Here is a 144,179-nt window from a genome sequence, read left to right on the forward strand (position 1 = left end):
GACGCATTAGTTCATAAGTCGTCTGGATGCTTCGGCCAGCCATATTTCTTGGACAGTTTCAACATAACATGATCACCAGCTTCAAACATGGCTTACCGAGACCCTTCCTTAGGGGATGCCATGTCTCCATAGAAACTACTATTACTCGCAGCTATCTTGTGTCCATAAGTACGAGTTCAGACCAAACGAAGAAGTCAATAAACGCAAGCTCCCTCCAGTCCTTTAGCCGTATTTCCATGACCAGTCCAATTATTTCTCATCATTGGACTGTTGGTCCAGACTGATTTCCAATGCATTCTCCATAATGTGCCATCCATAGCTTTGACATTTTGTTTTTGAGTCATTCCCAATGTGCCATTAGTGAATCAGTGGAGCCTAAAAGGCTTAAGTCATACCCTACAAGGTCTGCACTTATCTAAAGGGAATTGGAGAGCAAATTTGTGTAGAGAGGTATTAGAGACATGCTCATGGTGCTGTCGCCCCAATCTACAGTACACTTACTGTTTCACCTCAGATGTCAACGTCTCCATCTCTTACTGTTCAAACTTCTGCTGAAATTTTATTGAACTCAGGCTGGTGGGACTGAATAGATCACTTCCCCATCTGCTCTGTTGATTTCAGATGGTACTGTCCGTGTTCTAAAGGTAGACACCACTGAATGGAGAATTCGGATTCTGAGTTCTGAATGTACACACTAAACCGTTGCATAGAAGGGGTGAAAACAAATAAATGCAGGTGTCACTTCACTTCAAAGAATCTATAAGAACTGCACTGTGGAAATATGTGGGTTAGGTTTTGGCTTTGATTCCTTAGACCTTTAAAATGTAAAAGTACGTTACCAATAGCCATATTAGGCTGGTGCAGTCAGACTACAAAACGTTAAATGATTCTGCACAGCTGAGATTAAATTCGATATTGATAGCTGTGTTTTGTCAAGGCCAGCATTGAGAAGTTAACATTTTAGTTTTTCAAAAAGAAAAGGTTTATTCCCAGTTATGTTGTTTTGTGCACTTTTGAGTAGATCGCATGACATGCCAGGTTTTGCTTTCTGTTGGAATATTCATCTTCATGGTTAGGAAAGTCTGGAAATGAATGTTAGAGCACTTAAATGGTTTTAGCTAGAAGTCAATCATACAAAGAAACTAGAATATGCCATTCTCATCAACTTTCTTTGAAAAAAAAAAAAACAAAAAAAACATGCTGATGCAATAATACTGATGCAAGTAATGGTCTTGACCACTCTGGGTGCTGTACCACTTACCCATCAGGCATTTCTGCTCCCCTTGGCCAGCCTCCGAGCTGAAATCACACGGTCTAAACGGTCTACTCTAAGTGCTTTAGTCAAGGCGAGCACTTCTACGGTGCAATGTTCTACTTCCTGTCTTAAAACGCATTACAGGGCTTGAATTAGCATGAGAGGAGTATTCACATGAACTACCTGAGGTTACTTCAGGATGGCTGTTCAAAAAGAGGCAATGGAAAATGCAAGACCATCTTCAAGAAAGAAGTTGCAGAGGTGGAGTAGGGCAACTTACCCACAACTCCACACAATGACTTTTCGAGTGTGCTGGCACTCTTGTCTTCAAAAGATTTAAAAAATAAATAAATAAAAACTGTGTGTATATGTTGTTTCTATAGGAAAGGAATTACAAAATGGTGTACATATTTGAAATATAACCAAGAAAGAGATAACCTGAAGTGTCGGGTATCCACCTGCAAATGGTTCCCGTGTGGTGAGTTCAAAGGTATCGAATTTGCAGTATGCTGTGTATGATAGATGCTTTATATTGAATGTGTATCAGAGTCCTATAGAGATGGAAATATAATTTAAACACAGAGTACAGTTTATTTCAACTATTTATTTCTATAAAAAGAGATGTCTATGATGATGGCATGTTTGTGCTAAAGCATTATATATCATGTTGCCTTTTCAACTGTTCTGCTGTAGATGTTATTAGATTATTAGATCCGAGTGCTCTGGATTACTGCTTGCTGCCTTTCATTTTTAGACTGAGCAACCGTTGCACCATTATTACGATAAAAAAGTAACCGCTAATGTTTAGTATTAAGCTGTTGATGTTCTATTTTGTTTAACGTCAAGCGTTTTTAAAGAATCTGACATATGTAATGCACTTTTTTTATCAGAGCACTTCCAGTGCTCGGTGTTGGTTGGTTGGTTTCGTATTAATCATGTGCAATTCCTCTTTTCCTAAGCTTTGCACTGGAAGACTATCAGCTTTCCATTCATCATGTGATCGGTCAGTTCAATAGTTTTGGTGACTTTATATGAAACCCTTGCATTAACCTGCAATATAAACTAAAAAATAAATAGTAATATATATATATATATATATATATATATATATATATATATATATATATATATATATATATATATAATTGCTTGGTCATGTAAAAACATTCAGTCATGTTTTTATTTCTAATTGATTTGCTTTGATTTCAGTAAATGGTGAAAGTGATGACGTGCTAGCTTAATAGTGTGAGCACTTTGAATTTGAAATTTGAAATATGTGACCAACCCAAAACTGGAATTCATACTAACAGATTTAGAAAATGGAGGGAACTTGGAGCGAAGAAAATGAGATCGATCACAGAATGCCACTTTATCAGAAAAGAAAGCAGCCAGAAATATTTATATAAGTTTTATGTCAGCATAACCATTGTTTTTGTACCGCTGAACAGAACTACAGTACTTGAAAGAATCAGTTATAGTGATGTTAGCTATTGTTAGGTTCCAGATGTTGTGACAATTCATGTGTAGCTGTAATTGTAACCATCAAATCAATTATCTATTAAAAGTTTGTCAAAAAAGGACGAATCTACAAACAGATAATTTATTAATAGAGGAGTGTTATCAGCATTTTTGTTCCATTTACGTTTTTGCGGAATCGTCTGCAGTAAAATAACGACATGGTGTGAGACAAAAACGGCATTCACAGTCTAAACAGCCATATTTAAACTCCACAGCCCTGGAATGAATATATAACAATTTATATAGGCTACTGTTTCATTTTATTTCTGCTTCTCTATTCATTAATGTGGACTTCATTCCTTGATTTGGTGATACTGATATATGGCTTCTTCGATGTTCAGCTTTGTGCCGTCGTGTTCTTTAGTCATTGTCATTACCTCTTAGGCTCTCGTTTGAATGATTGTATTTTATGCCCATCTGTCTAAACTGCTTTCATGCATTACCTCAAACATCTTCTGGCAACATTAATTAAACTGTGTTGCTTTTTTTTTTATACCAACAGATTGCATTGTCATTTTTTAATAAATACTCTGCACATTCTCTGCTGTTGCACAAAAAGGCAATTCATCACCCAAAGTTGAACATGTATTGAAAAATGTTCATGTTTAAACTCTTTTCTTGGCTGTGGGAACAACTAACTACAGACCTTTTTTTTATTTTTTATTTGTTGTATTGTTGTGGCCTGCTTAATAGCATTATTGTCTTTTCGATGGGTTATCCCAGTTTGCGAAAAGCTGATTATAAGAGTGTGACGGAATTGTTTACATTCCAAAGTTCATGCCATTTTGTTCCAGGCATATTCTATAAGTTATAATAAAAACCTGATACATATACTCTTATTGTGTGAAGAGGTCTTTGTATACTAACCACTGCACAGGAACACCCCACATTACTTGCTGTTTTGGAGATGATCTGACCCCGTCAAAGTCCCTCAGATCTCGCTTGCCCATTTTTTCTTGCTTCTAGCACATGGAACTCAATGAGGGTTCCTCCAAAGTGCCTAACATATTTCCCCAGATCTGCCCCAGACAGCAACATAGTGTTGACCTAGGGGTCTCATTTATAAAGCGTGCGTACGCACAAAACGGGGCTGGAAACGTACGTACGCCAGTTTCCACGGAAAGGTTGTGATCTAAAAAAAAAAAAAAAAACTTGACGGGACAACCCGATCTCACGGGAATTCGTACGAATTTTACGAGGTGGCTAATTCGTAACAATTTGTACGACCTCACTCGTACGAATTAGTACGATTTAGCTAAATCGTACATATTTTACGAATTAGCCAATTCGTATGAATGACCTACCCCTGACCCCGCCCCTAAACATAACCGTCACGTGGGTTTAGACAAATCGTACAAATTTGTACGAGTGAGGTCGTATGAATTAGTACGAATTAGCCACTTTTGAATCACTCGTACGAATTCGTACGAATTGGTCGTGAGATAGGGTAGGACGGGAGAATGTGCTCACCTTTAAAGGAGAACTCCAGTGTGAAATGAACCTTTGGTCTAGTATAAAATCAGTACCTAGTCAACCGTTCTCTGAGATTTGTTTTCAGGATAATCGAATGTAAAGAGTTGTATCTCTAAAAACTGTTTAGCGTATAATGCTGGTACTGGGGGCATTAAAAATAAAGTAAAAATAAATCGCTAGTTTATACCACTATCAAGGCTCAAAATAGCCCCAGACTAACACAGTAACATAATGAGGGTCCCTGCATGCATAACAGTGTACAGACCGTTTCATAAGAAGATACTTTATAAAGACATTTCACTTCGTGTATACAGACAGGAGCCATCTTAGAAAATAGTCTCGATAAGTCGATCCCCGAACACCGTTCATACAGTTCAGAAGTTCGCTGAACATCATACAGTTCGGATCACTCAGCACGTCATTCGGGGTTCGACTTATCGAGTGTTTTCCAAAGATGGAGCCGCCTGTATACACGAAGTGATTTCGCCTTGGCTACGGCAGTTCATTGGAACGAATGCGTCAATAGAGCCACCATCTTGGAACGGGGGCGGCCTGCACTTTAACGGAAATAAAATCACCATAAATCATCATGAATGCGATTTTCCAACCCGATCTCACGACCAAGTCGTACGAATTCGACGAATGATTAAAAAGTGGCTAATTCGTAACAATTCATACGACCTCACTCGTACGAATTAATACGATTTTGCTAAATCGTACATATTTTACGAATTGGCCAATTCGTATGAATTCGTACGAATGACCTACCCCTTACCCCGCCCCTAAACCTAACCGTCACGTGGGTTTAGACAAATCGTACGAATTAGTACGAGTGAGGTCGTACGAATTAGTACGAATTAGCCACTTTTTAATCATGCGTCGAATTCGTACGAATTGGTCGTGAGATAGTGTTGGATTTTCTCGTTTTTTTTTTTTTTTGGTTCGTTCCAATGGTCAGACATATATTTCATTGATTCCAGAAAAAAAAAAGAAATAAATCATTCTTCCTAGTTCAGATTTCATGTGTGTGAACATCATACACAGCACAAAAGTTCCCCACCATCAATTAATTCGAAATAGAGAGCAGAGATAGCAGCGTTACCTAGCTACTTCCTGTGACAAGACCCTTGTTCCAAGATGGCGGCGGTTTAGACGTCTATTGTGATGTCTATTGTATATGTCAATGGAAATACTACTGCATATTTTCAATGTAGCCATTAGAAATAAACATATTTGGTGTTATTCAAAACAATTGGGCTTCAATTTAGGACTCAGTGTTGACATTACCTAACCAGGTATGATGCTATTAACAACTGAGCATATTTTGAGTCACTATAATTTATTGAGAGGAGTACCTAACTTAACTCAAACTGATTGAGCCATCTCTATCATCTGGTTGAGGTATATTACTGTTTTTTTGAATTGCTAAAACACATTTCTTGAAACCATCACTCACTTTCTCAAAACCTTAAACACAAAACCACACTTTCACACCATATTCATAGTACCTCTGACTCTTCTGGGAAAATCAAACAATTGCCTCAAAACCATTTTGGTTTCATATAAGAAATAAGAAATGCAAACAACAAAAAAAATGTCCATCACTTTTTTCTTGGTGCGGACTTTTTAATAATAATTATATTTAATAATAATTAGTGCGTTGTCTGCAGAAAGCTGCTCTATGTCCTCACTGTTGGTGTCTTCGTGATGATCCAAAAAATCCATCACATCTACAAAGTGAGGGGCGCTCCAGTAACCTTGAAGTGGTCAAACTGATCCTGCAAGTCCAGCAGCTAAATGATATCTGGAGTGTCGGGGCCCTTATTAACAAGAATTAATAGCAGGCAGCAACATAGTGCTGGCTTATCCGGAACCATGATCTCTTGGATCTTTTTAAACAAGATCTTTTGTTTAAATGTTTTAGGTAGAACATGTTTTAAGTTTAAAAATGTGTACATTTGTTACCGTAGGCTATATAATGGTGAACATTAATCAAGTTAATCAAAATATAACTGTTTTTGTTCATTTTAGCTCAGATCCATTTAATAATATTAACAGATATAACTTTTGATTTTAATTTTATGTAGGCTTAGTACATTTTGAAATGAGCATTAACTTCTAATAAATGCTTTAGATGTTTCATTGTTGTGTTATCTGGTTATAGTGTTACCGATTGAAACCTCACAATGTTACCAATTATTATTTTTTAATTAGATTTTTATTCATTCATTTACTTTTGGTACCAATTTTTAGTTGTTACAAGTACAGACTTCGTAAATTCACTCCCAACATACAAGGGTAAAAAACACTAATAAATATGATTTTTCATTCAGTTTTAAAGTATTTAAATGTAAATAAAATGCAACAAGAGATTAAGTGCGACAAGAGGTTAAGTACTTTTATTATATTTTGACCAGCTCATTGTCAACAAATGTATCACATTTTGTCCTGTTTGTCTGCGGATTCATATTTTATTTCTAGACAGCCATATGTGCAGTGTCCACCAGAGGCCAGTAGTGCACAGTTTAAAGGCAAGAAGAAAATAACGTGGTCTGTAGACTTCAGTGTCATTTTGAATTGCTTTAGTAAATGATTCAGGGTTGTTAGTTACACCTAATGTAATATAGCTGCATAACTGTTTACATATAAACCTTGTTCCCTTTCAAGGGAACCTCGAGCTACGTTAGAACGCGGTGGGAACGCTCTGCGTGATTACGTCGTGAAGCACATGTAAAATCAGTCCAATGGAAGCCCGAAACGTCAAGGCGGGTGACGTCATAGACCAGGAAACTATAAAGCACCCCTGAAGTCAGACCGCGCCAGCTTCTAGCAAGCGTTCTATGTGAAATCTGTCCTTGTCTATTTATTGTTGTTTGTCAAAGCCCAATATGTATATATATATCACTATCTATCTTTATGGCTCGCAAGCAAGTTTATAGACGTTGTGTTGTTCCCTGCCCTCGTTACTTAACGGGTGGGGACACACATCAGCTATTAGGTTGCTGTTTGGGAGTGGAGCATGCTAGCAGCAGTCAGTTCTCGAGGGAGCTGTGAGCATTGCGAGAAGCTGTCCGCGAGGACGCTCCGCTTCCTCCGAAGAGGACGGTTCGGTTCGCGTTCCCCGAGCGGGTCTCTGTTGCCGAGGCGCGGAGACAACTCGCATTTCGGGGTTCGCAAACGGATCTGAATGACAGCAGCGGGGGTTGAGACGGGCTCTGCCCTTTCTCAGCATTCACATGCCAGATCTAGCGATTTCCAGTTCTGAGAAATTGGTATCGTTAGTGTTTTGTTTAAAAAGAAAAGAGTACAAAACAAACAAAAATATTAAGAGAAAGACAGATGTTTGAGTTTTCAATGAATAGCCTAAGTCATAAAGAGGAGAATATGAGAGGAGCTTTTAAAAAGGTGTTGTCTGTGCTGTTGCCAGTTAAACATTTACTGGCCAGCTGAACATAATGAGATTGGAAATAAAGAAGCTTTTTTTTTTAGATGAAATGTATCTTAAGATACAGAAAAACTTTTTATCTCAGCCTCCTCGTTGAGGACTGCGTTTTTTTTTCCCCTTATCTCCACACTGAGGTGTCAAGATTGAATAAACCGGTTTGTAGGCCTATTTTATGTTTAATCCCCAGATGTCTATCTATAGTTTAGTAATGTTTGGGTATTGCGTATCATAGTATGACAGTGCCTCGGGTTAAAGAGACGCTTGCGGGCTTTCTCTCGAGTCGGTGTCATCGTTATTAACCCCGGCGTTACCCACCAGCCATCATAAATAATGAATACATTTTTATTATGCAGCCCTGATGAGTAAAGTATATAAGGACATGGATGAATGTGAGGGGCGACTCTCTGAGGAGGGTCGCAACGCTGCCAGTTCGGTTGTTTCCCCCTGGTGGCCACAGAACTATATAGATGTTTAAATATTTATCTCTTTTTTTCTGATATAAAAATAAAGGAAAAAATAAAGTTATAAATATGTCTGTTCTTCTGGACGCTCCGCTTTCAAGAAGACTAAGAAATAAGCCATTCAGCGGCGTTCCAGAGGTTTCTTCCTCACCAATCTAATGTTCCTGAGAGTGCTGCGGACGGGAGCAGTCTCGGCCTATTAGGCTGTGTGTCCACCAAAGCGTTTTTCTATGCGCCTGGCGTATTTTTTTAATTGTTTTCAATGGGAGCGGTGCATTTTTTAAACACCATGAGCGCACCGAGGCGCTGAGCGCTTTTTTTTCACGCTGCGTTTTTTACTGGTCGCTGGGAGTTGAAAAATGTTCAACTTTGGATAAAACGCAGCACTCATCACTGTCACTTTTTACCCAGCCGTCCAATCACAGTGGAGGAGTGGCGGGACCACACGACCAACTGTCACAACATTCAACTGCTACGGATATTCTGTATCATAGCAACGAAACGTCTCAACGGAAAAACGCTGCGCTGCCAAAACGATCTCAAGCGCCCAAAGCACAGCGTCTTCAGCAGAGCATCTAGCATTTTCAGCTGGCTAAAAACGTTTTGGTGGACACACGGCCTTAAGCTCCTCGCAGCACAAAGTGCAAAACAGAGGCGGTCAGGTTTCTAAGGGTGGTCCCCTCTGGGGTAGGGATGGTTTTGAGAAATCGTTTCTCCTCGGCACCCTTTGGGGTGCGACTCTTTAAGGAGGGTCGCAGCACTGCCAGTTCGGTTTCCCTGCCGGTTCGCCGTTTCAGGGCACCAAGTTGTCATTGTACCCAAACGAGTCTTTAAAAAAAAAAAAAAAGAAGAGAAGTCAGTTCGGTTTCCCTGCCGGTTCACCGTTTCAGGGCGCTGAGGTGCCTGCTTTTTCCAACGATCCTCCGAGGGGGGTCTTAGGAACTAAGCTAGTTAAAGACAAGATCTGAGGACTGTCATCATCTCTAATAAAGCTTAGACAAGAAGTCCTGTCACAAAAAACAAAACAAAAACAAAACGAGGCTACTAGGCTTCTGAGGGCTCCTCCGGGGTAGGGAATGGTTTTGAGAAACCGAGGTGTCAGCGTCCCCATACGATCCTTACAGGAGGGTCGTATAACAGTTCGGTTGTTCCCTGCCAGTTCGTCACTTCAGGGCACAGTGACTGTGCAACCAAGGGATGGTTTTGAGAAATCGTTTTTCCTCTGGGGTGCGACTCTCTGAGGGAAGTCGCAGTGCCGTCAGTTCGGTTGTTCCCTGCTGGTTATCTGTTTCAGGGCACCGAGGTGTCGGCGTCCCCAAACAGTCCTCCGAGGAGGGTTGTGGAACAGTCAAGTCGGTTGTTCCCTGCCGGTTATCCGTTTCAGGGCACCGAAGTGGCTGTTTTATCAAATCCAGTGGCCAGTCTTGAGAGACTGGTACCCTTAGTAGATTTTCTGGCAGTGTGGAAACTTCTGCCAAATATATTTCATTGGGTCCTGCAGATTATAGAATCGGGTTACAGAATTCAGTTCGGTTCTTGTCCGCCCAGATTTCTAGGGGTCCCCCTCTCATTGGTGGACCCCAAGCAGGCTTTGGATATAGAGCAGGAAGTACTGACACTTCTGCAAAAGGAGCTGTAGAAAGGGTTCCTCCTCCCAGCAGACATCCATTACTTTGTTGTTTCTGAAGGAGGATGAGGGAGGTTCCTGAGGTTTGCTTTCATCAGGGCTGAGTTTGTGTGTGATACAAAGACAAGTTCTAAGGAGGAATTTCCACTGCGTGTAGGCAATTTATTTGTGTACAGTACAGACAAGCTCTTGTTCTCCTGTCGGCTTATCTGTGTTTGATTTTCTAAACACTCTGAAGAGTGAAGTTAGTGGGTCAGTACGGCTGAAATGCTGAATAAACATACATACAAGTTATTGGCCTTCTGGACAAAGTTTACTCAATTTAGTGACTAGATGGGTCTACTTAATTTTTCAGAATACAATGTGAGGGGTAGCCTACTTGCCAGTGCACAAGTTGCGACCACACAGCAAGGGGTCTATTTGTAACAATATATAGGCTATTAGGGTGAGGAATTGGCCTAAAATCACATTATTTTCTAACCCCCCTATTAAATTTGATACCAGAGAATGATTATATAAGGTATGCTACTGCACATTCTTCAGAACACAGAATAGGACCAGATGTTTCTTGCATATCCTCAAGTGATTGTGTGATCATGTGTGTCCCAGAGATATATATGCCGAGTAGATTACTTACAAATTGTTTTCGGTCACTGATTCCAAATTACATGACACCAATTACATCCCATTTGAATAGGATAATATTGTACATATCGCTATAAAGATACAAAGAGAATGAAAATATATTCAATTCTTTATTATGAAAAAAACATGAATTGCATTAAATATACATTGTGTCAGGGTTTCCCAGACTGGGGATCGTGATGAAATTTCAGAGGGTGAATGAAAAGAAATGGAATTGAAACATTTTAAATTAAAATAAATCATTTTAAAACTAAAAACCATCAAAATAAAACAATTACTATATAGATAAAATCTTTTATTTGTTTACCTGCATGTCTTGTGACTATTAACCGATTTCAGAGAACCGTGAACTTAACTTAAAATTTAGGGTTGATAGGATAACATCTTGCAGTTGATGGAGATTTGTGGGATGCACATCCAGGGCATAAAGCTCCCGTTCCACCACATCCCAACGATGCTCTATTGGGTTGAGATCTGGTGACTGTGGGGGCCATTTTAGTACAGTGAACTCATTGTCATGTTCAAGAAACCAATTTGAAATGATTTGAGTTTTGTGACAAGGTGCATTATCCTGCTGGAAGTAGCCATCAGAGGATGGGTACATGGGTGGCCTTAAAGGGATGGACATGGTCAGAAAGATTGCTCAGGTAAGCCGTGACATTTAAACAATGCCCAATTGGCACTAAGGGGCCTAAAGTGTGCCAAGATAACATCACCCCAAAACCCCAACACCATTACACCACCACCACCAGCAGCCTGCACAGTGGTAACAAGGCATGATGGATCCATGCTCTCATTCTGTTTACGCCAAATTCTGACTCTACCATCTGAATGTCTCAACAGAAATCGAGACTCATCAGACCGGGCAACATTTTTTCAGTCATCAACTGTCCAATTTTGGGTGAGCTCTTGCAAATTGTAGCATCTTTTTCCTATTTGTAGTGGAGATGAGTGGTACCCGGTGGGTCTTCTGCTGTTGAGGCCCATCCGCCTCAAGGTTGTGCATGTTGTGGCTTTACAAATGCTTTGCTGCTTACCTCGGTTGTAACGAGTGGTTATTTCAGTCAAAGTTGCTCTTCTATTAGCTTGAATCAGTCGGCCCATCTGACCTCTAGCACCAACAAGGCATTTTCGCCCACAGGACTGCCGCATACTGAATGTTTTTCCATTTTCACACCATTTTTTGTAAACCCTAGAAATGGTTGTGCGTGAAAATCCCAGTAACTGAGCAGATTGTGAAATACTCAGACCATCCCGTCTGGCACCAACAACCATGCCACGCTCGAAATTTCTTAAACCTTTCTTACCCATTCTGAAATTCAGTTTGGAGTTCAGGAGATTGTCTTGACCAGGCAACTGCCATGTGATTGGTTGATTAGATAATTGCATTAATGAGAAACTGAACAGGTGTTCCTAATAATCATTTATGAGAGTGTATGTATATCTCATGTTGGCTAGACTTCAGAGAGAAGGGTGTGTTGAAATAAACTGGTAAGATTTACCAAGAAATAAAATTGGTAAAAATGTGGCACAGCTTACCCCACATCCCCCAATCTACATTTATTGTAATGCTACAGTGCAGATCTTGAAGAAATTTGTTTTTCAAACTTAAAGACAACAAATATTATTTATTTCAAAAACTTGGCAACTTTATTTACAATTCAAGTCAGTCACATGCAACATATTTTAATGAATATAACACAAAATTAGCACAAAAAAAAGCATATTTGCATTTTTTTATTTTCTTCAAAATGTTGATTAAATATACAAAAATATAGTTTACAAATACTATACAGAAAATATTCTGCTGCAGAATTCTTACTTATACAAACATGTTTGTGAGATTCACAAACATTAGCAGTGTTAAAACAAGACTGTGTTGGGAAGGGGCGGGGCTTATATGTTTACATCTGTGAGGTCACAATGGTGAGGGGTGGGGCAATATTAGGTCATCACAGAATGAAGCAAAATAGTGGTGTGGGGGAAGGAGGAAGTTCCATGGTGGTTCACAATGGCTTGTCACAATGAAGGGTTGATAAATTGGCAGTTTAGTTTTAATAATAATCATGTATCAAAAAAAATATATATAAAAAAAATAACACAATGTTTGAATTACATTATGTGCCTTAGTAACTCTTGACCACATTCTATGAAATAACTGCTACTTTGCAACAGAAATACTGCCAAACTCTTTCCAACAATCTTTTCTCACAATAAAATGTCATCTAGTCTAAAAAGCCTGCCGAGAACAAACACAAGTTGTAAAGTTGCAACTGAAATCCTAATTTGGCTTTTCAAAATACAGTTGGTCAATGGCACTCTCAGTAATGATCAGTAAAAAACAAACAAAGATTAGTTTGAATATGCTGAGCAAAAATGAAACCCATCACTTAACATTCCCAATCTGCTTGAGGACTACCTCCTGACTAAACGATTCTAGATATGTTTTCAGAGCGATTTTGCTTTAAACAATGTCAACAAAGCCTTTCTTTGCCTAATCTGAATTATCACTAAAATAGCGCCGTTAGAACATACTATTGAACTGTTATGGGTTTTAAACATTAGCACACAATAAATACGAATATTTTTTTAGCCTCATTTCAGTTCTGCCTCAATGGAGAGGCAACAATTCCACCAAAATGGAAGAATATGAAAAGTGCAGCGACGCAACTCGATTTTCAGACACAATCAACTACTTTCACATTATGACACAGTTGAACCACAGCTCTCTATATGTATACATTCGTGATCAGAGTGACACGTTAAGACCTGCCGTGTTACAAACGCCAACGAGATGGAGAGATCCTAATTTAGGACTCACAATTGAATGCTATTTGTAGATAATGAATTACAAATCTAAAGGAAATCCTCAGTGTTTTACCTTAAATTAAGACAAAGTATCAGAGCAAACCAAAAGAAGTATATATATAAAAAGCCTTATTTTTTCTGTTATATATTTTTTTCTTTTTAGATAATATGCACAAGAGATTCTTCACACACTCAGCAAATGCAGGAAAAAAAGAAATAAATAAACTTAACTTAATTCACAGTCTGAATCTAGCCTTTCAAAAACACAAATACACACCGCAGAACATGTTGGGCATTTTGCTCGGCAATGAGTTACAACATTCAATCCATGACCAAATCAGAATAAAAACCAATGCAGATTTAGTTTGGGTTTACATAAAACATTACTTGTGTGATAATTCTACATTTGGCATCATTTCTAGAGTTGTGGACAATCTGTATGTAATATTATACATATTTTTTTTCTAGACTCCCTTAACATGGAGGGTACAGCTGATCCAATGAGGTTAGTGGGATGAAAAAGAGGAAGAAAAAAAGTACTAGAGCGAGAAATAGCCATAGCATCCAAAGAACGCCCCATCCTGCTGACTGTATCAATCCTGCAACTCGATCTTAATGGCTAAGGATTCTGTGTTACAAAGTGACTGATTCACGGACATGCTGAACGTTGCTGGAATGATACTAAACTAGACTGTGTATATCAGCTGGATCTGTACTGAGGACATTCTCCAATTTCAGTGACTTTTGGTCAGATCTAAGTTTGTTTCTGTAGCGTGTCTAGTTTGATTTGCCTCACAATAGCGTCATTACGTTTATTAATATTCGTTGGGGACAGAAGCCAAGTGCGCACACACTTATACACACACACACACGCTGCTTTGCATAGAGATGCAGCTTTCCCGGGAGACGTGATAACTAAGAAAAAAGAATACATCCCAACAGTACCTGGGGAATGAAACCTAGGCCATTTATGCAATAATAAATCATGAAAGACAAAAAACTATCTTTGGGCCATTTTGTCGAGTTTAAATAGCAACTATTTCCAATACCTCTATAACACATCTGGCAGAACTCTGCAGAAACTGAACTGAAGCCAGAAACTGACTAATGCTTCAACTATGAACAGTTAGTGGAAACAGGAGGGGTTTATGGCAGCAGTTCCCTGTGGAAGTGTGGGCCGACATCATACATTCCTTACAAAATAAAAGGTATTATTTAGTGTATATAATTCTCATGTTACTTAGACTTGGTGGGAAAATCTTAAGTATTTAGAATATCTGATCAAGTTTAACGGTGTTCACTTGGTTTGTTTGGTCCGGACCAACATTTCCAATAGAAAACATTTGGCAGGCAAAGTGATACGTTCACAACCTGATTGGTAGGCTTTTATCACGTATTTACCTGAAAAAAAACAAAACAAAAAACAGGTATGCTTAAGCATGTGATATCATGTCCCGTTTTTGGTTCGTTTACATGTCTGGTCCGTGTTGTGTTCATATTTCATTCGAATCGCACCAGAGTTGGTTTGGAAGCAGACCGACACCCATCTTTTCAGTGGTCTCGGTCTGCTTTTTTGGTGCGCACCACAGTCTCCGGATGGACCGCACTAACAGGGTTCAATTTAATCGAACCAAACATGCCAAGTGTGACTGTGAACACACCCTACGAATAGTGTTTTTTTTTTTTCTTTTGCAATAAGCCTTTTTGGTTTCTTTAATATTCTTATCAAATACAACCTTGAACCCAAAGCTACAGAAGTGTGTGTGTGTGTGTGTGTGTGTGTTGATTTAACACAGTCCTCAGATAAAAAAGCATGTCAAATATAAAGGCGTCCACAGAACACAGATCAAATACTGTTGGGTTACATCCTGACCTTAATAACACGAACTCTGCATTCACATTTGTATTAGGCACCAGCTAAAAGTATTGGTGAACCGTATCTACCAATACAGCCATTCTACTGACCATCACAACACAAACAAACAAACAAACATATACACATTGGAGAGCTGCTGTCCCTTTAATATACAGTATAAACATAACCCTCTCTAATGAAAATAATACCAATGGTTTACTCTGTGGCTCTGTGTACATCTACTAAAAAATGTTTTAACTCATAAAGTATAAAACAAGATCTTGCTACTACCACAAGCAACTAAGTTTGAGTTTTGTGTAAAGTGCTTGTTAAAAAAAGAACTGTTAAAAAAAGTAGTTTTTTTTGTTTTTAATGTTATTTTTTTTAGTCCTTGTATTTTTTTTATTTTTTTTGCCTCTCACTGGTGTCCTCAAAAAAAAGTGCTTTGGTGTGGAACGGTTACTTTAAACATGACTTGGCCATGTAAACTTAATTCTTCTTCATTATCCCACAGGAAAGAAAGCTAAACCCAAATAAGACGGATGGCGTAAACCATCTATTATTGTAATTTGGAAAAATCCGTTGTAAAGCCACCAAGGCAGGAAATGAACATATGCAGGTCAGAGGTCACTGTGGCTCCGGGCACAAATCCTGCGGTCTGTCCTTGGATATGAGCGTGTACCTGTACAGGAGGGAGTGTGAAGGTAGTGGTGGTCATATTTTTTAGGATAAAGAGAAGGGGCTACACCAGGTTCTCCACCCCGGGCAGAGGCTGCTGTGTTGGGGGCACAGGCTCAGACATGCTCTGCTGCTGCGCCAGCTGCAAGACTGGCATGTTGCACAGCGGGCATACCTTCCTCACCTCCAACCATTTGATAAGGCACCTGAGAAAGACAATGTGAAAGATGAAAGGCAAACTAGATAATGCTTAAAATTTCCCAGATCACAGCAGAGTATGTGAAACTGCCCACTGGTAGCAAGTCAAAAGTGATCTCATTTTTGATATCTCATGGCTGGCTGTGTTGGCGAAGCTGGGCGTCTCTTTGCAGGAAGCCCATGTGGAATGTGAGACTGAATCTCGGGTTTGTCTGAGTGAGATGTTGGCATTTCTCTGATGAATTATTCACTCTAAGCACAGTTCTATTTTAGGCCGTGTTGGTCCCATTAGGTACACAAACAGATCTATGATACAGGAGCCGACATTTAATCACCGACAGCCTGGATTTAGGCATTTTGAGGGATTTTATTTGATCACAACACCCTTGTGGCATAACTATGACACTATGAGCTTCTAATGCATTAAATTGTTGCATTAAATGATTAACTATTAATATTAATTATAAACAGTAGCCTAAATAATAATAATATAGGATTTATATTGTGCTTGACTCAAAAATTGATGGATCTCTTGTAGGAAATACATGTGCAACAATTTTATACAAATGTATGCATTTCATATACGAGTCGACTTCACTTCAATGAACCATTTATGCTCTAAAATCCGTTTGGGTTTCTAGAGAGGCAAACTAAAACGTTGAAATGTTTAAAAAGAACAAAGAGCTCCCAACCCCTCTAATAAGTGTCCAAGCATTACTCTGACATTTACTTTGGCATTTACTGACATACAGCCCTGTGCAAGTGTTTCACAAAGGGGCGAATGAGATGACGGGTGAATCAGACACATTTCAACTAGATCAATTTCAGAGCACAGTTATCCAGCACTCTTGATACCATGGCATGTAACATTGCAAATTTGTATTTAGGTTAATGTTTTAATGATGTCATCTATGCCACTATCAGAATCAGAATGGCTTTTTCAAGTGTCCAACACGACCTGTCTGCCACTGTTCGTTAAAGAGGTAATCCAACCTCAAATTATAATGTCATTAGAATAGAATCAGACTGCAAAACTTTGTTTGGAGCTGCTAGTGGTGCAGACATTTTCCTGTTTTAGAAAGCAGCATATGCCAAGGCACTTACTTTCTGTGAAAGGCATGTTTACACGGGCAGATTCCCAACTCATCTTTCTGCTTGAATTCCTCCAAACACACCGCACAAATCTGGAGAGAGAAAACAATAAATTCCAATGAACAATGTTTAAATATAAACATTTTGTCTTCAAAGAAGACAACACTTACATAAAATACACTTGTCTTAACATGCCATTACAAGTAATGGATGTTATCACCTAAGTATTTAAAGGGATACTACACCGTTTTTAGCACAAGCTTATAAAATTTGATTTGAGCTTATAAAACTTAAACTTTGTTTTTTATTTATTTATTTATTTATTTTAATGAGCACGAGCGATCGTTTTGCTTGACAAAACCCTTATTCATCGTCTGGAATCGTTTAAAGCCCTTGAACAGTTTGCAGTTTGCACTGAAACTGTCTTTTGGACCTTGAACCGTTTGGTTCCCATTGAAGTCTATTATATGGAGAAAATCCTGTAATGTTTTCATGAAAAACCTTAATTTCTTTTCGACTGAAGAAAGAATGACATGGGGGTGAGTAAATTATCAGCAAAAGTTTTTTTTAAAAGTGAACTACTCCTTTAAGAAACTTCAAGTGACAAATTATATCAAAAAACTAAATTAACATCCGATATTATACACAATTTAAATGTGTTTAATACCTTGTTGGAATAATTCATAATGCAAGTGAAAGTTAAAAACTAGGACATCTTTCCAGAACTCACAAATTAAATATTTCATTAACCCTTGCTAAAAGCAAACAATGGAGCAGGGAAAAGCACAATTAGTAATTGTAAGAGAACAGAAGGGGTTTTGGACAAATGTGCCTGTCTGTCACAACACATATTTACTGTTATGTGTGTGTATCACAAAACAAGATAGAGTCCTAGTGCTTTAGGTGTCATTGACCCTCACCAGGGGGTGGTCAGCGACTTATCGAGACACAATGGTTCTGTGTTTGAGACGAGCGAGGCTGCGAGAATAAGAAATTGTCTGTTGAATACACTGTTGCGTTTTGTCAGGAAAGAATGGCATTGACGGGGCCAACAAGGGACAGTGTGTGAAAGTCTCTTCATAACACAAAACATGTAGCTGCATCCAACAAAAAAACAAAACAGACACTGCCTTTACGCGCCTACGGTTTTATACTCCAAGCAAGGCCAATCTGTTTATAATCAATCATCCAATCAGACCAGTGCATAACAGTGATGGTATGCCATTGAACCATAATGCATTTTATTTTCTTGCCTCTGCTAGGCTTCTGAATGGAAAGGACCACCTCTGCAGTTCAAAAGTGACTCCCCGGTGTCTTTTTTAATGAACAGAAATAAACCTTCATAAGCATTGCTCAGTCTGTTTCACGCTGCCGCTCTCGTCTGTTTGATGTCTCACCCGGAGAGCTGCGTCTACGATCAACAATTATAAAACACGAACCGTGCAGTTTTATGTGCGTCTGTTTCACTGCGGTGGAATTACGCACAATATATCTTTCTCACTGACGCTGTGATATTTATGTCCATGCTGTTCTCACTGGTTGCCATCTGAGGATCCATATCTTGGCAACTGTCTGGCACATATGCTACTTTTCTGCACCAGTGTGTTTGCATATCAATCATCCGTGCACAAGCTCTACCGTACAATTTGTATGTCCGTATATTATCAGGGTACTTCATGTTTCCAGAGATGAGATTATATTCACTCGTCTCACGCTGAAGGACCGTGTATCTTATGTAAGATCAAGGACAGTTGATCGAGCGGTGTGAGCTGTGAGGATGTATAATTCTGCTCATGTAGTCAGACAGATCGCCTTTCTAACTCATGGGGGCTTGAACTTAAAAGCCGAGACCACATGCTGCAGTCGGACACTCCTTAATTCAATGTAGGATCTAGTGAAGTGAATCTAGTTCAACCAAAAATTTTAATTCTGTCATCATTTTCTCACCATCAAGAAGAAAATGTATTCATTTGTCGGTGGGGAAAAAAAAAAAATATTGGACCCTATACTGTAGACATATTTGAGTTTTTTTGTTTTCTCCCCCCTACTGTTGTTACTATGGTAAGTACATACAACATATGTAACAAGGTCACTGTAAAATAAAGTGTTACCCGATATACGTTTTATTTACATATCATGAAGTACATTTAATTAGCTTTAAACATTACATTAACAGCCAAACCCTTACCCCAGAACCAATCTCTAACCCCCAATGATCCTTACACTTATCCCTAAATCTAACCCGTACCTCAAACTCATTAGCAGTAAATGTGAGAATTTTCCAGAACAGCATGTAGTTAGTTACACAGTAACTACTTATTGTTACTTGTAGGTATTTATTGATGTTAGTACATGGTAGTTAAATAAAGTATGACTTTACAGGTTTGGAACAACACAAGGGTGAAAAAAATTAAAGCAGAATTCTCATTTTTGTCACAGTTTATGATATTTCAGAACCAATTAATTGATGTTGCTCAGGGGTAAACACTTATTGTGCAATGCTGTGCTAAATGTTTGTAACCTCTAACTATGCTAGAAAAAAACCTCCCATGCCTGTGGCATACAATCATAAAAAAAATGTTTGTGTGGACAGAATGGAGAGACCAATCAGCTTATAGCCCCCGCCCCTTCCTTCTTGTTTGAGCACATATACAAGTACAATCCTGAATTACCAGTACATGCGTGGGGAAACTTATAGAAATGTATTTTTAGTTTCACAAATGTCCAATGAAACATTGCAAGATTTGTTGTCAAATCTATACATTTCAATGAACACATTAACATTCTGTTATTACTGTTAATATTTTTATTTTCATCATCCATATAAAAAACTGAAACTTAGAAAACTGAGACATAAATCCTGAAATGTATTTTATATTTTATTTTAAATAAAATTAGTTGCATATTGCAGTTACACTTTAGATTAGGGTCCAATTCTCACTATTAACTAAATATTAACTACATCTTGCCACAATAAATTCCTAATTATTGCTTAATAGTAGTTGTTAAGTTTAGGTATTGGGTAGGAATTAGGTAGGATTAAGGGATGTAAAATAAGGCATGGGTGTGCTTTATAAGTACTTATAAACAGTCAAGATCTTAGTAATATATGATAAAAAAAAAAATAGTTAATAGTGATAACTGGACTCTAAACTACAGTGTTACCCATATTGGGTTAACTTATGTACTGTACATTTGCGACATTTCGACAATGTATGTATATATCTATCAGCCCTAGATGGAACCACCTGCAAATGTGGAAATGGTAACATCTTTGGCGGGTGGGAAAAGCAAGTATCAGACTCATGGATGAAAGTGTTTCCCAAAAAGTCAATATCAACTATAAAACAAATGAGTGTCATGACTGCTGGCATAGAAAGTCCAAAAAACATGTAGAATGCCATAAACAAAACTGTGCTTACAAGTGTGGATGACATTTAGTTGGCACTTCTTGGGCATTGCTAACAATTTTCACGCAATGTTTAAAACGAAATGACTATTATTAAATCACTGACACAGCGCTGTTAATATTAATGACATTTCTAGCTCTTCTAGGGTTGGATAAAAATACAGTGGCTGAGAGAACTTTGTGTTCTGTTGAGTTGCTGTTGAACAAACTTGCACCATTTGCAATTGCTGTGCTGTTGTATCAAATGCTAATGAAAAAAAAAAAAAAAGCCAGACGTGACAGAAGGATGATCCTTCCAACAAAACATAACTCAGTTCAGCACAACACAATGCTGTCATTGTTTTGCTTAAAGATTACATGGCATCCATGCACATCCACAGCCAGAAGAGAAATATTACCGTTTGGTTAAAATAGCTGCTCGAATATCCAGCTTTAGCCAGGATGCTAAAAATATAACTACCTAAAAGTAGAAACTATTCCTTGACAATGTGCTCTTATTAGAAACCGAAAGGGGGAGAGAGGGGCTTCAGGAAATTCCAGGAGAGTTTGAGCTTTCAACAAGAACATTGGTGTCCTTACACCTCAATATTTCATTAGCACTCACATATGAAGTCAGTCTATTAGCACTAGCAAAATGATAGTGGTCATGTACGAACTGGTGAAGGTTAAACGTCATAAGCTCTGAAGAGACTGAAACTCAAAGATGTCATAAGCACATATTTAACCTCTTGCCTGAAACATCAAGTAAATGATTGGCCACAAAAAATATGTAAATTATAATCATTTCTGCACAGTTGGATGAAAGGGGGAACTCCTACCTCATGCAAGTTTAATTCTTTGACTTTTTCCTTTTGAATAACCTGTAAACGAAAAAAAAAAAAAATTAATTAGTAATTAATATATATAACTGAAACATATGAAATTGCATGAAAAAATAACAGAAACCCTCACGTTTACACCCATTTTGAATCATGCCGTAATTAATGTACAGTATACAATAGAGTTAAGGGTTTTAATAGCAGCTTACCTGCTTGTATGCATAGAGCTCTTTGTGCGCCTGGTGCCGTAACCTAGGCAAAAAGAAATCTTTGTTTTAGTTCAAAGGGTTACAACATTTTCAAAAACTTGTGTTGGAGAGACATTACCAAACTATATACAAACATAGGCCAAAATCATTGAGTTAAACCATGATACTAAACACAGACCATTTTAAATTCCAATGGGTTTTGTTGGGTGTTAAAAAATGCATTGTGCTTCTGGACCTCTGTTTATATAATCCAGCTGTATATGGTCAACCCATGCCTGGATCTGTTTTTTCAGTCACAGTTTGACAAATTGTAGCTTTCAGTCCCCATAAGGCATAACTTTAGCTGTGCTGATCATTTAAAAAGCATTGAACTAAAAAAAATAAAAAAAATGATTCACCACATATTTCATATAACATGTATTTTGGTGTGTTGCTAAGTTACATTTTTCACTGGATACCATCAAAGTGTACATTTTATCTACTACATTTGAGCCTAATCACAAAATCAACCTGCTAAACACATTGCCATCCACTTTCAAATTACTTTTCATGTCTCGTTTTTTGTTAAAAAAATAACTGTCCAGTTCAGTTCTAGCGGTGCTTTGAGCTGCCTTGGTATGTTTAAACTATCTTTAGAGTCTTTCAGGATGATTTAGGTCTTGTATTGTCTCATTAAGCTTGACCAGACTTTAACAGACTGTCTGAACCAAACTGCCCAAGCATCACCCACTCACACCACTGCAATGCTTTACCGAGTGTGACTGTCAGACCCTTTAAAAGAACTATACAGATACTCTTGGCATGAACTCAAGAAATGGAGGCAGCCAAGCAATGGACAGTCTACATTTAACACTATTTTGATCTTGAGCAAGTGTGTGCGACACAGAAACACACACACAGAGAGAGAGAGAGGAACCTTGATGGAAAATAACTGGAATGTGTCAGGCATGATGGAAGAGTATCTAGTGTAAGAAAAAGGCTATTTAAGGAAAAGCAGCAAACGCTATACACTATGTTTAGCCTCAAGTTTATTTTATGTCCGTAGGGTTGTTAGAACATTAGTTATAGTCCAGTAATAGTAGCTTTAGAAGACATTCATCTAGGCCTTTTATGATTGATTGTTTTTCTGAAACCCTTCATATGTAAATTCTGTGAAAGCTAGGAAAATGAATTCAGCAACAACAACAAACAACAATATTTCAGACCAGGCCAATATTCCTTCCTGTACAAAGGAAAGGCACAAGTGAACACAACATACAATACTGCAGTATTATACAATCACATCCAGAAATGAATATAGTTCATTAAAGAAAAGATTCATTAAGAAAAGTCTCAAGGGAAAAGAGAGTTGGATGTGAAAAAAAAAAAATAGGTAAAGGAGCAGATACTCCCTTTGGAGGAATTTAGAGGTGAGGGAGTGTGATTTATGGGTACTTCAGGGCATGTTTGTGGTTTATCCAAAAACAAACCACTCATCTTTGTAGTTCACTTTTAAAAAAACACTTTTTCTGATAATTTACTCACCCCCATGTCTTCCAAGATGTCCACGTCTTTCTTTCTTCAGTCGAAAAGGAATTAAGGTTTTTGATGAAAACATTCCAGGACTTCATTGGGAATCAAATGGTTCAAGGTACAAATGACAGCTTCAATGCAGCTTTAAAGGGCTTTCAACGACATCAGACAATGAATAAGGGTCTTATCTGGACCCTTCGAGTCATGGCTCAAAAAAAGATTTCTTCATTTTGATGAACGAGTTTGAACAGTAGAGTCACGAACGGTCATCACAGAACAGAGCAAGGCGAGTATTTGTGCTTATAAAACTTAAACTTTTTTTTTATTTATTTTTTAAATGATCGATCGTTTTGCTGCACTGAAACTCTCAATTGGACTTTGAACCGTTTGGTTCCCATTGAAGTCCATTATATGGAGAAAATCCTGGAATGTTTTCATTAAAATCTTTTCGATTGAAGAAAGAAAGACATGGACATCTCGAATGACATGGGGTTGGGTAAATTATCAGCAAGAGTTTTTTTTTTTTTAAAGTGAACTACTCCTTTAATGTCTAAAAGGCCTTTATCACAGTTTAAAAGAGATACTTTATGTTGAATTTTTTAACTTAAGCGCTGCGTTTTTAGCGGAAGATATTGCAAAATTCACAAGTGCAACACATCCGTCTAGCAAAAAAAAAAAATTGTTCTGTGTGAACGGCTGAAAGAAGTCGTCATGGACTATTCATTCTTCAAAGCAAAAGTATGATCAGAACGGAAAGGGATGGCGAAATATCAAGACATTTATGTTGCTAAATTCGTGTAGTCATCTTTCAGTCTAGTTCCTGACCTGAGATAGACTAGGTCTAGATGAACTGTTGTTTGACAAACTACAGGCAGTCATGATTTATAACGCACCATTAGGCAGGCGTTACAATTCTTGAAAACCACCTTGTGACCATTTCCCTGCATTGTAATATAACTGGTACAGCTATTAACATCACACTGAGTGCTCAATCTCAGACGTGTGTGTGTGAATTTCGATTCTCTTCCCATGAGGATGACTGTACCAGACAAACACCCACCCACCCACCCCTTTTCTTTTCTAAGTGTGTGTTCGCCTGTCACAGGGGCATTTCACATTTGTGTGTCGGAGCTGGTGCATGGCTGCTACGTGCGACTGCGTGTGTTTGCTCAGAATCACGACGTCCTTCACAGGTCCACTTGAGCTCAGGACTCCCCCCATCTTTCACATTGAAAATCCACAGTCGCACGACTCTACAATCGGATGGCCCTTGATTCAAGTCTTTGATGTTCATGATAAAATAGTGCTTTATATCGACAACTAAAGAGGTCATCTGCACAGTTCTCAATTATTTCATCACAAAGCATGTTTTACACTAAAGTCCCTGCTGGGTAGACCAACTTCATGCTTGTCTAGCTGGTGGACTGGTGTAGCCAAAACTAGTTGGTTCAGTTAGCTGAAGGAATAGTTTCACCAACAAAGGAGAATTCTGTCATTATTTACTCCCCATTATGATTGTGCTGGTCATCTGACATGGGACTGGAGTGTTTGAGTTTTCAAACTCTAAAAGTATGGTAACACTTAACAATAAGGTATAATTTGTTAATGCATTAACTAACAATGAGCAATACTGTATATTATTACAGCATTTATTAACCTTTATTAATGTTAGTTAATAAAAATGTTCATGGTCATGTTAATTTGCATTGCGCAATCTAATGTTAACTAATTAAATCTTATAGTAAAGTGTGCCAAAAAGTATCTTACTTGAGGTCCATACAATTATATTCCAAATCTTTTGAAGCCTGTTTAGTGTAGAAAAGGCTGAAATTTAAGTCTGTACAGTCGGCCAGATCAGAGTATTTGTCATTTTGGATGTCATTTTGTCAATAACAGTTTGAATAAATGACAAAATTTAATTTCATTTCCATTTTTTGGCTGAACTAGTCCATTAAGACGTCTGCTGGTTACACAAACTCACAAAACAGCATATATTGGTCTCAGTAGGGATGTCTCCATCCTGTCAAAAGCATTTGCTAAATGTAAAAAAGCTGAGAATAAGCACTCCAGCCTCTTGCCTATTGTTTCAATGATGCTGAGGGTATATGTCGAGGTGAAAAATAGCTTGCTAAAAATATAGTGAAAAATGCAGCTAGGTAGAATGCTAGCCTACTATTTCGGTACTTGCTGAAATTGCAATTGCATTTCCATTCTAGTCTGCTGGTTTTCAGATGTACAGTGGCTCTACGTACCTAACAAACATACTGTATTTTTTTTGTGAAAAGCGTGCTTGTGCAGTCATCTAAAACAAATGCAAGTTATTTGGACGTTTTGTTATTTAATGCAATGCAATATTTAAGTGTGCCTGAAGTGTCCAAATAGTTTTCAGGGCAATTGTGTGTGTGTTCTAGTAATGGGGGCATAACAAATGCTTTCTGGTTAATTCAATGAGTAAGTTATGAATATTTGTGATCCAATGCAAGGGAGACTGCATCTTCAGAAGTCTGAAATGTGGGCTAAATACAAATCTTTTTAAAGATGAATTTGGTAATCTGACAGTTTTTCATTCGAGAATCCAGCGTTTTCATTGTTGAGATTAATAATATAAGACTATACAAGGCTACCAAAACATGTACACATTTGAAAATACGGTAAGGGGGAGGCAAAGTTAAATAAAATTTCAAATTAAAATCTCCCACACTGGGTAGGCTGGATTTGGAGGCTTAAGTAACAGATGCTACACGTTTCAATTGCACTTTAAAGATATATTATCTCTGCTGCTAAGAATGACCACATTGCAAATTTGACTGGGCAGCAGCAGCTCTGTAGCTCACTGAGAATGGAGTTTCTTAAGCCATAAAGCATCAGTGGGCAGTTTGGTTGTTTTATCATTACCAGGTTCATTCTCACTAGAAAAGTTAATCAATGTCCTTCAAGTTATTGAGCAGCTCCTGCAAAGTTCACTCAAACCATAATGGAAGTGAGACAATGTATGGTAGAAAATGCATTGATTTGGGATTGTGCAGCTAAGCTTTACATGGAAACTACAAGCCAAATCCACAGTGAGGGAGCTTTTATTTTCAATTCAGATTATCAAGTCAGTAGCTATCTTAGCTTCTCCAAACTGTGCTGTGTGACCTTCTCACTCTTCATGATTTATGCATTGAACACGCACATAGAAACCATTTCAGGCACAAGCAATCATGATCTTTCTTCAAAATGCCATACAGTTACCTTGTTGTTGTGATTATTGTTTTTTAAGGAATGCTGCATTGCAGTGAAGCTGTTCATGCATGTCATAAAAGACATGGTTTGCACCAACCTTGAAGGCTAATTTGCCATGGGCTCCCAATGGAATTTATGTTTAAACAAATTTCCATTACGGTATGACTGTGTGTGATTTATGTCGTAAATCAAATAAGGAAAGTCTCTTCAAGACCTTATTTTACTCATAAATCCAAAACTAAATCCAAATTTCCTGAGGGAACCCATGGCTTAACAAGGCTAATTCTAAGACTAAAATTGAACATCCCTATTATATATTGAGGAATTCAATGAATTTGCTAATTTATCCTTACCTCTTTATTGGGCAGCCACTAATAATTAAAGTATGGCTCTGAAATTCAGAGTTGGTTCATCCTTCAAAGTGAGCATGATAAAAGCTTCCCCACATGGAATGGACACGGTGTTAAGATGAAAGGGAACTTCTCTGTTCCACCATAATCTGTCAGCACTCCTCTATCCTCTCATATAAGTCTCTTAAACTCCCTTCCATTTTCCATTTTACCTTTGGGGATTGGTACATTCAACAGTTGTCTAGATAAACACCAGTCTACCATGGTTCCAACAACACCCACTTGCACATTTTGGGTTGATTTTCATTTTTCAAGAATTTCCTAACAAATCATGATGCAAATTCCACTTAATTGTGTTTAATTACAACAGGTCCGTTTTGTAGCCTAAATATTTAGGGATCAGATAAAGACGCTCAAACCCTGAAACCGACTGAAGAGGATAAATAAACAAATGTATGGCATTCTGAGGCTTGTTCAAACACATTCTGCTGTCGCAAGGTGGTCTTACCGAATCAGGTAGCAGCAGAAGAGTAGACTGAGGATGAAGACGAAAATGGCTGTCCCAAAGACAACAATGTAGATATTGAGGGGAAGGTTCTGAAACCCTATATTCGGCATCCTGAAAGTGTAATGCTGTAAATCTGAGGTCATGGATAACCTGGTCAGAGAACGAAAGAGAAGAGAGATAAAGAAACATCAGAGATTGGCTCATTGATCACAACACTAAATGCTAGTGTAAATGCCCATTAGTCCACCTCAAATCGCAAAGGAAAATAATCACCCTTTCTGCCGATGCACGTATAAGCGTATGTTCTCATCAATATAATTGTGATTTGATATTTGGCTTGGCTTCTAAACTGTTTACACAACAACTGCATATTATATCCAACAACAAACCAATGAATAAACTCATTAATGCCTTAAATTGTGCATTGGGCAGTGCATTTAATATTCCAGTGGAGAGAGCTTGAGAACATTGGTCCTGCAGGAGCCATTAAGCAATTCCCACACTGTCTATCTGTGGGAAATTAGTGTTAACTAATCTACTGAGAGTCAGCTCAGCTTTGATTTAGTCTGTTGTGAGCATTTACATTTAATATATTCATTTTCTGACTGGAAAAATAACTCAAAATAAACCCTCAAAATTGCTAACATGAAAGATGAACAACTTTTATTGCCAAAACCTAAATTAAGGAATGGCGTGGGTACAGTCACACTAGAAAAGATTTTGGACAATTAAAAAGTGTTCTAGTAATATCTATTAAGTATTAGTAGTTAAGTAATGAGTGTTAGTATTAGTTTTTTAGTATTACACTGCCTTCCCTTAAAACATAAAAATGCCAAACAGGTTTTGTGAGCTTTAGGAGTAGGGTTAGGGGCATAGACTGTAAAAAATATGAGGTCTGTGACGTCACCCACACACTTTCTGAAGAACAATTTTAAGGCTGTTTATGGGGGGTATGGGCGGCGCCATACTGGAAAATCTTGGGAAATACAAAATCAGAAAGGATACAGAGGTGGTATGATGTGTTGTGTCAGATCATGGCGGAGACGTCAAATTCCACTTGGCGCAGCCCATTAACAGCTGTCAATCAAAGTTAACCTCCCTTATTTGTCATACATTTTATATCTAAATACCATCTAAACTAACGAGTTAAAAAAATTGGACATTTGCTCCCTTTTGGGACCGGCCTCTAGTGGATTTTCGATGCATTGCAGTTTTTCACACTTCTGGGTAGGCTTCATGTTTCAAATTAGAATGTTGCCGCTTGGTTTGGAGATACAGAAACTCAATATAAAACAACAAGTATGGCCTACAAGTAAAAAGAAAGTTACCACCTTAATATAATTGAAAGTAGGAAACCGCTCAAAGTATGAGAACTAAACAATAGATAATAAATAATAGGATATTACTTACTACTTCCTAAAAAAAATCTTGATTTAAGAACAACTGGGCTCAATAGCAGATCGCCACCACTATTTAAGAACAAAAATGTGTGTAGTGTGCATGGGTCTTTGTTTATATATGTGTGTGAGAGTAAGAGATTTCACTGGGCATTCAGGATGTTACTCCCCCCAATACGGGCATGTCTGGGCATGCATTTTAGGATACGACTCATGTGAGACTGTGTGTATAAACAAAGTGGGGTGGGGGGTGTAGAGAACCATTTGTGTGACCTAACAGCTCAACACAGCTGGGTGTTATCCATCATACGTGGAGCTTTACTCTCCCTATAAACATTTGATGTCCTGGACCTGTCTGACTGTGAAGGCCTTTGACACATTCAGAAGTGCTCCTACTTTCACCCAGATTCTTGCTGACCACAAACAGATTGTTTACTTTCCTGTCTATGTCCATTACAGCATCTAAAGCTTTTTGACAGATGAGGGTAAATATCCAAACAGAAAATCAATGACCAGCTGGCTTAACACAAACTCTGTTATTTCAATAACAACATCCCTCACTACTAGTAAGTAGGCCTATAGTAAACAGTACTGTTTTATTGGCTTGGTTGGGGGTTTGCTTAACAAGCATTAATCATCTCAGCTATAGTGGCCCGGTTTATGTCACATAACCCAAATATGCAGGCTTATTGACATTTTAATGCCCTTAAACACAATGATACATGTCATTTGGAAAACTCCACAAGTTCAGGACATGGAAAGGAATCCGGAAGGACCTACATATTAAAAGAATGAGGGATTGGGTTCAAGACTGGGAGAGGCTCCGCTGCCTGCAGGCAATTACTTTTCCTTCTTGTAAGTGTCATTTGGCACTAAGAGTGGTTTGGAAAAAGAAGGAATGTTGCTGAATGATTACTTGCTAACACACATTTTTACTTTTTTAACCAAATCTATATATAACTTTTGACCAGCTCTGGCAATAAAATATAAATAAAATCCAAATAATCCAAAACAGCAGCCTCTGTAATATATTCAACAAAACCCTGCAGTCATTACACGGCCCAACTGGGCAAAGTATCTAGTACCATGAGAAAAAGTATACACTATTGTCCAAATGTTTGAGGTCTTCTGATAAAATATCTTAGAGAACTGTGGTGAATATTTGCACCAACGTATCTGTTTTGACTGGTGAAACATTAACCTGAACAAACAAATAGAGAACTAAAAATGAAGATTCTCAGTATCAGCTAAGGTAAGGTATTCATGCTGATATTAAGTGAGCAAAAACGGTTTCAACTACTTCTAATTGGTTTGCCTCCACTTTAAAGAAGGGTCAAAGTCGGGCTACAGTGACCTGCTCAGAGACAAGGAGACAACGTATGCATTTGTTAAAACATCAATTGCACCCCAGTTAACAATCACAGCATTCCAAGTTAAATTCGTGTTTATCAAACATAATGAGGGCAGACTGAGTACACAAATTGTTTTGGATAGGTTCAAAAAAATCCACCACAATCATTAGGTATGAACTGATGTTGAAATTCTGGGGTAATATCAATAATAACGAATAATCAACAGCTCGCTGTGACCGATTAAATAGCCCATTCTTTCACTTTATTTAAAATATGATCATAATAATTAATTGGGAATTGGTAAAAGCATCATAAAAATCTCAGAGACACTGAAAGGCAAAATAAGCAAGTTCAAATACTGTGCTGTAATTCCATTCCATCATAAATATGATTTATCCAGTAAATGCAAATATCTGCTGCTGTTTCAAACACACAGTTACTTTTTACGTTGCAAACTGAGGTAATAAAACACTTTAATGAATACAGTATTGTTTTCATCCGAAAGGGTTTCAAACTAATTTCTTCACGTATTGTCTGCGCTGCTGCTTTCCTTTGCCAATTTTGCTTTGGTATGAGTTTGTTCCAGCAATAAAAAATGGAAACCCCATTCAAAACAAAACTGGCTCTCGCACACAGCTTCTGTGATCCTGTGATTCAAAGAAAATGTTTCTTAAATGAGCAGTAGACATCTTTCCTTCCTGTCTCATTCTCGATGGCCAAAGTAAGTACGTTTTGTAACTTTCCTGAACCCTTGTCTGCAAAGGGAATCTCCAATAGTGGGCCGGTCAGATGGTCTAAAAAGCATGTCAACTTCTCAAAAGTGAGAATAGGGAAAGCTTACGAGGTCGCAACAGGGACACCGTGAAGGAAACCTCCTTGTATACTGGAGTGACGGTTTCACACACCAACTTCTGTTGGGTAAGAGAGTCTCAGACACCAAATGCTATCCTGGAGCCGCTGTCCTGCTGTGGAAAACAACCCAAAATTCAAAGGGGTTTTTGAAGCGTCTGTCAGGCCATTGCTACCATCCAAAAAGAAGAGAAGTAAGACTTAAAAGGCTTCTCTTTTTTGATCTTCTATGCTACAGGGTGCAATATCAAGTCCCTTTTCACCCCTACTTCCCATTATGTCACCAAACTGACCCGACAAGGTCATTCTGCAATGCTCAGCTTGCCGTTACAACACTGCCAAATGGTATTTTTACCTCCACTGTGGAGGAAAAGCATTTCAATAGCATATTGAGTCACTCTCAGAGCTGAGAGGAAGTGCAGAGTAAAACTGGAGTGGCCCTTACTTATTCGAAATTTATTGCATTTTACAATCCTTCATATACTGAGATGGGATATAAAAAGAAGGCTCTTAAGCTCAAAAGAGGCTTCTGACTATACACAATGATTCACTTACTGTGAACCATGTGCACTTAAGAAGTAAAGCACTTTTTGGTTTTAATAAAACAAAGCAACAAAACCTACTCTATAGGGCCCTATTCGCCATCTACTTTATTTCCTTTCAGCTTCAGGGTAAACCAACCTGAGTGAGAAGTATCAAAAAAGGCTCAATAGCTTGCAATTAGTGAACTATAACACTTGAACTACAACAAAGTACATTAGGACCCTTGTTAAAGAGAAACAAAAACTATTCCCACAAGCAAGCAAGCTACATTATTTATAGCAGCACATTTTCAAACAGACGTTGCCCCAAAGTGCTTTTCAAAAATGATAACATTAAAAACATACAACAAATCAAACATAACTTATTCAAAAGCTAAAGAACATAAATATGTTTGTTTTTTTTATATTTAGAAGTGGCAATTGATGAAGCTGAACTCACATGGAATGGGAGACTATTTCATAGTTTGGGACCTACCACGGAAAAAAGTACGATCTCCTTTTGATTTTAAATGACAACGAGGGACCTTTAAAAGCCATTGATTGGAGGACCTGAGAACTCTAGAAGGAGAGTAGGGAATAATAAGATCACTGATCTACTGGGGGCAAGGCCTGATAGGGCCTTGTAGACAAACAAGAGAACTTATCAATCCTTTAACTGGAAGCCACAGGATGACTTTCTCACAACATTGTGGTAAATATATACAATTGCTACTCGAAAACAATATTTGAGCGTAATGCAGTGAGATCCAGTCAGACGGTGAAGTGATGAATAAAAATGATTTTATTTAAGTAAAAATAAAATGAATAATACAAATAATAGAACAATTAAAAAATTGTAGGTAATAATAGTGAAAAACCTAACAAACAAGTCTTTAACCAAATATCTCTGAGTGAGTAAAATAATATTGCCAGAAGAGAGAATTAAAGGAGCCAGGTGAGATGCAAGAGCAAGAGTGAGCTAGAGATGTAGAAACTCTGCAAAAATTTACTCGTGGGTCCAAGGTAAGAAATATGTCATTTCTAAGAATCAGCTCCGATCTCTTGGTATTACATAATGCAAAAGTGGCTGAATATTGTGGTTTTACCACCCAAGAAGCAGAAAGAGCCAAATCATTATTTTCATCATGTCTAGACTTTATGCAAATACGGCTATACCTTATTTCCAAATAAGACAACCAATTCATGTGAAATTTGATATTAGACAAGATACCACTTTGCAGAAAACAGAAATAAAGCATGTCACCGCTTTTGGAGAAGTACCAACAAAATTGTATTTTCTGTTGTTCTACATCTTCCCTCTCGTTATCTATTTATTTATAAAGTGGAAATACTTTATCACATTACATAAGATCATAGGGCAAAATGTCACATTCTAATGTATGCGTGTTGCTAAGCTCTAATCGTAATTCCAAACCTACTGTGCCCTGATGTGAACAATACAGTATGACAAACAACAGGGGAAAAGCCTGCATTACCACCAACCAATCTGTCCACGCGAGCACAACCCACCAGCAGAGTGGGGGAAAATGCATTCAAAGTGCATTCATCGCATACATTGAATTCTCCCAGTTAAAGTCAATGCAGGCCTTGTGTCAAAGTCAAAGTATCTGTCTGGTCCTCATTCACATCTGTAGGTCACAACTGGTATTTATCCAATCCTAAATCGACATAGTGACACTTTCAGTGCACCCATGACATCTGTCTGGGGGAAAATGTATGTAAGGTTCACTCAAGGCAGCAGTGATTTTAAATAATAGCGTTTTTTTTAGAGTTCTGTAAAAAGAGAAAAGTTGAGGAGGCTTCTATCTTTAAATGTAAAACGGGGAATAGAAATGAGTTTTATGTACAAAGATTAAAAATAAATTGTGCAGTCAACGGCCTGAATACTAGAAAACATCAGTATTTACTGGGACAATTAGTTAATTGCTAATAATAGATAATAGCTATTCAGCTAGCTAACAATTATTCAGCATTTGAGTTCACATAATTGTATATATTATGTTTTACAATTACATGACAATTACACAATTGTCATTTAGCAGATTATTTATATGTTCAGATTTAAAAGCTAAAAAGCAGGGAATTTTACAAAACCCAAGTAAATTTCCAATGTTTGTTACCAGTAAGAGAGTAAAAAAAGGGGGTATTTTGGGAATAGATTAGAAACTTTCTCTTTCTCTGTCTTTAAGTTACCAAGACAATTCTCCATATATGGATATGCAACTATTTAACTTTACTTTCAAATGTGCTCATGACTCATGTCTCCCTTTGCCGCTTAACACAGACGCAAAAGAAAGCATTTATTGCTGTAAAGAGAACTATAATTACACACTCTGATTGCTAGTGTTTGCAAGGCCAGTGATGCAGTGAAACCTAGTGAAGCAGACCATCAGTACACACCTTTATAATGACCTCTCTTACGTTGTCTGGCAGCTAAGGACCCAGTGGCATACTTTAATGCGGGATATTCACTCATCCATTGAGTGGTACAAACATATTATAGATGAATTACATTCAAATGTCAACATTTAAACCTAAGGCATCATCCTAACTGCCTTGCAGGATCAAAATAAGGGCTTTGCATGTCAAACCAATAGCGCTCTTCACATGTTATTCACAGGAAACACTCAAAGTGACATCAGCATGTCACTAGTGCAATACTCATGCATAGCTCAAGACAAATATTGGACATACTCGATACATACTTTAAGATAAATCCAAGAAAGAACCGATGTGACATAATTTCGAACCAAATTAGACCAAAACGAAGTTCGTTTTGAGTAAATTTTGGGATTTCGGAACAGCCAAAGAAAAGTTTCCTTTTCAAAGTGTATGATATTGCATTCTGTGATTCTTCAAAAATCAGTATACTGTGGCCATAGCTTTTTTTGCATTAAACCAAAAGTGTTTATATTAGATTACTTTTGTAACAAAAATAAACTATATCATTTTTCCGCTACGTAAACTGTTTTAAACTGTAAAATCCATTCAGCAAAACAAGACCAAAATAACTCTACTACTCATAATGACACCACCCTTCGACAACATGACAAACTTGTGTAACTCCCATAAAAATCGATATGACACACTTATGAATCCTTGCTTTTATAACCCACCTATGCTATGCCTATAGCTAAAACTCCAATTTCCTCATGGGAACACACTCAAGAAGAAACATGACTCCTCGCAGAGTACTTCTGGTAATCTTCCATCATAGGAAGGGTGGTTGCTACCCCCCACCATCAAAGGAGGAGCTCAATATCTCAAGGCTTAAGAACTGTAAAACAGTGGGGGGGTTTTCCTGTTAACATGCCCCTACTGAGCATAATTGGGTAAACATTCCCTTTTAACAAACACCAGGACTCCAAACATTTTGAGGGCTATATTAGGAATATTGTATTGGATAATTAAAATCCCTAATCCCAGTGATGCCTGATTCCAGTAAAACGGGGCGCTGGAAAGCAAAATTATTACGCAATGCACTTGATTTCAGGGGGGAAAAAAGTATAGTCTACTGACCGTTAAGGGCTGAGAAAGTTGAATTGCTCAATATCCTTCTTTTCTTTGGAGACTTATAAAACAGGAACATGCTTTGCCAGAAGTTGAGACCGATTTTTAGATTGTTTTCTTTTTTTTATCATCATTTGTCTATGTTTCGTGTCTGGAAAAAGCTCTGTTTGCACTCTTTCACAACAAAGTCCCATGCCAATTTCCAGCGGCTTGTGGCAAGCCCCTGCACCAGAACAAAGGCTGCTGTCTGAATCTGAAGTGGAAATTTCCACTGAGCCTTGAGCCCTGGCTATCCCAGTTGCACATTTGAAACTTAATATTACAACAAAACTCGAGGGCCTCCAGCTTCGTAAGGGGAGTGGTGTGGGTCCTGACAGTGTCTGTGCAAGGTTAGTGAGAATATTTGGTCATGAGTTTAGTATCTCTTCTTACATAGTGCTTAACAAGATTTGATGGTCTTGCAGAACTGTCAAAAGAACCGCCAAGAAAAAAAAAAAAAACCTTGAAATTACAAAGCTTGCTTTCAAAAGGCTTCAGCTCAGGAGAATAGTAGATCAGACGTTGACTTCTAACATCAGCAAAAACAAACACTTTTCTTACCAGTGTGATCAATAACTCTACTCTTTAACTATTTTCCCCTTATTCAATCCAAAATAATGGCGCTTCTTTGGCCCTGTTTAAATCTGGTATTAAGATAGCAGTAGAAATTAGACAAGACGGACACATTCCCGTTCACATTAAGTGTTTTTTAATCTGTAACTTTTGTCCACTTTGAACCACCTTTGCCCTGATTTCATTTGAGGGGAGGTATCCGCTTTTAACAGATCTTATGATCTAATGGTCGAAATAATCTCACTCAATTTACGTATGAATTCAACTGGAGATGATGGAAAAACATTATGGAGAACTGCAGCTTTTGCTATGGTGCAAGAATATGGCGAACGCTGAGATTGCGTGTTAGAAATCAGGAATGGTGAGAGAGTGTTTGATATGTTTTTTTTAAATCTTCAAATCAAATATCTTCAGCCGACAAAGTTTAAATTCTGGCCAGCGCTTCCCATGATGTTTATGCTTTAGGTCAGAAGGTGGAGATCTTTTGCGGCTGATCGAAAGCACTACGAAAAGCAATCTGGTCTAATGCATTTTTGACTAACTCAAAGTGGTTGAAAATGGACAAGCTCAAAACATGATGTTTTATTAAAGTTCAGAAGGAGCACATTCAGATAATTAAACCTAATTAAACACATGCGGAGCACAATCAGATAGTCAAAGCTAATTAAACACGACCACATTTAGTTAATCAGCCCAATAAATGAGTTAAGATATACAGCCAGCCCGTTCTCATCCTAGGGCGTCATATACTGATGCTTTTGCCAATGCGTATACATCCAACGCACATGGCACCCGTCAATAGCGTCAATATGAGAAGCAGATATATTAGGGCCAGATGGTGCCTCATAGTGGTCTAACCCTAACCCTACCCCAGACCTAAACCTACCCATAACCGAAGCTTGTTATATTGACGCTAAAGGGTGCCATGTGCGCTGGATGTATACGCATTCATTGGCAAAAGTGTCAGTATGACGCCTTGGGACGAGAATGCGTTGATAGAGCAGACATACATCCGTTCATTGACAGTTCTATCAGCATCCCTCCACCACCCCATCTCCTCACTTCTAGTCTTAACCACTCTTCGGAGCCCTTCCCCCGGACAGCCCGCCAAATACCAATAATCCTTACTCCGTTTATTTTGATGTAAGTGCAAACTCGTGAAGTTTTAGACCCCTTTTATACCTGTATTCTGTATATCACCGTCCACTTGTGATTTAATCGACCAAAACACATCTTAATACAAGTTGTAAACAGGGCCTTTGAGCAACTCTAACTTGCAGAGTTGAACACTCACAAAGCTTGAGATTAATCAAGATAGCTTGCAATTTTTTTTTTGCAACAAAAATTAACCACACAACACATACAGAATTTATGTACATGTACGTCATCATATTAATGTGGACATTGCTTGTAAAAGAAACCTTGGCCAAAGTTACACAGTATATACTTCCATTCAATATTTTGGTATAAGGCCGTGTGTCCACCAAAGCGTTTTGTTGCCAGCTGAAAACGCTAGACGCTCTGCTGAAGACGCTGTGCTTTGGGCGCTTGAGAGCGTTTCCGTTGAGAAGTTTCGTTGCTATGATACAGAATATCCACAGCAGTTTGAATGTTGTGACAGTTGGTCGGTGTGGTATTTTTATATTTCACTTTTATATCAGCAAGGATCAAAAAATGGCAGTCCTTTTAAACTTTTTCTTAATCAAAGAACCCTAAAGAAATGAATCATGGTTTTCACAAAAACAAATATTAAGCAGTGTTTGTGGACAGTGAGATTACTTTCAAAACGGGGGCACGGTTCCCATGAGAAATTGGTAATGTGTAAGCTGTCATGCGCACCGTGGTACTGAACCCAAGAGTAGGAGGTGGTTTGAGCTCGGATGCACTGGAACTGTGGTGGGATTTGCGTGAATGTTGTGAAAGCAATGGGACACTTGTTCAGGAAGTAAAGTAACCTGCTTGTAAGTTTTAGAAGATGGTGACATCATTACTTCAACAAAATGAATTCACACAAGTTCACACTTGCATATAATTAGATCATAGTAAAATGTATGTGTATTTGGAGGGCTGTCTGGTGAGAGGGCTCCGAGCTCGGAATTTGGCCCGAGCCCTGGTTGTGATAGAAATAGTTCGAACTAGAAGTGAGGACATGGGGTGGTGGAGGAGGGATGCTGATAAACTGTCACTGAACAGATTAACTCCTCTCACATGTGTTCTGTTTTCCATAATGGCCCATACACTTTTGTAATGACGTAAGATGAACGGATAAGCACCAGGGTTCAATATAAGGGCGTGAAACCAGACCAACGCTGCGGGGGCTTTGGTGTTGTGTAGAATTTTAACTGGCTAATTATTACCCCACTCATTGAGGCTGCTACCTGGTTACCACATTGGATTGGGTAATCCATACCCAACTAGCCAGCCCCACACCTAATCCTAAACCAACCTGTAGAGACTGTTTACATGACACCGTTCTTAACTGAAAAGGTTAATGGCTAGACAATAGCGTTTTGAGGGTCTGAAAAAAACAAGCTTTTGAAAATTGGGTTTAAAATGCAAGTTTTTGAAAACGATACCGTTATCGTCTCCATATAATCTACAAAAGCGTGAATTTGTGAAAACAGTGACATCATGCGAATGCATATTTCATGTTCAGTCTATAGACCTTATTAGCAGCGCCATCTTTGATTTTTAATGGGAATGATGAAAGTGAGGCTATGAGAAACAGACATACATCTCTTCAGTAAGTTGTACTGTTATATATTAAGGGCGGGGTTGATTTTGGGGGTTGTTTTGCTGACAATTAACACTGCAAAAATATCTTTCTTTCTTAAAATATCTAAAAAATCTGAGTTTATGCCCTTAAAAACACGGTAAGTCTATCCCTCACAGTCTTGCTTTTATTCATGTTATGGCGCTACTTTAAATAAGGTCTATATTAGGCGTGTAGATTTTTCTTTACAAAATTACCTCACCAACAACTGGCCTGGGAATTCAGCATTTTTAGCCATTTTCGCTATACGCGCAAAAGCAAATGAAAACCTTTTACGTTTTTTCAATACACTGTTGACATATAAACGTTCCCTCGGTAAGGGTTGTTATAACCTATAGGGGGTCCGAATTTGGCACAACACGGAACGATCACTTTTGGACCAGTGTGAAAGCCCCCTAACACAGTGTTTAATCCAGGGCAATGGTGTAAGTCCAACAACTAATTAATCCACTTAAGGCAGAAGCAGAGCTGCGGGTGAGGGATTAGACAGGAGGACAGAGAAGAAAAAAAACAGTAACACTTTACTTGAAGGGGTGTGTGCATAAGACTGACATGACACATTCATAATCACGACATGTCATTAATATGAAGGAGGTTTCATGCATGTTAATGACAATAAGTGTCATTCACTAAATTTTGACATTATATAATTGACTACGTTATGACACTTTGACATAAACCAATACATCATAACCTCAGTGTGAAGGTGTCATGTGAATTATGAAGGTGTCGACTCATGTCAGTATTATGCATTGCACACCCCTTCAAGTAAATTGTTGCAGAAAAACCAAACCCATATGACGTTATGTCAACCAGCACAAAAGGAAAAACAATGTCCGTATCTGCTCCACTGATAAAAAAAAATGTCATATGGGTGTGGAACAATATGAGGGTGAGTAAACAATGAAATGATCATTTCAGGGTGAAAGTTAACATGTATTGCCGAGTTGACTAAGCACTGGAAGAGAGAAGATATGTTCAGAATTAATACTGTACATGCAAACAAATAGCTTATCTTGCAATAATACTCTCTAATGCAAGTGCAATCTGGCTTGTTCTACTGACTTGAGAACAGATCTGAATTTGCTTTTATGAGGGATTTCTGATTATCCTAAATGAACTAAGAGGGCAAGTGTCCTGTCCTGTGAGCTTAAACGGTAACATGAGATGGTACAAACAAGTCGTAGAAGTGACACCAGCAGCTGTTGCCCCTAATTTACCCTTACAGATGACATTCCCCACCGGGCTTTCTCATAAACAACTTTGTATTTTGTTTTGCCCTAGTCTTGCTTTTGGTCTCATTTCTCATCTTCTTTTCATCATGTGGTCACAAATAAGCACACAGGTACAGTGTTACTATTACACAAGAATATTTTGCTATAAAATCAGCATTTCTAAAACAGCACAGAGTGATTTTATTTCAAGGAGTCTATAAAAACATACCGGAAATACTGGAGCAACTGTTCATTAAAAAGACCTTTTGATACAAGACATTATGTCAGCTAAGTGATCATTCATATGAGAGACAGTTTAATTTCCTTTAGAATCAATTAACCTTAGATGACCAGACAACTCAGCTATCAAATATGTTGTAAAGCATTATGTTAACACTTACACTGGCAGATATATCATCTTTGTGGATTTTAGGCAGGATTCAGAATTCAGGAGCCTGTAAAACATGATGACTAATTCACATCGGTGTCTTTGAAAGTTATGTAATCTTTTTTTTTTTTTTTACATAAAAGAGTATTGAGGGGAACAAACATGCAAATCCAGCTGATGACGAATCACTTCATTATGACGCGTTTACTTTCCTGAATTAAACAATTTCCAGACTCATCATTAGAAAGCAATAATTAGGCTTGGAATTAACTACACGTTCCACAAATGACCCATGAGTCATGTCTGGCATGTGTAAACCTATTCATGAGATTCATATATGACTCGAAGACGGGCTAATATCAGTTCAGCAGCTCATTTGCATGTTAAGTAACCTCAAAGTTAAATTATATTGGCAAAGTTGAATATGTTAGTCATATAAACATATAGTAACATACAAGCATTTTGTATATGATTACAAAGCAAAAAACATCAGAAATTATCAATTTGATTTGAAACATCAGCATGTTGAAATATTAATAAACTTATATTAAGTATCTGAACACAGAGCGAGTGAAAAGGGTCAGTTGCCCTTGAATAAACTGCTTTTAGCAGTGCGCTGTGGGCAAATGTTTATAGTTTTGGAGTACTGCACCACATTAGGCCACACTGTTGACCTCTTCACCATAGGGGGCTATTATTTTCATTGTCTAGTACCGAGCAGCCGGGATGGCATAAGGCAAATTGACATCTCCAGACATTGTGCACAAAAACAAGTTCCTGATTAGTTCTTATTACATGCCGTACATTTCGTTCAGCCTTGCTAGATTGAAAAACAGCATGCAAAGCTCAGTATTACACCAGAGACCAGACCTGTCTGCTTGATGATTTGAGATGCAATTAAAGTAAATGAACGTCTTCTCGCCAGGACTGTTCTTTGCAGCTCTTAGGTTCAGAGGCAAAGCTAAAGTTTAAAAAGAAGTAGAAAATCAGTGGTTCACAATCCAAAATTGTGGTGGTCCACAGCCCCAAATGGGTTGCAGGTCTGTTCTGATGGACGTTTGAAATAAATCGATGTTAAATAAATAATAACATGCAATAATTTACCATAACTATAGGACAAAATATAATATGGACATAAGGTCATCCCTAAAAACGACTACAACTAAGTTAAAAGAAAGTAAAAGTAGGCTTAAAGTATGCATTTTTTATTTACTTTTTTAATCTTGGCCTATTTGTCATTTAAAATATCTCAAGGCAAAATGAAATAAAGTGTCAATGCAGCATAACTAAACATTCTCCAGCGCTGGAGTTCATAATGAAGTGCACCGATTACTATTGTGTTTACATTGTGTAACAGGAGCACGTGGACAACAAACAGCTGGGGTCAGGCCAGCACGCGCCTAGAACATTCTGCTCATGCCACGCGCTTTCTGTTATCATTATGACGTCGAGAAGTTTGACAACACAAATGAATGAACGAGCATTCAGCAGAAAAGCGCTCGCCGCAGTGTTAGAGAAACTGAAACACACGGCCGATAAAAGGCCTCAAGAAAGTGCTGCTGAAAATTCATATGCAGAGTGGTTTTGAATTGCATTCGGTTAGTTAAACCATTTCAGGGTGCTCCGGTTATAATTGTATTCGTCTGGCGATAGTAGGCGGTGTCTCTGCCATTTGAGATACAGAGAAATGAAAGTAGCCTAGAAGCGAAACCACATGTCTAATTGTAATTAACATAAACATTATACAACTATAACCGCCATTAAACACTAAAAAAAACTTACATTAGCTCACAAGCCATTCTGCCAAATTAATGGGAAATCCAAAAAATGTCTGGGAATCGATTCGTTCAAACGGTTCATTTCAAAGAAACGAACTGTTTCGTTGAAAGGATTCAGCCTTCTTTACGCTATGACGTAGTCAGTCATCCCGTGGTCCCCGACATGTGTAAAACACATTACTGTTTATTGCGATGTTACATTTTATTAAAAGCCAACTAGCCTAACTAGTTGGTAGACTTGTAGCCTACTTTAATACGCCCTAGGGTTTTACAGTAATTAGCCTATTGTGTTAACATTCCATGTTGAATTTAAATGCAATTTGCATTTGCATTAAACTACTAATTTTAATGTCTAATATAATTCAATCTCTTAACTGAAAGGTTTATTCATTCTTAGATAAAATTAAAGTCAACTCTTGTTGCTTGATAAATTATATCCAGTACAAAATTTAAATGTAATTTTCAACTTTAAAAGTAGCTTTCACACTTTTCGCTTTTTCACAAATTCTTTAAAGTGTTCATGTTCGAAAGAGGCGTTTCGCGCTTCAATGAGTCGGCGAGTAGAGTGAGTGAGAGCCGCACGGACAGATTCAGATTCAGACCGATTGTGAAACGCCTCAACCGAATCATTTTAAGGATCCGACTCAATAGAACAAGGATCCGGTCATCGCTAACCAGCAGGCTAGCGGACTATAACGTCACAAAACATCAGTTTTTGCAATCTTCAGTTTAGGTCTCGTACTTTAATCAGTGCACTGGAGGAATAAATAATGCCAATGAAGAATGTCTGTTTATGATAGTGCATAACATATTTGTTCATGTGTAGTAGCCTAAGTAACGTTATAGACTTACCAGTCGTTTCTCCGCCACTCCTCCCTCCTGCTCGATCACAATCCCAAACAGATAGAAAAGAGCTCAAATTCAGCGCCTCCTCAATGTAATATAGCTCCAACCTTTTTCTAACAACCGTCCATAAATAGACCAACCACGTCTTTTAATCTGCAGCAATTCGAGCGCGATATTAACAAATCAGTAATCATATAAACACGAGCATCGTAGGCTGTAAGTTAACAGATGCTTGTAAACTCAAATCTCTTCCAAGGTGGTTTGAGGCTGTGGTGAAGTGTGTGCGCTCCTGAAATGCGTCTGCATGGGGTGGTAGATTGAGATTTTTACTGGCGCTCGATGTGAATTCAGCAGCACGTAGCTCACGACGCGAGCAGGTCCCTCCTCCTCCTTCATCACAGAGAGAGAGAGAGGGGAGTCAGTCCAGTTCAGTGTGTGTGTGTGTGTGTTTGGGGGGGATGCGGATGCTTTCAGACAGGGAGGGGCAGATGCATACGTAGCTCCTGCTGAACCTCCATAGACTGTATGGACATTATCCTGGACAGTGTGGTGTGTTTATACTGTTTATAATAATAAAAAAATGAATATAATACACATCAAAAAAGCATTTTTAAAAATGTATAATAATATAGGCCTAATAATATAATATAATATAATATAATATAAGATAATATAATATGCCGCAACCCTCGGATAAGCCGTTTGAAGAATAGATAATAATAAAATATAATATAATATTTTTTTCTTTTTCTCTGTATTTGTAATTAACATGCAAACATTTATTATATGAATTGCCATTTACATATGAAAATATAGAAAATATTTGATGAATCTACACTCTTAGAAGAAAAGATTCTAGAACCTTAAAAGTTGCTATCAGCGCTACATATTTGGAACCCCTAAAAGGTTCTATACAGAACCATTTTTAAGGGTTCAATAATAAGAACCCTTTAGGATTCTTTGTAACCAGGAAAAAATGTTTGGGTTCATTCATTATCATTTGTTTTGTCATTTCCGGTTTAAATGTTTCATATTATTGACAAGCATCAAGACCCTAAAATGTATTATGAATGCATGTGAATGATCACAAAATTCAAGATATGGGAGTTAGAAAATGTATACAGTATATTTACATCATTTTATGTAGTTAATTAGCATCACACGAAGAGTGCCATTTCAGTTTTTCTCCTCCAAAAATCAGCATGATTAAAATGTGATATTAAGTTACTACAACAGTTTAATAAACAATAATTTAATTACAAAATGTTGCAGAATAATGTAATATATGAATGAATATAGCCTATGAAGAACCTTTGTGCCAAAAGGGTTCTTGTCATTACAGAACCTTTTTAGCATAAAAGGTTCTTTGGAGTTGATTAAAGAACCCTATGCTTCATATATAGAACCCCGATGAACCCTTTTTTCCAAGAGTTTATAGCAGTCCTAGAAAGTTCAAAACAGTGCCTGTGTGCAAACCGCTTTGGACTCAACCGTCGCTGGAAAGCACAGTGAGTGGGCACACTTGGTTGAGACAGCCTATGTGTGTGTGTGCGTGCGCGTGCACCAGTGCATGCCGATGAGGTGCCACTGACAGACACATATTGTACCAGTGCCAAGTGAGTGGAATCATGGGAACCCATGAATAGCTGCCTGGGGGTGGGTCGAGAGACCAGGGTAGCAGCGCTTACAAAGCCCTATTGAGGATGACACACCGGGCGCTAGACTGGCACTGAATCTAGTGACATGTGGGGTATAAAGGGTGCAAGGAGGCAGGAAGCATTATCCATGGTACAAACCAATGAAGTATTGCACTATAGGCCTATATGGTATACAGACCTCTGGAATGACTTAAAGTGATTTTAACCTTGGGCAACCACCAACAAAACAATCTTTATGCCCCATATTCAATGCACTTTAAACAGCTATCTCTGAGAAATTCAAAGCTTTTATCATCTTAACTGTTTTTGTGATCCTATTCATTGTCCAAAACAAGCATGTTCTAAGAGCATTTATGTCCCCTTAACACGCAATGCTCAAAATTTTACATGCTTGTCTTTTAATATATAAAAAGAGGCATACATATGAGGTTTGTTGAGTGTTTCTCTTCCTTTTGAGATTATTAAGATGTTTTGAGTCATCCCAATAGTCAAAAGTGCACATTGATTTCCTTATTTGATGTTAATTAACATCTCCATTCAGAGTGTAGAGATTAATTGCATAAAGCCGCAATGTCTCATGCTTTTACACATAAAATGTCCAAGCACTTAGCTGTGGTGGTCTTTTTAGCTTGTGATTTGCAACACGGCAAACACGGCAATGTCAATAAAGTCAGTCAAAGACTGATGATTAAGTTTGCAGAAAAAGGATTCATTGACCTGTGTGATCCAAATTCTAGGAATCCTTTGACACACCCCCTTCTGCAATACATTTGTGAATCTGAATCGTGTTAAGAGGCCACTGCATGATGAACTCGTCCTCTTGATTTTTTATATAAATGATGTGTAAAGAATATTGAAAAAAAAATATTGTATGAATATTTTTGGGGAAAATGAACAGACGACAGGACATTATTGTGAGACAACAGGTAGCTTTATCTATAGTCTATTTCCATGGTCACCATAGAAGAAGCTGTAATCAAAAGTTCAGATCTTACTTGCTGAGCAGACCTGCTGATTTGTATGTGAACGCCCTCTCGTGTTTGCAAGTTGCTATTACACTCTGAGTACAAAAGCTCTCACTAGGGCATTTCCAATTTTTGTAGCCTAATATGTACACTTTAGGAAGGTATGCCTGTACACCCTTACACCTTAAAGGGTGTATATTAGGTATATACACTCTAATTTACACCCTTCAAGAGTAAATAAGGTACAAAATGCGTACCTTTGGAAATGGTATCATCAGTGACAACTTGATTTTGCACCTATTGGAAGTTTATTACAAAGTCTTTTTGTTGTTGTTGTTGTTGTTGGATAACATAGTATCTTCCACAACTTTTAATATCGCATTCAGATTGAGAAATGTCCATGCTATTTTTAATAGCAACAGTAATAGTATTTTTATTTTTAAATGTTTTTGAAAAAAAATTACCTTCTACTCACCAAGGCTGCATATATTTGATCAAAAAATAAAGTACAACCATAATTATGTGAAATATGATTACAATTTAAAATACCTGTTTTCAATTTTTGAGAGTAATTGATTCTCATAATGACAAGTTGAATTTTTAGCAGCTATTACTTTAGTCTTCCTTGATGCTTTAATCGTTATTATGCCATTATGCTCGGTAAATTTCTTATTATTATCAATGTTGAAAAAAGGCGTGTTGCTTAATATTTTTGTGGAAACCATGACACAGTTTTTTTTTTCAAAATTCTTTGATAAATAGAAGTAACGTCACTTTTGATCAATGTTATACATTTTTTGCGGTATAAAATAATTAATTTCTCAAAAAAGAAACCTTTTTAGTGTAACCACCACATTGTGTCAAACTAAAGTTGCCATATTTAAATGATCTTGAACAGCAACATGTTAAATGAAGGGTGGCTTTCTAATTAAGGAATCTCTGGAAAAAATCTTAAAGTTCTAACCACTGTGTTTATTTGCTAAATATGACTATCTAAAGACAAATTGACACAACAAACACACCCCAGTGTAACTTTTGTTTGTTGTTTTGAACATCAGCTGTTCTAAGTTATTGGAAATGTGATTGACCACACCTAGTGGCAATAACTGACCTTTAGAGACTTGACAGAGGTCATGGGTGAGAAGAAGTGGAGCTCAATCAAGTCAAAATAAAGCTTGAGGAAGACAATCAGAGAGGCACTCAGAAATTGTATTACCAGTGTTGTCAGAATCATAAGAAAATGGTTAACGGAGTTGCAGATGGATAACAAGGGGTCCAAACACTGATCCCTGTGGAACACCAGTGCTGCTGGTGTATATACGTATGTATATAAAATAGTCTCCATTGCATGCTTTCTCTCTCTTTTCTGTTCTACATCTATGTATCCTCTAGGTGGCAGCAAAATACACTTAGTGGCCATGAATTCTATACAATATGGGATCCCAATCATATTTGATATAGTGTTTTTGATGTAGTGTTTTGCCTATAATGGTAATGTCTTGACTGACGTAACACGCACTGCCCATTTTCATCTCATTGGAAGCTGAATTGATGGTAATGATCCACCTGAGAAAGTCTGAATTGCTCTTTCAGGAGCTAGAGAAGATGGGCTATGAAGTTTCCATGGTTTCTGTAGAAAATAAAACACATTATTCACATGTTCCTACAGCAATCACAGGCAGCAGATGTCTTCATAACTGCAATGACTAGATGAGATGTACTCTTTTAACAGTTTCAAGGATACTTTCTATGTGCTCAACCATCTATTCATTGGAGAAAAATGATTCTAAGCCCTTTTCAATAGACCACCATGGTAATATGTATAAGAAACTTTTATTTGTGGAAATTCTCAAATGTAATAGTTAGGTATAGTATAGTAAAATAGTATAATTTGTTTTACCCCCTTTGAAAATTATAAAAAAAGCCAAAATTATACTTCAGCTGGCTCATTCTTTATTTCATTGTTTTAAGGCATTTGTGTTGTTTTTTTCTAGATCTTTACTTGAAAAAAATTGTTGGTGTTGCAAAAAAGTATGGCTGAAAAATTATATTACTATAACGGATACTCATTGTGGTTAAACAGGTGCACAGACAGCTGTCATTTTCACTTCACTAAGTAGCAGATATTCCAGGCAATGCTATAGCAGTCTGTGGAATGCATGCAAAGACGGGGACCTTCAATGCACTGTTAAAAGAAGATGCCATTTTAATAACCCTCAAGTAATAGCCGTTAGAGTACACTTCACTCCAGACTTCTCACAGTCGAGCCCGTGGCATTACTTACAGCTACAGAACAGTTGCATAACACATTATCATGACCTCTTTTGCGAATGAAGAGATGTGAAAACTGATCTCTTTGACTTTCCTACAACAGTGTTAACTGCTCTCAATCTCTCTATATTTCACAGAATTTGCATGTAGGCCTATTGCATTATTACTGTCAGGCAGAGATGGCAAAGCATTCTCACCCCAAGGTGTCACCTTTGACCATGCTTCAATATTTGACGCTTTAGGTGCCCTTTAGCGTCAGTGACATGACGCGATCCTACGGCGTCATCTAAATGACGCTAAAGGAAAAGCGTCAGTTAGATGACGTGGGTAGGTTTAGGTCGCGCATGCGCGAGAACTGAACTGAACTGAAGTAGTTGAAGGAGATCGCAATTCTCGCGCATGCGTCGTGAAAATCCAAGGAAGTCTCGTTTCAGGCCAACAAGGAAGAAAAGGAATAGTCGAATAAACTCGTTATTTTTGTTTGTTTTTTCGCACAAAAAGTATTCTCGTCGCTTGATAAACTTATAGTTGAGCCGCTGTAGTCACATGGGATATTTAAACATTTTCTTCATTGACTTTCTGGGCCGTCAAGAGCCAGTCCCTTAGGCAGCCAATGTGGTAGTGAGACAGCTCTCAAATTTAATCAAAAAATATCTTCATTTGTGTTCCGAAGATAAACGAAGGTCTTACGGGGTTGGTACGGCATGGGGGTGAGTAATTAATGACTTAATTTTCATTTTTGGGTAAACTAACCCTTTAAGGGGTCTACATTTTCTAGTCAGACAACATGTCTGTGGTGTCCTACAGAAATCACCAAAGCGTTGTCAGATCCAGGAATCTCTGCAGACTGACATAACGCCTTCTCGTGTGGGCCCATCACTCGCTGAGAGACGGTCATGTACCGGGCCACAAGAACAACATTCCGCAGGGAGAATGGTCCCTGCACACCCCCAAACAGTCCAGTCAATATGGTGCCTTTTCAGCAGAGCGGAAGTCGACCTTTTTGCGTCAAAAGACAACGCTCACTGCCCAAGATTCTTTTCAAAAAGCGAAGATGCGCTGGCCCAAACCTGGCCTAGCTGCCCGCTGTATGCTTACCCCCGATCTTGCTGTTACCACAAGTAATCAAGTTTACGAGAAGTCTCTTCGTGTCTAAATGGTCATTGTCCTCCGAATGGTGCGCTACTAAAAGCCGGGACCCATGCACATCTGTGGTTTCGTGGATACTTTCCTTACTCCAAGAGCTGTTGGAGAAGGGCACACTCAAAGTGTACGTTGTGGCTATCGCGGCGTTCGCGGAGTCAATGCGCAGCCACTCGATTGGAAGGAATCCGCTTTTCTCATCATCCGCCTCCTCAGATGTGCCAGGAGGATGAATCCTCCGTGGCCCCATTTGGTTCCGATTTGGGATCTTTCTATGGTCTTAGAGGCCTCGAAGCTTTTCCCTTTGTACATTTGCAGAGGTTTATTTCAGGCATTGTCAACACACTGCAGTAGTCATCTGGATTAACAACTTTAGGCTACTAAACAAATCAAACTATTCAAATAAAACGAAAAGCCTCACAAATGAAATAAAAAACGGTAATACGGAAAAAAAACGGAATAATGCCAATAGCATTATTCGCTCACTGTTTGCTCTGCTGTCTCTATCTGAATGTCTGTAATCAATCGAGCAAAACAGCCCAGATAATTTATTTATTACTCAAACGTTGTTTTGAATATGAATGTGGACGTTACCTTTTCGAAATAATACATTGAAACAAGTTGCGTTTTGAGGTGCGTGCACTAAAGTTTTCAGTTCCACACGTTTATGCGTTGTCTCAAGAACATGCCAACAATAGGAGGAAATATCATGAATATTCAAGTATACTGCACACACAGGAACGTTTTTTTTCGCAGGAACTGAATATTACACAACACCGGCCTCGCTCCATTCCCACAGCTCTCGGCCCCACCCTGCTTGTTTTTCAAAATTCACTCGAACTTTGGAACTGAAAACAAGTTCCAGTGAAACATAACCTGCACATCTGCAGTGTGCTTTCCTCTGTCATCTAAACAGTTTGTAAATCTTGGCTGTCGGTAGAATAACAGTACGGTATCTGTGAGATGCACAGCTGTTGACCCATCTGCTGTGTGAGAGGTCCGTTAGGAAAATATGAATGACTGTGTGAAGTCATTAAATGTGGTTAATATGCACTGGACTGGGACCAGACCCACCAAAACCAAACACACTGATATTCATTACTGGAAAAAGGACCAGTAAGTTTTATCTTAGATCATAAAATAAGTAAATGCAGGGGGTACCACCATCAATACTCTGACACAGTGGTAAAATTATTTAGTAGGCTATTTTATGTGGATAACACTGGCTATTTTAGGGATAATGTCTTAAAATTAAGTAGAGGGGTTTCTTCTTTGAAAAAAACTGGAATTAAAATGAAACCCAATGTAGTTTGGCCAATGCAGTTTCACTCTTGTAAAATTATACATTATAATGAAAAAAGAATGAGTAAACTCTCCCAGAGAAAATGCTCTTTTAATCAAGAATTCACTAGTCCAAAGTCTCTGTTTTTGTTCTTTAGAGCCTGGATACTTCACGATTTCTGTCATTCTGTTCATCTCAACCTCATGGGACTCCAAATCTTTCTCTATATTCTGTCGGGGAAAAAAAATGAAGTTATTCTTTATTTATTTATTTATTTAGGGAAATTTTTGGAGTCCAATGCTTTTTTGGTACCATTTTACAATAAGGTTTCATTAGTTAACATTAGTTACGTATTTTAGGTAACATGAACTAAGAATGAACAATACTTCCACAGAATTTTATTAATCTTAGTTAATGTTAATTTCAACATCTACTTATACATTATTCAAATCAAGTTGTCTTTGTTAATGCACTGTGAACTATCATAAACAAACAAAGAGTAATTTATGAACCAACATTAATAAAGATTAATCCTCTGTATTAATTAACAAATACTGTAACAAATTATTTGCTCATTATTAAGTATAATACATTAACAAATGTTAACAAATTATACCTTATTGTAAAGTGTTCCTGTTATTTTGTAAACCATTGACTTTTAACGTAGCTACTGACAAAAATAATTGAATAATGACTCACTTTTGGGTCAACTAAGACATTAAAGGTAAAGTGTGTTATTTTAACATGAAGAATAATTTCACAAATTTCCTTTAAAATCAGCATGAAACGGAATTTGAGAGAGTCTTTTCTTCCCTTTTGTGACGTAGCCACATCCCAATTCAGAGGCTGCATCTTTCGAAGGCCGAATTCAAAGCCAGATTGCGTCACCGTGCTCAACAAAGGCTGTCATATTTCGAAGGCTCCTTCAAATGCGATTCCTTTGCGGCCTTGCCTACTCCAAAATTCATTTCACGCCAGTGACGACAGGATTTTTTCCAGAGAATTTTTTTTTTTTTTTTTGCTGAATTACACTTTTAAACCCAAGTATTGGGTTTCAGCTTACTCAGATATCTAATGATACAAATGTAAGAATAAAAACCTTAAAGCAGTACAAATGTTGACATACAGTATCTTACTAAGATGTGATTATATAATTTATGCTCTATAAATTTTATAGCGAAATGGACCATGGTGAACATATTTCGACAGTTTGTCGAAAACCCTGTTTTGTTTTAGATAATAATATAACTTTCAAAAAAGTACAAACATTACTGTCACTCATCAACAGCAGCTGTCAGTTGCTAGGCAACAAGAACACTCCTTTGTATGCTAGAACATTGCATTTAACACTGGTCTGGGTCTGACCTTGGAAGGTCCAACACCTTGGAAGGATGCAGCCTCTGAATTGCGACAACCAAAAGCTTCTCGAACAAGGAAAAAATGTGGGACTTGATTTTTCCCTGTTGAATTGTTTGGATTGATGGATGGTTGTGGTTTGCTTTTGCTGTGATGTCATGTGAGTGACAGGTTGTCCCACCCTCGGGCCAGTAAACACGTCATCAGAGAAGAGATAGTGCTGCAAGAGGGACGGGAATATTCCAAAATAGTCCAATTAAAAAAGAATCACAAATGTTGATTTCATGGTGACTTTAACTGATCACTAACTTGTTACTGTGGGTATGAGAACACAGCCTTGTTACGGTGGGTATGAGTGTGTTTGTGTATAACATGATCCTTGTCTCTCAGTCAGGTTCTGACTGTCTGGCAGTGAAGGTATGCTGACTAACCCAGCTGATGGACTGTTTACAGTATCATTTTACTGCATGCTATAGAGGCAGGGGGCAAGAACAGCGTGAACCTGTAGCCTATGACGCTAATAACCATCCACTTTCCACTGGTTTTGTTGCTTTTGGTAAAAGATAAAACTTTTTTTCAAAGCAGTCGGTGTTCTTGGTATCAAATTATTTACTGACACATGAGTGCATCCTTGATATCAGTTGGTAATATGCCTGTATTTGAGCAGTTTGACTTTGTGGGAGAGTGACATATTTGTTGGTGAGAAGGTCAAGTGTTCCGCTGTAAGAAACCTGGAAGTGATCCATCTCTTCTAGTATTACAGCACTCTGCTGATTTGTGTTATCAACTACCATGTTTCCATATTGATGGTGAATTAAAGTGCTAATAACACAGACTGTACCTTTTACAGTATTGTTTTTTGGCAGCTATAGATATTAATTTCAATTAGGTGTTATGGGACCACTTAATATTTAGACTTGGACTGCTATCTACTGAGCCCTTTGCCTTTTTTTCAAAACAATATTGCATTTTAACCATATCTAAAGTTATTTGTTGTGTTTAAGAGCAATTTTGTCATGAAAATGATGTGGATAATTTCATCACTGGTACAAAGTATTTTATACATCCTAAATATGACAAGATTTTTTTGCATAATTCACATGACTACTGAAGGATCGTGTGACACTGAAGGCTGGAGTAATGATGCTGAAAAATTAGCTTTGACCACCGGAATAAATAACATTTAAAAAAATATTTAAATTGGAAACAGTTATTTTAAAATACAATAATAATTAACATTTTTATTGTTTTTAAATATATGCAGCATTTGTTAATTGAAAGAGACTTTAAATATATATATATATATATTTTATTTTACTGCATATTTTATGTAAATTACTGATTTTATTTAAAAGTATGTAAATTGGATAGAAACAATCATAGTTTAAGATTTAAAATGAAAAAAATAAAATTATATATAACATGTATTTGAGTTTCTTTTTTAAATTCAACATGTAGCCTGTAAAACATTTTCAAATCAGTTTTAATTTAATTTAAAAAAATGCTCAAATGTGTTTGTTTTAATTTTCCACTGGGAAACAGGAGAGACCATGAAGTTGAGGAAACATTAATGCAATTGAAAATACTAATTTGATAACCTAAAACTTTCCAGACACAATCTCGATCACTGATATTAAAACACACAAAATATGCTTATACAAAACCAAATTTCTCATATGCAGAAGGTCTTTGACTTTTAACTTCCCCCAGGACACATTTGCAAAACAAACAAACAAACAAAAAAAAAACATGTCCTGTCCCCCACAGAGACCCAAGACAGATGAAGGTAATCAAATCCATCCCACCCTCTCCGGTCATGTCTTTCCCATTCTGAGGAAAGATATGAAAGGAGGATGCATGAATTGTTTGGGTCCATCACCATCACAGGCTTCCTTCCTATGATTCAGAGAGGAGGATATGGGCCATGTTATTACAGACACACCCAAAATTGAGACAAGACAGAAGGACATACGCCCACTGTCACCTCACCCACAGTACCACAGCCTGAGAATAGCAGGGCGGAAAGCACAAGGAACACACAATAGCAAGTGGAAGAACAGGATGCATACTTCAACGTTCAGCGTTGAGACTCCCTCCCATTGATAAACATTCACTTTGATGTCATTATTTTTATTTTGAAATAAATATATAATTTTGATGCAACTACACTCTAAAAACAGATTGGTCTTTAACCTTTAACTCTTCAATAATTTTTGACTGAAAAGTTTTACTTTTTTTTTTTCTTTCTTTACCGGAATGGTATGAAACATGGTAAAGGTTTTGGCACTTTGGCACAAAAAGCATGGACATTTCTGAGAACGTTAAATGGTCCTAAAAAAATAGTCAATAAAGCAATAAAGACTGACGATTTTGAGTTCTCTTTCCAGGGAACTCGAACTGCGTCAACTGACACTTTGGGGGAACGCCCCTCAGCGTGGCGCCTCTGAAACATGAATGAAACTAAGCCAATCTCTGATTGGTGTTGCGTCATGTCGTAATGCGTGACGGCACATAGGCGGAAGCTATAAAGGGACAACGGCACACATGAGATGTCAGCTTTTTGTTCTTCAGCAAGCGCTCTGTGTCAAAATGTCTGTCCTATTTGGTATTGTTTGTCCCATAAGAGTTGTCCAAAATTATTGCAATATGGAATCTATAGTGGCTCGGATCTCGCGTTTGCTGAGGCAGCCCGTAGATTATGAGTCTACTCAGTAATAAAGATTCTGTGACTGGGATCTCGGCATCTCGCGTTTGCTGGGGCAGCGTGTAGACGGGTCTACTTTTGTAATAAAGATTCTGTGACTGAGGCAGCGCGTAGATTTAAGGTCTGCATTGCAATAAAGAACCTAGTGACTCGGATCTCGCGTTGTCGAGGCAGTGCGTAGATAGTATGCTCAAAAATGACCATAGTATGCTCAAAAATGTATTTGCAAGCAATAAATGGATTAGAACTATTCCATAAATACTAAAAAAATCTGAACCTGAATCTATTGACTTAATAATAAAACATTATCGAACTAGAATACAGAATACAAATTGATATGCACATAGATTTAACATCTCAGAGGCCACTCCAAAAAATGTATTGTTGGATTCCAACCACCCACAAATTTCTAGTCCTGTTTCTATTAACTTATACACATATTTTAAATAGTAGGATTTTTTTAGGTGTGTGCTGAAGACTGAATCATAGGAGTAGCACAACAAAAATAAAGAAATGCCTTGAGCACAAAATGTGGTTTAACTGATTTATTGTTTTATCGTTAAGTCTTTTGGTAAAGCAGCTTAAAGTGGGAGGGTGTGCGGCCCCAGTGAGTTATAATACATTGGAAAATGAGATTTGCTTGTAACGCATGGTAACGGAGCACTGTGTCACATAACCACAATGAAGAGAAACCCATCTCTGCGGCCAAGAGTGTTGCGCAACCAGAGCTGTGAGGGAAAGCATACAAAAAAGCGGGTGAGGAAGCAAGAGTGAGATAGCGAACGTGCGCAGGCAGTCAGTGATGTCTGTCTTGGCTTGCCTGGTCAGATTGTAACTCTTTCATTATTGTTGCAGAGAAAAGAGTCTTTATGTGCAGCAAATTAAAATTCCTCTCACTTTAGGTACAGCATGTTACAGCTGGCTGTGTTTGTATCATTCAATGTCATGTTTTTTTATCACACACAGACACACCAGTTTTTTTGCGTAGTCTGGTTGTGATGATCTGGAATAAACAGAAATTAAACCAAAAAAAAAAAAGTATATTTAGTCTAGAGAGCTTTCTGTTCCTCCTTGGAAAATATATATGGTAAACTGTCCAGAAAGGAAATACAGACATCATTAAAGTAGTCCATGTGACATCAGTGGGTTAGTTATAATGTTTTGAAGCATCGAAAATACATTTTGGTCCAAAAATAACAAAAACTACAACTTTATTCAGCATTGTATTGTCTTCCGGTTCTGTTGTCAATCCACTTCAGTGACGCTGATGATGTAAGATGCTGCTGATGTGTTTTCATTTTTGAGTGAACTAATCCTTTAAGTACCTCTAGGAGTTAGTCACCTAAAACCTCATTCATGGAGTTTCCATAGGTTGCCCCGTCTCTGAGTCAGAAGATCCTTCGTCAGAGGAATGGGTCCGGGAGGGACTGTTGCGAGGAGCATGAGTTCTGGGAACCAAGTTCAGGTGCTAATCGGGAGGCACCAGAAGGGCCTGTTCCTCGTCGTTGACAGTGTCTGTACAAGTAGGCTTAGTAGGGTAAACGCATATTTGCGGAAATGCATATTTGACCACCGCAAGAGGATGTTTTTGATAGCCTCTGTCCGCGTCACCAAAGAGGCCGGTCTGGAATCCAGGGGAGTTAAGGAACCGGAGCGTGTCGGTCTCCCTCATGACAACTAGACACAACCTTGGACCACCAAGGTGGACATCGCACAACCCACTGACCACGCGGTGACCTTCTTCGCAAGAAGCATGAGGTCCGTTGCGGCATGAAATTCTTGGAGAACTTGTGGATCATGACCATCTGGATCCAACTCCTCCCCCTGGATTTCATGTTCTGCATTGAGGACCATCTCGTACAGTGCGACACATATCTACGAAAAGTTTGGTCTATGCAATCATGTATAAATGTACCACTGTAGCAGCATGCCATACAGTTTTGTAAACTCTGTTACTTGTGTTTGTTCACAGACATGATTTGCTTATGAGATATCATGATTTTTGATTGTGAATGATTTAATGTCTCCACGATCTGCTTTTGAAGAAATATGGTAGTCTTGTGCTACCGCACACATTCTATCAGCTGCAGTTCAGGCGCCTCAAGCTTGGTTTATACTCGCCGCTTCAGCACAAGGGTGAAGTTGCGCACTTGGTGGTGTACACTGGCACGCAGATTTTGTAATTGCGCGCGCAACTCCGCATCAAATGATGCACGGGTTAAAGCCGATTCTGACCGAGCATATATGTATCATCACGCAGGCAATCGGTTTGTGTGTCTAGTAGTTGCAAGTGCCTACATAAGACATAAGCCCTTTTAATTATGGTCCATGTTTTATCAAAAATGTTCTCGAAAATAAATTAAAACGTTTAGTGAAATTATAAAATGTATAAGTTATCGTTAATTTAGTTAATTAGGCTATGTTTTGAAATTCATTTATTTTGTCTAATGTAACAAGTAATAATCTCAGGGTTTACTGGTTTACACTATTCTATTGTAGAGTGGTTTTGGTGAAGTGTACTAAAATAAACATTCACCTAAGTAGGCCTATTCCAAGTCACCTTCTGTCGATTCAAATACTACAACGGCGAGCGCGTCAAATATAAACGCCTCGTCTGCTTTGCCGGATAGATATTTAATTGGGGGTCTGTTCTGACATGAGGAACTTTTTCTGAGCGTGTACGTCCAAAGCGCGCACATGTACTGCCAAACAGCGCCAAACTGAACTTTATCTTTTGCATCTGCCCATCCGACCCATCTGCTAGCGATAGGGGGCCAAGACTCAGAGAGAGCTACATGGTAAAAATATGCACCAAACAAGCCACTTTGAAATGTTACTGTTTTCATGAATACAAAAGTTGGGTGACCCTCACCTAGACGTAAAAAAACAAAAACAAAAACAGTTGGATGCCCCCCCAGGGCTCTGAAGACAGGCATGTGTGACATTAGTACTCAACAAGGCCTCCTCCACTTTTTTTGTGTATGCTCTGGGCAGTATTCATTATTCAAATGGTGAATACTGTGTGACGTGTACGTTCCCAGAAGAAAACTCAAATAGTCCAGGCATTTAAGAAAGTCCAGAAACAGTTATTGATATTGAGCGTTTGTAGTGATCTTTGCACTTTGTAACTTTACCGCCCTTTTCATGCTCAAAGAGCAACATTACACTAAAGAAAGTTGAAAAAAAGAATGTAAAAACAAGAAAAGCAAAATAGGTCCTCTTTAACAAGTAAAACAACACAGCCCACAGGGTAACCATGTCCAACATCCACATTGAAGCTGCCTGATGAGAACACTTCCACCCAGTTCCTGTGCTTGCTTTCTCCTCCCATTCATGAAAAGACACTTTCTTCCTTCTCTTTTGTATCATCGAGGCGCACGGCCAATGCCAATTGGACTGCTAGAGAAAACGCAGGCTAGGCGGGTAGAATTCACAATGTGCAGGCTATGATGTCGCCAACAGAAGAGCCATTCTAGTTGGCCAGTTCACTGTGGTGAAGGCCTTTTACCACGTTCCACTTATTCTCGAAGCTCATGTCCATTCACGTGTTGGCCACATAATGGCAGCCTTTATGTGGCCAAGCTTGCTTTGAAATCATCAAGATAACAGATAAAGTGCAGCCCATGTGTCACTGAAACCAGCCGAGTGTTTTACATGTGTCGTTTCAAAGCGAGTCCTTACTTTCAGCAATAAGGAGACTCCAAATTGGTGACTTCTCAATCAGATTTGAAAGACTCATTGTGTTTATGGGTAATCATACCCGCACTCATGCATGTTTGAGTATTAAATAGACTCGGTCAGAGGATAATTTCTATCCAACTGCAGCAATTTCCATACAGTCAATGACCAATTTGGAGTATTTACAAAACAGCACAAGAATCATGTCTGAGATGCTTAATCATTGTATTTTTTCTAAAAAAAAAATAAAAAAAAATAAAAAATAATGTGAATGAGGTGCAGTGTTTTCAAAACAGATGGAGCGTTTAAATGGTAAGATTACCAACAACAACAACCACCCTTTTTCCACCCTGAATAAATATAATAGAATGGTAACACTTTAGAGTTAGACTATGGAACACATATATGCACTATTAGGTTGAGTAATAACAAGACAATTACTAGCATATTGGTTGTTTATTAGTACTTATAAGGCACATATTAATGCTTTATTCTGCATGACCTTCTTCTACACCCCTTAATACCAACCCAGTAACTATCTTACTATCAATAAGCATTAATTAGGAGTATATTGATGGAAAACTCCTATACATATGTTCCCTATAAAGTGTTACCAACATAATTTTATTTGGATGAAAACTTTAAGTCAAATAAATCTTTGAATAACAAATCTCTATATGCTAAAACAGTCAGAAAACAGGCTGGCATTGGACTATGGGATTTTTCTAATTCCCAAATGGAATGCTTCTAATCCTCTGTGTTTTCATTTTAATGAGTTGTGCTTTGGCACCCATTCATGAATGAGATTTAGTTTATTCTCCTGAGACTATCTCGAACATACTGACCAATGCTAATCCTCTTGTGATTTTATTGAAAAACCAAAGCCTGCAGAAAGCAGGCCTTTACGTTACACAACACTAGAATATCTTTGGCATCAAATCAAGTTTATGGTATAAGTATCCTTCAATTTGAAATAATAATCAAATAATTTTACAATGAATTGGTTAATGAACATTGTAAGTTTTAAAATGTGAGATTAAACACCTTTCTCTGTACAAAATAAGCATAAGAATTTCTTTTCTGTACTATGTGCATGCTGAACTTCGTCAAGCATAATTAAAAAAAGGAAAGTTATATAAATGAATATGGAAATTGAGTAAAAACCTGATTTACAAAGAACAGACTACTATAATGATTATATAAATGCATAAACCAAAGCATCCAGAACTAAATAACTATCAGGTTTTATTTGCATTTTTATCATATATTTGCATTATCATATCAGACCATGAATTATAATTGAATTATAGACATGACAAAGTAAGTAACCAACATTTTATCACATTTACATTTAGTCATTTACCAGACGCTTTTATCCAAAGCGACTTACATCTGAGGACTAAACCAAACAAGTAATCGTGAAGAGGCAATAACAACACAGGAAGTGCTCAAAATACAAAGTTCAAACATTGCTCAGAGTAGCATAAACCAGGCAAGTGAGGATTTTTTTAATTTTTTTTTTTAATTTTAAGTTCTCACGGAAGAGATACGTTTTCAGTTGACAAGGGGAAAAAAAGGAAATTGTGAAACTCCTAAACTGTTTAGAACTATGAGAGTTAGCGAAATGAGCAAAGTCTGATGGGATTAATTTAAAGAGACAAATATCCATTCAGATAAGTTTGCCACAGAAAAATATAGGCCTTTAAAAGTATAATACAATCAGCTATAGCTTTTATTGAATTTTCTTTTTCTTGCAAGAACTGTTTGCATAATTGTGTACCAAAATGAGTGGTATACAAATACATATTACATTAAATATATAGCAAATTAAATATTTTCCTTGCACTTTAAAATATGTGTAGCCTACTAACCTCATTAAGGTATTAAAGGAAAATCCAAAAAAATAAAAAATAAAAATAACTAAAAAAATGTCAAGGCAAAAATGATTTCACAAATATTATGAAACATTTAATGAAATATCTGATTGTTAAATATTTTCTGATAGGTTACTATAGCCTCAATATTCAAATTCAGAAACTGGGAAAATATGTTCATCATAAAAAATAAAAAATAAAAAAAAGAAGTTGCTGCCTTAAATTTTTAAGTAGCCTATACAATCAACTGGGATGTTGAAGTCATTTCAACGTAAAACTTCATTAAACTAACTTCAGAGTTGATTCTTGTATAACTTATAGAGTAAAAAATAGAAAATTGCTTAACTTCTTTTGATGACTTAAAACAATGTAAAAACATTTGTTGTTATAACAGCCTATTGATTGATAATACACTTATTATTGCATAGTATTGATGACATATTTGAATGAATTGCATTTTAATAACTTCTGAAGCATTAACTTCTGTATATCACAGATAGCCAATAACGACTTGAAACTAGGCTAATTGTTATTCTACAACACATCATTTGAAATTGATTGATTCATCCAGAACCAGTCAATGTATTTTGTTTACTTAAGGATAGGCGTTTTGCGTAATCTAACAGGACTGAACAAAACCAGCTGTAGCCTATATTCGTTCAACCAGCTCGTCATCACAACTGAAAGGATGGGCTTTGTGTGTAGTTCAAACGCCCCTGTTGCAAACAGTGAGTCACGGTAAGACTCAGTTGAGCGCCGGTGTTGATTTCGTGTCGGTACGTCACCGTTCCTCATATTTATTCAGCGAGGAGGCAGCGGCATCGGCTAAACTGGCTGCTTCTGGTTTCAAGACATAAATACAAAGCGAGACACTGCGAATAGGCTATACAAAGAACAGAGGATCGCTCTCCGCTTTACGCTGAAGACTATAAAGTCAGGTAAAGACCATTCTACATAATGATGACCTGCGTGTGTTTACAGTGTTGCGTGTTTTAATGATGTGGTTTGTTAACGGAGACACGATGAATTCAAATTGTAAACAAAACGGACTCACTTGGACTGATCAGTGTTTTCACATTCATTGGAGTGGACAGTCTTTTTCATCTCTCTTTTTCGTTTTTTTTTTTTTCACCCTTATTTTTTTTTTTTTTTCTGAAAGCGCAGTCCATTGTCTGTCACAGTTCAGTTTTCATTCAGCTGCTTATTATAATGCGCTGTTATATTGGGACATAAATAATAGCAAATGCTCAGTCAGCTGAATACGGTAACGTTACAGTAAAGGTTGACTTCATGAAAAGAGTATTTGGTAAATGTCATAGGTTGACGTTTATTTTCGTATCACTGGAGGCCACTCGCCCGTTACTGTATGTATTTACGTGGCAGCGCTGATTCTTCTGGACGCACTGACTTTGTGCTGCTACTTTATCAGCAGCCAAACTTCACTTATTTCAACTCAATTGGTCCAGTGAGTTTTATGCTCGCTCATCAATATATATATAAATGAACATAATAATAATAATAATTGGATAATAGATATAACTGACTGTATTGATCAAAACATTGTATTCCATCAGGATAGAGATTCCTTTGCTGGCTTTAGTTCCTGGATTTGGTTATTCAAGTGGTTCTAACAATTGAAATCCAAAACCATTTGATGATGTGGAGTGGGATAAGGGGGGAACTACAGTGCCGACATACTTTGTCTTACAATGTGTGAATGGAGGGGCAGGTATTATATAGGATGTAGGTTGTGATTTCTAGGTCATGTAGAGTGTGTGCGTCCCCAAAGCCCACCCTGAATCTGCGGCAAGTGAGGAGCCAGGACATGTGGTTTGGTGTGGTTATTATACAAGGATCACATTCAAATCCACAATGGCTGGAGGTGAGAAGAGTTCTGAAAAAAAAAAAAAATACTATTGCTTCAGGTTGTAGTTCAGCAAAACAGCAAAATAAAGTTTGAGCTACAGTGGTGTAAGAAGTGAATGCTATGCAAGGTTGCTCAAAAGGAAGTTCAAGATATATCAGTTACTTCTCTTTTATATTATAGGCAATGTTTTCTAAACGCACGAATAAGGTAAAAATCACCAGGCAGAGAAGCATCACCAAACATACCCCTGTTCAGAAATGCCAAAGATGTTAAATCAGAATTATCAGAATAGTCTTAAGACTTTTGAGAACATATTTAAACATCCCAAAGCCACAGTACCCTAGGAAAGGGGTTACAGTGTCCTCAAAATCAAAACTTCTAGTTGATGCTAACAAGGAACAGGATAAGTGTTTGTCGAAAAAAAAGTTTGAGAATGACTAGGTTGTATGGTCTAATGTAGGATTAGAACAATAGAAACCATGCCTAACATTATCTCATTTTCTGTTATGGCCTCATCTTGACTCACAAGATGTGGCCTTTTGCCTTTGCCTTGAAAAAAAAACAGATGTACCACAAGGCAAGGACTTTCTCAGGCATACAGTGTTTCGTACATAAACCTTCTCAACCATGACCATGGTATTGAAAAAAAAAAAAGGTGAATGTCTGTAGTTATGTTTTATTTCGTACTGCTGTTTCTAAGGCCTTCAGCAACTTCTGATTTTCTCCATGATCTAAAAGCCCTAGTTTTATCAACTATGTGTGTGTGTTAAACATTGCATTCGGGTTAACCTTAAATGGCATAAGATTGGAACGGGTGTGGTTAGGACCTGCAGTTGCACTGAGGTTATCCAAAACTTTCCATTTCAGGACCCCTTCAAAGAACCTCCCTGAGAGTGTTCTTTATGGGAGTTTTTGATTATGGGTCATTGCCTCACTGCTTCTCTCAGTTCAACAGCAAATGTCTCCTTGACCTACATGATGACATCACACTCTCATATTCGCTAAAGGGACCCATTCTAGATAAGCATTAATCCATGAATCAGGCACTTCCCATTCTATCACTGCTGCCACTAACCAACGTTACAGGAACTGCTTTAAAAGTATGACTTTGATGAAGTCATGAGAAAAAAAATGACAAAAATAGTGTAAGGTCAGCTTCTTAAATATTTAAATCTGAACAAAAAATGACCTTCAATCTGTAATTGTGGATATACAACCACAAAGCTTCCCTATAGTCTAGTTGTTTTTCTAGCTGTAGGCCACACACTGAGAAATTTCCAGCGTCTAAGCTCAGAGTAACAAAATCGTGTGTGTTTAGCTGAATTCTTATTACACACATATTACTTAACATGTTTTAGCCAGGACAAGGTTTCATGTTTTGCTATGTTCCTCCTTTTGCAGGTGGAATCTATTGTAAACATTGTAAAATTCTGTGCCATTTGTTCTGAAAATGTATTTAAACTATCTCAAGTTTTGTTTTTGTTCAGCCATATTTAAAGCCTTCTGCGATTCAAGGCCTTAAAGGGATAGTTCACCCAAAAATGAAAGTTCTGTCATGAATTACTCACCCTCATCTCGTTCCAAACCCCTAAGATTACCGTTTATCTTTTGAACACAAATGAAGATATTTTTAATGAAATCTGAGATTTCTCTGTCCCTGCATTGACAGTCCACTCCATACAACTATCACTTGGATGCTTCAAACAGTTCTTACAAAGGTCGTAAAACTAATCCATATGAATTGAGTGGTTTCGTCCAAATTTTCTGAAGAGACACGATCACTTTATACACTGTGAACAGAATGAATTTAAGCTTTTATTCACATTTTAACATTCTTCACTGCACACATCTGAAATGGTAAATGGAACCTCAAGTAGGCTGGTTTGACTTGGGAGAACCAATGAGGTTCATTCCTGTGTTTTGCAGCACGTTTGAGCTTCATCGTCGATCATCGTTGCCGTATTTGTGTCCACCGGACCCTTCAGAGGCGAACCGTTTTGTGAGTTTCACCATTTGCTCGCTCCAGGAGATGCGTTGGATCCGCCAGTCCCGTGCCCAGTTTGATGACCTGTTGTCCCGCATCGGAGCGAGGATCACCCTCGCCCTCATCCATGTAATCTAGCTGTCATTTATTTTTGTTTTTACGATAAATAGAGCCAGCCTTCAAAAGTTCATTTCGCGTCAAATGCATGAGTGCACAAATAGCACTAACTAAATCATTCGCGCTTAACGTGCCGGGCACTCAATTCGCGCGAACTTGACGCGCAAATGGCATATTCACATCTACCTCTACGCCTCATTCGCGCCTCTTTGCTTTGACTTAACATTGAAATCATTCGCGCCTGAAGCGCTATTCACATCCAGTGTGAACGTAGAATTACGCAGCACATTTAAGCTTCAGCAAGAACAAATTAGGTTCATTCTCGTGTTTTACGCAGCATGTTTGAGCTTCTGCAAGATCCAATAAGGTTTTGTTTCGGCGCCTCAAGCAGGTACGGGTGAGCTTCTGTTTATGTTTGCTGATCAATGTTTATAATAAAAGCCTAAATTCAATCTGTTCATAATATAGTCATCGTGTCTTTGGAGAAAATTTTAACTCAACTGCTCAATTCATATGGATTAGTTTTACGATCTCTTTATGAACTTTTTGAAGCACCACATGTTGGTAGTTGTGTAGCTAAGTAGAGAATCTCTCAGATTTCATTAAAAAGATCTTTATTTGTGTTCTGAAGATGAAGAAAAGTATTATGGTTTTGGAACAACATGAGGGTGATTAAATTCTGACAGAATTTTCATTTTTGAGTTAAGTATCCCTTTAAAATGTGTGGCTAAATTCAGTTGAGGTCACATGCTGAGAATATAACCCATTCAAATAGTAGCCCTCATTGCCGCCATCACTAGTACCTTTCGGTGTTTATAATAAGTGTTCTGATTGTCATTGTGTGTCAAGGGAAACCGCAGGCAGCCCTTACTGTCCTTTCCGCAGTCTGATAACAAACAGTGTTGATGAGTTTGGCCTGTGCAAACTCCCAACAGGAGGTTATTGTGGCGTGTACTGAGAGCATAGTAGCCACAACCTCATTCATTCAAATCAGATTTATTCACAATTGTCAATCTCTTCCTCATTGCATGTGAGCGGCTGTGCCTACAGGGTACAATAATAATGTTGACAGATAAGGAGTGTGTGTGGTTGTGTGGTCATGTATAAAGAAGGGAATCAGTTGTAGCCTATCATTACTCTGATGCGAGGAAAGATTACAGTAAAATTTCCATTTGGTCCACTATAATAACATCCTCTTTCCAATATTCCATTATCACTCTTTCCACATTCAGGTCCTTAAAACAATGAACTTCTCTTATGAGATCTGTCCAACATCAGGTGTATTTTTTTCTTTTGGCTGTCACACATAAGCTGGCGTGTTTATGTGAAGACCTTGCCTAAAAAGCCTGAACGGAAATGTGAAGAGCACATTCATTTCCTATCACAGTGTAATTATTTTCACAGACCTTTTCCATTCACTTGTGCAAATGACATTGTACATTCTATAGTATTGTTGCAAGTCTGTTGCCGACACTGTCCGCAGATGGGTGAAGACAAAATGAGAATCAAATTTACACTCCACCGGCATTTTTGCGTTGTCTTCATTCTTACTCAGCACTGCATTAGTGAGATAATCACTCTCAACTCTTACACACGAGGTTAGAGATAAGACACCTTATTTTGTGAAGAGTGTTATTTAAGGTTGTCCTTTGAAAAGACACAGTGTTGCAGTCAGTCCTTTGAATCACATGTTTTTTTCCCTGTGAATAATCTCTATTATTAGTCTTGCTGGAGGGGTTGGTGTTTGCTCCAATGATTTCTCCTCATCTCACCTTTTCCCCAGATTCCCTAGAAGAAGAGCTTTGGCGGCATGCAAAGTTGTGAAATATCTTCAGACAGCACTGATGATCCTCTTAGTAGAGCCCTACACAGACATCGACAACCTCGAATAGTAGTGATTGGTGCGGGCTTGGCCGGCCTAGCCGCCACCAAAACCCTCTTGGAGAACGGCTTCACCAATGTCACGGTGCTAGAAGCCTCAGACCGTATCGGAGGCAGAGTGCAAAGCATTCAGCACGGTGAGAACAACTGTCTTGTCATCTGACAGTATCCTTTTTATTCTTTCTTAGTCCAAATTCATGGTCAACTTTTTCAGATCAGATCACTTTTAAGGTGTCCCATCTCATAATCGTCTTTCAACAGGTAAAACCACTTTGGAACTTGGAGCAACCTGGATACATGGGGCAAATGGGAACCCCATCTACCACCTGGCTGAGGAAAACGGGCTGCTGGAGCACACCACAGAGGAGGAAAGGAGTGTGGGCCGCATCAGCCTGTACGCCAAAAATGGTGTGGCCCACTACCAGACCAACAGCGGCAAGCGGATCCCGAAGGATCTGGTGGAGGAGTTCAGTGACCTGTACAATGAGGTGATGGAAGAGAGCGAAGTGCTTGGTTTTGTGCAAGCAAAGCTTGAACCTTTTGGTGTAGCCTCTTGCGGATAAGGCTTGAATAAATAAACACATTATGGCAGAGTTGCGTCTTGTGATCCAATCACAAGTGGTCTGCCAAGATGCATTTCTCTTTCCATCTGTATTAACAGCTTTACTGCAGTCTCAGACCCCTTCAAAATGGATAGCATTTCCACTACAAATGTGATCACATGCGTTTTTGATAGAGGTTGGGGAGGGGAATCCTTTGCAATGAGCACTGCATGTGTTCTGTGGTTGTTACCTCATCCTGAGCTGCTGTTGACACAGTCAGCCTTTATCCTTCTATATCTCTCTCAGAGTGTTTTGCTAGATGTTTTGTTTGGGACTATTCATTTATTATTTCTTTTATTTTGCATCTAGTAATCACACACTGTTTCATGAATACAGCAAATATTTTGGCTAATAAATGATACACTTAAAGGGATAATGAAAGACCCACTTTTAGGTACCCTCACATCATTCCAAACATAGATATTTTGAAAAATCGTATTTATTTATTTTTCCCATACAATCCACCTTATTCCTGATGACCTTACTGCGTTTTGAACTATGGGTGGCACTTCGGGTTTGGGGAACTTCCATTCAAAAAGGCTAAACGAATCATTTCAGGTTGCCCAACAAATAAAGCTGATCCATCATTTTGACTGGATAAAATGTCAATTTTCCTTCATGATTTATTTTCGGACATCATGAGAATAACGTTACACTTGGTATTTTAACGTCACATGTTATAATAAGAATACCTATGTCAAGAGCTCTTTTCAGTCGCTGCTTTCTTTTCCTCATGATGGTTTTTATTTTTTTCCTTTGCAATCCGCTGTAAAAGTATATAAAAGGACACCATATACGGCGTATTTGTGGTCTGTTCTCCCGAATTTAATTTACGATATTCCATTAATAATTCACGGGAATGCACGAAGAATCTCTCGAGTCGTTATTCTCTTCAAATCCTCATGTCCCTTTCCAGTTTTGTTTACACAGGTAAATGCAATTTATCTGTCAAAATGACGGGAATCACTTTGATATAGTCAAGTCATTGATTAAGGCTTATTATACACATTTGCCTACTACAGTGATATTTAACCTAAGTCTCGCGCATATGGGGCTATTTTTGGTTTGTTGAAAGTACCTGTTGATTCTTTTAAACTTTTACATTTTATTTTAATGTTCGATGGTTGAAGAGTCGATTAATGACACTTTTTTAACGTATTGCGTTCATAGAGCGAGCCTTTCATTGATAGTTTACAGCTTAACGGAAGTTACACCCATACTTCGCGCAAAGCGTCATGGGGCGTAGGAATAAGGTGGATAGAAGTCAATGGTCACCATAACTGTTTGACCATTGACATTCTTTAAAAAGTTAGTTTCGGAAAAACAAATGGATGAGTCAATGATGACAGAATTTACATTTTTGGTTGAACCATCCCTTTAAAGTAATTAAATATGTTGACCATAGTGTATTCCATCTAGAGTATCTAATGCACTTAAACCCTTGTTTGTAGTAAGGATAGCTCCATGATCTGATGGCACTAGGATCTCACTCTCTTAATCTTGTCAAACAACCTCCTTTGAGCAGGTGTACGAGCTGACTCAGGAGTTCTTCCAGAACGGAAAGCCTGTGGGAGCCGAGAGTCAAAACAGTGTGGGGATCTTCACACGAGATGTGTTGCGCAAGAAGATCATGCTTGACCCTTATGACTCAGAAAGCACCAAGAAACTTAAGTTATCTATGCTACAACAGTACCTCAAGGTGGGCGCCATTAGAGAGATTTTTCATAAGCAAATCATGGTTTGATTACTCATAGGATAGTTAAAAATCAAGATATTTCTCCGAAGCTGATTTTGAAATTAGAGGTGTGGCATGACATTCGCCATCTGCGTAACAAGCCACAACAGGAAATAGCTGAATTCCTGTCATAAGCAGATTTGTTGCAAATCCATGACAACATGAAACAAATGACATGTGTCATCACCTTTGTAAAACAACACAGTGATGTCAATCTTACTGCCATGCTTCACTTCCCACTCTGTTGCAAAAGTGAGTTTCTGTCGTGAATTGCAAAACTGCAGACTTCTGCCCACAGTGGTGTGAATTCCAACAATACTACTGTTTTAATCAGTTCCCACACTTTGACTTAGACTCACAATGGGCTTGCATTCACAATTCATGGAATATTTCAACTTCTTTGTAAACGTCTCACACTAGTGTTTGGGCAGGCTATTCACAGAAATTCTGATAGTACTGAAAGCTTTGGATTATTGATGTAAAATGACAGATATTGAATGTCATCCTGTAATACTAGAGGTTATGGGAAGAAGGGGCAGAACTAGACAAAACACTCACCCATATGCCTGCTAGACTATGTCTGCTTGTGTTTATTTAGAGCAATATAATTTGAAAGCGTAACCTTAGAGTAAATGGTGTTTAACATGAAAACAGTAAACAAAGCTGTGGAAGGCTATACATAAAAAGAAAGGTCACATTATCTGACTAGTATATGTAGTGTTTGTGCTAATAAAGTATATTAATAGCAAGATGAGACAAGCTTATGCACAATTTATTTCTTAATATCTTCTTTTTTTACCTCAGGTGGAAAGCTGCGAAAGCAGTTCCCCTAGCATGGATGAAGTGTCTCTAAGCGAGTTTGGGGAGTGGACCGAGATTCCCGGCGCTCACCATGTCATTCCTGTTGGTTTCATTAAAGTCATTGAGATCCTGGCTCAGGACATCCCAAGTCGTGTCCTCCGCCTCAGCAAGCCTGTCCGCCGCATCCATTGGAACTGCAGCTCCCAGGATGCAGAGGAAATTTCCGACCAGGCTGACCATAACCAGGACCAACGACCCAGCCCTTCCCCAGTCCGTCTGGAGTGCGAAGACGAAGAATGTCTGCTGGCAGACCATGTGATCGTAACGGCCTCTCTTGGGTTCCTGAAGAAAGCTCACGAGACTCTCTTTTCCCCAGGCCTGCCACAAGACAAGGCGCAGGCCGTCCAGAAACTGGGCATTAGTACCACTGACAAGATCTTTCTGGAGTTTGCAGAGCCCTTCTGGAGCCCCGAGTGCAACAGCATTCAGTTTGTTTGGGAGGACGAGGCACAACTGGAGAGCCAGGCATACCCAGAAGAGCTGTGGTATCGAAAGATCTGCAGTTTTGATGTGCTCTATCCGCCTGAGCGCTATGGCCACATGTTGAGTGGCTGGATCTGCGGTGAAGAGGCCCTGCGCATGGAAAGGTGTGACGACGAAACTGTGGCGGAGATATGCACTGAACTACTACGCCAGTTCACAGGTCAGCATATGTGCAAGACAACACTGTAAGTCCTTAACTGTACACGTTTCCACAATACCATGCAAGAATCTTAGTATTTGGGTGAAATCTCATTTCAACTGATCTCTAATCAGGGTGTTACAACAAAACAAGAAAATTACACCTCTCTTAATCTCTCATTGATTCCCTGTTTTTCCCACTACTAAGACTTATTGTTGACAGTTCTTTTGCCATTTGTCTTCAACAGAAAGACCATTCAATGTGTTGTTTTTAAATTTTCAGTACATTTACCTCATTCTTATAATCCCCCATTTTGTTATTGTCACTCTGACAGAGCACGTACACAACAATCAAGGTAGATCATTTCCAGGTGACAGGATATTTGGGCAGGGATTTCAGCAATTTAATAATCAAATGTGTCTTCCAAACAAAGAGTGTTTAACACTTGCTTAACTGGCTATAGTAACTCCCATTGGCTGAATTTTCCGTAATTTATGAGACAACGCTTCATCGCCATTTTCTGGCTTTCTGTGTTTTCACTGTTATCAGTGGTGGAGGAAGTACTGAATCTCAGTACTTAAGTAAAAGTACAAATAACCAGATAAATATTTACTTTAGTAAAAGTAGAAGTATCAAAATGACAACAATACTTAAGTAAAAAGTAAAAAGTACCTGATTTTAAATGTACTTTAAGTATTAAAAGTAAAAGTACTTGCATAACAATTGATTTTCTTAATGACTATTTCCTAATTATTAATAAAACATTTAATTCTAACTCATTCAACCTAATACTCCTATAATGATGTTCAATAATGATTGTTGATAATAATGATTGAAAAAAAAATTGTTGTCACCATTTCTGAAACAAACTTGCAATTAGGCAATATAAACCATGCTTATCCGGTTACTATATGTTAATAACTATGTTTGGTAGTAAACGCGATTAATTTATGGTGTAATTCTGAACCTCTTGGCTTGCCATAATCCTAACCATTACATACGGTGCGTTTCCTATGCACGTAAAAACAAATTTCCGTGTATAAATTGCACGATAAACGCACTGCGTGCGAGACGCATTTAGTTGATGTATCTATGGCAACCAAACGTCACTGGTGAGACAAACGTGCAACGAACGGACGGTCAGATTACGGTTTGGCAGGGGAAAAACTGATCAGAAAATGTAATGAAAATATAACAGAAGTTGTAGAAATGTAGTGGAGTAGAAAGTATAATAATTGCTGCAAAATGTAACGAAGTAAAAGTAAAAAGTATGCACTATTTATTGTACTTAAGTAAAGTAAAGATACGTGAAAAATGTACTTAAGTAAAGTAACAAAGTATTTTGTACTCTGTTACATTCCACCACTGACTGTTATACAATAGGGGGCGCTGTGACACATCTTCTGAAAGAGTATTGAATCTCCCAATCAAATCACAGGCGAAAAAGAAGCATAAACAAGCAATAGCATGTGTAAGCAGATCCATATAACTGACTAACGTTACAGAATGACGGGTAGCTAGCGATGGGACTGTGAATTAGTGGTGTCGATGAGCGTAATCTATGTTTTAATCTAGATGTAGTATTTGACAAAATGTGATTTCCTCTATTTCCCCCTTATAATAAAAATGACATAGCATATTACAACACATAAAAAATACAACACATAGCAGTGTTGATAAAATAGAATGCATGAAGCTAAAATACAACTTTTTTGTGGTGGTTTTAAAAGGAGAAGCTCTGTTCTTTCTTTTGATATATTGCACGTTCAGATATTCCTTCACTAAAATATTCTGGGGGCCATGTTCAAAAATGCTGGCACTGCCTGGCAAGCCGGCGGGGAAAGAGTTAATGCTGTCTTGTCATGCTTATAAGTTATATTTCTCTGTGACAAGAAAGCAAAGCACATTTACTTGTTAAATCATGACAGAAAAATGACCTCTGTTAAATTCAGAGTAAAGGTATAGACAAGGGCTGTGTGAAAGATTGTACTGTAAACAACTCTGGTTTCTCTTCCATTGTAACCCTTTCATGACAGAACACTTAGTCAGACATGAGGGTCAATGCACACATTCTCTGTAGATGATGTCAACAGGCTGGCATGCCAGTTAACTAGGTCAGTCTTGTTTTTATCCAGATCCACAGCAGGTTTCCCTCCCATCTGCCCCAATCCTATATAATTAGTGTGGACTAATTACTTAAATTTGGATTTGGTCACACCTTACCACTAAAAATGAAAAGGTCCCTTAAATATAGACTAACTTCCCTTACATGTCAATTAAATCCACACCACCAAAACAAAAACACAGATCAGCATAAAATAACAACACTTTAGAGAAGACTGATCCATGTAAAGTTAAAATAAGCACAGAATTCCGTTTTTAATCAATTAGTCAATTTATTTTTAAATGTTTGACTTCCATCAGGAAACCAGAATATTCCTAAGCCAAGGCGGATCCTGCGCTCTTCGTGGGGCAGTAACCCCTATATCCGGGGTTCTTACTCATTCACTCAAGTTGGCTCCAGCGGCAGAGATGTGGAGAGGCTAGCTGAGCCCCTGCCTTATATTAAGAACACAAAGGCTCCGGTGAGTTGAAATTTCCACTGAGTTGTATAGACTATTAAAGATGCAGTAAGTGATTTCTGATTTCCATTTTTGAACACGGTTGATATTTGAATTCAACCTTACAACACAGTCATATGCTACGCACTGAAACCCCCTCGGGTAGGTTTAGGGGGGAGGGGAGTGGCGAGCTTGTGCTCATTGTACGCCATAAAGTGCGTATCATATGCACACGAAAAAAGAAAGACACGCAAAACTATTTTTGGTGTATAAATGGCACGAGAAATTACATTCGTGCTATAGATTAGAACTTTCATGAAAATCGGGCTCCTTTTTTATCATAGCTGAAGCAAAGCGAAATAATGCTTTGCAGAAAATAAGTCGAAGATCACAAACGAACGACAAGGAAGGATAAAAAAAATTAACACATAGTAAATACAAGGAAGAGTTCATTGTTACTCACATATGGAGCAGAAACAACGCAACCTTTGAGTCCGTTTTCAGGCCTTTCCTTCGGTTACTCCATCACTGTAAAGCTTTTTTAATATTAACACGGGTCCTTAAAGGGATACTTCACCTCTGGAAAGATGAATGTGTTTTTAAAATGGGTCATTTATGTAGAAGAAATGTGAATTTTTTTGGGGAATTTGGAGCTTTCTAGACTGAGAAAAGCCAGAAAATGTATTTTTGGCTTATGTGGATGAAAGACAACAACTCCCAGAATGCACTTGCTTCGCTGCCCTAGGAGGCCACGCCTACCGGTAACAGAGCGCAGTAGTTAAACAACAAGTCTTGAGTCTCCGTGATAAGTCTGCCCGGGATTTCGAGATCGCACAAAATTTCCAGGATTCGGCTTTTGCATTCTACAGTCGCCATTCATCATGTTTACTGTGGCGTCTACTGACTGTAGTCTTTAGCCTCAAGCCAAAGATCCTATGACGCAAAATTACGATTTTTGCGTCATCGGAGGGTTTTTTTTCCAGACAAAAAAAAAAAAATCAACAGTGTTTTTCAGAAATCTCCTAATACTGCACCTTAAAAGCAAATTTTGCAATAGCCACTTAATATAGTTTAGAGAACAGAATTTATTCAGTATCTTTTTGCAAATTTTACTCAAAAACATTTGAATCTGGTTTATAACCACTTACATGGCCTCTTCACCACTTGCCATCGTTCAACTTCACCTTGACAGCTCTTAATTCAGGCCGACCGAAGTCGCTTGCATGGTGGTTTTTTAAATGTGACACATTGAGTTGTGGAGTGCTGAGACTGAAATTTGAGTCGGATGAGAAGGTTGGGTTGTACAAGGCCAAGGGCCAAACAAACACACACATATACACACACAAACATGCTCTGGCCAATTAAATGTCTAAAAGGAACAGCCTGACCCCACAGAGTACACAGCACAAAAAGAACAAGAGGCTGGAGACCTCAATTTTCTACAGTATATCAGAAAGATTAAGACTTATGCTAAAAATAGTACATTGGGCCTTACAGGGCAGTAATGTTGTATGTGTTTTGTCAAGCTAACTTTTTGCTGTTCTTTTCTTTACTTCTTTCCAAAGCCTCTACAGGTTTTGTTTGCTGGGGAAGCCACCCATAGAAAATACTATTCCACTACCCATGGTGCTTTGCTGTCAGGGCAGAGGGAGGCCAACCGCTTGATCGAGCTGTACCAGTACTCCTTCGATGCAGAAACCACAAAGCCTAACATTTAAAATAAACAAATCACAACAAAAACAAGAACCACTTACTAGTGACAAAAACAATTGTGTTATATAATATCTGTATTTTAAATGATTGAATTATGTATGAAAACCTAGTAGGGGCATTAAAATAATAACAATAAATCCTCTTTTTACTGTACTTAGATTAGTGCTATGTAGATTTTACTTGATATGTACTGTACAAGGCTGCCATTTAGCACTATCTCTGGTCCTTATTTTTTCTGATTATTTTTAATCCATGTTAATATGTTTCTATAATTTAACAATTTTTGTAAGTGCCTTCTGTATTTAATGTTATGTCTTTAAAAATGAAGAAAAAAAAGACTTGATATGAATAAAGTGTTAATGTGAATAAGCATAACGCTTCTTTCCAAGGCTGTTTCTGTTCATTATTCATTATTAAAATGTATTTTTTTTTTTTTAAAACAAAAGGACATACCTATGAAATAATGATTGAACTACCTTCCTAAAGTTAGGCCTTCCGGAGTTATATGCATATAGTGCTATGCAGTGCAGATTTTAGAATAAGGATAAATTTACTGTTTTGGCCTTGTCCTAAAGCTAATTGGGTTTGAAAATGGTAGTCACTCAAAATGTTATGTATTCACTGCCATCTTCTGGGCAGGAAGAAAATAACTATTTTAATATATATATATATATATATATATATATATATATATATATATATATATATATATATATATATATATATATATATATATATATATATTGCCTGTGTTGTGTTGTCATATTGGCCTCCAGCTGTCCAGGGTTCACTTAATTCTTCAAACAAAATACCCCCTTCTTATTTTTTATATTTGTAAAACCAAAGAGATCGGCTATAGTATGATCACATAATGAAATAGCTTGAACACTAAACTAGCAGACAACTAGGGTGACCACCCTTCCTGCTTTGTGTTGTAGCTACCCTATTTTTTTACAGTCTATGGTTGTATCGCACAGCATTTTCTAGGGTTGGGCATCGAGAATCGAGTATCGATTGGAACCGGTACTAACTTTTCGTTTTTCCCGGAATCGTTCAAAAGTTAAAATTTCGATTCCTAGTTTCGATATTCACAGTCCGCTGAGCGGAAGAAGAAACCGCTGAACAACACCAACGAAGAAGCGTCTACCGGAAGTGTTGGCATAACCACACGAGTCGAACATGAGTACCTTGCGTCGGCGGTCCAAAGTGTGGCTTCACTTTTCTAAAAATAACGAAATCTCGCAAAATGCTAAATTTGTGACAAAAGGAGTATTTTTACAGAAGGAGTATTTCCTTCAGAAAGGATTATTTCCTTCAGAAAGACCGTTGGTTAACTTTTTTGACCCTGCCTCTTAAAAGAATCGGAATCGAGAATCGTTAGGAACCGGAATTGAAACAAGGAATCGGAATCGGAATCAGAATCGTTCAAATTCAAACGATACCCAACCCTATTCCTATCCAATAGTTGAAGAAAGGTTTTAGTGTTGGTAACATGTCCCACATTGTTCCACTCCCACACAAACTTGGTAATCGTCCCATTTACTGTAATTTGCTGTAATTTTATGGGCGGAGCAATTTGACGAAATGCTTTCAAATGTACCTAGTCTAAGTCTATAAAGTCTATGTAGATGTAGCCTTGTCCTAATTAAATGGCTGTAATTGTGAAAGAAGCTTATGCTTGTAATGTGAATTTAGGCTATTTGTCGTTTACATGTAGGCCTAGGCTCTATAACATAAAAAATTTAAATAAATTAGAATAAGATCCATTTTACAACTATTTCCTGGTTGTGTCCACAAAAGTTTAACAGAAAACAATTTTTTTAGGCCTATGTTTTCATCTATTCATCTTTTTTTCTTTTTTTCCCTTTCCAGCGCTTTGATCAACTCATGGTTGTTGTAAAGCGCTATATAAATAAAAAAAGTGATTGATTGATTGATCTATCTTTACCTGCGATAATAGTTGGGATCTGTGTTTCACTGCTCTTGCTCATGGATGTTCAGCATTATTTGGAATTATTATATGAAAAATGCTGCAGGCTATACTTATTTTTCTGAAAATGCGACCTGAATTCATGAAATCCCAGATTTTGAAGAGAAAATGTCTCTCCAACTACTATTCCTGTACTTTTTTTCTATTCCCTGCATATTTGTGCAGTGACACAAACTGGCCCCAAAAAGGGATATGGAGTCCTCAACATTTATCTCTCTTTGTCATGGTGCTCAGCTTTTGTGTAATGAGAGAGGCTTCAAATGTTTTCTGGCCTGCAAAATGGACAGACACTAGAGGGCATTCAGTTCCCACGATATAGAAGCCTCCATAGTGCCAGTGTGCATGGAGCTGACAGTGTTCTTATTTTAACTTTAGCCCTATGACCTATCATTTTTGACCTGGCTGATTCCTGATCTATAATTAATTAATGTCCAAATTACACTTACATTTTTTTTTGAGACACAGGAAGTTGGCAATCATACCAGTATAATTTCATTTACAGTTCCTTTCTTGCTATTAATAAATATGAGGAAAGCCATATTTACATTTAAAAAAAAAGCCCTTATGTATGTAAACAAAAAGCTACTCGATCACTCAAAGACAGACAGACACATTTTTTTCCAGACCTCATAGATATGAGAATTCCCATAGACATCTGTAGACCAGTGTTTACTCATAAGCTTTTAAACAAACGTCAGAGGAGCACCACAGCTTGAGATACAGAGCAGTATTAATGTGAGACCCTTGATTTACAGTCACTCTGGGGAAATCACTGTTGTGGATGGCTGGTTTCAGAGCAAAACCACATGGCCACAGTTTGCCACTGGATATTTTCCCATCCTCGATACAGGTAGTTTCTGATGCTGGGTCCCTTTTTAAAAATTAATTTGACTAATTTTGATCACCCTCGGTATTGAAACTGGGATTATTCTTTTTGGAATGAGTGGTAAGTACAGTCATTTCAAGCTCATTTAGTGTTTGTAGCACATGGGATTTACCACTGACAATGCTAAAATTAGATAAGATGTTTTCAAATACTATACATACTTTGCTTACATATGAATGTACAAATACATCTGTGTGCGTATTGTAAAACATGAATATGTTGCCTAATATGTCATCTAGAGTTAATGAAGCACTTGGAGAGAGTTCCTGGCTTACTGCTCTTTTTGATGGCTCTGGTTCCTCTCAGTCTGGGGACCAGATTCACCTTGCTGATCTCCATGCCCAACACTTCCACTCCTTTCAGCGTTGGTCGGATTGGGGCTGGAGCTCTTGTCGCTATCCGTTCTGTGAATAACAGTCCGGACCTACTGCAAGGTCAGTGAGCTATTTGTACCAAGTGTACAAGGAAGATGAGCAATATTTATCTATCATCTTTAATGTGATGTTGAATGATTTGTGTCAGGGCATTATCTGGATTACCATTATGTGGACGATGAATGCAATGATCTACGTGGTCCAGGGAAAATCGTGGAGCTTTACCATAGACACAAATACAGCGCTTTCATCGGCCCGTCTTGCTCAAATGTACGTGTTTGCATTAGCATGATTTCCCAGACAGCTGAAGGTCAAAATTAATACAAAATTAAAATACAGCTAGTTCAAACGAAACATGTCAGAAATAACAATCACTCACTTATTATATCATTACTCAGACAATAGACTCTCAAATTAAGGTATTAAGGTCTTCTACAAGCACACAGTTCCAATTAAAGTTTAAAATCGACCTTTTAGAGCTATCAAAAAGTAATTACAAAACTCGTTATAATCTTATTTGTCACATTATATCATCATTAGAAGACATGATTATCTATGGTTCGTTGTGCTGGAAATGGAGTATTATCATTTGGTACTAATTTTTATTCAAGGTCTGTGCAGTGACTGCTAAACTAGCGGCTTATTGGAACATCGCTGTCATCAGTCCCGTATGTGCAGAGCAACAGTTTCTAGATAAGAAGGTTGGTTATGTTTCCATTAACATGCTTTATCTGAAAATGCACTTTGCCTTTTGGTTTTTAAATGTTGCTTTTGGTCCCTTTTGAATTCAGGCCTATCCGACGTTAACAAGAGTGTTTGGACCTTTCACTAAACTAGGGGCTTTCTTTGTGGAAATCTGTAAACATTTTGGCTGGCAGCGCATAGGCATCATCCATGACAACAAACCTTTCTGGACCGTTCCTTCCGAGGGGATCAAGTATGTGATATAGGTTACCACGAAACACTGGCAAATAAATGTATATTTACATTTATTTTACATTGTATGCATATTTATATTTATTATACCCTGTATGTACAATGTAAAAAATTCTCATAAATTTACCTGTAAAAAATATATGGTCAAAACCTGTAAATTGGTTGCCTACTCTATACTACTCTATACAAATGTCAAGTAATTTTAAAGTGAATCTTACCATTTACAGTGAAAAATCTTAAATTGACAGAATTTTTTTGTGACAGCTATCTCATGACCAATTCGTACGAATTCGACGAATGATTAAAAAGTGGCTAATTCGTACGATCTCACTCGTACGAATTCGTACGATTTGTCTAAACCCACGTGATGGGTAGGTTTAGGGGTGGGGTAAGGATAGGTCATTCATACGAATTGGCCAATTCGTAAAATATGTACGATTTAGCTAAATCGTACTAATTCGTACGAGTGGGGTCGTATGAATTGTTACGAATTAGCCACCTCGTAAAATTCGTACGAATTCCCGTGAGATCAGTAGAGGCTCCGGCGTATAGGTCCGACGCAGATGTATAAATCAGCCTATCGTTTGTTTAAGTTTGTTGTCACCACTTAAATTTTCATTTTCATTAATAAACCTAACTTCTCCAAAGGTATCAAGCAGAGCACAATAACATCACAGTGGCCAGATATCAAGAGATCCATGGCTCTCTCTCCCAAGGGTCTTTATCCACCTGGTCCTGGATCTTAACTGAGATGGCTAAAGTCTCTCGCAGTAAGAACAATTCTGTTCTCACAAAAAGTTAGTTATCACAAGACTTGCGCGGAACTAAACAATGAAACAGTTGTTTGTTTTTTCACCTGCGCAGTTATTGTGATATCAGCACATGGCAAGGTTGTCCGCAGCTTGCTCATTGAAGCTCACAAGAAAGGCCTGACTGACGGAGATTTTATCTTCTTTTGTTTCGAGCCGTACAAGCAAAAGGTCTTGTTTGGCAGTTTTGACTGGAAACAAGGTATGTTGTGTAACCACAAAAGCAATGACTTTGCTCACCTCATAAATTGAGGTATTACTGAATATGACGCCATTTTCTATTCATAGTGCGTGGTTTTCTTCTTTCTCAGGTGATGAATATGACTCAGTTGCCAGGCAAGCTTATCAGGCTCTGTTTTTCCTGTCAGTGTATAAACCCAGTGATAAACGGTATCAGGCCTTCTCAGAGAATGTCACCAGAAGATCCAAAACAGACTTTGGCTATACATATGCTCCCACTGAAAAGGTTGGATTTTACAATTTAGAAATTAACAAGGAGTCTGATGTCAATGATCCTATCAGTGTTTTGATGTAGATGGGGAAGCCTAGTTCAGTGCCTTATGTGAAACCAGATGTCCATCTTTGATGTGCATATATTTAAATATAAAACATAAAGGCTATTTTATTATGAGTTTAATTGTTTTAATTTGACAGGTGTCAGTGCTAGCAGCCATAGCCCATGATACTGTTTGGCTGTATGCCCAGGCATTAAACAAAACTTTGGCAGAAAATGGAAACCCATTTGATGGCTTGGCCATCACTAGACAAATGTGGAACAGGACCATATCAGGTTTGTAGAACTTGATTATTGATTCTGCAAATTTGTAAAAATGAAATCTTTCCCAAACCTTAAGCTTGCATTTGTGAGCAGTGCTAATAACAATATGACTTATAAAGCCAGCAAACAAATTAGGTTCTGGGAACATTCTGGGAACGTTCCCAGAACGTTTCTAGAACTATCCCTTAAGGTTAAGGGAACGTTCCCAGAACATTCTCCTTACGTTATAAAAATGGAACCTAAAAATAACCTACATGGAACGTTCCTATAACATTCTTGTTTGGTTCCCAAAAAAATAACCTCATGGGACCAATTGGGAACGTTAGGGGAACGTTCTGTGTTTGCTGTTTGGTTTTGTTGACGGGATATTGAGCATTCTCTTTCCTACACCAATTTCTACATCATTTCCTACATCATTTCCTATTGTAAATACAATTCCCACCAAGTTGACAGGAGTCCAAAAGGTTTCATGCTTTGTGACTTATTACACAGGTATTCAAGGCGATGTAACCATTGATGCAAATGGAGATCGTGAGTTCAACTACATGATGAAGCAAATTCATGATAGTAGTAACCAGAGTCAGGTGAGATACTGCTCACTATATAAGCGAAACCAATGGAAGCCATGCTCTGCTATTCTGAATTACATTTGTCAAATGAGTCATTGGGTTCTCCACACAGGTCATTGCAAACTATTTTGGGACATATAAGGAAGTAAAAGGGGTTCACATCAGCTGGCCTGGAGGACGGACAACTTCTCCTAAAGACTCTCCAGATTGTGGCTTTCAAGGGGAACTCTGCATCAATCTAGGTATTAAGAAACCCAGGCTCATTGCAAAAAAATAAAATAAAAATGTGTCTGTGTGTCAGAATCATTATTGAGAGCCCTTACTACCACATCAAATAAAACCCTAAACCTTCACAATAGTGTTAAAGAAAGAAAACGTAATCAATAATCAATCATCTTTTTTTTTAATCAATAATCTGCTGGAAACAGCAGGTAATAGTATGTTTAGCTACGTTTTGTAAAAATGTAGAGACACATTTTCCTAGGTTGGTTTTGGGACTTTCATAGCTTCAAGGGGGTTGAATGCATTTCACCATTGACCCACTCTTGACTAATTTGTAAATTGTCTGTTTGGTAATAACTCAAAGCAACATGATATGAAGCTTGCGGTTATTGCTTATCAACTTCTTCAAGTGGCCAGTCAGAAGCCATAGTCTAGTAACTTTGTTTCCAGTAGGGGGCACCAAAAGAACACCTTTGCTCCTCAGTGGATTCACACCCCACCACCGAGCCGTTGTTTTCCCACCCCTTCATTTTCAGTTTTGGGACTGCCGCATATACTCTCTTTGATTAGAAAGTGGGAACAAATCTTGAATAATGTACCATTGCCTGCAAGACCCAAATTTCCAACTGAACGGCAATATAGATTCCTCAGCTATTCACTGACTGAATCTCCCCCAAGCCAACAGGTCGAAGCAATAAAGCGAGGAAAGGTCTTATACAACCAGATATAATCCTTTTATCAGAATTCTGAAAAGGTGACTGTTTCATATTGCATTCCTACAGAATTGCCCTTGGCGGCTTCAAGTCTTGCTGTATCATACTTCTATAAATGGACGCAGTTGGATGTTGACACCAAGTGAGCTTTAATCACACAGCAGACCTGCAGATTACAAATGTATGTGTTTTATTTTCAGAGAGAAAATTGTTGATTGCTTTGGGGATAATTGCTGGCTTGGTGGCTGCAGGAACGCTTGCAATCTGCGTTCAATACAGGTAACAGTCAAAGTGTATATTTTTCACTGCTCGTAAACTTTAAGACTGCGCCTTCAGAACTGCTGAACCGTAAATCGTTGAAATTAGATCATTCGAATAAATTAGATGTGTGTATACTTGATTTTCCGTTTCAATTGATTTTTGGCCAGTTACACCATTTTCATTTATTTTGGATGTAATATTTGCATGTTATACAATTATGTTGAAACTTTCCGTGGATTTGAAAGTTCATGAATTCCAGACTAAATTCAGCTAAAACATTTGAACTGATGTCCAAAAACGCAGGCGTATATTTTTATTACCAGGAAGTACAAAATCCAAGAGGAAGCCTCCAAGATGTTGTGGAAAGTCAATGCTGATGATGTCATAATGATGAAGCATCACTCCTCAACTGTGCCATCAAAGGTTTTTAAATGATTTTATGCGCCATTTGTGGATTAAGTATCTCTTCTGGCCCACAGTTTACTATATTTTGTCATTCAAGTGTGTGAACTCATATGTACATACATGCTTGTATACTAATAGTAAATATAAGGCATCAATAATGAATGAATGAATGAATGAATCCATTACTTTAATATTGGGTGTTTTTTGTCTCAGTCCCACAGTTCCAAACCCATTCAGGCTTCTTTGGAATCTATCATAAGCAGTATGCAAGACAAGCCATCAGCACAAACCGCAGCCTACAAAGTGAAGTTTTTGGGCTCTCTTAGCGATTAAATATTTACGTCACTGTATTGTGACATGTACAAGACAAATTATGCTACAAAACATTGGTTATGATTATTGTTGCCCTATAAATCTATTCACAGTTAATTTAATTTAATCATTCTTTTTCTTCTTCAGGGAACAATTTGTTCTGTTTGCTTTCTGAATTTAAGAAGCACTCATCTGAACAGCGAGCAGTTGGCAGAGCTCAAACTGGTGAAATCTGTTTAAAGCATTGACAAATATTGATTCTTAGTCTGTCACACAAAAAAAACTATGACACCTCTATGGGTTTATTTGTTTCAGTGCAGAGATCTGACCCACTATAACCTTTGTAAATTTATTGGAGCGTCCCTGGAGACCGATCAACCCTTCATCCTTACGGAGTACTGCCCTAAAGGGAGTCTGCAGGTGCTAAGATATGGGTTTTTAATGATGGCGGTTTTGGATTTATGAATAAAATAAGTGTATCTAACAGGATAATGGTTGTCAGAATGCCAATGTGAGGATGGTTTCTTATTATTTTACGAATGGCCATTGTAACGGAAGGTTTTTGTTCCCAATCTTTGCAGGACATTTTGAAGAATGAGTCGATCAAGCTGGACTGGACTTTTAAGTATTCCCTCATGCTAGACATTGTGAAGGTCATTGTGTCTTCTTTGTCTTATAGGTTAAAATGATTTTGCTGTCAGTAGAATATAAAACAGTGATGGATAAGTTTGAACTCTCTTGTAGGGCATGGACTATTTGCACTGTAGTCCCCTGCACTGTCACGGTCACCTCTCATCATCAAGCTGTGTGGTGGACAGCCGCTTTGTCCTGAAGGTCACTGATTTTGGACTTAACACTCTGAGGCGCTCAGACTCAGAGCAGAGCCCTGGATATGACCCCTGGACCGGTAAGCTGGAATTGTGGAACTTCCAAAAAAATGCATTTCCACCAAGTTTTTTTTTGGGGGGAAAAGAGATAATGAAAATGTAATAATTGGTTTAGAGTTCAATATATTAAACACATAATATGCAAACAGAATTTTATAGTTTTAGGGCGGATTTCAAATGACATTTTGGGAAGGGCCGGGATGCCTATAGGGGCGTTCTAAGAGCAAGTGAGCATCTGGGGCCAGTTGTTCAAAACATTTAATCTGGATCAAAATGATCCGGATTTGGAAATCCCATTTTTTCCTATCCAAGATCAGGTAATCTGTCTTACTTTTATGCCGGTTTTTGAAAAGCAACATTGGACTGGGTCACCCTGATCCAGATACACAGTTTTCAAGATTACCACATCCGGATTACCAGTGCTCTAAATGGGACAACGTATCACAAAGTGGGCTACCAGCTATGTAAAGAACAGGTAGAAGAGACAACATGGGGTCACTGTAAGTGTTTCTTATTTTGAGACAAAACACAAATGGGGACAAGATAATTTTTATTTTATTTTTACTTTACTATACTGAATAGCTTAATTGTTAGCCTGTCTACTTTATCACTGTTACAATGGTTACACAAGTCAAGTGCAAAATATAAATAAAAGTATATACACTAAATGATACAAATGTATTATTTGACCAATTTTAAAGTTTTGCTACATTTTTTCCTGAAATCCACCTTGAAATCAACCCCCTTTTGGGATCAAATCCTGTTTTTTGGACCAAAGTTATCCAAATCCCATTGACAAGTTTTGAACAACACAAACTGAAGGTTTGATCCAGATTTAAAACTAGGATTGGATTCCCTGATCTAATCTGATTTCAGATTCCCTCTTTCCCTTTTGAACAACCCATTTTCAAGATTTTATCCAATCCGATAACCAAAATCCGATCAGCTTACTTTTGAACAACTGGCCCCTGGATAGAGGGTATGAGGGTATCAGCGTCGGCCGGTGTGACTGCGGTTACGCCCACTAAGTGGCAAAAAGTCTTTTGGCAGCATTTGTTTTCAGCGTAAAAAACACACCAAACATATCCAAAACGAGAAAGAGCTTTGGGATTGACTGTACAACGACATTTGACAAGAAATCAGAGGTACTGTATATTTGTTCTGACTGCTGAAAGCTACAGAACAGAGAAGCAAATGGATAGATGCAATTCATAGAAACAACTGGACTCCAGACTGCGAAAGGTGGATTTGCAGTTATCATTTAGTGTCAATATGCTGAATTTAGGGATAAAATCATAAATATATTGTATTGACAGCTCATCATTTAAATATTTAACCTGATCTTATATTCATAATTGCACGTGTGTAAATAAACACTGAAAAAAACTATAGAAGTTTCAAGGCTGGATGATTTGATGATAACATTAATATGTTGGGTTTCCATGACTTTCCATTGACATAATGATTTTATACTGTACAAACTGTATATAACCCTAATATAGGCTACCCTAACCATCAATGAAAACTTTCCGCACTTTTACATTTTCAAAAAACATCACTTAGTGTGATTTATAAGCTGTTTTCATCATGGGGACAAAGGACAAGGATTTCTGATGTTGTTATCTTTGTGTGGACATTGTGTCTCTATAACGGTTTACCAACACACGTTATTATAAAATGTATAGGCCTATTTTTTTGCAACAATTACATTGAGAGCAATACTAAGAATGATGTAAGAACAGCTAATGACATCATGTTGTTCGCTTCACCAAATGTGTTTCAAACGGATACATGACACAAGCAGAGGCTCCCTCCAAATTCCCCACTTCATAGGTTCTGCCCTTCGGAGTGAGTCGGCATGGCTATTGTAATTCACCCTCAGTTACATTTAGTCATTTCTGTAAATAAATATGCATTTACATTTTAAGCTCTGCTATGGAGGGCACCAGAGCTGCTGAGGCAGTCCATGACTGCTAATGGCACTCAAAAAGGGGATGTCTACAGTTTTGCCATTATCGCTCAAGAGGTGGTATATCGCAGAGGGCCTTTCTACATCCCCAATAGTCACTTCAGTGCTAAAGGTATGACAATACTCTCCATAACCATTTTTTTCCCCTGTTATTAAAGCCACTTTGTGACATAAAGTAAAACACTGCAGATCGGCATTGTGAAGGACTCTCTCCCTGTCTGTTTTCAGAGATTGTGGAAAGGGTCAGGACGGGGGGCTGTAGCCCACTGAGGCCGCATATAGATCAGGCGGAGTGTGTAGAGGAACTGGAGGGTCTTGTGGTCAGCTGCTGGAGAGAGAAACCTGCCGAGAGACCAGACTTCTCATTTCTCAGGACTGCCATCAAAAAAAATTGTCCTAATGGGTCAGTTGTGAAGCAAGACATAGAGCAATAATGTGTTGTTCATCATCTTTTCATGGTATGGATTTCTTTTGTAGTCTGAATAGTAGTTCATTTACAGAATTATTGAATATTTGGTCACACTTTAGATTAGCGTCCAACCCTCACAATTTACTACTTTAATGATACTACTTTCCCCCCAATAAACTCCTAATTACTGCTTATTAATAGGTTAGTTGTTAGATATGCAGTAGGATTATGGTCATGTAGAAAAGGGCATTAATAAGTGCATTTTAAGTGCTAATAAACAGCTAATATCCTAATAATATGCATGCTAATAAGAAACCAGTTAACAGTGAGAACTGGAGCACAACTAAACTAAATGGGTTATGTTATTATTATTTTTTTTTTTACGTTCTTCTTCTTGGTGTTGTTGTTGTTAACATTATTTTTAAGAAATTAAAAATAAAGTAGTGATTAGTCATGAATGAGAAAACAATACTTTTTTTTTTACCATTATTAAAAAAATAATAATATCTGTTAAATGAAAACTTGAAAAGTCGCCATGGCAAGTAATTGAAATAAATGTTTAAGTTGAAGTAGTAAAATTACTTAAAATAAAAATTATGGTTTCACTTTATTTTGATGGTCCCTTCAACATATTCTGTTGACTTTAAGTAACGTTGCACCTACATGTAACTCTCATTAGAGTGTTACTTGAGCATTAATAGACTAGTAGAGTTTAGTGTTAGATTAAGTTGACATGAAGTAGTCAGTAGATTGTCTGTTGGAGGACCATCACAATAAAGTGTATGCAGATATTATATTACTCTGATGAGAGTTAGTTGACATACAGTTGCAAAGTTACTTATAGTCAAGAGCACATTCAAAAGGAACCATCAAAATAAAGTGTTACCAAAAAAAATATTTAAAAAAAATGACAAAATCACTAAACAAAATCACTAAAACTTTCAAAATATTAATAAATACTATAATAGTATATACATAACACTATAATAGTATATACATTATAACACAATTGAATTCATTTATTTATCAGCTAAAAATAAGCTTTATAAACTGCATTTTAATTTTAAGCTAAATACCATAAATGGCCTGGTTTCACAGACATTGCTTAGATTAAGTTTAGTTAAGGACATTTAAGTAGCTTTTGTGAACGTGCCTAAGGAAAAAAAAAACAAACAAAAAAAAACCATTACTGGTGTGCATATTGAGACAAAACAATGAAATACAATGTATAATTATGTATACATAACAATGAAAACAATGTATAATTGCCAATTTACAGTTGCATGCACAAACCGAAACAAAGAGAACCGTTCCTCTCCGGACTGCACTTTTATTAGAGTTTCTGTTGAAACAATCACTTGTAAGATCCTCAAGTGAAGTCAGTGTTAACATTGAGGTAATTCTGATTAAAGACACTTTAAACAACCAGTGCTGAGACATCAGAAGTGTACAGCTATCTCTCCCTTCCAAACCAATTCTGTCTTGAAACTGTAAGAGTTGCACATTCTTCCTCTCTGTGGTTGTTTCAGCTTTATAAATGAGGGTAGTTGTGACTAATGAGCACTTTTGAGGTAATAAAGGAAAACAGGGCAGGGACACAGAGGATCATTAATTACATTTACAAATGACAGTGCTTAATCAGGTAGACAAACAAACAAAATATGAGCAGTCTGGGGACCAGAGACACACAACCCAGCAAGCACAGAGTCTCGTGAGAACAACACTGTCAAAGCGTATCACTCTGAACATTTATACTCACATTAGAGGAGCAAGGGTGAGAAAAAGAGAGAGAAAAAGACAGATTAAAAGAGCAATTGTGTTACAGTATGTGTACTGTATGTTGGTATACCTTGAAGGCACAATAAAGAATTGCTACTTCTTTAATGTGATACTAAAGCTATAATAGTAACAATATTAAATGCTAATTGTTTGTTTGTGTTACAGGGGGTCTGACAACATTCTGGATAATTTGCTGTCCCGCATGGAGCAGTATGCATGTAATCTTGAGGAGATAGTTAGTGAGCGTACCGCTGAACTTCAGGAAGAGAAGAAGCGGGCAGAGGGGCTACTCACGCAGATGCTGCCACGGTAATGCTCCAGATTATAACCCAGAAACGAAGTCATGTTCACTTTAAAAAAAAAAAAATGTTTGCTTATAATTTACTCACCCCCATGTCATCCAAGATGTCCATGTCTTTCTTTCTTCAGTTGAAAAGAAATTAAGGTTTTTGATGAAAACATTCCAGTATTTTTCTGTGGACTTAACTGGTAACCAAATGGTTCAAGGACAAAACGACAGTTTCAGTGCAAACTGCAAACTGTTCAAAGGGCTTTAAACGATTCCAGACGATGAATAAGGGTCTTATCAAGTGAAACGATCGCTCATTTAAAGAAAAAAAAACAAAGTTTAAGTTTTATAAGCTCAAATGTTCGCCTTGCTCTGTTCTGTGATGCGCGTTCGTGACTCTCCTGTTCAAACTCGTTCATCAAAATGAACGAATTTTTTCCTGAGTCAATTCATTCATTTCGTTCATTGAATGAACCGAATGACACGAAAAAATATTAGTTCATTTTGATAAACAAGTTCAAACAGAAGAGTCACGAACGCGCATCACAGAACAGCAAGGCGAGCATTTGAGCTTATAAAACTTAGGCCCCGTCCACACTACTGCGTTTTCGTTTAAAAACGGAGAATTAAAACGAAAACGATCTCCGTCCACACTAGCGTTTTACCTGCGTATTAGAATTGATCTCCGTCCACACTAAAACGACTGAAAACGTGGATCACGTGACCATTCACCAACACTGGGCATGCGCGCGCCGTTGTAAACAGTGGTTGGCGAATCAGGGAAAGATACGTCATGACTGATGACACCCAATCATAGAGCCGAGCGTGAGCCTTTGCGTCATCGTTTGTAAACTCCTCCGTTTTGTCTCGTCCACACTAAAACGCCCTCCGGAGATTCAAAACGCAAAACGCAGCTGCAGCGTTTCTAAACTTCTCCGTTTTAGGTCTTCGTTTTTCCCGTTTTAGTGTGGACTGGAGGTGCAAACGTAGCAAAAGGTCTCCGTTTTTAAACGAAAACGCAGTAGTGTGGACGGGGCCTTAAACTTGTGAGTGATCGTTTCGCTTGATAAGACTCTTATTCATCGTCTGGAATCGTTTAAAGCCCTTTGAACAGTTTGCAGTTTGCACTGAAACTGTCTTTTGGTTCCCAGTAAAGTGCATTAAAGGAAAAAAAAACCTGGAATGTTTTCATCAAAAAACTTAATTTCTTTTCGACTGAAGAAAGAATGACATGGATATCTTGGATGACAAGGGGGTGATTAAATTATCAGCAAAAGTTTTTTTTTTTTTTTTTTTAAATGAACTACTCCTTTAACTATGGTGTTGTGCTTTTTCAGCACATTTAAGGGGACAGTTGAAAAAAAAAGAAATCTGTCAATTACTCACAAGTCTTTTGTTCTTTTTAAAAACACAACTGAAATTGTTTTTACTAAAATCTAAGAGATTTCGGTCTCTCTATTGACAGTCCATTCATGCAAACCATGTATAGTAAACGTAATCCAAATTAATATAATCAATCCATCAAATAATCCATATTTAATCCAAGTCTTTTGAAGGTAAACAATCTAGACTTTTATTCACATATCACATATCATTCTTATCTGTTGTTTGTTTTATGCTGCTGATTGTACAGCATTTGGGTCTAAAGCACACCACCCAAAAAAAATAAAAAAAATAAAATAAAATAAAATAAACATTGATCAACACACCATAGAGTACATAAGTTATGGTAAACGAAAGCTCAACCATACTTTCTTGGTGTGTAAGATCCAGTAAGGTTTGAAATTGAGTTTCTGTTTACCATTTGGGTTTTAAAGATGAATTAAAAATTTGGAATAATAATTTGGGTGAGTTAATAATGACAAAAATTGTTGGGTTTAACCAACCCGATCTCACGACCAAGTCGTACGAATTCGACGAATGATTAAAAAGTGGCTAATTCGTAACAATTCATACGACCTCACTCGTACGAATTAATACGATTTTGCTAAATCGTACATATTTTACGAATTGGCCAATTCGTATGAATTCGTACGAATGACCTACCCCTTACCCCGCCCCTAAACATAACCATCACGTGGGTTTAGACAAATCGTACGAATTAGTACGAGTGAGGTCGTACGAATTAGTACGAATTAGCCACTTTTTAATCATGCGTCGAATTCGTACGAATTGGTCGTGAGATAGTGTTGGTTTAACACCTGGTTAAACTGGATGCTTAGTGAAAAAAAAAGATGCATGCTTTTGTGTTGACATACTGCACGCAAAAGTGGCACAACTGTTCAGTGAAATCATCCCCAACACTTCAATAGTGTTACTAAAAACTTGCTTGCACCTGGCCTAACGACAAGCCTACGTGACCAGACCAGTGGTCAACATCACCAAGGCCTCCACTTGAAACCTGCCTTTGAAAAGTGCCTGTCTTTTTCCCCCTCATATTTTTAGATCTGTAGCTGTTCAGCTCTTAGCGGGAAAGACAGTGAGAGCAGAGACCTACGACTGCGTCACCATCTATTTCAGTGACATTGAAGGCTTCACAGCCATGTCAGCATCCCTCACACCAATGCAGGTGATGAAAGACACCAAGACTCAAACAGCATCTCGGAGAGTTTCAGCCCTGTGACTTCTTAGCTGCATTTCAAAAACATTTCACAGTGGGTTTTTAAAAATGTAGATCCTATGTGGCGTCATTTGAACCAACTTTCCTATTTTCAAATTTGGCCAGGCTTGAGGAGTTGCTGATTTGAGTTGTTTAAGACTTTGAAATAGTTTAACAATGCGTGTGTGTGTGTGTGTTTGTGTAGGGGTCTGTTGTAAGATCAAATACCCACATAGTAAGCTCTAGAATGGGTCTCATGTGTCCTATGAGAGCTCCTGACATTACTATATCACATGGCTTGAGTGCTGAAAACTCTACTCTGTCACGAATATCAGGCTTCTGTTAGCATAGCTGTTGGCTCGCTAGAGTCTTAAAGTGGAAATAATGCATTCACATGAGGCTATATGTGGACCATACCAAAGCCCACGGCTGAACCAAAGCGGAAAACTATTGTCACCTTACTGAAACTTTGATCTTTGTATCCATAAGCTGACTTTAAACCGGCCGCACTTGTTTCCTTTCCTGTAGGTCGTGAACGTGCTGAATGATCTGTACACATACTTCGATAATATCATTGACGACCACAATGTTTATAAGGTACGTAATATGAATGCCTCACTGTTTCATTGTAGGTTATTGGTTATAACAAAGCGTTTCCTTCGCTGTATCCAGGTGGAAACCATTGGCGATGCCTACATGGTGGTGTCGGGCCTGCCTATAAGAAATGGAGTCGAACATGCAAAAGAAATAGCCAGAATGTCATTGGCTATAGTGCAGGGCATGAGGAGCTTCCACAGTCCACACGTACCAGAGCAGCAGCTGAGGGTCCGCATTGGAGTCCATTCAGGTAATAACTGGATGGTGATAGATCTTTGGCTTCATGGGCTATTCTTGTATTCACTCGCCTGCAATGACCCTGATCAATCAGGGAAAATACATTTACTCAGGATATGAGTGGACTTTGGTACTGGGTTGTAATTTATGTTACTGTAAAGAGTTAACATTCATGAACACTTTTTTTTGTGCTCTTCTACTAAAATATGAACATCAGTGGTGCTCAACCTTAGCAGTAGTTCAAGAGCTAGTTTGGAAAATGTCTTTTTGCCTGCAAGAGCCACATTTTCAAAACTCCCTCATACTTCACCACAGCGTGGTACATGGACAAGAAATGAAAAGTTGCCACTCAACTTCGAGTGTTCAATAAGCCTCTCATATTTCCACTTGATTTTCCACCCTAAAAATGTGTACTGTTATTCAAAAGTTTGGGAGTAGTATGATTTTTTTAATGAAAAAAAAAAAAATTAATTGTATTCAACGTAGAAGCATTAAACTGATAAAAAAGTGTCAGTAATAATGAGAAATGCTTCATTGGCAGCAAATCATCATATTAAAATGATTTCGAAAGGATCATGTGACAGCTTTTCCATTAAAGGAATAAATTCTAATCTAAAATATATCATCAAAAGTTACTTTTAAATTGTAATGTTTTACAAAATTTCACAATCTTAGTATAGTGTGAACAAAATTTGTTAATTGTTACCCACAGGTTTGAGAGACTACCTCTCATGTATTTGATTATGACTCAAAAGGTTTATAGTACATTTCATTTCTTCTCTCTCTTGCCTTATGCAGATGTGTTTTCAATAGAAAACCAATGAAGCGTTTGTATATTCATTCTGATTGGTCAATTTACTCATCAGAGGAGTGTTTACGCTGTCAGCCGCTCTGGCATTTATGAGATTGCAAAATGCCAACTTGTTTTATGACACATATAAGAAAAATTCAAAATAAATGACATCATTGTACATTATATTGCCTAACACCATCATTAAAGAGGGGATTTAAGCACGCAAACTGTACTACTGTGACAGAGAAATAGAAGAAACTTTGTTTGTTAAAGGGATACTCCAGTTAATTTGGAAATAGGCTCATTTTACAACTCCCCCAGAGTTAAACAGTTGGGTTTTACCGTTTTCGAATCCATTCAGCTGATTTTCTGATATTTAGAAAAACAGTCAGTTTCTGGTCTCATTGACTTCCATAGTATGTTTTTTTTCCTACTATGGAAGTCAATGAGACCAGCAACTGTCTAGTTACTGATGTTCTTCTAAATATCAGAAAATCGCCTGAATGGATTCGAAAATGTTAAAACTCAACTATTTAACTCCGAGGGACTTGTAAAATGAGCCTATTTCCAAAAAATGCGGAGTATCCCTTTAAAACTACTAGAGCGGTTGAGGAAAAATGCAATCATAAAAAATAAAATCATATTGCTTGTTACAGGGCCTTGTGTCGCAGGGGTTGTGGGTCTGAAAATGCCACGCTACTGTTTATTTGGAGACACTGTGAACACAGCCTCTAGGATGGAGACATATGGATTACGTAAGATCACTCATGAAGTATGTGCTGACAGATTAGTAAAATGTCAGAGAAGAATTTCAAATGAAACCTTTGTGATTGTCTTTGCATGATCTTGCCATTGCCTGGACCCTAGCATATTTTTAACACACGTAATAGTGTAGACGGGTATCACAACGTTATACTTTTCCCTCAGCACTGAAGATCCATGTGAGCAGTTCCACCAAATCTCTCCTTGACACTTTCAGGACTTTCCGCTGTGATCTAAGAGGTGACATTCACATAAAGGTACTGCTGTCACTTTTGGCATTCACCTCAGAAAACACCATCTCACTTCCATCTCGCCTGTCTTACCAAGTCACAACAATCCTAGTCGCTCAACTGGTTATTTTCACATGTATTTATTTTAGAATTGGTTACAACGCCATAATGTGATAAAATGACATCATAACTACAATCAAGGCTGTAAATATTGATATCTGAAAAGTTTACATAGCAACTCAATTTCAGTAAGAATGGATATTATTTCTTCGGCAATGAGCCACAGCTGGCAAGGACCTATAAATAGATCTCAATTGATTCTTGACAATATGTTTTCAAAGCTTTGCAACTGCTTTCACCTCCCTGTTCTCTTCCATTTCAGGGAAAGGGCTGGGTGAGGACATTCTGGCTTTTGGGAGAGGACCAGCAAAGTTGTTGTCTTTAAATGCTCAAAAAAGCATCTTTTTTTCCAAAAAAAATAGCAAAGTTTTTGTCTTAAATGCTGTAAAAAAAGGATTTTTATTTTTATTAGAGCACATTCTATCCCTAATGTTACTTTGTTTTGCATGTTTGCAGTTTTTTAGTTCACTTAGCAAATTTAGGTTCAGCTGTACAGTTTGAGTCCGGACATATTGTTTAATGTTTAATTATTGTTGCATTTAGGCTGGATTTAAACAACCCATCATTTTTTAGAGTGTCTATACAGTATAGCAGTCATCTCTATGTTGTATTGCCACTGGAGCTTTCACTGCAAGCCTTTACCTGTCGTGTCATATTGACAGCAAACCTGTAAAAACTCTTAATGGTCTACTCAGTACTGTCCACATCGTCATTACTCCTTTCTTGCTCTTTGGTAACATTTATCGCATGGGTCACAGACAGTCTTGTTATGGGGGAAATAAAAAGGATATAGGTATTATCATTGTGTTGTCTGCTCTTTTAGAGTTAAAAGGAAACTCATCTGTCTTCGCCAGAATTTTTTTCTGCAGATTATCTTTGACGCAACACAAACATCTCATGAGAAGAAGCCTTTAAATCTTTAAACTGCATCTGTTGGTGTTTTTGTTAATGTAGAAAACATTTTTTTGTAGGTCTTGCATTTTCACTCTAATCATTCATTCATGAACACTTAATACAAATTCTAATTCCTCATGAATACTTTATTTCTATCACTTAAAGGTACAATGTTAGCTCCAATTCAATGATAATCATGTTTTGTCTTGTAATTCATTTGTAGCTCAGGTTGCTGCCTGCTTCCTGCAATATAGTATAATGTATCCTATAAATGTCAAAGACACACGTCCAAGACCACTTTAGCAATTTCCGTCCGGTTAAGATTCTTCTCACGGAATTAAGCTTGATCAATGTCCTCTGAGAGGTGCTTTCTTCATGAGCCACGACCCGTGATTTGTTTTGCGAATTAAAAGTGCTGATGGGGTAACTTCCTCTTCACGATCACCTTGTTGTGTCAATGGTCAGTGTTGTTATAAGCAACATACAGGTCATGTTTACAGTAGTAACGGTTTGTGCAGTATGTTTGCTTTGGACTTTTGCCTGGTTGGCATTGGTGTGTTGTGGACAGTCATTGGTTGGATGGATGAGGAATAATAGGCCGGGTTAGTTCGTATTGTATGAGACGGGCCTTTACTTTCCTTGCTGACCTGTGACCGGCACCGCTAAAGTCCCATCAATCACCGGGGATTGTCAATGTCTCCCTGCTGAGCACTCAACAATCTTGTGTTTGTGTTTTTTTGTGATGACCCTGATAAGCTGCTGCTGTGAGTGGCTTTAAATACTTGATGCAGATCATTGTTCTTGCTACATAGATGCAACTGAACAGGAGAGTTTTAACCCAAACATCCTGGAGCAGATTCAAGGATATCCTGCTTTGAAAAAAGAAAAAAAGATTTACTTTGTACATTTTATTTGCGTTTAGTTTCAAGTTTGCATTGTTGCTCCAACAAGATACCCTGTACATCTACTGTATATATTTGAATTGTTCCACATACCTGGCTAAAATCCATGGGTGATAGGGCTTTTTGGTCAAATGCTCCAAAACTTTGGAAATCCTTGCCTATTGAGATTAGGCAAGCCGAAGCTCTTAGTGTTTTTAAATTAGCACTTAAAACTTATTTCTTTGGGGTAGCTTTTACATAATTGTTTAAAATTTTATTATTAATATTAATAGTATTCTTAATATTATTACTATTAATCCTATATATTTCATGTTTTTTATTTTGTATTTTATTACATTTTTCTGTCAGTAATGCATTGTTTGTTTAATATTTTTATTATGTTTCTTGTGAAGTGCTTTGAGATACTTTTTAAAGGCGCTATATAAAAATAAGGTTTATTATTATTATTATAAAAGCAGAATGACACATGTTAAAAGATTTTTTAATATATACATATATATATATATATATATATATATATTGTACATGCAAAATGGTTAAACAAGTTGTCATAATCAAGCATATTTCTATACATTTTCGCCTTTTTTTCTAATTCTGTCCTGTTCACATTTTCCTTTCTGTATCGCAAATGACATGGTCTGTCAACAATCTACAGTACAATCAGTAAAAGCGTAAAATGTGAAACTTAAACTGGCTTTTGCAGGTAATTATTGGTGTTTTGCTACAGTATTTGTAAGAATTGTTTTGAGAAATCCATTTACTGTTTTGCAAATGTCGAGGATGATTCAAGAAATGTATCAAAGCGACTGAAAGGAACTGTGAAACTGTAAGATATCTACAGTATAAATACACATTTATATTGTGATAGAGAGAGAGAGAGAGAGAGAGAGAGAGAGAGAGAGAGAGAGAGAGAGAGAGAGAGAGAGAGAGAGAGAGAGAGAGAGAGAGAGAGAGAGAGAGCATGTGCAACAATGCAATACAGGCTGTGGTTACCTTCAATTAATTCTGCTGTTTTATAGTCATACACTATCCTTGATCATATTCATAATTAACAATATTCTCATTATGCTGGGCTCAGTGCAACACATCCTGCCTGTTGGTCTCAATCTGCTTATTCAATAGCGCAGATGCTCTGTGCCTCTCCTGACAAACACTCACATTACATATGAATGACACCGTTGGCCAAGGAGCGAGTCTGCCTTTTATCTGGGAGCAATTGAAAACCCCACATGTTTAATTAAATCTCATCCTACACACTTGAAGGACTTGAGCTCAGACAGGCGCTCAAGGTATCTGGAGGTAGATGTAACACAGCAGGGGGTCCAGGAGGGGAGAGGGACATGCATAGCACCTCATGTGTACGTCTTGCTTCACATATTCTGTTCGTGGTGAGAGAGACCTGAGTGCTAAAGGAATTGCATGTGTAGGTGGGCTGGGGAACATGAGTTGACAGATAAAAAGCATGATGTTAATGTTTATAATATATTAAATGGGTCATAAAATGCATTGTTTTATTGTTTTATAATGTTTCCTGGGGTGAACTTATCATGTTAGTATGAATTTTACATCAAAAATGGTCATAATTTAGAAATAAAAAGCATTTTTCCTACCCTGATTTTAGGCGTTGTGTGTTTGAAGGGGCGTGTCTGCTGTGAGTCTTCTGTGTAAACGCCCACTGTTGTGATTGGCTGACATCTTTCCATATGAAATATTATTACATGTGTGAACCCTCTTGCAAACTTTCAGCACATTTTTACTATTACAGCTGCCAAGGTTGCCTAATTGTGAAAATGATTGATAATAGTATTGTTTTTGAACTATATGAAAGGTTGCAGTGATGAACTTGTAGCGATCATAGACACGTCTGTTGAGCGCATGAATGCAGTGATCTCGTTATAGCAAAATGATTTTTGCACACTCACGAACTCACGAACGCTTTCATCATAACTAACAGTGCAAACACAATGTAAATAAGAGATTTGTTGATTATAACCATAGTTTTCTGTTCTGAAACTTATTTTTATAGTCTGATCACATGTCAAAAGCTCAAGGAAAAGGCGATTTCTCAATTCATGACCCCTTTAATATCTTCATGCCTTTGCAGATTAGAGCTCAGCGATAATATAGTTTACATTTTGCAATGATATAAGCAACCAAGCTGTTGAGATATGTTGGTATACTACTCAAGTGTATATGCAGACAAAGCTGAACATACTCATAATAGTTAGGGTTGGGTATCGTTTGAATTTGAACGATTCTGATTCCGATTCCGATTCCTTGTTTCGATTCCGGTTCCTAACGATTCTCGATTCCGATTCTTTTAAGAGGCAGGGTCAAAAAAGTTTAGCTAACCTTGCTAACCAACGGCCTTTCTGAAGGAAATAATCGTTTCTGAAGGAAATACTCCTTCTGTAAAAATACTCCTTTTGTCACAAATTTAGCATTTTGCCGAGATTTCGTTATTTTTAGAAAAGTGAAGCCACACTTTGGATCGGCGACGTAAGGTACTCATGTTCGACTCGCGTGGTTATGCCAACACTTCCGGTAGACGGTTCTTCGTTGGTGTTGTTCAGCGGTTTCTTCATCGATATATCGAATATCGAAACTAGGAATCGAAATTTTAACTTTTGAACGATTCCGGGAAAAACGAAAAGTTAGTCTCGGTTCCAATCGATACTCGATTCTCGATACCCAACCCTAGGGATAATATACGTAGTAACATTTTTTGACTAAATTAAAATTCAGGCTGTTGAGATTTGCTATGTATAAATGTGCATGTGTATATATAAAGAAATTCTTTTCTAATAAAACAAGAACTTTTTCTTGGGGCAAAATGTATTTTTGATACAACTTTAGATTATGTTTTTTATCTAGAAAATGTGTGACCGTAAGTTGTCACTTGTCTAATTTTAAGGTTCAAATATGTTCAAAATCTTGTCATTTCCATTAAACGTTATTAGTGTTAAAGCAAAATAGGTTGTTGTGGTCATCAAAACTATGTTTTACAATTGATTTAATAATTAAAATAATTATTCTTTGTATTTTTTTGCATTACATTAAAAAGTAAGCCACTTAGAGTTCTAGTAGATATTGATCGGTCAAAAAGTATTCTGCTTGATGAACTTGATTGAGCCACTGTAGTCACTTGGACTATTTTAACGATGTCTTCAATAACTTGCCGGCAAGTTCCAATCCCTTAGAAGCCTATGGAGGATTTATCCAGCTCTCAGATTTAATCAGCAATATCTTGTGTCCTGAAGATGAACGGAAGTCTTACGGGGTTGGAACAACATGAGGGTGAGTAAAAACTGACAGAATTTTCATTTTTGGGTGAACTAACTCTTTAAAGGTTCGCAATCAAACCTTTTAAATCAAACGATTTGATTTAAACTCGCAATCAAATCGTTGATTGCGATTTCACTTTTTTCATTTTTAATAGTGTGTAATGTTGCTGTTGCTGCATGAACAGTATCTGCAAAGTTGCAGCGCTGAAAGTTCAATGTAAGCAGAGATATCGTCTTTTAAAAATCAGGAAGTATATTGCCTACAAAAACGACTCGATTGGGACTACAGCTGGGTTTTAAACGTCACTAACCCACACATTTGCATCAACCACTCCCTCCGGAAAATGCAAAAAAGGGCATGCGCATATTTCTGCGGCTCATCGAGTGTTTTGTGTTCACCCAGCTGTCAGGTCTTCTATGTTCGAGCTTCCCACGGACACTGTAGTTCATCAACAATGGATACAATTTATGTTTAAATATGTTCCTGAAAATGACGATAGTAATTTAGCTCTCTGTGCTGCGCATTTTACTGAAGACAGCTTCCAGAATCTCCACGAGTTCAACACCGGATTCAACAAGAAACTGTTACTAAAACATGAAGCAGTTCCAACTTTAAAACAAGAGGCAGCAGTTGTTGGGCCACAACCTGTAAGTAGGCTAAGACTTCATCATTTTAAATGTATTTGCCTTTATAATTCCAGACGTAGCCTTTTGTTTTGTTTTTTTTAAATACCAGCGCTGGCTTCATAGCCACTAGGCTACTAGTTATGCTATTTTGTGTCTTCGACAAACGCGTACAAACATTATGGACCTGAATTTTGTATAAGTACTAATGTTGTAAATGTATTTTTCATTTCGATTTGATCAAGAACGTAAACTTGCCAACGCTGTTTGTGTTTAACATTAGTAGCCAGTCACATGCTATTGTGTAAAACAAACGTGTATAAAGTTAAAAAAATGTAGCAAATTATCATTCAGAAACGTTTAGTGAGAGCCGTGTGTGGTGAGGTTCCGTTTGACTCTCTTCATTGCGGGTTTCTTGGTCTGATTCTGCCTCAAACTGATACTGCAGTTCAACACATATTTACATCTGGACCGGAGCTCATCATGACATGCACGTTTCGCCCGTAAGGTAATGGGTGTAAATCTTCCGGACAACGTGAGCGACAGTTTAGCCAATCACAACACACCGGGCCAAACTAACCAATCTGAGCCCACTGCCTGTTTCTGGGGGAGTGTTTTCATAGAATCAGGAAGTCAACCGCTCATTCGAGGACAGAGGAGAGCGCGGATTACAATAAAGGTGAAGTTTAAGAAAAATAAGACTTTTAAAAAAAGAAAAAAACACGAATAGATTATATCGCACCCCATAAATACAATCATCCAAAGAAAAAAAGCAGTCAACCCCCCCTTTAATGAAGCTAATCTCTTTCAGTAATTATTGATTACCTAATGAGTAACTATCTCAGTCCTAAATTTGACATACTGTTTATTTAATCTTGTTTCCATATTAGTGAATAGTACCGTAGTAGCTGAAGTGCTAATGTAGTACTAGTTGTCCTGCGTAGACATTAACATTAACTTTTAAAGCCGGACCATTCTAAAGTCTTCTTTGCTTGACGTTCTGTCCTCTTCAGCAATAACTGTTTTCGTGATTTATTTATTTATTTATGCCAGGCATTTTGGTTGTGAAAAAAATTATGATGGCCTGTTTTTCCTTTTTGACATTTCCTTTTTAATGGATAATGCATTAAAAAAGGAACATTGGCACTCATCCCATCTACTACAAATTTGATCTGCTGTCCTGTGACACTGTTGTAGAGACTAGCTGCCATGAGCAACTGTTCACAATAAATCCAAAGGAATATTTCATCCATTTTATCCATTTCATCTATCTAGATAAAAACACATGTGTGACCCCAAGATGTTTGCTAGAAATAAATAAATAAATAAGTAAAAAAATGTTCCCTTCAACTAAATGGCATGGGATTTTATATCGTGGTTGACATTTGTTAGTTCTACAAATAACAACAACAAAAATATTGGAATTTACGTAAGTGTGAAGAAAAAGTCACATTCAGGGGTGCGTTTCCCGTACAACGACGTAGTTCACTGCTTCACTAGCATAGTACGATGCATCGTTGGAAAAATCAACTAGCTAGTCACGACTGTTTCCCGAAACCCACTGTCGCAAAGTATCGTTCAACCACGTTGGTTTCGCACGTGGTGGAGTAATAACTGCTTTTAATTAAACTGTTTGAGATCCAATTAACGCTAGATTTGTTTTATATAAATTACAGACATGTCATCTGAGGACTACTTCTAATTGTTCTCAGTTGTTTTGCTTGATTACCAGACTCAATATTTGGCTCGTTCTTACATAGTAGAGCGCGTTCGCACATGCGCACTTTTCAAACACGTTACTTCAAATCTCTTGACAAACTAAAAGACGTAAATTCCATTTGTAAGTATTCTAAATAAAAGACACCGGTTGTACTGAATGTCAGCTTGCTCATTATGCTCAAGATAAGGATTTATTACCTCCAAATGTGTTGCAATATAGAAACGATGCTTACTGTATAACCACAGGTCGAGAGCTGTCGTTCAAACCACCCAACTTTGCGATGCTGTTTGCGAATGTTCGTTGGAATGATGGTTTTGGGAAACACCGAATCGTTGAACTATGCTGATAACGACGGAACTTGCGACCATAGTTGGCTAACGATGCTTTCGGGAAACGCACCCCAGGATGTTTGGGGTCAGCCATATACATATTATAAAGTAGTGATATTATAAAGTAATATCACTGAATTTATCAATATTTTTACATTTGTGCAGTGTTTACTCCATCATGGCTGTGTTGTGGTATCGCCCCATCATGTTTTCTGCATGCTAACTGAATTGGTTTTGTCAAATTATGCAACAAAATGCGATTTTTATAGTCTCCCATTTATGTCTATGAAAAAAAAATATTGATGTATTTATATAATTTTTAATGCTCCAACACTGCACAAATATAGAGTAAAAACAAATAAACTGAGCCTACGTTTATTTTAAAAATATATTATTTTGTAGACCGCAAAATCGCAAGTGTACAAAACTAATGGTTAAGAAAGGTTAAAAGTAGGCCTAAGCAATAAGCCATGAGAGACTGTGCTGTATCGTGAATAAGTAGGCTAACGGCTAAAGGGCGTCTTGCCTGCCCTGCAAGCCCTTCTTCAGTCTTTACTTATTCTTTACTAATTGCCTTCCTTCCGCCAGATAAAAAATAGTCCCTGACCGTGAACAGCAACAACGTTCCAATGTGTAATATGCATGAAAGAAAATCAATGCAGGGTTGCGCAGTGATAAATAGCACCGTGAAGCGGTCATAATCACACAGATTCTGTATGGGCCTGAAGCTGAACTCATTCTGAGACCAGAGCGGAATGCAGTGTGTTTACTGATCGTATCTGTGAAATCCAGATCCTCAACACAGCAGTTTGTGTCATTCTGCCTTCCGCTATAGCTAAAGCAATCATTTCATCTGATTCAAACAGCACGCACAATTTGGAAAACATGTAATCTCTCTGTTTATTACCTTGTGACTTTGATGTCTGCATTAGCCACACTGAGAAACAGCGAACAGTACAGTGCATATTTCGGATGTGAAGATGATTTGCATAACAATGCCCAACTCTTAATAATACCCAACACACAGCCACCCACACACACGCCCCGCCTACATTCTGATCAAGAGGACCGTTTTAGTGCTTATTAATGTGGCATATTCAAAATAACACGCACACACAGACACTTTACCACCCTTACTTTACCGATGGAGCTGCCGCTCGTCTATTCATCCGGGAGAAATGGAGGAAACAAGAGTCAGATAAACATGGCATTGTAATGAAAGAAGAAACACTCCCATTTAGGTGAGTAGATCATCTCTGATTTGACGTGTAGTAGGTTGTGATTGTACAACATGCTTAATATAATAATAAAAGCAATAATAATCAATTATTATTATTAGATCTGATTCCAGTCTATTGCATTAAGCATGTCAATACCACACTGTATATATATATATATATATATATTCAAGATTTGTTATCACATCATTTTTCTTTTGCCAAATCAACTTAAATAATCTATTTAGTTCAGATAACTTATTATTTTGAGTTTCTGATGATTAAATCAATCTCTTTCATTGTATTAACTCACTTTTTCCATTTCAATCAACTTAAAAATTTAAAGCAACAAGGTTACTTATTTTTTTAAGCTGAACCAAAAATATTTTTTTCAAAGTGCACTAGTATGTATTAATAATAATGATAATAATATATCTCGCAGTACGTCTGGTATATTTAAGCATGTTATTATTAATGATAATAAATTATATATTAAATTATTTAGTTTTAACCTTTCAAATGTCTGTTTTTTTGTCTTTAAGTTTTAATGTCTAGATCAACTAGCACTGTTATTCTTAATTTTGTCTAGTTTACATAATCGTGAACCCTGAATGTTTCCTAAGTGATTCCCTTTATGACTGACAGGTCTGTTAGTGTGGGAAGGTGAGTTTATGCAGCCCATTTATTTGTTTATTTATTTATTTTTTGTAGATAAATCTGACTCAAATGGCCATTCCTGCCCGGTCCAGTCTCTCCCTCCAATTCCTTGAAAGTAAAGCAAAAGCATATTTTAAGTAAGCTGGCAGAATGCAGCGGTTTGATATGGGTCAATTGTTTAGCTTGGAACGGGCCAGAGATTGGTTTTGTTCAAGAATAACAAACAAAGCGACTGATAGCACAATCATACTGGATTTCCAGCGGCTTTAGTTTAAATATAAAGATTAAAGGGATGAATGGCAAGTCATTTGTAATAACTCTAGTAAGGTAAGTTCAAGAATAGCTATAAAGAAATGAAAAGCGCTTGTGTATTGTCTCACATGATAACCGAAGGAGAGGTTTTGTAATGGAACAGCTGAGTGCTCTGTTATGGACTGTATGTGTTTATGAACTGGATCAAAAATGGCCCCATATCTTTATTATGCACTTAGAATTAGTCAGTGTTTACATCTGTAATATGGAGCGTGGGGCTGAGTTTAATAGGTTGAGTCTGAAATGAGGAACGACCACACACGCAGGCACCTGTATCTGTTTCTCCCTGTGTCCCTTTCTCTGTAAACTGTTTTCTCAGAACATTGTCTCGATGTTCATGGGTTCTTACTGTGATAGTGTCTCATTCACCTGCTGTGTCAGAGGGATGTGTGACATGTCTTTTAATGGATTTAAGGGAACAGTGCCTGCAGTCTCAACCTCGGTCATTTTGTAAAATTGCCAATAAAACAAGGGAACAGATTCTATCATTATCATTTCGCATTCTACTGTTCCAATTAGTGTAGTATGCACAGAAAGCCATTTGGCCTTCCTCTATTTTTAAGCCAATCTTCATAGTCAGTCTCTCTAAAACATTTTGTTATAGGGACTAAATTGTATTAGGCCTATTCATTAAAAGATTATTAAAACAATAGCCCATGGATAAACAAAAATGGATGTCAGTTTAAGGTCGTTTCAAACCAGTATGCTGTATATTGTGATCTTTTGCAGATTTTCATAAAAGCACATAGTGACATTTTTCAGGCAGCACCAAAAGGGCGACTTATACGACTTGTGCACTATTTTCCATAATCAAAATGTGGAGTGAAAAAAAATTAAGTCAAAACATCACTGATTCTAATAGATGTGTTTTGAGTTTGAGCATATTGATTTTATAAACTACTTTTTTGATAATCTTTTTGGAGATGGACGATGTGGTCACCTTGAACTGCTACTGGAAAGAAATGTGGGTGAATAAATAAAGACAAAATTTCCATTATTGGGTGAAGTTTTCCATTTGTGCTAATGCAGACTGTGAACAAAAATACTAAAATAAAATACTAAAATTATAATAAGCAATATTATTAATTGCTGATATCGACACATGAACCATTAAAACATTTTTTTTTTTTTAATTTACTTATTTTAATGGATTTGGTAAATAAGAGCAAAATGTTAAGCATATCTCATTCCCTGTCACTTGGTCCCATTGGTGGTAATTAAAATTGTATTGTTACTGAACTAAAACCCCTTTTTTTTGCGCTTTCCTTCATTTTTTCCTCTCCGTCAAACATCCCCAGATGTTGTTTTCAGGTTCTGTCATGGGCTGAGAAACATGCCTGTCACTCATTAGGAACTGGTTGACTGGATGCGACACAATTCATCAGTGGTTTCAGTTGAACACGCCGTACATTTTACATGAAGAACGTGCATGGAAGGTTTCTTCATTCTTTTTAGAATTCCATTAATTATGTAATATATTACACCATCGCCTTGAATTGTTTCAAATAATGAAAAATATATGTGTCAGACAGTAAGACTGCATGCTTTCAAACTCGTGTTTTTGCTCACATCCCAATCCAAATTAAACTATAACAATGCTGATGATATTTCCTGTTAAGTATAATTCAAAAGGTCAAGATGGGGCGCACTGCAGGGATACAGTTCCTGAGACAAGGTCGAGTTGAGTCGCTTTTTATGATTCTTGGAAGATACCCAGAACTAAAAGATCAGAAATATTGTTTTTATTGCAGATTTGGCTTGGGCTTCCCAGTCTGTTTTGCGTTTCCCAGCCTTACAGGAGCTTCATGGGCAGTTATCACTTTGCAAAAATATTAATGGTGAAATAGACTGATTATTATTGTGCGGTGAAACGACACAGCCATTTTTGTTCGCATACATATCAGTAACTGGACAATATCTCCAACAAGCATTCTTGTTGGTCTTCTAAAACACAGCGTGTTGTGAAATCAAACAGAGCATTTATCAATGATCATGGGAATACATCTTGAACGCATGTGTCTCGTTTATCACCAGGTTGAACAGCATGGAAAACTCCACGGAATGGAGCAACGTTTCACTCGATGCCGATTTCGAGGCCTGTGCCACGTTGAGGAGCTCTGGTTCACGAGCCGCCCTCTATGTCTTCATCGTCGCCGGTATCGTCTGCACCGTTGTCGGAAACTTCCTGGTGGTGCTCGCCATTGCGTACTTCAAACAGCTGCAGTGCCCAACGAACTATTTCGTCATGTCTCTGGCTGTCGCTGACTTCCTGGTGGGCCTTGTGGTTATGCCGTACAGTATGGTCAGAACAGTGGAGGGATGTTGGTATTTCGGTCCAACCTTCTGCCATCTTCACTCCAGCTTGGATGTTATGCTCTGCACGGCCTCTATCTTCCATTTGAGCTGCATCGCATTTGACCGCTATTACGCCGTCTGCAACCCCTTGGTGTATTCGTTTAAGATGTCCCTTAAACGTGTCGGTTTGCTGATCGTGGTTTGCTGGGCCGTTCCTTTCCTCATCTCCTTCGGACCAATCTTCCTCGGGCTGCACAAGCTTGGCGTGGACGTTCCTTTGCCTGAGAACGTATGCATCTTCTTAGTGAACCGTGTTTATGCCGTCATGGCATCCCTCGTCGCGTTTTATCTGCCTATGGTGACCATGTTGGTGGCCTACTGGAAGATCTACAAGGCGGCCAAGCGGCAAGCCATGCAAATAAGCGCGATGGAATCGCAGATGGCGGCAGGTGTGGGCAAGGACTCGAGTAAGAAACAGAAACATCGCAACTCTATAAAGAGGGAAAGAAAAGCAGCCAAGACTCTGGGAATCATTATGGGGGTTTTTCTTCTCTTCTGGCTGCCCTTTTTTACTGTAAATATCGTTGATCCATTCATTGAGTACGGGACTGCTGGTGTGATTTGGGACGTGTTCCTGTGGTTGGGGTACGTCAACTCCTCCCTAAATCCTTTTCTCTATGGTTTCTTTAACCGTTCCTTCCGTAGGGCTTTCCTCATGATCATGGGATGTAGAATATGTCTGTACGGCACAGCTCAAGGAATGGACCTCTCTCACTCGAAAAGAGATGCCAGTGAGCGCACAGAAAACCAGTAGACTGTAGCGGCAGTTCGTCTGTTTTAATAAAATGACCCAAATTTGTTCCGGCCCACCCCACACAGCTATATATGTATAGGTTGTTGAACACGAGTTCAACGTTTTTCATTCATGACTTCATAGATGTAAAACATTAACTAGATGAGTACATCATCATGATTTATGATTTATTACTTTGTTCACAGTCATCCCAGCATTAAAGGGTTAGTTCACCCAAAAATGAAAATTAAGTCATTAATTACTCACCCCCATGCTGTACCAACCCCGTAAGACCTTCGTTCGTCTTCGGAACACAAATGAAGATATTTTTGATTAAATTTGAGAGCTGTATCACTACCACATAGACTGCCTGAGGGACTGGCTCTTGACGGCCCAGAAAGTCAATGAAGAAAATGTTTAAATATTCCATGTGACTACAGCGGCTCAACTACAAGTTTATAAAAGCGACGAGAATACTTTTTGTGCGAAAAAAACAAACAAAAGTAACGACTTTATTCGACTATTCCTTTTCTTCCTTGTTGGCCTGAAACGAGACTTCAATACGATTTCCACGACGCATGCGCGAGAATTGCGATCTCCTTCAACTACTTCAGTTCAGTTCTCGCGCATGCGTCGTGGAAATCGTATGGAAGTCTCGTTTCAGGCCAACAAGGAAGAAAAGGAATAGTCGAATAAAGTCGTTATTTTTGTTTGTTTTTTCGCACAAAAAGTATTCTCGTCGCTTGATAAAATTATAGTTGAGCCGCTGTAGTCACATGGAATATTTAAACATTTTCTTCATTGACTTTCTGTGCCGTCAAGAGCCAGTCCCTTAGGCAGTCTATGTGGTAGGGATACAGCTCTCAAATTTAATCAAAAATATCTTAATTTGTGTTCCGAAGATGAACGAAGGTCTTACGGGGTTGGTACAGCATGGGGGTGAGTAATTAATGACTTAATTTTCATTTTTGGGTGAACTAACCCTTTAAAGGAGAACTCCGGTAAATTTTAACATTGAGCTAATTTTTTTGTACATGTGTACTAATTTTTTTTTTTTTTTTTTACATTTCGTGTCTTAGGCCATCAATGTGTACTTACATTTACGAGTCATTCAATCATGTTTAATTTTGACTTCTCTGTGCATGCTCTTTGAGGTGAACCGAGGGGGGGAGGACCCCCTAAACCTCCATTATATGACTGACAGACAAGAACGGTTTGACCGAAAAATATCAAAATTGAAAATACTGTGGAAACAAAGACACCTACATCTTGGATGCCCTTGAGGTAAGCTAAAACATATCAAAAATTAATTTCAATGTGAACTATCCCTTTAAAATTGACTGGAGTTATCCTTTAATAGCACATTGTTCATCAGTGTTTCAAAGGACCTGGTCACCATTTTAGCTGAGGGGCCAGACACATGATGAAGTCAGTGATAGATAATGCTTAGGTAATGACTACTGTATTTGAATGTCAACAGAATTTGTGTGCTATGAGCTGTGATTGGTCTATTTTGGTGTCTGTCCAATACAGTAGTCATCATGAACTAAGCTTTATCTATCAATGACTTCATCATGTGTGTGGCCCCTCAGCTAAAATGGTGACTTTGAATTCATGATAGTTCATTACTGTAAAGTGTTACCATATGATATACACATGATAACTCTCTGGGTCAGCGGCAGCACCAACTCAAATTTGAATGTTTGATTTTTTCAAAGATTTCATCGATTCAGACGAATTGTGGGTTTTTTAATCTCAATCTCGATCTTTTAACAATTAATCATGCAGCTCTACTGAAAATATATGCCGTATGGGTGACCAAAGGTATTCTTTGATAGATTTAAAACATGAACACATTATGGAACCTCACAATGTGTTCCAAATAATAATAAAAATGACATGACTTGAATCCCAGTTAAATGGGAATAACCCAGCCAGGACTAACAGCACAGTAAGCCATAAAGTGCATGTAAACATTGTGATTTGGTGTTGAACTTCCTGTAAAATGTATTCTTCCACTTATTTATGTTTACTCTGTGAATAAATAAGATGTCTGGCTTGCATTTATCTTTTTATTTTTTTTTCTCAGATTTGGTGCTCTTCAGCAAATTATACATAATTGTTTTGTCTTTTGGTCACAAACAGTTCTTTACCTTTTGAATAATGACAGAATTATGCGCATTCTGAGGTACAAGCTGTTACAGTTGAATTCTAAAATGGTTACATTTTAAACACACATTATGTCCTTTTTCAGAAAAAACTTCTGGTATGTTTAACAAAATATGGCAGTCTGATAACAAACACGATGAGGAACGACCAAGAACAGAAGGTTTTTTGGCATTTGAGAGAGAAGTTACAGTACACATACCCTGTACATAGAGTCCCTGTCAAAAGAAACACTCCGAAGGCATGTGACACATCCTGCCCTGTCACAGATTTGAACCAATGACCCGTAGAACATCAGAGTCATTGCTAAAATATGTAGCCTATGAGAACAAATAATGAAAAAAATGATGGAAATTAAATCAAATAGTTGTGATCACACTTTCTTGATATAATTCTTATGACATGCTGCACAGAGAAATGGCACCAGCTGGTCTGCCTGCTTCAATAATGAGGTAAGCAAAGGAGCTGGAGGCTGGGGGTTCTCAAAAATGGATAGAATTTTAATAATGGAACTCATCTCTGGAAAACATTTAGCATCATGCTATGTTTTTTAAACGAAGCTAATGTTCTGTTAAGTCTTTGCCCAGCCAGTCACTGCAAGGCTCTTCTAATTAGACTTTTATGGCACAAGTTCACATCTACTTATAATTACGGTAATACTAGGCCTACTTGGTTTGCTGTCCGGTTGGAGGACTCCGGAATTTCTGCCCGAACCCAGTTACCCGAAAATCATTTAGCGAATGACAGTGACGGAAAAACATTTATGTGACAAGCCAAAACATACAAGTGCTTAGCTGCAGGAACCCATTAAGAACTGTTATGCATGTTGATGTTAGTCTTCAGTAATCCGCAGGAAACAGGGGAGGACAGGGACTCACATTGATTTACTCTACGGGAAGTTCTCAGAAATCTTAAATGGAAAAGGAAACCGTTTTTCAAAAAACTTAGTTTGCACTTATATGTAATACTGCACGAGTCATTTTCACACCCACACGCTTGTCACTTTTATAGTTATGCATAATGTGAAATGATTCAGGGTTGTATAATTTGTAGGAATTTGCCTTTTTTTTTAACAGCGACCTCTACTGGCCATTTTTTTGGGAGGAAGTGAATGCAACAAATCAGGGAAATGTTGATGGCCAATGATAGTTCAAGATCATACAGTACAGAGCTATAAATGTATGAGGATAGCAAATCTATTTATTTATTTTTCTCTTTAATACTTTTGATTGCAGATTTCGTTTCCTGGTAAATCGGAGCACAGCATGTCACATTGTTGAAATCCCTTCTAGAGACAAGCAATGAGTCTCAAAATGTCTTGGAATGTACTGTTTTTTTTGTTTGTTTTGCATAAATGTCATCAGTACTTGAGGAGCATGTACTCCACAATGTTTGTAAAACTTCATAATCATGTTCTCTGGCATGATTTGAAAATGTTTCAAAGAGTTTTGTATGCTTCAATTGGCTTTATGCACAGCTGCACTACTTCGTGAACTTAAGCCAAGCTCCTTGTTTCCTGTCTGCCATTATTGGACACATTGATTAATCCAGGTGTGCCTAACCTCAGTAGTCACAGCAACAATAATCAGACACACCTGAATTAATCAAGTCCGGCCAAGAAGTGCAGCTGCATGTGCATAAAGCCAATTGAAGCAAGAACGTCTAACCTTTTGAACAAATGAGTCACATTTGTTTATTTGAGCAGCGACCAAGGCTATGTTCAGACTACCAGCAAAAATCTAATTTGTTGAATATTCAGATCTTATCCGGATGGGTTTTTGAATGTCTGGATGGCACAAAACTAAAAACAGAAACGTGAAATCTTTTTATTTTTAAGATTCCAATCAGATTTTTACTGAAACATCTCATTCTGGATGTTCTGGTTGTTCGAATCAGATTTAAAATTTTCCTTTGCTTCACTCAGGCGTCCCTCAACAACAAAGAAATGCCAGAATTATTCATATATTCATACTTATGTACCAGTCTCCAGGTTATCCTGTGATCCGACAGGGTGCTTATTTGGAGAAAAGGTGATGCACTTTCATTTTTCCTACATCCATTTTGAAAGCCTCGTCACATGTCGGCAATGCCTACGTTGTTACCAAATCAACCCATGCAGATACAGTAGGTTGCTTCTGGACACACAACTCATTTGATCACTCACTTGCAATCAATACTGTGGACAGTCTACCCGAACAGATCTGATTTGAGAAACAATCTGATTTCCCTGCAGTCTCAACATAGCTTTTCCCTAGGGATGGTTTTGAATCTTAAATATTACTTCTTATTACTTACTTCTTTTTTTTATTCTCTGGAGTAAAGCAAGAGTCTCAAATTGATTTCTATATAATCTCATTTCTGCAGGAAATATATTATTAAATACTTTTATGGGCATAGTTGTTTGAAGAAAACAATTTAATTATTCTTAGGATTCATCAAATATGAGATCAACAGCATGCTCTTTTCAGATTTATTATGCTTTACAGTTGACACTGAAAGACGTCGTCACATCAGCATTACAAAGAAACCCAAAGCTTTTATCAACAACACAAAAATAAGTGAGTTGTAGTCCATTAATTATGTTTTTTTTTTTGTCTTTTTTTGTCTTTTTTTTTACTATTGGTTCTTTTGGAGATGACTGAAAATCTCACGGTTGAAATAAGAATAGCATGAATAGCACAGTATTCAACTACCTTCTGAAATACTGAAAACATCTGCACAAAATCTATTTCAATTACAAATTGTGCCTCACATTTAATGGTATGTACCTCTAAATCAATTTCCAATCATATAAAAGTGAATTCCAAGGTAATCTGCAAATCACGGTGAATTATTATTTCAAAAAAGGAATCAGTATCATGGTATCAACAGTCTCTTGAGTACATCACAGTTAAATATATTATCCATTCACAAAGTAATTGTAGCAATCACTCATTGAAAATACGTTGCTGGTCATCAGAGTGTTTGGAACTGTTTGATTGTTTCTCAAAGGCCACATGGACAACACAGTAGACACCCAGCAGCTATGAGTCTTTTCATTCTGGTCCAGTGCAGATTTTTGTTGTTGTTGTTGTTGTTTTTTCATTATATGTGACCCTGGTTCACAAAACACAAACACAAAATCACATGGGTCAATGTTTTTTAAAATTGAGATTTATAAATCATCTGAAAGCTTTCCATTAATGAATGGTTTGTTAGGATAGGACCATTTTTTGGCTGAGATACAACTATTTGTAAATCTGGAAAAAAGTCAAAACATTGAAAAAATCGTCTTTAAAATTAGGGTTAGTCAATTTTCAATTTGTACTTTTGCAAATGTCAATTTATGTTCCCAATTGTCAATTTATGTTCCCGATTATGCTCACAAATTGTCAATTTTTCACCCACAAACATACAATGTTTTATATATATTTACGGTAGAACCTTTACAAAATATCTTCATGGAACATGATCTTAACTTAAGATGATTAATCATCTTAATGATTTTTTGGTATGAAAGAAAAATCGGTAACGCTTCCTTTTACAGTCCTGTTACCCATGTACATACTATGCACTTATTGTAGTAATTACAATTACTGGGTAATAACTAGGTACTAACCCTGAACCTATCCCTAAACCTACCCCTAACCCATGTACTTACCTTATATTAGCCAGTACTTTCTAGGTAAGTACTGTACTGTAAAAGGAAGTGGTATGAAAAATCAATCATTTCAACCCATTCAATGTATGGTTGGCAATTTTCCACAAATATACCCGTGCAACTTGTGATCCAGGGTCACATATTTCCATTCAGTGTACATTTCCCACTTTTAAAGTATTCTTTTTAAAGCCTATCCACGTGGAGATGCATTAATCTCCTTTAACACACGATGTAATTTTTCCCTCAGATTTGCTTCTCAATGGCGTTGAAGCCAGTACTAATAGACACAACAAGAGTACTAGTCTTTGTGGAAAAAAATTATAGATTTAAAAAAAAGGAGTTGGCAGTGGGTCAGAGCTCTGAGAAAACAGACTGTAATCTCTGTCTTTGTTTAGATGTCTGTTTCCTTCAGGCCATAGCACTCCGTGAGGTCGTAGATCTGGTAGCCGCTCTGATCGGCGCAGTCATTATAAATCCCCATTGAGACCGTGTCGATCTCTGTCCGGGCCAGAGGAGACGTGCTACTCTTCCCCGTACCATTCTTAATCTTATTGGAAAGGTTGTTCATTTTCTCCTTCAGCTGGAAGGAGGACTTTTGTAAAGGGGGGAAGAAGCTCCAGCCCTTCAGACTAAGAGGCCGGCTTTTGCTCTGGCAGGAATATAAAGAGTTACCGCACTGCTCGTGAAAGGGTAATCCAGAGCAGTAGTCTCTGTGCGGGTCCCTCCGGGGACCCCGCATGGCCGTTCTCCAACGCTGATCGTAGAATCGGCGCAGGACGCGGCGCCGCCGCTGGCACTGGCAGCGCAGAAGACGGGTGAAGGCGCGCTGGAATTCCTTGCTCGAGCAGGGGTAAATTACGGGGTTAATGCAACTGTTGAAGTAGCCCAGCCAGAAGATTACTTTGAACACCATCTCAGAAGGCTTCAGAGCTGGGAAGAAAGATCCTGAGGACACAAATAAAGAGAGAGAGAGAGAGAGAGAGGTAGAGAAATATTTAGTTGTCGGCTCAAGAGAGATTATGTACATGGGAATTAATGCCGTGCCTCAAGTAACTTTAGCCTGAAGCTACCATTCTCCTCCCACGCGCTAAAAAGTTCAAATCTGCAAGTTCACCGTTTAAAACCATGTGTGCCTAATTATACCCAGCAGACAGATTATATACTTAGTTTTTTTTTCCTCCAGGAGAAATCTAATGCACACGGCATATCTTATAACAGTATTTTTGAAACCAGTTCTATTTTTTTTATTCTGTCTGAAGAGTGGGAGCAATGCCAATATGTCCTTCCCAAATTCTCCTCCAAACCAAACAAGCCCTATTAACATTGATAGACTGGACACACAAGCCCATTAGTCATCACAATCAGCATGAACTGCCGCTTCCAAATCAATTTTTCTGCAGTAATCTCTCACTCAGCAAAATATTAAACGAAACAAATGCAAGGCCGAGACTTGATTTTATCAATTGGGAATTGATTGGAACGTGAAAAGTTGGTGGACCTAATGTAGGTCTGATAAAACATTGCCACTTTTCGCATATTGGTTAATGTTACCCAATGTGACGTCAGCGGAAATAGAAAATAGTATTAGGAGAGGCAAGTTGTTGCATTTTGATCAAAGATTATGAATACAAATAGTTTGCTTTGGAGTACCATGCACCAGCGAATCAATAAGTTCACAATAAGACCAGAATCATGCATTAAATAGAGGGTGTATCCCAAAAATGAACTTGCTTTTAAAAAATAAAGGCACTTTATTCGCCTTGATATTTCCAGGAAGAACCTTTCAAATCCATATAACCTTTCCAATGTGCAAAGAAATGTGGAAAATTGTGTTTTAGAATATTAAAATGTTATTAAGAAATAAGAACTGTTCAGTGAAAGGTTCTTTGGAAACCCAAGAATCTTTCTTGTAAAGCTTTTCCTCAAAACAACATAAATCATATCAGTCTTGGCCCCTCATTAACTTTCATTGAATCGCCCATAAAAATCCAAATATTTTCTTTTGTTTTCTACTGATTTGGAGAGACATTTTTGGACTATTTATTTGTGGACTCTCTCATTTGTGGACTATCCCTTGCAAATAGGCTAAATTGGATTGGAAGAGCATATTTGATGGATCTCTGTCTACATTGTGTTGTGTCTGTCTTCACATTCTCTCCTCCCACACATACACATCTAAACTCCGACAGACACTACATATGTTGCCAATACCTCCTCCTTGCTTTGCTTTCCCCCCCAAGAGGAGTGAGAGGAGCCTAGCACATAAAACAGTTGTCATCGCCCATGCCGTGCATTTCAGTGTCACGAGAGGTCAGAGCCCCTCCCTGTCAGTGGATATGTATAAAAATAGCACCAGAGGGAATAGATAGTGTGGATGGACTGGGAGTAGTGCAGTCTTGTTGAAACAGTTTTTGATGAACAAAGAGATATGCACTGCTCTCCCTCATGTGTACAGGTCGTAATTTGGAATTTGAGATGAAAGCTTGGACAGCTCCTTATTGGTAATTGTAGTGATTTTGAGATACACCAGGCAGGATGTTTGGTAGCTACTGAGAGAAAACTCCCTTTTTTGCTCCATGTACAATGTAGCAGTCTCTATTTTGGTGCAATCTGGAATAATTCTGATATTTTCACTGCAGAAAAAGTGGATCTTCGGACTCTTTTAGGTCTGATTTTAGGGGAACATCTGAGAAATTCTGCTAAAATAATTTAGAAAAGCTGGTACCTGAAAGCATAATCAGTCCGAACGATGTGTATACATTTCTGAATTATGGATGCAGATGGCCTAATTATAAGTTAAGGAAATGGGTTTAGTCGGCACTTATTATTAAAATATCCAAATTGACATTCATGTTCTTTACACTCTTAAAAATAAAGGATTCAAAAGGGAGTTTTCAGAGTGATGTCATGGAAGAACCTCTAAGGAACCTTTGAGGGAACAGTTCTAAAAATATTTTTTTTCCTTAGCGTGAAGAACATTTGTAATAATTATGCAGCAGTCAGAGGGGCAATTCACTTAAAGCTGTAAGCTGAGAGGGTTGAATGTGTTCTTGTGGTCTTGATTTGCATTTGCCTGGCACGAGCCACACGTTAAAGCCTTCTCATCTTATACTGATCACCTGAAGAAATATTTTCGCGGCCTGTGGCTATTGGCTGCATGTGTAAGTTCCTGTCAAGCTGCAATATGTGTCAATTTGAATGAAATGTATTAGAAGCTAACATGACAGCTTGGTTCAAAAAAGTGAAGGATCATTTTGACAGGCAGACAATGTTTTTCACAGATTTGAATATGATATTACCTATTATTTTTCTGCTAGGTTTATAATCAGAGACACTATTAAAACATTCATTAAAACTCACAAAGCACAATCACAGTAGTCTTATACAAGATGGTATTGGTGAAACTGAAGTCATTGTGAAATTTGTAATGTTGCATTAACTTACATTGCCAGTATTGCAAATATATCATATAACACATATAAGTAACCTGAAAAAAGACCCATTCTTTGGACTTTGGATTATTTACTCTCAAATTACTACAATGACAATGTTTACATTACATATTGAAGTGTATATATATATATATATATATATATATATATATATATTTAGGACAGCAGCAAATCTCCTAAATAAATGGTCTAAAGAGATGGGATTTAGGAAACTTCATGGCCAAGTAATACAGATTCAAATCAAAGTGAAATGAAATTCATAGTATTGCATAATATTTGCCAATTCATTGCAAATACAGTATATCATAAATATGCAATATACTATCTCAAAACACACATGAATGTGTTGTATTTACTTGGATTAATCAGTTACACACTTTTAAATTACTATAACGTCATGATAATGTTTTTAATTGAAATCAGTAAACCTGGAGATGCATTTATCAGTCACATAATATTTACCTATGTAATTTCAAAAACATATTCTTTTTAGGAGTGCAGAAACATCTGGTTCTGTTTGTTCACCAGAAGTAAGACTTTCACTGTCCAGCACAAACATATGCCATATGCAAAATATTCCCCTGATCCATCACAACAATAGCAGTGTGGACATGCTGTTGCTAAAAATATAACCGTCATTAAGAGGGTGTTTATTAACAGGCTGGTTGTACTTATCTCACTCATTGCACAGCTATACTCACAAAAATAGACGCACATTAAACGCTGATTTGGGTTGAAATGATTTCCTAATCTTATGTATATACCTTAAAACTTCCAACAAGAAAAAAAAAAATGGTCCAGGAAAAATATGAACAATATCACAGCAATGTTAATACTGAAGAGGTCATTTTCACCAACTAAGATGCAAGATGGCGTCAGTTTTGTTTGTATGAAACGAAACAGAATGAGTCGCACCGGTTACAGTTACCGAGTGGACGGATATAACGTGCATGGGAATTTAGGAAATATCAGGCTTCTGAATGACCAATCAGTATTTAAAAATGACATTTTTAACCACCACAATATATAATACCATAAGTAAATACAATATTCTAAATGCCTTGACAATGAAACAAGCTCTAACGCCATTCAACCCTTCATTTGTAATGCAGCGACTCACAGTTCGTGCTTCTCCAGTGTACGTGTGGATCTAAGCCATGTCGTATCCCTCCTCTGTCCTGGTGGCTGGCTGCTTCTGAGGCTTTGGAAAACGAAAGCACCCTCTTTAGCTCAACTTGTTAATTGCCGTGATTAAGGCAGTGGAGCGTTGGACAAAAAGAGGTTAGGGACCAGAGTGAAAGTGCCTCCTTCCCTTTCTCAGGCTGAATAAAGTCAGGCCCCTCTTCCTAAACCATCTTGATCCCAGAATTTCACCATTACCACATGTATATCTTGCCAGAAGATGTTATCAACCACTGCTGCCCTATTTTTCCCCACAGTGACTGCGAGTGGAATACCAGCAGGGACTGTCAAAAACCGCACTTTTGGAATACCATGGAGATGGATGGGATGGTTGGTGTGGGGGGAAACCAATAAAATGTGGGGAAAGTACAATGCCTGCCATGTTTTTTTATTTTTAATTCTTTTTAATGTAGCCTAAATTTTATTTATGTCAGTAAATTATCAATAATAGTCAACATTGCAATCATTACTATTTGTTTGTTTAGATACTTAAGATGGACCCATTTTGTGTCAGTCAGCAACACCAAAATTCCTTTAATGTAATGGAAAACTTTTTTCTTCCTTCACTAGCACATTTTTTAGCCTCTGTGACATATTCTTGGGTAATGGTTACGTGACTGGAACACTGAACGTAATGTCTTTCTTTCAGTCTCCCATGGGTGGTCTTTGATTGACCACATAAAACATCTCTGCATTATGAATATGCCAAACATCTTTCTTTTTTTTTCTATGCAGGATTCGGGTATAGTTATTAACCGTGGGATGCAGAACTTAATAACTAAGCATTGCACAACTTTTTGTTTTTCATGGGGTTTGGTGAACATTTTGACATGATTGTGTGTTTTATAGAAGCACGTTTGAAACTTTTGGATGTAGTCCTTTTTGTGAGCATGTGATTATTGTGTTGAGTTAATATTGTACAATCATGGTAATATAAATAAATGGACCACAACTCATTTTTGGCTGCTTGAGAACATGGAAACCCGAATAGAGGCGTGAGGGAATATTATGAGATAAGATCTGTGCTGTCCCAAATAAACTGTTATTGACTGATTGCAAGCATGATTCAAGGACAAAGGACATTTTTTATGATTTTTTTATTCCACTGCTTTATAAAAAGTAGTTTATAAACTTTAAAAGGGAGGATTGCGCATTAATCTCTCTCAAGCCTCAGTCTTTGCTTTTTTTGTCAGCATGTGCACTGTTGCACTATCCAATCCATACACATCCAACATGTGCCATTATGTACTTGAATCCCACAGGACATAATGTTCTCCAAAGCAAAGATCGTTGCACTTTGAAAATATAGCCCGTCAAGTTTAGCAAATCAACACAATCTCCCCTCTGGTTGAGCTGCTATCAAATCCTGACCAAAACACCACGCCAAAGAGGCTACCATCTAATTTATTAACTGTGAATGTATCCTAATAGAAAAAGTGATGAGAGGAACTGTTTTCGTTAGTAAGAAAAGCGCAAGTAATTAACATTCAGATAGAAGCTCTGTGTGCTTTATATCAAGATACGCATTTCGCACATTTTTGTTTCCCTGGCCACGGAGTAGCCAAAGCATGAACACAGTAAAATAGACGTGTATTTCATATGCATTACAATGTGTAAAACATTGGTTACTTTAACTGATCAACAAACACACTATCTTTTGTAATTTGTTTACGTAGCCTTTGGCAGATGCAGAAAATAATTTGCTTAAATGCATTTTTTTTAAAAGTTACAAAATATATAAAACAGACAACGAAAAATATATAATCCATAAACAATGGATTATCTAATGCATTTTCTTCTGGAACCAATCATGTTTCCTAATTAATTGTCTCAGTAAAATCATAGCCTAAAAAATAAATTAATTAAAAAAAAGTATACTTAGAAAACACATTTCTTAGCAAGATCGAATGTTCCTGCAATAATTAAATATGCTATGTTCAAACTTCCAACTGTCCAGTAAAACAATCAAAATACTGTTGCAATGTTATTTTATTCAGTATATGGGATCTTATTTGTTTATTATAAGATTTTTGTTTAATTCCATTATTATGCATGGCAAATTTCAATATAAATTTGTACACACATTACACTGCCACAATAATTTGTCATTTCTACGCGTTGCAATGACATGTAATTTAATTTGGATTTACTTTTAAACAAATTGTATAACAAGACGTTTTAAAATGTTGCTCTGTAAATAAAACAAAAACAAAGAATAACTCGTATACATACCCAAAGGCAAGACGAAGAAAAACGGTAGCCAACAGAGAATGAACATGCCCACGACGATGGCGAGAGTTTTAGCAGCTTTCTTCTCCCTGGAGAACTTCATGAGTCTCACGGACAATGAACTTCTGAACGGGTGATTTTTGGTTTTCGAATCGTCCGGAATGTTCCTGCAATGTATCCTCAGCACCACGTCCATTGATTTATCTCTCTCCCGTTTCACACCCGCTTCCAAACTTTTTGTAGTCCTGCGGGCCACGATGTATACTCTAGTGTACATGACTAAAATCACCATGAGTGGAAGGTAGAAGGAGAATAAGGAGGAGAACAGAGCATAACCTGGTTCCTCCGTGATTCTGCAGATGCTTTCATCAGAAGGTGGAGGTTCTTTCCACCCCAAAAGCGGTCCGATAGAAATAACCATTGAAGAAACCCAGACCACCACGAGTATGACACCTGCTTTCCGTTCAGTCATGATAGTGGGGTATTTCAGACAGTATTTGACCCCGATGTACCTGTCTATGGATATAATGCACAAACTTAAAATCGACGCCGTGCAACAGAGCACATCCACCGCTGCCCAGATGTTGCAGAAAACCCGACCGAACACCCAGCATCCAAATACCTCCAGGGACGCAGAGAACGGCAGGACAATGATACTCAGCAGAAGGTCCGCTATGGCCAGGTTCACAATGAAGAAGTTGGTGACCGTCTGCAAATGTTTGTTGCAAAGGACCGAGAGAATGACCAAAATGTTCCCCACGATCGCCAGCAAAATGAAGACGGCAAGAAAGATTCCCACACCGATGACTTGAGAGTCGAGGGCGATCCCCTCACAGGAGGTGTTGCTGATGTTGGAGAGAAAGTCTGAGGGGAATTCATTCTTGCTCTCGTTCAGCAGTTTAGAAAATGTCATTTTAAAACTCCATAAAGACGACTTTTACTGGCTGGGTCCGATGGTGTTGGCTGGTCGGTTCATGGTGAGTTTCATCATCATGCTCATCATCATCATCCTCATCACAGTTGGCAGTTGTCTTCAGATTGTTCAGCTGGATCCGTTACTTTGTGAGCCTATTTATAAAATGTTGCATGTTAAACATCTCGTTATACCTACACTTTCATGTGATGGCATAACCTGAAAAGTCATGTGATCTAAAACATGTTTTGAGGTAGAATAAACTAACAAGCAACTAACAAGCTCTTAAGTCAATAAAACCATAGTGCCGATGCACTGCAGGTGTTATGGAGAGGCATCTTCTGGTGGCATCCTCAGCGACCACTCTAAAACTGCATTACAGTGGCTCAGTGTGGACCCCAGTGCTCCAGTCCAGGTCTCCTCCTCCTCCAGCTCTGAAAACTTGGTGACGCGTCCGCACATTTGATTCATTTCTTCATATGACCACTAGAGGGTTCTGTATTATTGTGGCACAGAGAAGGACTGTATTGTGCTATATGACTTTGGATCATTCAGATAACACTAATGGGTAAACAGTCATATCAAGTCAGATTTATTTGTATAGATTTTTTTTTCAATATATAAGGTTTTAAATAAGCAGGTTTACTGAAATTCATCACTATATCCGAAAAAAATCCCTAACTTAAATTTCAATTATTAGATTAGATTTTGATGGTAAGCATGCTTAATTAGATTAGATTAGATTTTGAATGTAAGCATGCTCTTTCAGTTGCAAGAAATTACTATTTTACAGTCCAATAAAAAATGACTGATATACATGCAGTAGTCAGTAAAGCTTCCATCACTGTCTCCTGATATTCAATCACATTGAACATAAAACAATATTTTAGATTTGTGTGAAAACCCCGCTTTTCCATTTGAATTTCTGGTGAATCTTTCGGTGAAATCCTTCTGTGAAAAGATAAATAGGCCTGCCACATGTTTTGTGCGTGTGAAAACTTTTTTTTTTTTTTTCATGACAGCTTTTTGAGTAAAAACAAACCTCTGAAAGCACTATGCATTCCCAATGGCATTCCCAATGACTCTGTGCAGCTGCCAAGCTGCCACCAGTAGGTCCAGATGCATGCTAAAAGCCGAGGGGACACTGAAGAGCCACATGGTCCCTTGATGCGAAGTTGGAAGTTGTGAGGAAGTGATTAAACCCAAAGAAACTGTAAAATGGTACTGGGATACACATTAAAGGTGCAGTAAGTGATTTCCGAGAATCATTGTTGAACACTGTTGATATATGAAATCAACCCATACGCCCCAAAAATGTACAAACACGCAATGCAAGAGTGGATCCCAGCAAACAAATTTAGGTTCTGGGAACGTTAGTTTGCTGGGATGTCTTTTTATCATAGCTGAAGTGAAGCAAAATAAAGCTTCATGAAAAATAAAGATCAAGAAAGAAAAAAAAATGAACATACAATACACAAGTAAATACAAGTAAGAGTTTATTGTTGGTTGTTAGCAGCACACACTTCAAACCAATGTTTCTCATATATCGAGCAGAAATAACACAACCTCGGCCCTCTGTTTTCAGGCATTCACACACCGCTGAAAAGCTTTTCTAATATTAACACAGATCCTTTAGGCGCAAGACGTTTGATTTTGACATCTTCATTTCAAAAGGCTACATCTTAAAAGTGATAAGACTTTCTGTAAATTAGAGAAATATTAAGGATGACCCAAAGTTTACGTAGGGATTACATTTCCCCATCTAATTTGCATATTATGGCGTCATATGGTGGCGGAAATTTTGGATTATAGAATTTTCATGAAAAGTGTTTAAATGATAAAATGCAGCATAATGTCCCTCACCCTCTGTATGCTATTTTGCACAATACTAAATGCTCAGAGAGTAGTAAATAGTAAACAAACTTTGTAAATCAGTACTAATAAATGCTAGAAACAAACTGAATGCGTGTAGCAGTTGGCCTTTTGCTGTAGAGATTTTCCATTCACTACAGGGCAGGCACTCTAATTCCATGTGTGGGGCACATATATATTATTCATATGACACACAAACACAAGTACAAGACCTGTTTAGTTCAAAAGATCATTTGCACGGCAAGGCACAGATCGAGTGAGATGATACGAGCAGCGCGGCCAGAACTGCACAGCTCAGACGACAGTCATTGTCATTGCGACTCCCCACCATTGCCCCCTAACTCCTATGAATATACTTCGACCTCGTCTAACATGCGCATAGTATTAGACAAAGTCTCTACCACAATATTGTCGTCACAGTTGTGGAAAGGCTCTGAAAAAATGTCTCACTCGCACACTAGCTCTGCTTTTGATCGCACTGATTCAATGAACTCTAACTCGAACATTTTGTATAGAAGCATGACGTTTTTTGTTTTTGTTTTTTGAGTCAGGGATGACGTATAACATGTTTCCCATCTAGTGGAGGGTGATTCAAATGAAATTTGACACCCAATTTGACAAAATTGACAAAATGTATTCAGTGCCACATTTTGTCGAGTAAACTTGAAACTTAAATTCTACATGGATGTTTTGAGATCTAGTCACATGATCAATACATGTTGCAACATCAAACTTGATAGTCATCTCAAGATTTGTAACTTGACTGAATATAAGCAGACATTCTGTTGTAGGGATGAATCTGTTGTCTGCAGTGTTGTATGCAGCTCTTCCAAGTTCTTTTCCTAATCCTGAGCAAAGAAGCTTAGTTCCAGCTGAGAAGAGGAAACAAAGGCTACAATTCACACATGATCACCAAATTCTGAATAGCTAAAATTGGATAGACACTGCATGGCTTGCAAAATCCTGCCTGCGAAAGGCAGATGGAATGGTCAGAATCTGGCACATCATAAATCCGCACATCCTTCCTGCCTTGCGTCAACAGGGCACAGCGGTGACGCTGGTGTAACAGGCCTGGAGAGGTTTACTTGTGACACATTAGACCAACCGGCCATCAGCCGAATGACGCAGGTTGACTGAGCATTGCTTTGATTATGTGCAACGTGATCTCATGAGAATACGTATGTATGTGTACGTAAAGTGTCGTTCTATCATACGTATATATAATTACGTTTTATATGCGCAGAAACGTATAATACTGACGTATTTACAGTACTAAAACGTAAAATATTTACGTATTGACAGCACAAAAACGTAACTTATTTACGTATGAACAAATCCACCGACGTACACATTGTACGTATCACAATTTATGCATATTAATATCGTAGCATTATGTTTTGACTCTATTGCATCCCACTGTCTTATTAATGAAGTTTTCAGTCGCATTATTGATATAATACTCATAAATATTAACATTTTGCTCGTTTCGCCTGCATGGTGTTAAACAATACACCATAAAACCTTTAAAAATACATTCTTTAACGTTACTCGTTCAACCATTTTGTAATAGTTTATTTACCTTGAGACACATAAAGCGTTTTCTCCTATAAAACACAACAAAAATTCACAAAAGACATCAATTTTAATAGTTTGATGTAATCCAAATCTTTAGAATCCATAGTTGTTTGCAAGAAACAACTCCTAATTCAGCGATTTCAGCCTCTTATCCAGATCTCCATTCTCAGCAGCGACCGTAACGTTACAAGTCAAAGTCAAACCCCGCGCTGGTGATGAATTCAAATTCAAATATTGCGCCCATACGTCATCTTTTACGGCAGCGATATCAAACGTTCATTGGCTCTTCCCTGCTTCGTCACAGTTTGCGACATGAAGGACTGTAGACGGTTGGTTAGTTTAGTTCATTTGAATTTTGAAATGGAGAAGCGCGAACCAAGCCGGATTAACATTTTCATTAGTAATTTAATTTCTGCTCTGTACTTCATACAAAACTATTACAATACTGCCAGAGAGAAGACTGCGACTGCAACGCTTCATCATGTGAACGGCTTTTGGTATCGGTTTTGACATTTTCGCAATAAATAAATTATTGTGATTATACTTGTCTGTTAGTTATGTTTTTCTTCATAATTGTAGTTTTTTACGTAGTTTTAAGGAATTGTTATGGTAGGTTTAGGGGTAGGAGTAGGATTGGTGTCTCAAAATATATTTTAATGCTATATTGTTAATAAAACTGCCCTTTCCCAACACCTGTCTGTTACGTTTTATCCTTTTTTACATTAAGTATAAAATGGGTATGTTTAGGTTTGGGATTAGGGTTACGGGATCTTACATTTATCTATAAAATAGTAAAAAGGGAAATTATCCATATATCTTTATGATATAGAATATACGTAAATAGTTTACGTTTTGTAGCTGTAAAAACGTAATAATGTTACGTTTAAATGTTGCAGATACGTCTATATTATACGTTTCAGCATCTATCCAAACGTACTAAAAAGTACGTTTTCTATCTTTGCAAAAACGTAAAATAGCTACGTATTAACAATGAGACCAGGCTGTTATGTGCATCCCCATATAGCCACAAACTACCCATTTTCAAATTTACAGCCTTCAGAAGGTTTTAAAGTATGATGTGAAACTGCATGAAGTGAGTCAGCATGGACACAAATCCCCAAGGAATGTTTCCAGTGCTCTTCTAAAACCATAATGCACAGAATTCTGCATATTGTGAAGGCAAAAGGAGTTTTTTGTCTGTTGTGTAAAGTGACCATGAAAGCAGGAAAAACAGCATGAGACACATATTGATTTTAGCTCTAATCATTTGATTACATCTTAAACTGCAACTCTCAACATGTGCATCTCTCTCTCTCTCTATCTCTCTCTCTCTCTCTCTCTCTCTCTCTCTCTCTCTCTCTCTCTCTCTCTCTCTCTCTATATATATATATATATATATATATATATATATAATACATTTTCTCTCTCATGCTTTACATTTTCTCTCTTGTGCTGTGTCAAAACCCCTATAACACTTGTGATGTTCCCGGTCAAAAATGACCGACCAGCAAAAATTTTTTATATATCTTTTGTTATGCTAGCTTATCACCAAAATATTGGATTCAATTCTCAATTAAAAGGTAGATCCTTTCAGGTCAAAATGTGATGGATGGATTTGTCCATGGAATGTTATGCAGAAAATTATTCTACTCCCTGAAATATATTACAGAAATAACTTAGATATCATATATCTTAGATAGACATGTCTCTTTAAAGGGATAGTTTACCAAGGGATAGTTCACAAAATGTAAAATCTGTCATCATTTACTCACCCTCAATTTGTTCCAAACCTGTATGCGTTTCTTTCTTCTACTGAACACAAGACACTATATTTGTAAGAATATGGGTAATCAAACAGTTGCAACCGTATGACTTTCATAGTATGGGGGGAAAAAAACTATGGAAGTCAATGGGACCCATTAACTGTTTGATTACCCATATTCTTCAAAATATCTTCTTTTGTGTTTAGCAGAAGAAAGAGATGCAGAATAAGTTGAGGGTGAGTGATAACAGAAATTTAATCTTCAACTATCCCTTTAAACAGTAAAAAAATAAAAATAAATTCTTTATTTAGCCAATCAGAAGGCTTTGGCGTGCTTTCTGTCTGCTTTTTCAGTGAGCAGTCCATAAATGGGAAGCCGGAAGATGGATTTACAGTGCTTTAAAGAGTTTGTGGGGGTGCAATCTTCATGATTTCTCATTTGGGCTTTTTGATTGGATTTGATTTGATTTATTCAACAATGATCTTAAACAAACACAATCATGCCAAAGGCAATTAATACACATTCAAGGCAAATTGTCGAGGATAAAACACACAAAAAAGCCACAGGATTATTTCCATTTTGGTCCTCTATATGCATAAAATGGACGGACAGTTTGAGTGGAAATAAAATCAAAAACAAACATCTCACACCTTTATAAGTTCACATGGGATCTGAATTGGAAAACCATTTTTTAACTTCCCTTAAAGGGCCATGCCTCTTGTAAATGTTTTAAATAATCTGGCAATTCATTCCAAGCAACTGTACTCGAGTACAAAAAACTAACTGCACTTTTAAACCGGCACAAATATATATTATTTATCCTTGCACTTGTAGAAATACCATGAACATCTCTCACAAAAATGTCATACAAGTATTTATAGGAACAGTTCTCTGTATTATTTTGTACATCATCATCATTTTAATAAAAATGACCCTTTTATCCACCCAATCCCCTAAAATGATTATTATTCAGTTGCCTATAAGGATGCAACCCCAAAAAGATTCTACACAACCCGTTCTGAGCAGTCTGTAATTAATTTAACTCATTTCTCATGCTACGTTCACACTGGACACGAATAGCATGTCAAATTCGCGCCTACCGCATCTAGTTAGTGACCTGTTTGATGACCTGTTGTCCCGCATCGGAGCAACGATCACCCTCGCCCTCATCCATCTAATCTGTATTTTTATTTTTGTTTTGATGATAAAAAGAGCCAGCCTCCAAAAGTTATTAACCTGTCCTGTGATTTTTTTTTTTTTTTATCTTTCACGTCCAGACACAAACTTATGCACATATGTTTGGTTGTCTTTACATCATGGAATAAATAACATTCAATACAAAATGAACATGTCTCGTATATTGAAATAAAGTTTTGAGTGATAAAATATTTGCTTTGTTGTGCATTAGAACCACACGCATTTAGTCATATTACAAAATAATTTATTGAAGCATCCTGATACTTCACCACGTGAGCAAGCAGCAGACTCCTGATTGGTTAACGCGGCGTGAATTTGACGGCAAAGTTCTGATTTTTCAACTCAGGCGGCAGACACGAATTCGCGTCAAACGCGTGAATTCACAAATAGCACTAACTAAATCATTCGCGCTTAACGCGGCAGACGCTCAATTCGCACCATTCGCGCAAATAAGGCGTATTTGCGTCTACCGCGCTGTGCTCTATGCCTCATTCAAAAACAGTAACACACCGTATTGTCACGGTATGATGCTGGCAACCACAGCTGCCAGTAATTTACCGGGTTTTTTCACAGGATTATTTTTTACAGTGGCAAAAATAGCTTATTATGAAAACACCAATTCGATACTTTTACAATTTCTCTTCTTAACTTGTTTTATTTTGTTTCTTTATTTTCATCAGTAACTATTATTATGGTGTCATCTGCATATAATGATAAGTGGCTAGAACAGGCCATCTTTAAATCGTTTCAGCCCGTTCTCATCCTTTAGCGTCACTATGTGACAAAAAGGCACTATACTACGCACATGGCACTCTTTATCGTTAATATTCATGCGAACCCAAGGCGTCATAAATCCTTTAGCGTAATATCAGACTACCCTACCCTACCCCACACCTAAACCTAACCACCATCACGCATGTGTTATATTAACGATAACGGGTGCCATGTGCGTAGTATAGCGCCGTTTTGTCATATAGCGTTCTATATGCCGCTAAAGGATGAGAATGCGTCGACCATTTATATACATTAAAAAAGGCCCTAATTTAATTAGGCCTTAAACATCCTGAATGGCAGGACTGAACAAAAAATACATGCCCAAGAGCAACGCTTTTCATCACAGGATATTGAGTTTCAAAAGGCTAACATCAGATTCTTGACAGATAATTATAATGCAGAAAGAAGTGCTCTCTTAGGTCTAATTCGGTGGCGGAAGTTCTAGAACGTGCTCACTTAGGCTTCGTGGGAAGCTATATCGAGGATGCTCAACAACTTAGGCTCAATATATTGTATTCTGTGCAAACATTGGTCTCCCTTTATTTTTATTTTTCCAATGCATTAAATTAGAACGCAAAACAGACCCCTCTTTTCTTCTATAAGAGTTAATGTGTTTTGGAAAGGATTCCAGGTCTTGTCAAATGTGACAAGACAACTGCAACAGAGTTGCCCTGCAGGTCTAACTGAAACACATTTTTGCTCAGCTGTCAGACCCGCAATGTCATTACTCTTTCCTATCTGAGATGGTTGTGATGTCACACTCTCCAGGTCCAGGCCTGTTAGGTCCTTTCATTAATGGACTTTTTTCCTCACTGAGCGTAATCCTCCACCTGAACACCGTCAGCTACCTTCCTTCAACACTTTTAGGTTTTATCAGGAAGCTTCAGCCTTCTGGCAGAACAAAAATGAGAATCTGAAATATATAGAAAGTCGAAAACAATTGCTGGCAGCTCTACCAATTATTAATGAATGACTAACCTTTAATTATGCATATTTAATTGTCAGTGTCTACTTAACAGTCATTAATTATGAATCTGGTGTTAAATAAGAAGACATCACAGCTTCTTTCTCTTCATGCTATTCGTCTTGATGCAGCTAATCTAGCATGACATATTAGAATATGACAAAAAAGTAATAATTATGACAAATGAAATATTAGAAATTATTTCATACAGTACATCCAATGTCATAATATTTACTATTTATGTTAATTACAACAATTATGAGATGCAAAGTCGAAATTATAACATACTGTCACATAATTATGATATAAAAAAGTAAAAATTATGAGGTAGTCAAAAATATAACACTAATTATTTGAGATTAATTATGAGATCTACTTAAGAATTTTGGGTAACACTAGTAAATTTCACAATTAATTACATCGAAATTGCATGTAACATTCTGAAATTGTGTTTTCATGTAAAATGTACTTCAATAAACTCTTAAAACTTCTAAAAAAAAAAGTTTTTACAGCGTTGAACAAATCTCCAACAAAGCACTTTATGACTGTCGCATTAGGAAATTTTGCATTGCATTTTTGCTACAGATTTCACAGGGATTCAAGGACATTTGTTTGTTTGAAGCTGGAAGGTTTTTAACCGTTCTCCGTTTATCCGACAGTCAGTCTCAAACAGTCTCTGGTGCCTAAACTGAATACGGTATACCACTGAAGGACTCAATGCTATGCTCTAGTTGAACTGAAACTATGCAAGTAATTTTTTATTAACCATGCGCTGTCTGCTTTAAAACATGGTGACGTCCTTTGGGTTTGTGACTGACAGAAGTTTCCTATGAGTCATACAGCAAATGAACACCAGGCACTTTTACCTCTCAGATGAGAGCTACCATCATCTTGCCCACTTTCGAGATTATTACCTACCTACACACAACCATGGTACACAATGTGCATCTGAGTGATGCAAAGTCACTTTGTTATGCTGATTATAAGAAAGTTTTTTGGTTGAGGTCTTTAATAGGTTTTGCACTGAAAGGATATTTGTCGACGGGTGTTGTTGTGCAGTGATGAGACATTCAAGATTCACAGCTGACACAGTTTGAGAGGATGGTTGATGGCTCTAGCTCTTTCAACCACAGAAACCCACTGATTGTGCCAAACATAACCACAGCTGCAGAACAGAATTCGTATAGGACACGCACACACCTTCATAGGGTGATTCCCCTGACAATGTTCCCTGTTCCCAGTCTACTTGTCACAGCCCCAGTCCATTTCCACACCACTCAATGTGGAAAATTTCTAGCTGCCAATCATCTCTTTTAACTGTCTGAGCTTCAAATGGAATTATTTAATTATAGAATTCATATGAATTAGTTTAAAATGACAGTTTATATTTTGAATTTTCAGCATCAATTACTCCAATCTTCAGTGTCACATGATTCTTCAGAAATAAGTTAATATGCTGAAAAAAAAAATAAATAATTATCATGATTTTAACGGTAAAACACTGTAAAAATGATATGGTGAAAAACTGTTAATTGGTTAAAAGAAAGCTCCCGTGCTATAACTGTGATAGATCTTATTGTAATTTTTTACAATATTAAATTTATCAAAATGAACGAATCTTTTCCAAGTCAATTCGTTCATTTCGTTTGTTGAATCAGCCAAATGACACGAAACAAGATTTGTTTATTTTGATGAACGAGATCGAACAGGAGAGTCATGAACGTGCATTACAGAACAGAGCAAGGCGACCACTTGAGCTTATAAAACTTAAACTTTGTTGATAAGACCCTTCCCAGACAGCAAACTGACATTGAATCAACGTGGAAACGACGTCTCTCATGACATTGAAACAACGTTGATTTTGCTCATCGAATTAACGTTGAACCAACGTCAGACGTGGCATTCTTCAAAGCTAAATGAAAATCGAAAATTGGTTTGCTTTCATAACGTTGAAACAACGCGTTGATTTCAAGTTGATTTTCCGTTAGTTTTGAAAGAATGACGCGTCTGACGTTGGTTCAACGTTAATTCGATGAGCAAAACAATGTCAGATCAACGTTGTTTCGATGTCATGTTTCCACGTTGATTCAATGTCAGTTTGCTATCTGGGTTATTCATCTTCTGGAATCGTTTAAAGCCCTTTAAACAGTTTGCAGTTTGTACTGAAACTTTCTTTTGGACATTAAACCGTTTGGTTCCCACTGAAGTCAATTATATGGAGAAAAATCCTGGAACGTTCCCTTTCAAGGGAACTTCGAGCTGCGTTGTCAAACGCGATGGGGAACGCTCTGCGTGATTGCGTCGTGAAGCGTCTGTACAATCAGTCCAATGAGAGAGTAGGACGTCAGGTGACGTCATCGACCAGGAAACTATAAAGCACCCTTGAGATCAGACCGCGACAGCTTCTGTAAGCAAGCGCGCGTTGTCTGTCCTTGTCTATTTATTGTTTGTCAAAGCCAAGAAAAAAAATATTTATATCACTATCTATATTTATGGCAAGCAAGATTATAGACGCTGTGTGGTTCCCTGCCCTCGTTACATCACGGGTGGGGACACACATCAGCTATTTGTTTGGGAGTGGAGCATGCCAGCAGTCAGTTCTCGAGGGAGCTGACTGTGGGCATTGCGAGAAGCTGTCCGCGAGGACGCTCCGCTCCCGCCGGGCGTTCTCCGAGGAGGACGGTTCGGTTCGCGTTCCCCGCGCGGGTCTCTCTGTTGCCGTGGCACGGAGACGACTCGCATTTCGGGGTTCGCAAATGGATCTGACAGCGGGGGTTGGGACGAGCTCAGCTCTATTTCAGCTTGCATGCCAGATCTAGTGGACTGTGATTTCCAGTTCCGAGGAATTGGTATCGTTAGTGTTTTGTTTTAAAAAGAAACAGTACAAAACAAATAAAAATGTTAAAAGAAAGGCAGATGTTGGACTTTTAAATGAATGAATAAATAAGTCGGCTCATTTCTGCTGAATAAAGAGGAGCTTTTAAAAGGAGGATTTATTTATGCTTTTTCCAGTTAAAATTTTACTGGCTTGCTGAATATTATGAGATTGAAAAATAAATAAGAGTTTTTAGATTAAATTTATCTTAAAAACTAGAAAACTCTGTATCTCAGCCTCCTCGTCGGGGTTTATATTTTATGTGATTAATCCCCAGATGTCTAATTATAGCAATGTTTGGGTATTTCAGTGCATCGGGTTAAAGAGACGCTTGCAAGCTTTCTCTCTTCCGAGTCAGTGTCATCGTTTTTAACCCCGACGTTACCCACCAGCCATCATAAATAATAAATACATTTTTATTAGGCAGCCCTGGTGGGTATGGAATGAGTGTGAGGAGCAACTCTGAGGAGGGGCGCAGCACTGCCAGTTCGGTTGTTCCCGCTGGTGGCCACAGAATTATATGTACATATATGTTTTTCCGATATAAAGATAATGGGAAAATAAAGATATAAATATATCTGTTCTTCTGGACGCTCCGCTTTCAAGAAAACTATGAAATAATCCATTCAGCGGTGTTCCAGAGGTTTCTTCCTCACCAATGTTCCCGAGACTGCTGGACGAGAGCAGTCTCGGCCTATTAACCAGTTAGAGATATGCAAGATCTAAGGACTGTTTTATCTCTAAAAAAGCTTGGACAAAGGAGAAGCCCTGATGCTGAGGTGGTCAGGCTTCTAAGGGTGGTCCCCTCTGGGGTAGGGACGGTTTTGAGAAATCGTTTCTCCTCAGTGCCCTTTGGGGCGCGACTCTCTGAGGAGGGTCGCAGCACTGACGGTTCGGTTTCCCTGCCGGTTCGCCGTTTCAGGGCACCAAGGTCTCAGTGTCCCCAAACGAGCCTTAAAAAAGAGCAGTCAGTTCGGTTTCCCTGCCGGTTCGCTGTTTCAGGGCGCCGAGGTGCCTGCTTTATCCAACGGTCCTCCGAGGAGGGTCGTAGGAACTGCTAGTTAAGCGATAGGCAAGATCTGAGGACTGTCATCATCTCTAATAAAGTTTAGATAAGAAAATGAGGCTATCAGGCTTCTGAGGGCTCCTCCGGGGCAGGGACCATTTTGAGAAATCGTTTCTCCTCGGCAACCTCTGGGGTGCGACTCTCTGAAGATGGTCGCAGCGCTGCCAGTTCGGTTGTTTCCTGCCGGTTCGCCGTTCTGGACACCGAGGTGTCGGCGTCCCCATACGATCCTCAGAGGAGGGTCGTAGAGCGGTCAGTTCGGTTGCTCCCTGTCGGTTCGCCGCTTCAGGGCACCGAAATGATTGTTCAAGCAAATCCAGAGGCCAGTCTTGAGAGACTGGTTCCCCTAGTAGAAATTCTGGCAGCGTAAAAACTACTGCCACACATGTCTCAGTGGGTCCTGCACACTATAGAAAAGGGTTTCAGAATTCAGTTCGGTTCTTGTCCGCCCAGATTTCTAGGGGTCCTCCTCGTAGGGGTGGACCCGAGCAGGCTTTGGTTATGGAGCAGGAAGTATTGACACTTCTGTAAAAGGAGCTGTAGAAGGGATTCCTCCTCCCAGCAGACAGCCATTACTTCATTGATTCTGAAAGAGGATGAGATGTTGCGTCCTACTCTGGACCTGTGTCAATTAAACAGCAGGTTTCAGAATCTTAAGTTCAATATGCTTAAATATGATTGTGTCACAGATTCAGTCCGAGGACTGGTTTCTCTCAATAAACTTAAGGGACGCTTACTTATCTTTCCATCCTCATCACAGGAGGTTCCTGAGGTTTGCTTGCGGGGGCGAAGCATACCAATATCGGGTTCTCCTATTCAGCCAAGGTTCTCACCCCACACCTTTGTTTTTAATATGCGTGGATGCAGCTCTGGCTCCTCTGGACTCCAGGGCATTTACGTATTATACTATCAATGATTGACTGATCCTAGCTCAATCTGAGCAAGTGGCAGTTCGGCATTGAGATGTCGTTCTGTCTCATTTAAAATGTTGGGGGTTGTTGCTCAACGCCAAGAAGAGTGTGCTCTGAGGACCACTTTTCTAGGTGTAGCCTTTTACAGCAGTAAATGGGGTATATATCATGACATCATGGGTATATATCATCATTAAAATGGAAATTATTCTCCATCTGGTGTGGCGAACATCACCAAGATCCTGTTAACTGCCCTGTTGGTACAGTTCTTGATTTCTTGCAAGACCGTTTCTCTGCTGGATTATCTCCTTCTACCTTAAAGGTTTACGTGGCGGCTATATCGGCCTACCACACCCCTCTGGGGGGGTACTTCTATCGGGAGAGATCCTCTAATTTCTAGTTTTTCTCGGTGGTACATGAGGTTGAAACCTGCACTGCACTCAGAGCACCGGCTTGGGATTTGGCCATTTTACTTGAGGGTCTGGCTTTGGCTCCCTTTGAGCCCATTGAAGAGGTTTCAGAAAAATTCCTCACTTTGAAAACATTTCTCCTTGTTGTTTCATTTACCGGAGATTAGGAGATTTGCATGCCCTGTCGGTTGCTCCTTTATGCCTGGAATCTGCACCGGGCATGGTGAAAGCATTTCTATACCCTAGACCGGGTTATACTCCTTAGGTCCCAGTTTATTTTGGGGGGCTTTATAGTGCTGCAGGCCTTTTATCCTCCAACTTTTAATACTCCAGATCAGGAACGACTGAACCTGTTATGTCCAGTTCGGGCATTAGATGCCTACGTTCACAGAGCTGCCCTGTGGCGTAAGTCTGAACAATTATTTGTCTGCTTTGGGTCACTCAAGAAAGAGTCCCCTGCATCTAAACAGGTTATGAGCGAATGGATAGTCGAGGCTATATCATTAGCTTATGAAACGGCTATGGCTGTTCGGGCCCATTCTACTAGAAGTATGGCGGCCTCTACTGCCTTTATTCCAAGTGTTTCCCTTCTTGATATTTGTAATGCGGCAGGATGTCCTCTCTGCATACATTTGTCAGATTTTATGACCTTGGCCTCTCCACTCCTGGGGCTAGGTTGCTTGCTTCTTAGTGTGCGCAAGGACTTCACACAGAACGGGCATTTCTCAGCATGGCGTAGTGGGTATGGGGTTCCCCATCGCGTTTGACAACGCAGCTCGAAGTTCCCTTGAAAGGGAACGTCTCAGGTTACGTATGTAACCCTGGTTCCCTGAGAGGGAACGAGAGCTGCGTTCGGCTGCCATAGTTCCTGCATGCCCTGATCGACTTGCTTCAGGCCTTTCACAGAAGCTGTCGCGGTCTGATCTCAAGGGTGCTTTATAGTTTCCTGGTCGATGACGTCACCTGACGTCCTACTCTCTCATTGGACTGATTGTACAGACGCTTCACGACGCAATCACGCAGAGCGTTCCCCATCGCGTTTGACAACGCAGCTCTCGTTCCCTCTCAGGGAACCAGGGTTACATACGTAACCTGAGACGTTTTCATCAAAAACCTTAATTTCTTTTCGACTGAAGAAAGAATGACATCGATATCTTGGATGACATTGGGTGAGAAAATTATCAGCAAAAGGTTTTTTTTTTTTTTTTTTTTTTTTAAAGTGAACTACTACTTTAATACACCACAGTGTCTATAGCTGCAATTTAAAAACGTGCACATACAGGCAAAACCATTTAATTTGTTCTGTGATTCATGATGTATTACATTTCAGTGTGATTTGTGTATATTGTCAGATTGGTAATGCAATGGTTGATCATCATTGTTTTTTTTGGGTTTTTTTTTTATATGTCTAGGTCTATAGGGCATATCCTGTGTTTATTTATTTAGTTTTCCCCAACATTTCTATCGCAAAGGCCAATATGTTCGTCAGAAAATATGAAGGAAATAAAAAAGCATAATAATAACATCACAGTGAAATTACTCCATAATGGGTTTCATATCATTCTAATCCCCTGCAGTTTGGAGATTCCATAAAGATAATTTCCTGATTAGAATATTTCTGATGTCTGACAAAACCCCTGCCATCCTAATGAAATAAACCGAACTTTAAGAACTCCATGATGTGTCTACACACCAGGGTATCCTCATTTTATTGCTATTAAAACAATTTAAAAAAGCGAATGATCTGAATGTCCTCGTGAAATATCTCTGATCTGGGAACAACATTCATATCCTTAACCGTCATAACAGAGACGGCAAATCTCCCCTTTCATCAGAGCAGAGGGTTAAGTTCTACAAGCTTAAGTAGCACATGTTTTATGAGTTCCATGTTGTGTCCCTAGTTCCATCGGGATCCCATGGGCCGTCACTAGCACCGCACCGGACACTGTGGTCCATGGGGTCACATTTTTCACAGATGTCTCCAAGTGGGGAGACATCCGCATCACACAGAGTGCACACACTCCCACACATATACACAACCCCCAATAGAACATGTCACACCTCTGCACACAATTACTACCACACAAGCTTCCCTTTTAAATGCACAAATATACAAATTAACTTAATCTGTGCAAGATTATCTCCACGATTTGAGCACCAGTTCTTATTCATTTCCATAAAAAAAATAAATAAATAAAAACACGTACTTGCAAATGCGTTCTTCCACTGATCCCGACAATGGAACACCATATTAAAAAACTCAAAATGTTTTGCATTACTCATTCAGTGCACTGAAGTCCGATTCCTGAGCTTTCACTTTGACTCTTATGTGCTGGTTCTTTTTAGTTAATCACTGTAAAATATGTTTTAAGTTGAAGGGGTATACGTTTAGGGCCAGATTTGTTAAGCGGCAAATTAGCGAGATCACATTCCAATAAAAGCGGAGAAGGGAGTTACATGCAAATTAAAGGATGATAATTAAATTTTTTTGATAATTTGTCATCCAAGATGTTCATGTCTTTCCTTTTTTCAGGTGAAAACAATTCAAGGTTTTTGAGGAAAACATTCCAGGATTTTTCTCCATATAGTGGACTTCAACAGGGCCGATGGCTTGAAGGTCCAAATTGCATTTTCAAAGGGCTCTTCTCAAACCCAGCCGAGGAATAACGGTCTTATATAGCGAAACGGTCTGTCATTTTCTAATAATAATAATACTCTGATTTTTAATCACAAATGCTCGTCTTGCACTAGCTTTGTGTTGCACTTCCACGACTACATAATCACGTCGGAAAGGTCACGCATGACGTAGGTGGAAATACCGACCTAGTGTTTAGAAAGCGAATGTGCAAAGACTAAGACAAATGCCCTTTACAAACAAACAAAAAGGTAAAACAACAATGTTGGACAATTTTGAAGTTGAAGGAGAATATGAGATGGAGTTTTTCCCTTAGAGCATGTGTGACCTTTCTCTATAAAAAAACTAAATCACGAATCATTAATTTTGTCAATCCATGAATCAAGAAGTGATACTGGGTTATGTTGGCCAACATGTTCATATTCATGTTCATTTACTCTCTGCTTCCTTTTCTCAGACCTACATTGCACTCAAAGACAGCAGCTCCACACAAGTACAGAACATAGCTTATTTAAACTCTTCCCACCTTTAATGTGTATTCTTGTGCCTTTAGAAGCCGAGATAGTGGCATTAAAGCAGTTTCGTCATGTGGATGTTTAAATGACTGCATGGATTTTCCATTAATGGTTATGCAACCTGGGGAAATAGGGGACTGTTTCAACTGAGCTAGCTGTTAAATTATATAATGTTGCTTAAGGCTTACACTGTTTTGTGAGTACTTGTGTATGTGTGTGTTTTTGTTCACAGGTGCTCTCAATGGGAGCAGTGCTAATTTTTGCCCATTAAATTGATTTTTCGAAATGACGGGGTAGATGGGCTCCTATACGTGAGGATATCTATTATCTGACAAGACTCCAGGCATTGTGCCCGCTGCAGATGAGGCAAAATGCTTTTGTTCTAAATAGCCCATTGACGTCCAAATTTACAGTGAGCATTAAACACAAAAAAAGTAAAGTTATATTTCTATGTTAGAAAAATGTTGTTGTTGTTGTTGTTTTCTTCATTTAATTTGGTCTTATTTTGCATGATTCTGTGTTAAAATGTTTGCCTGCACGATATTGAGCTTGACTATAATATCGACAAGCCGACATAAAAGATGCTAAATCGTTCATTTAATCTTGTTTTCAAAATATAAGTCCACAGCCATGATGAAAATAGACACAAAATACATTTCTCACCTTGACTCAAAACTCGTTATTGTTAACAAAGTGTTATTGAAAACTTCAAATTCTTAATATGTTTCCAATGGACACCTTTTGCGCCGACGTCACAGTTACGTCACGGCGCTAGCTGGAGGCAAAACTAAGTGAAAACTGGAGGTGGCCAATACAAACCAGCACAGATTTGGCTACATAATAAGGAGCTTAAATTATTGTTACTATTATTAAATGTCATCTTGTTGTGTTGTTTGGTGCAAGAATTGATGAAAAATGAATATGCTTTACCTGGAATTTTTATTTCTAAAAAGTATTCACATCTTTAAAATTGCACCGTAATGTCACTCTTTACATTGTCGTCGTCTCGGCGCTGGCTCGGCAGAACTGCGGATCGTACACATAAGTCTTGTACAGGACCATATAGGCATCTAAAGAATTATATTCCCTCAGTTTCTCTTTACGATCAGTTTCTCTATAAAGTAGGTGTAGAAGTAAGGCCACTCAACCGAGGTAACGTAACGTTAATCCTGTCAGATCGTCCATGCATTGAGTGAGCGTGTAGGCAGCTATGGGTCTGCCAATCTGGTTCCGTCCATTAAAAATAACTTTTGGAAATAACAATCGCGGTCCTGGACACTGAAAGATCTTACGAAGATAAAATCGGATTTTCTCCAGTCATTGTTAAAAAACAAGCTAACAATACTTGCTAACTAGCGTTAGTGAAGCGGGCAGAGGGATCGTTCTGCCTCCACCGAAGCTCCGCGCACAAAAAACGTCACCGTGTTTACCAACTGAAAAGGGGTCTATAGCAAACGCTGTTCTATTGCCGTGAACATCGCTACTCTATCTTTTCCTTTTGTTGCCATGGTAGCCCACAGTAAATCGATTGACCCATGCTCGACTTTTCAGGGCTTTTAAAGAATGGCGTGCTATCTAGAGTAGACTATTTAAACCTGACTCAAATTAGTAAGATCATATGATCCTCAACTTACTGTTATGTAATCAATGTATGCGCGGATGTTTAGCTCGGCTCATTCAAGTCAGGTTTTGGACTTTAATCCCCGTTTTTCTAAGTGGCTTTTATGGAACAGCCCCCAGATGAAGGAATAAAGTTTGGCTTTTTGGAAGAATGTTGATGGATGCTGATGAGACAGGCGCGTTCCCAGAAAAGCTGGTGCACACGCACTGACGAGCACGAACTCTGTGGGAGATCTTATGTATCATCTTATGTATCATTTCCCTTTTTAGAGATCAAACCGCAAGCAAAATGGATTCAATATCTCTTCAATTGGAGCACTTATTCAGCTGGGACGAATTATGCTTCCAGACCTTAACATAACAAGGATAGCTTCTGTAATAACAAGACGTTAGAAGATCTGTGTTGAATTCCACATATTTGTTTTCTTTATATGTATCAAAAACGTGTGAGAAATTTAACTCTTTGACCCTATTATATTTAAGGAATGCTAGTGGAAGTTGACGGGATGTCGGCTTGGTGTGTTCCAGGCTTTAGAGGTAGAGAGTCTTAAGAAAGTTCGAGGTCCTCTGAAGTTTGATTAGTTGTCCGACTCCGAGAGAGAAACCTTTGAGCCGTCATGCGATAAGATGGTGAAAGAGAAAAAGGTAGCCACAAAGGATTGATTCACTGATCTGTGGTGCAGACTGTGGTCTGTGAACCGACTCTCCCAGAACAAAACACAAGTTGTTTCAGAGTCAATAAAAAAGTCACAATAAAAATGTGTGTTTGTTTTGACTAGTCATTTAAATATAAGACGTGCTTTGGCGTCATATACTGACGCTTTTGGCAATGTGCATAGACCTTATGCACCAGAGAAACGTGGGCGCCGTCATCTTTAGAATATTGTCTTTGAACTTCCGTTTTCGCGGTCGCTCTGTATATTTCTATGGTATCGCTGTCGAGGAGTAATTAGCTGGTGAAGTGGATTTACTTATTGTAGAGTTAACAAAAGTTAGCATGAGCATTGTAATGTTTATTATAAGCATTGTAAAGAAGATGTCTTAACAAATCTCGACAGGGATTTTTTTTTAACGAGCAGTTCATTCATAAATATGCAAGATCGCTGTGAAAATACAGACCGGAAGTCAAAAGACAACGAGCGCAGCTGGAAAGGGGCGGGGCTAAATAAGGTCTAAACATTCAACGCACATGGCACCCTTTTTAGCGTAAATATGAGACGCAGATATATATGGGACAGAAGGCACCTCCTAGTGGTCTAACCCTAACTCTACCCCAGACCTAAACCCACCCATAACCGAAGCGTGTTATATTGACGATAAAGGGTGCCATGTGCATTGGATGTCTACGCATTGTCACTATATGATGCCCTAGGATAAGAATGCATTGCTAATACTGTCCTATCAGTTGTTTAGTAAAAAGACATTGATTTAATTACATTTTGCTAAATCATATGGTATTTCCTCAGCTTCATATAGCAAATCCAGAACAATTATGAAATATTATCAAAAGGCCTAAAATGTTTCTGTTATTGAATGAGATCGGGAACAATATGAATGTAAGCCAGAGGAGAACTGGCCCCCGACTGAGCCTGGGTTCTCCCAAGGTTTTTTCTCCATCCAATCTGATGGAGTTTGGTTCCTTGCCACTGTCGCCTTGCTTTGAGCTTGCTCAGTTGGGGTTATTTAGTGTTTAGCAATGTTGTTGATCCTGTGTTGTGCTACTTTCATGTTATCAGTGTGAAGCTGCTTTGATACAATCTGTATTGTGAAAAGCGCTATATAAATAAATGTGACTTGACTTGACTTGACTTATTCATTCCATGCAATGACCTCAAGGATGTCATGGGTTGGTTCAGAGAAGACAGACAAATAACATAGTAAACACTGTCTTTAATGTACTCAGGAACAGGTGAGACAGTGTGTCAAACACAAACATACCGGACACTGAACTGAAGGCAGGAACTAAATGTACAGATGAGTGCAAATGACAGGCAGCTATGAGGGAGGTAATCAGTGTCCAAGGTAACAGATCGGGAAACACTGACCAAAACAAAGTGACAGTCAAAAAGAGCCTAGTGGTGACAAAGGATCATACAAGGTTTTCAGTTTTAATAATCAATAAACAGGGTTAAAATGAAGACATGATGGTCGGTTTTGTTGAGAAAATAAACAGGCCCTTTTGCTCTGTTGAAAAGCTGTGTAGAAATTTGAAAACCTCAAGCGGAGCAATTCCAGGTTATTCAATTGCAGACATTGTCAGCCCTCATAAGGTTATTCTAATTTATGGAACAAAGTATATTTGGAAAACAGCATTTTCTGCAAAGCTGCTTTGAGATTATGTGTATTGTGAAAAGTGCTATACAAATAAATGTGAAGTGAATAAATTGAATTTAACTTTTCTTTCATAGCTAAATACCTATGTTGCCATCATTTTCAAGAAGTTTGTTTACCGCTTTAAAGTTAAATGTTTTGACAACCTGAATTGTTCTGAGTCCCCAGGTGAATGACAAAGTAGATGAGCTTGAAACAAAGCAGATTCCTGTCACCTAAGTTTTTAGATAATCAGCTTGTTTACACCCTTTTGGCGAGGTCAAACCTATAGAGAATCCGTAAAGAAACACTCCCACTATACATGTATATGCAGAGGTTTTCAGAGCCCTGGGCATTAGAGAGAAAATTATGTACTGTATGTGTTTACCGCTTCTGTCCACGGAAAACAAAAATAGCTCAGACAAATACAATTCTTTGAACCTGTGATAATGCTTGATGGGACGCCTCTTTGTCTGTACATGCTTTTACAAAACGGTCAGCAAAATGACAAAAACATTTGACAAAAAATACAAAATGGTTCTGACACACAAACCATATAGCCAGAACTTGATGCTGAGCAGTAATTACAATGGAAAAAAGTGCATTACTATTTTTTTTTGTTTGTGTGTGTGTGTGTCTGTGTTTGCACTGTAAATATAGTTCTCAATAATTGTCACCGATTGCAAATTTAAATTGTTCACTGAATGCAAAACACCAAATTCAGGATACATTCTTGGCTGGATGGGGCAAAAGTATAATTCATTTCAGGAAATTCTGTTATGGTAGTTTGCACACCATTCGGAAGGATCACATTTCTTAGTCTGTGGTTTTTAAAAGCGTTGCATGTAACTAATAGCTTTTCTTTAAGAGTATGTTCTATTATGGCGAAAATTACTGAACTTTCTGCGGTTGATTAATTCTGCAGTTTAATTGAGTTGTGTATCCGTCTGCCACCAGGCTTCTTTCTAATCTCCACACACAGACACTTTTCCTCTTCTTTCTATCTCTCCAGCTATCTTCTTTCTCGCTCTGTTATGATTTTAATATTAATCACCCCCATTTTTCCACTATACTACTGACGGTTATTTAATGCTGATCGACAGAACAATTTCATGCAGGGTGTACTTACTGTATAGATGACAGTTCTGGCTCACTTGGTATCCTAGAAAAGATAAAACATGAACTTTTGAAGCAGAAGGTATGGCTCAAATCCCATTTTTTTTTTTTTTACATTCAACCATATGTTTTTAATATAACATTTGGCAATGTGGAAATGTTTAATATAACTGGTAATGTGTAATTTTGTTTTAATTCTTAATAAAATAATTCTTTATTCAGCAAGGATGCATTTAAGTGATCAAAAGTGACAGTAAATACATTTTATGATATAGTGTTGAACTTTCTATTGATCAAAGAATCTTGAAAAATATTATATTTGTCAGGAATAACAAGTCAGGATTCAATTGCAAGTAAAAAGGTAAGTTTATTAATGATGGGTAGCAGATGAGGTGATGATTGGTGGGAAGGCACTTAGCAGCACAGGGACACTGTAGGTAATCCCAGCCTCAACAGAGATTAAGGTGCAGTCCGTGAAAGCCAGGGTTGTCGTGGAGACAGGAGAACAGGAAGATGAGGTGATCAGCACTGCGGGAATGAGCGAACAACCCACGGGAACTGGAGACAGGCAGGAAACACGTGAACATGAGACAAGCGGGAACACGGGAAACATCTGACAAAGAAAACAAGAAAACTGAGGGACTAAATAAGGTTTGCTGATCAGCTGATCAACACAAGATAAGGACGAGACAGTGAATTCATAAACCATGACAGTAGGCACAAATAATCGACTCGGTTGGCAACCGGGCGGAGGCGTTACCCCTTCGCAGTCTTGACCTTCGTTCCGACCTCCTATGTCTGTGTGGAGATAACTATTTTCACGGGGAAAATACACGTGGGAGTAACTGGGCGTTCTGATGGATCAAAAATACAAGATAAGGAATCAGGGTTGATGTTTTTGGATCGAGGATGCATCTTGTCGTCTGTGGGAGAGTGTTGGGAAAGCACTGCACCTACCCCCACCTCTGACACGTCAACCTCTACCACGAACTGACTTGAGGAGTCAGGGGCGACTAAGATTGGAGCCAAAACAAAGAGTGTTTCCAGTGTGGCCACCTGTATGTCACTCTGGGAGAGGTCAAGGCAGTCAGAGGTGCGGTTAGTTGGCTGAAAATTTGTAAATAAAACGCCGATAAAAAATATCCTCTTCTCCGCTATGTTTACAGTCCGTGACCAAAATCCCATCCGTTTTCTGATTGGCATTTCGCAAGGATTCCTGGGAAGTTAAAGTGTGTGGAGCCTGCATCTATGCAGGCTTCGCAGAAGACTTGTAGACTCAGCGAGCACCTGCAATTTAAGTCCACAAGACCAAAAGTCCGCATGAAGTGCGCCATTTGCAGCCCATTCTCACTCCCAAGGCATCAACTAACTGACGCCTTGGGAAGCATTTGACCATGCTTCAATATGTGACGCTTTAGGCGCCCTTTAGCGTCAGTTAGATGACGCCCTAGGATAGCGTGTACCCTACCCCCACCCCATACCCAAACCTAACCGCGTCCTCTAACTGACGCTTTCCTTTAGCATCAGTTAGATGACGCCGTAGGATCGCGTCATGTAAGTGGGGCGCCTAAAACGTCAAATATTGAAGCATGGTCAAAGGTGACACCTTGGGGTGAGAATGTGTTGCCATTTGGGACAGGGCCCTTCTTACCCACAAAAAGAATCCTGCCCCCGCTGGAGAAGAGGAAGGACAGATGAACTTGGAGGTTAGAGAATCAGAAATATATTTCTCCATAGCCTCCCTTTCTAGAACAGAAAGCGAGTATAGTTTGCCCTTAGACGATGCAGACGAAGAGAAGCAGCACAGGACTAACTGAACACCTCTTGCAGGTTGCGATACTCAGAGGGGACATTAGACAAATTCACTGCCTCCCTCTGAAAAACAGAACTGGACACAGACGAACAGGCAGACACAAGACAAGACTTATGACATTGAGTGCTCCAGGCTGAAACAGAACTGAGTCCCTAATCAACCCGAAGAAGAGATTGGGATGGGACCAGGTACCCCACAGCAGTCTTACTGGAAGGAGAGTTTAGGATGAGGACTTGTTCATGAAGATCCCGCCCGACAGTAGCCTCCTGTTCACTGCCGGGCTCTGTCTTTTACAGGGCAGGTGTTCAAGTAGTGACTGGCTCCGCCATATTATGGGCAAAGACCCCTGGATCTCCGATGCTCTCTCCCCTCCTGGGAAAGCCGAGCTCTACCCACCTGCATGGGTTCGGAATCACAAACAGGACTGACCACATCACTGCCGCTGGACTGAAGCTCTCTGACACTCACAGGACACTGGGTTGCCCTGGGGTGCTTTTCCCGAAAGCATCGTTAGCCAACTATGGTCGCAAGTTCCGTCGTTTTCCAATAGAGTTCAATGGAAATTGCGACCAACTTGCGACTATAGTTGGCTAACGATGCTTTCGGGAAACTCACCCCAGGTCCGCTGCTCCAGTTGGTGTAAGCAAACGTTCACCATCTGTGCCAACTCGAGGAGCTCGTCGAGTTTCCCAGTTACGTCCAGCGTGAAGATCTGCTTCTGGATGCGGGAAGCCAACCCATGCAGGAACATGTCCCACTGAGCTACCTCGTTCCAGTGGCACTCGGCTGGTAGGTAACGTAAGTCGATGGAGTAATCCGATACCAAGCGATTACCCTGGCAAAGGTCAGCGAGCTGACAAGCTCCCTCCCACCCGGTGGTTGCCCGATCAAAACTCTCCTCATCTCCTCCGAAAGTGTCTGGAACGAGGAACAGCAGAGATTTTGGGGGCTTTTCCACACCGCCGGGATGTCAGGACCAAAGCCACCTTAGACTCCTCTGTAGTGCAGGTCTGTGGCTGGAAGGAATTTTTGCTCTACAAAAGTTAGGCTCACCAGGTGCTGGTGGAGAGTGGGGAACCGGCGGTGGGCTGGGCGCAGTGGGACCAGCTAGGTGTTGGAGATGTTTTGGGGGAGCTCAGACACCTGCGCTACCAAGGCTTGCACTGCACGTCCAGTGACGGACAGATTTTCCTCCTGTTGGTCCATTCTAGCGACACTACGACACAAGAACTCACTCAGATCTGGAGTACTACTTGCTGAATCCATTTTGGTCAGATCGTTCTGTCAGGAATAATAAGTCAGAGGGTTCAATCAAAAGTAAAAAGATAAGTTTATTAATGAGGAGTAGCAGATGAGATGATGATCGGCAGGAAGGGACTTGACAGCATAGGGGCGCTGTGGGTAATCCCAGCCTCAACGGAGATGAAGGTGATGAGAAATATAGTTCATGAAAGAAAGGGTTTGAGACAGGAGAACCGGAAGATGTCGATTGAGACGATCAGCAGTGCGGGAATGAGCGAACAACACACAGGAACTGGAGACAGGCAGGGAACACAAGACACGAGACAAGCGGGAACACAGAAAACATCCAACAACGATCACAGACAGAGACAAGGAGAAAACAGAGGGACTAAAAAGGGCATGCTGATCGGATTCGGCTGTTGACTGATCAGGGGCAGTGATCAGCCACCCCAACACGAGACAAGGAGGAGATGGCGAATTTATAAACCGAGATTATATTATATTATATTATATTATATTATATTATATTATATTATATTATATTATATGATATTATATTATATTATATTATATTATATTATATATAGAGTTAAGTTTAAATTTGTATGATTTTGCCACTATGCAGTCAATTCATCAAATTCATGGATATTTACAATTTGTCATTTTTAAATATGCAATGTGTCTTTGTAAAAATTTAAAAAAAAAATATTATTATTTAATGTGTGAGGAAAAAAAGTGATTTATGGGCTTTGCAAAATAGCTTCG

At 38.1% G+C, this 144,179-nt stretch overlaps 5 protein-coding genes across 7 annotated transcripts; 3 read left to right on the forward strand and 2 right to left on the reverse strand.

The window, feature by feature from the left end:
• Positions 1 to 12,048: 12,048 nt before the first annotated feature.
• rnf24 (ring finger protein 24) lies at positions 12,049 to 42,740 on the reverse strand. 3 transcript variants are annotated; one of them, XM_039689154.2, is made up of 7 exons: positions 42,354 to 42,740; positions 39,737 to 39,790; positions 27,087 to 27,236; positions 21,492 to 21,534; positions 21,283 to 21,324; positions 17,068 to 17,147; positions 12,049 to 15,971 (listed from the first exon to the last, which is right to left on the reverse strand). In XM_039689154.2, exons 2-7 carry the CDS (start codon positions 39,751 to 39,753, stop codon positions 15,830 to 15,832), a joined length of 474 nt encoding a protein of 157 aa, XP_039545088.2. In that variant the 5' UTR covers positions 39,754 to 39,790; positions 42,354 to 42,740; the 3' UTR covers positions 12,049 to 15,829. The 3 variants fall into 3 exon arrangements, with proteins under 3 accessions (XP_039545088.2, XP_039545099.2, XP_039545107.2); XM_039689165.2 differs by lacking the exon at positions 39,737 to 39,790; XM_039689173.2 differs by lacking the exons at positions 39,737 to 39,790; positions 42,354 to 42,740 and adding an exon at positions 34,746 to 34,902.
• A 17,342-nt stretch (positions 42,741 to 60,082) lies between these two features.
• On the forward strand, positions 60,083 to 73,232 carry smox (spermine oxidase). The gene is made up of 7 exons (XM_039689186.2): positions 60,083 to 60,216; positions 65,030 to 65,264; positions 65,389 to 65,615; positions 67,255 to 67,428; positions 68,269 to 68,968; positions 71,372 to 71,532; positions 73,074 to 73,232. Exons 2-7 carry the CDS (start codon positions 65,057 to 65,059, stop codon positions 73,224 to 73,226), a joined length of 1,623 nt encoding a protein of 540 aa, XP_039545120.1. The 5' UTR covers positions 60,083 to 60,216; positions 65,030 to 65,056; the 3' UTR covers positions 73,227 to 73,232.
• A 2,527-nt stretch (positions 73,233 to 75,759) lies between these two features.
• Positions 75,760 to 94,318, forward strand: LOC120491399 (atrial natriuretic peptide receptor 1). The gene is made up of 27 exons (XM_039689198.2): positions 75,760 to 76,157; positions 76,337 to 76,531; positions 76,620 to 76,741; positions 77,083 to 77,172; positions 77,263 to 77,408; positions 78,056 to 78,177; positions 78,272 to 78,418; positions 78,528 to 78,682; positions 78,871 to 79,006; positions 79,487 to 79,578; positions 79,676 to 79,805; positions 80,699 to 80,777; positions 81,083 to 81,182; positions 81,378 to 81,467; positions 81,624 to 81,701; positions 81,792 to 81,896; positions 82,058 to 82,129; positions 82,221 to 82,383; positions 84,292 to 84,444; positions 84,561 to 84,735; positions 86,686 to 86,829; positions 89,255 to 89,378; positions 89,937 to 90,005; positions 90,081 to 90,255; positions 91,692 to 91,790; positions 91,963 to 92,054; positions 92,410 to 94,318. Exons 1-27 carry the CDS (start codon positions 76,151 to 76,153, stop codon positions 92,470 to 92,472), a joined length of 3,123 nt encoding a protein of 1,040 aa, XP_039545132.2. The 5' UTR covers positions 75,760 to 76,150; the 3' UTR covers positions 92,473 to 94,318.
• Positions 94,319 to 100,598: 6,280 nt separating this feature from the next.
• Positions 100,599 to 105,391, forward strand: LOC120460623 (trace amine-associated receptor 1). The gene is made up of 2 exons (XM_039648476.2): positions 100,599 to 101,141; positions 104,121 to 105,391. Exons 1-2 carry the CDS (start codon positions 100,987 to 100,989, stop codon positions 105,193 to 105,195), a joined length of 1,230 nt encoding a protein of 409 aa, XP_039504410.2. The 5' UTR covers positions 100,599 to 100,986; the 3' UTR covers positions 105,196 to 105,391.
• Positions 105,392 to 109,756: 4,365 nt separating this feature from the next.
• Positions 109,757 to 119,189, reverse strand: adra1d (adrenoceptor alpha 1D). The gene is made up of 2 exons (XM_039689212.2): positions 117,847 to 119,189; positions 109,757 to 111,925 (listed from the first exon to the last, which is right to left on the reverse strand). Exons 1-2 carry the CDS (start codon positions 118,754 to 118,756, stop codon positions 111,372 to 111,374), a joined length of 1,464 nt encoding a protein of 487 aa, XP_039545146.2. The 5' UTR covers positions 118,757 to 119,189; the 3' UTR covers positions 109,757 to 111,371.
• Positions 119,190 to 144,179: the final 24,990 nt, after the last annotated feature.

This window comes from Pimephales promelas, chromosome 6 (genome assembly GCF_988280905.1).
Source record: "Pimephales promelas chromosome 6, fPimPro1.hap1.1, whole genome shotgun sequence".
In the NCBI taxonomy this organism is placed as follows: domain Eukaryota; kingdom Metazoa; phylum Chordata; class Actinopteri; order Cypriniformes; family Leuciscidae; genus Pimephales; species Pimephales promelas.

Coding starts and splice junctions, on each gene's coding strand:
- LOC120460623 (XM_039648476.2), top strand. CDS start 100,987: ATGTGGCATATTCAAAATAACACGCACACACAGACACTTTACCACCCT. Junction 101,142..104,120: donor GAAGAAACACTCCCATTTAG/GTGAGTAGATCA, acceptor GTTTATCACCAG/GTTGAACAGCATGGAAAACT.
- adra1d (XM_039689212.2), bottom strand. CDS start 118,756: ATGACATTTTCTAAACTGCTGAACGAGAGCAAGAATGAATTCCCCTCA. Junction 111,926..117,846: donor TTTCTTCGTCTTGCCTTTGG/GTATGTATACGA, acceptor TTGTGTCCTCAG/GATCTTTCTTCCCAGCTCTG.
- rnf24 (XM_039689154.2), bottom strand. Junction 17,148..21,282: donor AAGAATTAAACTTGCATGAG/GTAGGAGTTCCC, acceptor TTCTCTCTCCAG/ATTTGTGCGGTGTGTTTGGA. Junction 15,972..17,067: donor AAACATGCCTTTCACAGAAA/GTAAGTGCCTTG, acceptor TGTCTTTCTCAG/GTGCCTTATCAAATGGTTGG.
- smox (XM_039689186.2), top strand. CDS start 65,057: ATGCAAAGTTGTGAAATATCTTCAGACAGCACTGATGATCCTCTTAGT. Junction 65,616..67,254: donor TCAGTGACCTGTACAATGAG/GTGATGGAAGAG, acceptor TCCTTTGAGCAG/GTGTACGAGCTGACTCAGGA. Junction 68,969..71,371: donor ACTACTACGCCAGTTCACAG/GTCAGCATATGT, acceptor GACTTCCATCAG/GAAACCAGAATATTCCTAAG.
- LOC120491399 (XM_039689198.2), top strand. Junction 78,178..78,271: donor GATGGCTAAAGTCTCTCGCA/GTAAGAACAATT, acceptor TCACCTGCGCAG/TTATTGTGATATCAGCACAT. Junction 78,683..78,870: donor CATATGCTCCCACTGAAAAG/GTTGGATTTTAC, acceptor TTAATTTGACAG/GTGTCAGTGCTAGCAGCCAT.